The sequence below is a fragment of the Pan paniscus genome, chromosome 8 (genome assembly GCF_029289425.2).
Source record: "Pan paniscus chromosome 8, NHGRI_mPanPan1-v2.0_pri, whole genome shotgun sequence".
NCBI classification, from domain to species: Eukaryota; Metazoa; Chordata; class Mammalia; order Primates; family Hominidae; genus Pan; species Pan paniscus.
In genome coordinates this window covers 40324179-40446074 of record NC_073257.2, presented here as the reverse complement: position 1 = coordinate 40446074, position 121896 = coordinate 40324179, and the positions used below count along the sequence as shown (strand labels likewise).

Sequence of the window (121896 nt, the reverse complement as noted above, 5' to 3'; positions counted from 1 at the left end):
TGCCTGTAATCCCAGCTGCTCAAGAGGCTGAGGCAGGAGAATCGCTTGAACCTGGGAGGTGGAGGTTGCAGTGAGCTGAGACCGGGTCACTGCACTCCAGCCTGGGTGACTCTGCCTCAAAAAAAAAAAAAAGATTATAATTGTTCACTTTGCTCCCATATGTGATGTACTTCCCCTGCCCCTCAAGACACACCACAAGCCTTAACCAGTCATGGCGTGGGGCTCAAAGTTCAGAATCTTGTGCTCCTCACTGAGATGTGGCTCTTCTTGATTGAGATATTCATAAACTAAAAAGACAAGGAATCTATCAGCCTATATTCCCAACATACAATGGTGAAACAGGGTTGAGGAATAGCAGCAAATGCCCTTCTTTTAAAAGGGGAAGACTGAGAAGATATGTAGTGATTACTGGGCCATAGGAATTCTGAAATCCTGCTATGAGAGTATTGACCAGTTTCCCCACTGGGGCAGGGATTGTTCTTTGGAGCAATGCCCCAATCCACTGTTCTCCATGTCCTAGCTCTGTCTCTGGCACAGCCTTCCTTTTCCATTATTTTTCCTGGCCACATCTGAAAAGAGTATAATCATCCCTCGGTATCCATAGGGGATTGGTTCCAGGACCCCCTCTCTTTGGATGCCAAAATCTGTGGATGCTCAAGTCCCTGATAGAAATGCCCTAGGATTTGCATATAACCTGCACACATCCTCTTACCTACTTTAAGTCATCTCTAGGTTACGTATAATACCTAATACAATGTAAATGCTGTGTAATAGATGTTACTATGTATAATACCTAATACATAGTAGATGCTATGGAAACAATACTGTGTTTTTTAATTCATTTTTTTATTGTTGCATTATTTTTATTGTTTTCTTTTTCAAATAATTTTGATCCATAGTTGGTTGAATCCACCCATGCAGAACCCGTGGATACAGAGGGCCAACTGTATTGGAGGACGTGAGAGCAGCTCTCTCACCCACTTCCTACCTATAGAAAGTTGGGAGCCTAGAGCTCTTTTTTTCATTTCAAAGTCAGTCTCTTAATCTAGCAACACTTTTGCAAATACAGCTCTCTCAAAAACCTGTTGGGTTTTGATGCAGTTAATTCCAGACATTTCCATGTACCAAAAACCACACTTGTAATTCTTTGTGAGGCACATCTCTTTCTCTCTAAACTTAATTACAAGTACTTTGGGTGCATCAGGCATCAGTGATCCCACTTACTGGTCCACTTAAAAGTTGTTATGTCCAGGGAAAAGTACCTACTGTTAGTTTTGTTGTGACGAGTTTGCGCCTGGATTGTGTCATTTTTCTGAGGCTATTTTCGTAAGTCTTTCAAATGCAAGATATTTTTCAATTTTATATTTTACTGATTGAAAATGAGAAACAGTTTTATTCATCAACTCGACAGCTTCTGGAATTTCTAGGCTTGCTACATTCCCTATCAATTTTGCTTGAAAACTGGCCAATTCTTTTCTGAGCTTATCTCTTGTGGCACTTTTTCAAATGCTGAGAATTGCAGCCTGTTAACGTTATCAACATTCTGATTCAGAATCTCCTTGCCCAGTGCCACAAGTTCATTAGATAACACCTTTTGCCTTCTCGGTCATCAAAAATGATAGTTTTGCCCAAATATTTCACTGCCCCATGGTGTTACAGTAGGTAGTCAGGCAGACATATGTAGGGCAGGAGAGGACCCCCCACCAGGAATGTCAAGTGACCATCAGGTGATGGTCAGGCCATTGTTAACCATCTCTCTAAAATAATGATTGGCTGCAGATGGTGCCAGGAAAAGGCAGTCTCCCAATAGATAGAAACACCTGAAATATGATCAGCAGCTTCCTGTTAAGATCTCAGGAGTCGGGTGAGCGGGCTCAAGCATGCACACTAAGAGGCAAAATGGCAGAGTTTACCAGGTAAATGACCTTCTTCTAGGAACCCTTGGCTGGTAAGGAAAGAACGCCTCAAGTGAGCATGCATACAACTCCAGTAAACACACTGCATGCTCACCTCCCAAGTGTTGGCAGGCCACTGTGCATGTAGACATCCCACCCCAAAGGAAGAATCAGGAAAGAAGGGATGCAAGACCCCAGAAGTATGCCAATGTGTAAGATCCCAAGTCAAAGGTCCAACCATGTCCTTGAACTCTCAAGTCACCTACTTGGCCCTCTTCCAAGTATACTTTTCTTCCTTTTGTTCCTATTCTAAAGCTTTTTAATAAACTTTCACTTCTGCTCTAAAACCTGTCTTGGTCTCTCCCTCTGCCTTATGCCCCTCAGTCGCATTCTCCCTTTTGAGGAGGCAAGAATTGAGGTGGCTGAAGATCCGCACCGATTCACCACTGCTAACAATGGTACAGGTTGTCTTGTTTTCCAGCCTCCTGTAACATTCTGCTTTCTCTAAGGTGAGGTATTGCAAAGTCTAGACAAAGGGCTTGGTTGTAGAATCCTATAACGGAGACGGAGTAAAAAATGGAGGAGAATAATTTACCACACTGATATAAATAAAAGCAAAAAAATGAAACTCAAAGAAATAGTATTAACTTAATGTGACACTGTTGTCTTATATCAAATCATAGCTCAAAATATGAATATGATGCATGTTCTTTGGGATATGACTTTACTACCATGTGCCAGATAATAACTAAAATATCTTAGCACTATTCTGTATTTGAACTCCTGCAAAGCCATCATTGATTTCATACAAAATGAGGTTGTCTTGACCAAAATACCTCATACTATATGAAATGAATGTATATGCATGTCATTTATATATTAAGTCTGCCTTTGTACCTTTCTCATTAGCATACTTCAGTTAAAGTAGCACAATGGACTACTTTGTGTGACACTCTCATTATAAGTGTTGATTATACAGTAATCTTTCTGATGATTCAGAATATGTTCACGTTAACCAGGTTCATACTATTTCTGACATGAAACACAAGCATTTTTCAATCTTACCACTCATGTACTACTGAGAATATGGTCTGTAGATCCCTAAGCTGAGAACATTGATCTGTAAGGTTATTGGGGGTTTTAAATGACATGACATTGTTTAAAGAGCTTAGCACAATACTTGAGTAAGTGCTCAATAACTTTTAGTTTCCTTCCCTTCCCTTTTCACTTTATAGATTAGAGTTTCATAGTCCACTGTGAGCATTAATTTGTCCAGCTCTGCCTTCAGGTGGAACATCTGTATAAATCCAGCTTTGTGAGTATTTTTAAACTGAGAGATTTTCCATCTGTTTTGGAGTTATAGCAGCCCATATTAGCCTCACTTGAGCTCTTAATGATATATGTGTGATGGAAACAAGACGTTTTAATATGTCAGTATTCATAGCCTCCTTCATTCCTGTCTGTGCAGATTCTACCCCTCCCACCACATTCTTAGGAATTATTTCTTTGCCAGTCTAGTTCTTGGTATTTTTGTAATGCAAAATTAGGAGGCAGGGAGAGCAACTGGGCCAGAGATGCCTGAAGAAAAGGGAAAGGATTTTTGCTTTCTGGGTCGGCCCTGGGTTCTCTATTGTGCAGAATCCAGGTAATGAGCAAAGCAGAGATGAAACTATAAAAAGAAGCCTAATTCCAAATTGATATAAATAAGAAAGATTTTGAGGTGGAGGCAGGAGGAAGAAGACAGAAAAGCCATGCTAGATTGATGTTGGGAGAATTTGGAAAGTTTAGGGAGAGTCTGCAACAAATATGGAGCTTGTGGAAGAGAGATGATATTTCCGAAAGTATTTTTGTGGGTTATAACATAGATCCCCTTTAAAACTAAGAAATACACATAAAATATTAAAATTCCTTCTAAGTTACTGCTGTGGTTTGAGTGTTTGCACCCTCCCAAACTCATGTCAAAATTTATTTCCCATTGTAACAGTAAAGGGTTGAGACCTTTAAGAGGTGATTAGGCCATGAGGGCTCTGCCCTCATGAATGGATGGATTAATGGCATTTTCTTAGAAGTGGGCTTTTATAAAAGGATGAATTTGCCTCTTCTGGTTCTAATGCTCTTTAGTTCTTTCTGTGTGTGTCTGTCTCTCCCATATGATGCCTTCTGCCATGGTATGACACAGCAAAAAAGCCCTTGCCAGATGCCACTCCATCTTGGACTTCCCAACCTCTAAAACCATGAGCCAGTAAATTTCTGTTCACCATAAATTACCCAGTCTGTGCTATTCGACTTTAGCAGCACAAAATTGACTAAGTTACTTTTGGCTGCTGGAGTCTAGATTTCCTCAGATGAGACAATATACTAAGACCTATTCATATGAACGACCCCTCTACACACACACACACACACACTCACTCCACACACACATACTGTTTGTATTTGGATTATATACAGTCCTTCCTAACTAAACAGCATCAGGATTACATATTTACTACTATATAAAGTTTGACAAAATTACCAGGTTCATTTTCTGGAGTGTGTTCTGTGTATTTAGTTTAAGATTTTCATATAAACATTCTTTCCAAGAATGGAAAGTTAATAATATTTATATCATTTGTGTTTCACTGTTTGTCCGACTTCAAAATGCATTTGAAACTTTTAGGCAAGTTTATACACACACACAGAGTCACATAGTGTGGAAGATAGCTAATTGATCCTCAGTTCCTCCTCCCTCTAGCCCACATAGCTAGAGACTGCATTCTCAGCCTCCCTTGCAGGTCGTTGGCCACTGGACTAGGTTTGTGCCAGTGGAAAGTGAGCAGAAGTGACTGTGCAAGTTCTGCTGCAGGTGCTTAAGAGAAAATTGCTTGCTCTCTAGATTCATTTATTATCCCTTTCTGGTAGGCTAAATTATGGATGATAACCTGAGCCAGTTTCAACCATCTGGATGAGAACAATATCATAGGAGCAATAACATAGAAGGAACCCAGGTCCTGACTCAATCTTTTGCCCATCCAAGCTGGTTAATCACTTCTTTCCAGACTGTGTGAGAGAGAAGTACACTTCTATTATGTTTGAACCAGTGATGTATAGAAGTATCTGCTATTGCAGTTTAGCCTACACCATAATCAATACACCTAGAAAATGTTGCTTTCAATGCGACAAAACCAAAAATACTCAAGTGGGGCTTAACTAAACTAAAAATGCTTCTGCAAAGCCAAATAAATAATCCACAGAGTAAACAGAAAACCTGTAGAATGGGCGAAAATATTTGCAAATTATGCCTCTGCAAAAAAACACTAATATCCAGAATCTACAAGACACTCAAACCACTCAACAACAACAACAAATAACCCCATTAAAAAGGGGGCAAAAACCATCAACAGACATTTCTCAAAAGACGATATGCAAGCAGCCAACAAACAATTGAAAACTTGATCAACATCCACTAATCATCAGAGAAATGCAAATTAAAACCATGAGATACTATCTTATACCAGTCAGAATGGCTATTATTAAAAAGTCAAAAAACAACAGATGTTGGTGTAGATGCAGAGAAATTGCATTCACAATTTGCAATTAGGAGAAATGTAAACTAGTACAGCCTCTATATAAAATGGCATGGAGATTCCTCAGAGAACTAAAATTAGAACTACCACTCAACCCTGCAATCCCACTACTGTATATCTACCCAAAGGAAAAGAGACGATTATATTAAAAAGACTTCTGCACTCATATACTTATTACAGCACCATTTACAATAGCAAAGGCATGAAATCAACCTAAGTGCTCATCAATGGATGACTAGATAAAGAAAATGTATATATACACCATGGAATAGTATACAGCCATAAAAAGAGAATAAAATCATGTCTTTTGCTACAACATGGATGAAGCAGGAGGTCATTATCCTAAATGAAATAACTCAGAAACAGAAAATCAAATAATGCATGTTTTCACTTACAAGTGGAAGCTCAATGATGTGTACACATGGACATAAAAAATGGAAACCATAGACACTAATAATAGTGAGATCTGGGCTCAAACTTCACCATTACTCAATATACACAGGTAGCAAACCTGCATGTGTGCCTCCCGAATCTAAAATAATTTTTTTAAAAAAGAAAATGTTGCTTTCAATTTAAGGAGTTATTGACTAATGGACAATATAACATATACACTATTCTCTGTATTGTGCAAAAATAAAATCTTTTACAGTAAAAAAAATCATTGGAGGTCATGTATGGAAATTACTATTCACTGATAGGAAAATTAATCTCTTTCTGTACAGTTATGTTGTGATTAAAGTTCAGATGTTCAAAACTAGAGCAAACGAGAGTTGCTAGAGCAACTAGAGCAAACAAACTGGTAGATGCACTATGTTATAGCAGTCATTCACTTACTTAAAAAAACATTGAAAAAATTTCAACTTCTAGTCCAGCATATTCAGAGCTTGGATGTCATCTCTCTCGGGAAAATAAGCTCCACAAACTGAAAACCAGCAACTCTTCTTAGATCCATCATAGAACTGAGATCACAGGGCAAAAACACTGCCCTCAAAATTGGAGAGATAGACAGGTGGATACAGAGAATTCCATCACACAAGGGAGGAAATTCAAGCAGAAACCTCCCTGGGCACCAGAACCAGGGTAGGAAAGCCTAAGTATAATTGACAAATTGCTGGAGGCTCAGTCTGAACAAGTTTGAGAATTAAAAACTCCTGGGGACCTGGTCTTAGAAGGAATGGGGAGCACTTTCAGGAATTTTACCTCTAAGAGCACTCTAGGTTCTCACAGTTAACATCTCAGAAAAAACTCCTCCTGCTTCCAGCAGGGTGTGAGGAAAGTAGCCATTGTGAAATAACACACAGCAAAGACAACCCCAAAGAGAAACTACTTTGTGAGAGCCTAACGTACTGAGGTTTTTCTAAACCCCAAATGATGTAGAGGAAGGGAAATCTCCAACTCCAGCCCCATCTAACCTTCCTGTCTAACCACGGCGTGGTGGTGGTGGGGGACATGAGAAGCACTTGTGAAGGTCGCAGCCCAGGGGCACAGGCTCATTTCAAGACTGAGACCTCCCCCACAGGACTAGAGGAAGCCTCCCCTCTCGACTCCTTATCTTCACACCAGTTGGGCTCCTGTATCACACAGGGGAATACAACTGAAAGAAGTGAGAGTCTCAGATGATATTTCAAGTGTAAGTCTCTAAGGGAAACCTGGAAAATACTGAGTGCCTACTATATACCAGCCAATAGCTTATCTGCCAAAGATACAGTGGTGTTAAACCAAAGCTGTCCTTTCATTGAGCTTATGTGGTAGTAGAGAAAAAAAGACCATAAACAACATAATTTCAATTAGAGGTAAGCGGTATGCAGAGACTAAGAGAAGGGAAGGCCTGGCCAGGCACAGTGGTTCATGCCTGTAATCCCAGTGCTTTGGGAGGCTGAGGTGGGAGGATTGCTTGAGACCTAGAGTTCAAAACCAGCCTGGGCTGCATAGAGAGACTCCATTTCTATAAAAAAAATTAAAAATTTTGGGCATAGTGGTGCATGTCTGTAGTCCCAGCTATTGGGAGTGGGGGCTGAGGTGGTAGGATCACTTGAGCCCAGGTGTTGGAAGCTGCAGTGATCTATGATCACACCACTGAATTCCAGCTTGGGCAACAGAGCAAGGTCCTGTAGAAAGAAAGAAAAAGGAAAGAAGGAAAGAAGGACGGAAGGAAGGAGGGAAGGAACGAAGGAAGGAAGGAAAAAAGGAAGGAAGGAAAAGGGAGAGAGAAAGAAAGAGAGAGAGAGAAAGAGGGAGAAAGAAAGAAAGAGAAAAGAAAGAAGAAAGAAAAAGAAAGAAAGAAGAAAAGGAAGGCGGGCAGGAAGGAAGGAAGGAAAGGAAGGAAGGAAAGAAGGAAGGAAGAAAGAAAGAAAGAAAAAAAGAAGGAAAGAAAGAAGAAAGGAGGGAAGGAGGGAGGGAGGGAAGGAAGGAGAAAGGAAATGAAGGAGGGAAGGAAGGAGAAAGGGAGAAGTGAAGGAGGAAAGGAAGGAGAGAGGGAGGGAGGGAAGGAAAGGAAAGACAGAGAAAGAAAGGAAGGAGGGAGAGAAGAAGGGAGGGAGGGAAGGAGGGAAGAGAGTAAGAGAGAAAGAGAAAATGGAAGGAAAGAAGGAAGGAAGGAAGGAAGGAAGGAAGGAAGGCAGGCAGGCCTGGAAAGCAGTGGGGGAAGAGGACACAGCTATTTTAGGTAAGATGGTCAGGGACTATCTCCCTGAGAAGGTGGCCTCTGCACTGAGGCCTGAATGAATTAGAAGCTCAATTTGCAAAAACAGAATATACATTCAGTCCAGTCATCTTTTTGCTCCTGATCCTTGAGGCATGCATGAACAAGCACAGACCCCAGAGAAGTTGACAGAAACATTGTCCAACACTCAATGTATCAGGAAGATCAAGCCCTTGATATCAGATACCTACAATTATTACAGTGTTCATGTTGGATGAGCCAAAAAAGTCACCAAATCTTGGGAGACCTGTGTCAAAAGTCTGTGGCCAAAATTTCCCCCCAAAAAAGGCTGTTAATCTTTTCTCAAAGAAGTCCTTCTGAACTTCGTGACCTTTGTTGAGATTGCCTTTCATGGGCTGATGGGTTTATTACACTGTGTGATGATCATGTTTTTTATAAAATAAAATGTTCTGTGACTAGTTAATACATCTTCCTATTTATTTGAATAATATGACTTTATTTTATTTATCAAATAAATAAATAAATAATTTATCAAAATAAATTTTGATATGCTAATCACATATTCTATTCCTAGCTGATTAAGTGTAGTGTCTGTAGTCATTTTTATTTCAGAAGTTGGACTTTTAGTCAACACCCTTAGTCCCTAGATTAACATTTTTTCTTTGGAAAAGTCAGATTCAAATTCTATCAAATTATATCACTTTAGCAAACATTGCTCTTTCCAGAAAATTAGACTGGATTCTATATATAATAATTTAAAATTCTGAAAACAATGGTTTTCATGCTGTTTCTGAGCAGTGGAGGTTCTATCTGTGAAACATAATTTCAGTAGTGTTCTCCATGAAGTGTGATGGACGATCAGCACATTCCTTCACCATCCCAATGACAGAATTAATTTCTGTCCTTCCTGGATGTATTAGTCTGTTCTCACACTGCAAATAAAGACATATCTGAGACTGGATAATTTATAAAGAAAAAGGTTGAATTGACTCACAGTTCCACATGGCTGGGGAGACCTCACAATCATGGTGGAAGGCGAAAGGCACATCTTACGTGGCAGCAGGCAAGAGAGAGAATGAAAGACTTATCCACAACCATGAGAACAGTATGGAGGAAACCACCCCCATGATTCAATTATCTCCCACCAGGTCCCTCCCACAACACGTGGGAATTATGGGAGCTACAATTCAAGATGAGATGTGGGTGGGAACACAGAGCCAAACCATATCACTGGATTTACATGTAACTGGAATATTCATTTTTTATACAGTCTTCTATATTCCAAAACCAGAAGAGAGGGTGTTTTAGAAGGCTAACACAATGGTTTACAAACTGTTCCCTAGAAATAGTTGTCCGGAGTTGCCTTAGGAGGTGTGTAGAAAGTAGGGGAAAAAAATCAAAGCAGAGAGAGGCTGGAGTTTGTGATATGGGAGATGGTGACTGGGCAGGACCTCTAGGCTCATATTAGCAAGAGAAATAGGCTATGTGGGGATCACATATGATCTCAGTGGCTTCACACCACAAATGCTATTTCTTGCTCCACAAACACCAGTGCAGACCAAAAAGCCTTCTCTTTCATCTGGTAAACCCATCTGCCACCATTGTGTGACACCACTATATATTAAAGACTGCTGTTGCTGCAATAAGAAAGCAGAAATGGAGGGTCCATGGAGGATTTTAGGGCCAGCTTGGAGGTGGCAGTCTCCACTGGCCAGAATGCAGTCACATGGCCCCTGTCTAACTTCCAAGGATCCCAGGAAACCTCAGGAAGCACCTGGGATCCGCAGCAAGTACAAATGATTTCTGCCACAAGACCTGACCCCCACTCCAACAAGAGCAGTGATTTGTGTATTTCTTTACTTGTATGTAATATTTCCAAGGGGGATTTTATTTGAAGAGTTTCCTGGCTCAAAAGAAAAACATGTGTTAAGGCACCAATCTAATAATAAAAATGACTATTTCAAATCTAAGATGGCACAATTTAGGTATACTTTGGAGAATATAAAATTGGTGCTTTCATGGTTTGATCAAGTTGAGGGAGATTGATGGTAACAGAGTGATGTACTGACTTATCAGAATCAAGAAAAAAGAGGTTGGGCATGGTGGTTCATGCCTGTAGTCCTAGTGCTTTGGGAGGCTGAGGTGGGAGGATTGCTTGAACCCAGGAGTTCAAGACTAGCCTGGGCAACATAGCAAGACCCCATCTCCACCAAAATAAAAAATTGGCTGGACATGGTGGTATGTGCCTGTAATTCTGGCTACTCAGGAGGCTGAGAGGAGAAAACTGCCTGAGTCCAGGTGTTTGGGGCTACAGTGAGCCATGATCCCACCACTGTGGTACAGCCTGGACAACAAAGCAAGATCTTGTCTCTACAAGAAAATAAAATAAATCTTAAAAAAGAAAGAAGACATCATCACATATATAGAAGTCGAATTTATGTGAATATGAATGCCCATCATCCATTCCAATCTTTTTTAGCCTTCTTGTCTGACAGAGGCTGGAAAACTCTGGTCTGTGTTTCCAAAACTCCTTTGCAGCTTGGATTCTGAAAGTGACTGATCTGAGAAATCAAATGCATTCCATGTGCAATACAGCATTTGGAAGTAAGGTGGAGGCCTCACCTCTGTGGTTTTCTATTTCTTTCAGCAGTCCATCTCATGGAGACATTTCAGGTTTTTGTTCCAGAATTAGCAGACTTTCTAGTGTCCACATACAAGAGTCCCATGGGTGTCAGAGGTGAGGTGCAGGCCATCAGTGCTGTTGATGGGAATCACAGTCCTGGCACCAGCAGCAGTGGTGGTTTCTTGATCACAGCACTTCCTGAATGAGGCACAGTGGGGTGGTGCTCTGGAGCTCTGAAAGAGACAGAAGCTCTTTCAGTACTTCTGCTCTGCAATGTACTTAGGAAGTCATTTCTGAAAACCTGGAACTGAGGGGTTAACCTGATCAGGTCTGCCAGATGTAGCAACCCTCTTGCTTTTGGTCACTTTTATTTCCATGAATCTGAAGGCCGTGAGCTGAATGCTGCAATGTCACCTTCACTGGCCGCCTTGTCGACAACACTTATAAGTCACCATGGTAACGGTCACTTCAGTTGTTTTTCAGGAACTTGGGACAGCTCCTATCCAGTTCAAACTGGTTGAGACCACCCTTCAACTGGACCCGTGCAAATGCCCAAGAGATGACCTTTTGACATGAGAGGACCCAAAACTCTACCTATAGATCATGCTAATAATGCCATTTTCTGAACATATGTCCCGTGAAATGCCAGGCACCCTGACTATGCTTGTGCAGATCACTGATTACTTCAATTTTCCCTACTGCCAATCACCTTTTCCCACGCTTTAGACCACCCTGCTTCTCTAGCCCATAAATATCCCTAAGCCTCATCTTCAAGGAGGTGGATTTGAGACCTGCTCTCCCACCTCCTCGTTTGGCTGCCTTGTGAATAAACTCTCTTTTGCAAAACATGTGTCACAGTGATTGATTTAGTGTGTGTGGGCAGAAGGGACCTGGACCAGGTTGATACCAAATCTACTCAGAGTTTACTAATTTAGCACTTCCCTTCTTCCTGCTCTTATGCTCCTAATGATTTTCCATGTCATTTAATGTCCCGTAATCAATCTTTTCCTCATTGAACTAGCTAGAATGGATTCCGTTTGCACCAATTAAGCCCTAACTGCTACAAGACCCACATTTGGGACAATTATAAATCTTATCTTGATAAAAAGAAAAAGAAAATGATAGTAATATGTGGGAACATCTTGGTAACTTGCTTAAATGATCTCCCTCATCCTGTACCAGGCTAAATGCCACTGTTGTGCGGGCCCTGCTTCTTAGCATTTTGTAGAAGCTGCTGGATTTCATAAATTAGCTGAACTTGGCCAAAGATGAAAGATGAGAAGAAAATGGCCCCAAAAATGTGACAGAGGTGGCTGGGCATAGTGGCTCTCACCTGTAATCCCAGCACTTTGGGAGGCCGAGGTGGGTAGGTCACCTGAGGTCAGGCATTCAAGACCAGCTTGGCCAGCATGGCGAAACCCCGTCTCTACTAAAAATACAAAAATTAGCGGGATGTGGTGGTGTATGCCTGTAGTCCCGGCTACTCAGGAGGCTGAGGCAGGAGAATCGCTTAAACCCAGGAGGCAGAGGTTGCAGCGAGCCTAGATTGTGCCATTGCACTCCAGCCTCGGTGACAAAAGCAAAACTCTGCCTCAAAAAAAAAAAAAAAAAAAAAAAGAAAGAAAGAAAAAAGAAATGTGACAGAGACTTTCCCTCCCTTTTTTCCATTGCGGAGATCAGCAAACACTTTCTGTAAAAAGGCCAGACAGAAAATATTTTAGGCTTCATGGGCTGTGTGATCTCTTTAGGGACTACTTAGCTCTACAATTGTAGTATGACAGCAGCCATAGATATTCTATACACAGGTCTGGCTATGTCATCCTAATAAAACTTTATTTACAAAAATAGGCAGTGAGCCAGATTGGGCTTGCAGATCATAGTTTGCTGATCGCTCTTCTATAGTAATAGTGTCCTTTATTTGCAGATAGGAACATGGCCACCTGGAATAAAGACTGCATTTCCCAGCCTTTCTTGCAGCTAGGTGTGGTCAAGTGGTTAACTGTGATCTATAAGATGCAAAAAGTAGTGTAAGCAACTCCTAGGAAAGGCCATTAAAAAGTGGTGGGAACAAGGAAGCGTGCACTTCTATTTCCCGTTCGTTCTCCTTTTCTCCTGGTTGGAATGTGGTCATAATGGCTGAAACCCCGGCAGCCATTTTAGACTAGATAATGATCTCAAGACAGAAAGCCTTGCATTGGGGAAGCAACAAAATAGAAAGCGACTAGATCCTTGACATGTAGGAATGTCAGGTGGATTTCTTGAACGTGAGAAGAAAGTGAGCAACCATGTTGTTTAAACTATTTTGATTTGGAGTTTTTCTGTTATGGCCAAACAATCTTAACAGATCAGGCAAAAATTCAAAAAGCATAGTAAATGAATGAGGACTGCTAAGTACATAATTTTTGCTGGATTAATAAATGACTGTGAATTGAAATATGCACTACATGAAATAAGGCTATTGGGACTTGTCTCAAAGATCTAAATGTCAACTTGAAGTACAAAATGCAAAAAGGTGTTTGGTTTATATATTTGCGATACCAAATTTCAGCATATGAAGTATCTTTGTAGACAGTTATTTGGTATTTTCATGATATAAAATAGAGAAAACTAAACTTCATTAAAGAGGATTAAAATAAGTCTAAATCTAGTTGTAAAATGTGGATTAAAAATTTATAACCAGGGGCTTGGCACAGTGGCTCATTTCTGTAATTCCTGCCAAGGCCAGAGGATTGCTTGAGGCCAGGACTTGGACACCAGCCTGGGCAACATAGATAGACCCTGTCTCTACAGAGAAAAAATTTAAAATTTGCTGGGGATGATGGGTGCACCTGTACTCCTAGTCACCCAGAAAGCTGAGGCAGGAGGATCCCTTGAGCCCAGGAGTTCAAGGCTGCAGTGAGCTATGATGGCACCACTTGCATTCCAGCCTGGGAGAGAGTGAGACTCTGTCTCTAAAAATAAATGATTAAAAAATTGTAATTAAAACACTCAGCAATTGTATGCTAAACTACCAACATAGTGTTCAGATTTATATCCATGTTCTAGTCACTGTGCTACAGAAATAGCTTCCTAACTAGTCATACAAATATTTCTCTATACCAAATAAATCATCCCATAGAGGTAGTTTTTCTAATCCCTGTCCATGCCCTTACCCCTCTCTATAATGAGTGTATCTCATTGGGTTCTATTTGTTTTTCTAAGTTAAGAAGAGAAAGACGAAACTAAGCTATAGCTGAGGGTTTCTAAAGAAACAAATTATGTTGTGTGTATTTAAGGTATACAATATGATGTTATGGGATACATATACAGAGTAAAAAGGTTAATATAGTGAAACAAATTAACAAACATGTCTATCAACTCACATAGTTATTCACCTTTTTATTTGTTTTTGTGGCAGGAGCAGCTAAAATCTACTCATTTAGCATAAATCTTAAATACAGTAGAATTGTATTTCCTATAATCCTCATCTTGTACATTAGATCTCTAGACTTGTTTATGCTACATATCTGCTACTTTATATTCTCCAACCCACATGTCCCCATTTCTTCTCTTCTCCCTGACCCCTGCTAACCATTGTTGTATGCTCCATCTCCGTAAATTTGAAATTTTTTTAGATTCCACATATAAGTAAGATTATGCAATATTTTTCTTTCTGTACCTGGAGAATTTCACTTAACATAATATCCTCCAGGCCCATCCATGTTGTGGCAAATGGCAAGATCTGGTTCTTTTTTAGGGCTGAACAATACTCCATTCTGTATATAAACCACCGTACACTCTTGCTATTCAAAGTGTGGTCCTTGGGCCATCAGACCTACCTAGGAGCTTGTTAGGAATGCAGAATCTCTGGCCACACAGTATCAGAATCTGGTTTTAATAAGATCCCAAGGCGAATTGCACGCAAGTTAAAGTTTGAGGATATTTGAGAATACTGCTTTTCAATTCTTCTGTACTGACATCAAGTAACAAATACCCTTTAACTTCTCTCAGCTCTTTCAATCTCAAAAATACTAGTCACCTAAATAAAATGTTTCTGTACTTCTAAACTACCCACCAAGCACCAAAACAAAAAAAGGACTAAAATTAAAACATAGGTCTCATAGCATCACCTATTTTCCTGTTGGGGGAAAACAGAATATGTTTTCATTTCAAAGCACTTCTTTTTCCTAGGAAGCATCTAGGATTAGGCTCATCTCTGATCCTCAGCTGAAGACGAAGAAAGAGATTCTAGTGATAAATTCTAACAATCAGATGCCATATCTGTAGAATCTCTTAGGGATCCTACAGAGTCTGTTAAATTCTGATAAATAAAACTAATAGTTTTATTTATTGAGATATCAATTTTATTACAGGTCTGCAATAATAGGTTATTATTTAATACTATTTCCACTACATATATGTCAGTTTCATATCATTTCAAGAATATAAAAACTTGTATTACAAAGTAGAAATTGTATTTTTCCCCCCAGAGAAAATCTCTACTTGCAGTCCTGCTTGGTTAATACATCCAAATCTATGCTTCAGGTATTTGGAGGACAGCCGCAAATGTAACTACAAGTTTAAAATGTAAACTTTGAAGAAAAGTTTACAGCTTCTAGAATTAAAATACTGAAAAGAAAAGTAAAAACAATTTCTAACCTTTTGTCAAAGAATGATATTCCCTTTTTGGGGGTATTTTTAAATATATTGGGTAGAATTCCATGATGGCTTAATTATGGCCTTGACTAAATGTGGAAAGATAGATTCTATTGGCTTCTCAAGGTCTCTTTTCAATGAATAGTCTCTGTACAAATAGCATTTGCTATAAATAAAATTTCACAGTGAAAATCAACCCAAGCACATTGTACCTTATACCATTTTATTTTCTAAACTTTGGCTGAAATATTCAGAAGTATTGGCAACTATATTACTTCTTTGGAAGAAAAACTAGGTAGTGAGATTCTTGGGCCCTTTTATGCTGGGAGTTTTAAAGAATTTTAGTACATTCCTGCTAACTCTTAGAACTCACATCCTATGTATTTAAAAAGTTATTTTCCTGCCATTTTGACATATCAGCTCATATCTGAATTAAAGGCCTGTTTAAATGTCTAGGTCAAGAGCAGGAAGATTCATTAGAGATCTGTTGGTTGAATCCTGTATGGTTTCGTATCAGGCAATTTTAGGGACCAATTGTAGGGACCATCCGTCCCACGTTGCCAAACACTGGAGGGTTTACTGGGACACATGATTTTCAGTGCTAACATTGAGACAGTCATGCTACAATTTAGCAATATATTTTTCAGAGTGTGTGTGTATCTGCGTGTGTGTTAGTGAGTGGTTATGGGGTGTGTGTGCTTCTGTGTGTGTGTCTGTGTGGAGATGCATGGTGTGTGTGTTTGTGGATGTGTATGTGTGTATAAGCATGTGTGTTCAGATACATTTATTGATATTATTTTTTTCCATGTGTTTAACATCCTTTTAGAGGATAATGACCAAATATAATACTTTTTCCAATCTATGTGCTATGTGTGCAAGTAAGCCAGTAGTTAGGTATTTATCAACTCATCTTTAAGAAAAGTAAAACCTAAAATTCAGTATTTGCATTTTAAATAAAAAGAAAAATTCTCAAAATAGAGACATCTTGTCTTGACGATGGTATAGGTAACAGTTTTTGAAATGGTGTTTCCTTTCCAGCCTTAATAAACCCATATTTCAGGAGCGAATTCATCTTTAATTATGCAAGGCCGATAGACAGAGCCTTATATGCTGCCATTAGACGAGGACATTCTCTGGGCTGAGTGGCTTATCATGTGTGACAAAAGACATTCTCACTTTCTTGTCAATTCATTTTTTTTAAGTGTTCATAAAATTGTGAAGTTGACTGTATCTGCTTCTTTTAAATAACACTTCAGTGTAAAAACAACTGATGCTGAGTTGTTCAACTTATAACTTCTTAGATCCAAAATGTTGTCAGGATGAAGTGGCGGGTTTTACAAAGCCAATAAACTCTGTGATTTTTCTTAGATGGAAACAATGAAAATCCATAACTGAATAATGATATTCAAAAAGGAGAAAGCCCCCCTCCCCGACATACACATTTGAGGCAGTTATTAATTAAGCTCCTTATTCTAAAAACATATGTCTAATGGTAAAACTTTAACACTTATCCTGCTTTTCCAGTAAGACTATATTTCAGGACAACCAAAAAACACCACTTCATCTAGTGGGGTTTTATAAGAGAATACCATCTATGAAGAGAGATAAAAAACTGAATGCTATGATAATCATTGTCAATCCCTAATGAAATTATTGACCCAGGCAAGAATTATCAACTAGTGTTGGAAGCAACTGATCTTAAAAAGATGAATGGGCAATCAGACATTTGCAGAGTACCAAAGTAGTGCCGAAGCTTTCTTGCTAGTCACAGGTGAGAAATGTAAGTGTACAATAGAGGGACTAGGTTTTCATCACCGGAATCCAGTGGTCAAGTTTAACGTCACTTATGGTGCAACCATTAAATGTCGTGTCTCCTGCTGTGACACACAATAAAATGCAAACCACCACCTGTGACATATTCTACGAAAATGCTCAATGTGCATCCAGCAAACTTTCAAATCTAACTTCTGTTTATGGAAAGCAGAGGGCATGAGGGAAAGTCAAATAACAGCACCAGAAAGCACGCAGACAAACGAAGAAGGTGGAGGATTCTGTGGGGTCATTGGTCCAGCCCATCCAACAAGTCAGTATATAATGAAAAAACATTAGGGATGGTGATTGATTAGGAAAAAACTTGGAGGCAATACAACTGGATTCAAGATGTGGGCCTAGATTTGACTCTAGTTTGGACAGACTGGTTCTGAAGGGTGCTTTGAAGACAATGAAGATTTCAAATATGGGTAGATTATAACATAAAAATGTATTTAACTTTAAAGCTAAAGCTCATTAATATAGAAAATCAGGTTACAAAATAAGTTGCAAAGTATTATCTTGTTTATATTAAAATATAAATATATGTAAATTATCTAAACGAATCATTCAAATAGTTTTAACAGAAATAATCCCTGGGTGGTAGGAATATGGTGCTTTTGTTTTCTTAATTTTGCTTATCTTATTTTCTAGCTTTCTTATTGCACAGATATAGCTTTTGTAACAATAAGTTGTATTTATTGGTTAAGAAACTAAAAGAATTGTGTGCTGAGGGTGGGAGTGCCACAGTTCAATGACATTAGGGTTTTAGACCTTTCTGAGACCTAGCGCTGATCACTGCAATCATTTTTGATGACTTTAATTAGAGAATTTGGATTAGGAGACCAGAGTTGAGTTATAATCCGCCGGTCCAGAGCCAGGTCAGCACTTTAACTCTTCGTGTCCACAACTGAAGTTGTCAACATAGCCCAGATTTGCTGGACTCTTGGCTTTTATACGACCTCAAGCTCAGATTTTCATCTGGAAAGGATTAATAATGAGACTGTGTGCTTAGGGTGTTGCATCACATGAAAAGATACACATGAGAGCCCTAGAACAATGCCTAGCATCTGAGAGCTCCATCAACATCAGCTCTTGTTCCTGTGATTGTTCTCTCTCACAGTGAAGGATTCCATTGTCCCCTGTGTCACTTAGGGCTGCAGGCCATCCTGGAGGCTCCCTTGCTCCTCCCACAATGAGCCGGTGGCATCTGTGGCTGCTCCATTCTTATAGGAAGAAAACCAAAATAATGGACATAAGATACAGGACTTCCATCATCTAGCATTTGCCCATTTATTGTCAGTCTTCTCATTTCACTTTCCGTTACGCATCCTAAGCTTCAGCCTTAAGCCACAATAATTTGTTCACCTTCTTGAGGATGTGACTATCATCCTCAAGGATATCTACTTTATAGTTACATAAAAGCAAAACACATATAAAACACTCTCCATCTGCCCCCTTCAGGTAAAGATGACATTTAACAGTAATTGAGAAAATAACTGCCTTCCAAAAGACACTTAGGATTTAGAAATGTACCTGTCATTGTATGATTTTGTTTCTGAAAATAACTTGTATTATCTATTGAAAAACTGATTCTACTTAAAAACTTGGAAAAGGAATTTTCAAATCTACTTTAAAATCTCTTTAAAAGTTGCAGGGAATATGATAGTCATTTTTGTAAAATAAAAGTGCCACACTTTCTGACTAATTTATAAGAAGAACTGATTGATATCAAGGAAGGCTTAAAAGCATAATCTCAAGCAAGCCCCTTTGTATAATTTGTGGATGGGGCAGTAAATATAGTCAGAAATCCACCTCTTCTGTATGAATCTATGTCTTGTCCTGAGATATCTGGGATTTTAAGGATGGCAGCAGTATGAAAAATGAAAAAAAAAGGATGCTAATGAGCAACATGAAAGTTTAGAACTTACTGGTAAATGTAAGTACATAGTCAAATTCAGAATACTCTAATACTGTGATGGTGGTATGTAAATTATGTATATCTTTAGTATGCAGGTTAAAAGACAAAATTATTAAAAATAACAATAGCTATAACAATTTGTGAAGGGATACATAACATAAAAATATGTAAATTGTGACACCACAAATGTAAAATGGGGAGAGTAAAAGTGTAGAGCTTTTATGAAATCAAAGTTGTTTAAAACCAAAAACTGACAAATGGGATCTTATTAAACTAAGGAGCTTCTGCACAGCAAAAGAAACCATCAAGAGAGTAAACAGACAACCTACAGAATGGGAGAAAAGTTTGGCAAACTATGCATCTGACAAAGGTCTAATATCCAGCATCTATAAGGAACTTAAACCAATTTACAAGAAAAAAAAACCTTATTAAAAAGTGGGCAAAAAGCATGAACACTTTTCAAAAGAAGACATATATGCAGCCAAGAAGCATATGAAAAAAGCTCAACATCACTAATCATTAGAGAAATGCAAATCAAAACCACAATGAGATACCATCTCACACCAGTCAGAATGGCTATTACTAAAAAGTCAAAAAATAACAGATGCTTGTGAGGTCGTGGAGAAAAAGGAACACTTCTACACTGTTGGTGGGAGTGTAAATTAGTTCAACCATTGTGGAAAACAGTGTGACTATTTTTTAAGTGTGAAGCAATTCAAATTACATTGCTTTCACTAAAAATAGCCTTGTTGATAATATTAATAATTATTTATTGACATAATATTTTGGTGGGAACAAAAATATATTTGTGTCATTAATAGAAAAAATTATTTAAAAATATTGTTTATTTCATTGTTGCCTCTTTAAAAACCTTTCCATTTTTGCATGTTTTACAATTTACAAAATATATTAGCCCGATTGTACATCTATACCATCCATTACCAGTAAATGACTATATATGTATTAGAGAAGGCTGCCCTAAATATTTTTTAGTGATAAGAGTGTACAATCAAAAAAGTTTGAGGGCCATTGCTCCAGACCAATTTTCCTCAGTGTACAGTTTGAGAAATATCTGTATCAGCACCATTATAGAGCCTGAAGCCCAGAAAACCTGACTTTGAGCATCTATAGTTGGGCTGTGGAACATGCATTTCTAACAAGTACCCCATGCTTAAGGTGGCTCAACAGCTTGAAAAGCCTAGCATTGAGGGAAATAAAAAGCATTCCATGGAGACCACGAGTGCCTAGGAATAAGTCATTCTACTGACAGCCATAGGCTATATACAGTGTCCATAGTCAGCAGTCTCCTTATTAGTCTTACTGAATTTGCAAGACCAACCTTAAGTGTATAAACTTCTTAGCCTCAGCAAAGAAATTATTTCCTAAAGGAAGATTCTGCAATAATTGCCCCTGTAAAAAATGTATGTTACCCACATGGGGCTTTATAGGGACTGCTATGGGCTGAATGTGTCCTCTCAAATTCATATATTGAAACTTATTCTCCAATTCGATAAACTAAATTAGTCCTCTCAAATTCATATATTGAAACTTAATTGCCAGTGTGATAACATTAAGATAAGTGGAGCACTTAGGAGGTGATTAAGTCATGAGGGTGGAGCTTATTTCCTAATTAAGGCCTTGAGTGAGTAGGTTCATTCCCTTCCCATTCTTCTGCCATGTGAGATGCAGCAAGAAGGCCCTCACCAGACACCAGATGCTAGCACCCTGATCTTGGACTTTCCAGCCTCCAGAACTGTAAAAAAGAAATTTCTATTCTTTATAAATTATCCAGACTCAGGTATTTTGTTATAACAGCACAAAAGAACTAAGACAGTGGCCCTGCCATTGCTATTCCAAAGGCTGAATTATGTGTTAATCATTGTGGGATCATCAGAGGATAAACTCATGAAAGGCTTCAATTAGTGCAATTTCTTTTTCATTAATCAGACGGCCAAGTTTAATAATTTTTAAAAAAATGAGTAGATAAAGAAACACTTCGAATGACCACACCACTCTTAAACCCAGGCAAAGGGCTACTGCCCTGAATCCTTCTTTTAAAAGGCCTGCGTCACACACACACACACACACACACACACACACACACTGTCATTTGGGATTGCATGCTTAACAGGGCATAGTGCAACTCTAAACCTAAATGTCTGCTCTTGTGACAACATCATTCAGGCCCACGGAAATTCTTCTACACATTGTTTGCTTTATGTCCTCAAAGTAAAAGGTGATCACATCCAAATGTTGTAAAGGTTTGGGTTGCACAGCTGAGAACACTGGAGGTGAACACTGCAGGTGAACACTGCTTCTGAGAGCTGGGAGAAAAGACCAATTAATCAACCCAACAGACCCTTCTTTTCAGAGAGCATGAATGCAGTATATCTTTGCCTTATGCAGTATTGTTTCCCAGTAGTGCCTGGTATCATTTTTTTTGCCCATCCAGCAACTGGTTGTGGAGGTATTCAATATTTAGCAAAGCTTTGCAATAGTTGCAACTGGTAGCAAAAGAACGTTTTGCAATATTAAACAATTCATATCACACTTAAATCAGTAATTGTATAAATTTTGACAAATAACTCATGAAATCTGATATCAATACTTTGCATTGAAACCAGCCATGTATTGAACACTAGCAATGCAAATAATTTGTATAAAGATATTTTAAATTAATTTTCCAAAGATTAAATAAAATTTTAGGTTTATTTGAAATTTTATATCCATTGTTTTTCTCTTTTAATTTTATACATAATAATTTTAGAATAAAAGCATTTCATAAATGATACATGAAAATGAGTTTAATTTAAAAACCTGCCATATTTATTTTAATATACATTCTTTATAAAAACACATTCAGGTTTTAAACACTTAATAGAATTGCATTTACTCAGAACCCAAATTATTGCAATTATTGAAGTAATTGCAATTACTTCAGAACACAAATTATGAGAAAATATTGATTATAATAACAGTGATTTTTGCTGAAATAAAGACAAGAAAATTAAATTTAATATAATAAATATATTTTATATTTATTATATTTTATTACTTATCTAAACACTGCAAGCTTAACAGCAAGATATCCAGACATGTACAATAACAATTAAATCTAATTGTCTTTAACATTTTTCTAACTAAAGTCCTAACTTTCTATATAGTTTTTGATTTTCCAGAGAGATGGTATGTTCGTCAAGGTAGAAGGACGGGGCATATGTTACTTAAGTGTTTCAGCTTGATTTATAGGGTTTAAATATTTAGACATATGGTACGTGGGCGTCATTCATACTCTTGCCTTAGGCTCCGCAAATGTTAGGGGTAAGCCTGACGACTGTAACAATGAAAACAAGACAAAACAAAACAAAACAGAGACAAAATAACCAAAGAGGATCATGAAGTTGTAGGGCCACTGTCACCTTCTTCCTCAAAGCTACTGGTTTTCACCCCTCTTAGAATAAGCCACTTATAATCATGTCTACTCCCACAAGAAAACAACACTTCAGGGTCGCTGAGGCCATTCCAAAGCCTGTTGTTTTTCATTGTCCGGTGGAAAAGATGTTCTCCAGATTTCGAGAACCCTCAGAATACTCAGCAGTAATTGGCTTCTGGGTGTGAGCCCACACATGAAGAAGAACAGGAAGTGGAGCCTTTCTACCATGACGCCGAAGCTGTTAAAATCATCCTATTACAGGTGACGCTGACCCTCCACTGCTCCCCACCTAGAAAAAATGTCACATACAGAAGGAAAAGTGAACGTATTGGCGTTGAGTTTCTACCTGTGAAGTGAGGAGTCGGAAGGTGTGTAGCTGCATGTTTAGCTGTGCCTACAGTTATGGAGACAAGGGTTTAAGAGTTCTTTCTCTCTACCCTTCCCATATACCTTCAAAGAAGGGGCAGAGTTAAGTCATATAGCACAGGAGCACTAAGGTCTGCCTGACTTGGTTCAAATCCCAGCTCCACTAGTCACCAACTTTGTGACTTACGGTAATCCTATGCCTAGATGTCCTCTTCTACAAAATGGGTACTAAAGGGTGACTGTGAGAATTACATGAGTTAATTGCTTACAATCGTGTGTGGATTCATAGGAAGTGCTTTGTATGTATTATGTATTTTTAAAATATCCTTTATTATGTCACCATTTATGAGTCTGGAAGAGTAGTATCAGGACATATGTCTTGGGCTGCCTGCTACCGCAGGTCTAAGAGAAAGTTGTGACGTTTGGATATTGCAAGACTTCCCCTATCCTAGACTTCAGGCTGTTTAAATTATACAATTTAGGCCTGCCATGGTGGTTCGTGCTTGCAATCCCAGCAACTTGGGAAGCCGAGGCCAGGAGTTTGAGACCAGTCTGGACAACATAGCAAGATCCCACCTCTACAAAAAATAAAAATAAAAATTAGCTGAGTGTGGTAGTATGTATCTGTAATCCCAGCTACTCGGGAGGCTGAGATGAGTTCAGGAGTTCGAGGATACAGTGAGCTATGATTGTGTTACTGTACTACAGCCTGGGCAACAGAGCAAGATCCTATCTCTAACAATTTACATTAATAAATAAATAGTATATAATTAATTGGCCTAATGCCTTTTTCCTTTTCCCTTTCTACTAGCCCAAACTCCTTTCTCAGCAGGATTTATGGTAGCCTACTCCATCAAAGCACTTTTAACAAAGATCAGTGAAAAGCAGAACAAAAAGATGCTCACACCTGCTGCCTGGCCTGAGGTTCCCTGGCCCAGATACTTGGGCAAGAATTAATCTTTCTTGTGCAGAGAATGAGTGGAGCCCCAGGAATGACTTCAGTGCCACCCATAACAAGTTTATGCACAGAACACCTCTGTTCCAATCCCTCTCTCCCTTTAGCACTTTTCCAAAACAGGGGTTTTATAAAAGTGGGTCGCAGGGAGGTAGGTTAGATAAAGGCATGCACAGGGAAGAAAAGTCAAAAGCTAACCTCTGTGTGTCTACCATTACCGCATTTTTTTTTCTCAACGGAAGTCCTAAAAATCTTTCTTGAAACCCAGAAGTTTTTGGCATAACATTCAAAACAGCCTGATGTAAGAGGTGAAAATACTGTTTTTCAATCAGGCTCAAATTTCTGAAATAATGCTCTCTTTTTGCATGTTTTCGGGAAGGATGTTGGTAATACGGTTACAAAATTTTTAGCAGACACATAAAATTGTCATTCTGTCATCTTTAAGCTCCCTCATGCATTGCTACAGATGACTTATAGATTTACTGGATTCAAGCAATCTTTATATCCGATACCCTAAGGCTTTTTAGATGAGGTGTATTTATTTTCCAGTGCTTTCTTAACAGGTTTGTAAGCTAGGCAAGGATCGTGTCTTTTAAATCAGATACGATGCAGTTCTTGGCACAGAACTTTGCATGCAGGTGCTCCATAAATACTTATTGTTGATTATTAAAAAGAAAACAATAAAAAATAGCTCAAATTTTGTGAGTTTTTTTGGGGGGGGTCGTGGGGTGTCAGTCAGAAAACAGTAAGCCTTGAAAATTAATCAGCATTTTCCATGATTACATAAAACATAAGCATCAAAACCCAAGTACCAATACTGCGCCTAAAGGCAGATCATATCAATAACTGAGGCATATCGTATCAATCGCTAAGGCATATCACATCAATAACTAAGGCATATCATATCATATTGTATCATATCAATAACTAAGAAGAGGAAGAAAGAAAGGAAGGGAAGAAGGGAAGAAGTGGGTGAGGGGAAGGATGTAAGCAAGAAGGGAGGGAAAGAGGAAGAAAGAAATGAAGGAAGGGAGGGAGGAAGGGAGGAAGAAAAGATGGAAAGAAGGGAGAGAGAGAGGAAGAAAGGAAGGAAGGAAGGGAAAAGAGAGGGAGAAAGAAAGGAAGGAAAGAAGGAAGGGAGGGGGAGAGAGGAAGGAAGGAGGAAAAAGAGGGAGAGAAGGAGAAAGGGAGAGAGAGTAAAGAAAAGAAGGAAAGGAAAGGAGAAATGAAAGGAAATGAAAAAGGAAAGGAAATGAAGGAAAGGGAAGGGAAGGGAAGGCAAGGGAGGGGAGGGGGAAGGGGAAGGGAAGGGAAGGGAAGGGAATGGAAGGGAAAGGAATGGAATGGAAGGGAAGGGAAGAGAAGGGAAGGGAAGGGAAAGGAAGGGAAGGGAAAGGAAAGGAAAGGGGAAAGGAAAGGAAAAATTAAGATTTTTAAAAAGACCATAGCGCCAAATAAATGTGAAAATAATTAGGCTGATTCTCTAAACACATGCAACACAGTCTCAGGAGGCAAGGGGAGGAAGCACTTTTTCTTTCCATCTCCTTTCCAGATCGCCCTGGTGTGGCAGCCTCTAGGCATCTAGGAAGCACTTTTCTTAAGCCCACCTGTGGCCACTGGGATCATTTTTTTTGCAAGTGTCTATTACTTAGGGTAAAGACTAAGTTCCTTTAGCAAGGAAGCCCCCAAATACAGTGACTTAAATAAGGGGCATTTGTCCCCCCTGCAATGAGAGCTGAGTAGTCCAAGTCATAGGTCAGCAAACACAACCCCTCGCCGGCAAAATGCAGCTCATGGCCTTTTCCAATTTCTCAGGTAAGAATAGCTTTTACATCTTTAACTGGTTGGAAATAAAAAATAAAAGCAGCAACACTATTGTATGTGTATGTCTCTTCTCACGCTGCTAATAAAGACATATCTGAGACTGGGTAATTTATAAAGGAAAGAGGTTTAATGAACTCACAGTTCCACATGGATGGGGAGGCCTCACAATCATGGCAGAAGGAGAATGAGGAGCAAAAGGACGTCTTACATGGTGGCAGCCAAGAAAGCTTGTGCAGGGGAGCTCCTCTTTATAAAACCATCAGATCTCATGAGACTTATTCACTATCACCCCTATCAGAGGAACAGCACGGGAAAGACCTGCCCCCATGATTCAATTACCTCCCACCGGGTGCCTCCCATGACACGTGGGAATTGTGGGAGCTACAATTCGAGATGAGATTTGGGTGAGGACACAGCCAAGCCATATCAGTGAGAATGAGAATGACATAAATTCAATCTTTAGTGTCATTCAGTCAAGTCTTATTGGAACACATCAACACTCATTCCTTAACTCATTCATAGTCAAGTCTTGTCTACAGTTGCTTCTGCACCACAGTGATGGAGTTCAATCATCATCGGGGAGATCACAGGGCCCAGAAAGCCTTTGCTATCTGGCCCTTTACAGAAAAAGGTTTTTGGGCCCAGGTTAGGTTAGCCTGATAGCTCTCACTGGAGTGGTTCATTCAAAGCCACAGTTCCCTTTATCTTGCGATTCTGCTGTTTCTTAGGTTATTTGCTGCTCGGCTGACATGGGTCACTGCCTGTTACGGACTGACCTGTGTCCCCTCAAAATTCATTCATATGTGACACCCTAACCCCCAATGGCACTGAACTTGGAGGCAAGGCCTTTAATGAGGTGATTAAAGTTAAATGAGGTCAGCCAGGCACGTTGGCTCACTTTGGGAGGCCAAGGTGTGTGGATCACTTGAGGTCAGGAGTTTGAGACCAGCCTGGCCAACATGGCAAAACCCCATCTCTACTAAAAATACAAAAATTAGGTGGGCGAGGTGGCAGGCACCTGTAATCCCAGCTGTTCAGGAGGCTGAGGCAGGAGAATTGCTTGAACCTGGGAGGCAGAAGTTGCAGTGAGCCAAGATAGCTCCACTGCACTCCAGCCTGGGTGACAGAATTAGACTCTGTCTCAGAAAAAAAAAAAAAAAAAAGTTAAATGAAATTACAACAGTGGGATCCTAATTTGCTACAACTGGTGTCCTTTTTAAAAAGAGGGAGAGGTAGCAGACCTCTCTCTCTCTCTTTCTGTTTCTCCTCCTCTCTCCCCCACCCCAGCATGAGCACAGAGAAAAGGTCATGTGAGGACGCAGTAAGAAGGTGCTGTCTGCAAGTCGGGGAGAGAATTTACCAGAAACCAACCCTGCCAGCACCTTGATCTTGGACTTTGAGTCTCCAAAACTGTGAGAAAATACATTTCTGTCGTTTAAGCCACCCAGTCTGTGATATTCTGTGATGGCAGCTGGAGTGAACTAATACCCTGCCACATCCATGCTCCAACCGTTGGACACAGGAAGAGTTAAAGGGAGAGAAGGGCAGCAATTTCCTTCTAAGCTTGTTGAGCAGAAGTTGCACACATCACTCCTGCTCACATTCAGTCCTTTGGTGAATTTATTCAGTTATCCTACACATAGATTGAAAATGAAAACAGAGAAGATGGATTTGGGGAGGGTCAACCAAAAGCATGACACATTTTGGAGCACATATCATGATTAAATATTTAAAATCTACGGATTTCCTGAAGTCCATTAGGTTTCATACATAGAGCCCTACTGGCCTAGGGACAAAAGTCTTCACTATTTTTATTTAAAAGGACACTTTTTGACATAAAGGCAAATTGATTCTCAAGCTAGAAGAGTCTTCTGAAAGTAATTCTAGTACGTAAGTGTAAATGCGTATTTTAAGGATGAAATATTCTGCCAGTTCCCCTCAAGACCCCAATGTATAGTATATTTTCTTGTGTGTAACATAGGGGACTCTAATTTGAGGTCACTGAAGATACTTTGGTATCAAGAGAAAAGATGGGTTGTTAGGGGTCAGTGTCACATCAGGTCCTGTCTCAAGCAAGACCTGGAGTAGAACAAGACGTTAACCCACTTGGATCTCAGTTCTATTGATTGCTTATTATGTGTATTTTCTGCACTTGCACATACTTAATGGTTTTTAAAATTGCGGTGATAAAGTACTTGCATTTCTGGCCAGAATGAATTTGACTCATATATAATCATTATCAAAGGTTCCTATCTTGACTAGCTGCTTTGTGAAGAAAAAAAAATTAATTCCCATTCCATGAAAAGTTGAGCAAGGAGAGAAATACATTTTACTTTTTCAAACAATGGGTGCTTTTTCATCACTTTTACAAATAACCTTATATTGCTTGTGATAGGGTATCCCTTCTTTGTTACATGATGTGTTTGAAAAGCTATGTGCAGTCACACTGTACTGTGGAAAATACAGCTGCTGGAAACTGATCTCCTGCTTCTAAGCTGATAAATGACTTCATCCTAGAACACCATTGAATCAACCATCTCAATCTGAACCATAACTTATTAAGAAGCCAAGTGGAAAAATGTTTTAAAGTATTAGATGAAAATACAAAAAGAAAAAAAGCCTTCTTAAGCAAGACACAAAAACCAGAATTCAAAAAAGGAGACTGACATACTGATCTATTTACATTTAATCATTCTGTAAGACAAAGACAAAATAGATAAAAGTCAAGTCACAGACCAGGTAACATATTTCCAACATGTAAAAATATATATCGTGAAAAAATGATTTATAAATAAACATTATAAATCAATAAGGCATCTCATAAGGATATAAGCAAAGGCAATTCAATTAAGAAATGCAAATGGCTTATAAAGGAAAATGTTTTCAAACAATGAGGCATTATTTTACTCAACATTTAGGCAAACATTATGAAGACTGAACATATGCAATGCTATGTAGCATGTGAGGAAATTGGAGCATGCATGTGTCAGCGGTGGTGTAGGTTGGAGAAAAATTTGGAAGTATCTATCAAAATTTAAAAACCATGTTTCCTTCAACCTAGAAATTCTATGTCTGGGTAACTATTCCTAGAGAAACACGTTATGCATATACAGAAATAATCATATGCAAGGATGTTTGATGTTTATATAGTGAAAATTGGAAAGACAGACATATTCATAGGAGAATGGTTAAGTAGATTATGGAGTCTTATGTAACAGTTTAAAAGAAGGAGTTACATGTATGCCTACTAATACATAAGTTCTTTAGGACATCACTGAATAAAAAAGCAAGAATTAGTTTAATACTCAGTATGTATATGTACATTTATATACAGCCTCATTTATTTTAAAAATTCATAAAGCAAAACTATAATTTATTAATTTTATTCATGTATGTAAATGCATAGAAAAAACTTGAGCAGATGCATATCCAACCTGCAATTGCCAGCTTTGGGTGGTTCCTCTGCAGAATGTGATTGGGTGGAAGTGGCTGAGAGGGACTTTCGCTTGTATTCTTCTTTGTTTGAGAGTGGATTTATGCAAAAGACCTTCCCTGTAAGAAGGCGTTATTCATTCTGTATTATTTATGGAACTAAAATTAACTTATAAACAAAGCAGAAACACCTTGTGAGATCCTTCGTGGCCACTCATTCTACTGCTTAGCTCACAGTGTTTCTGCAGCCGTATGTCTCACCACTTGTTCTGTTGTTCCCCTTACACACTCCAGTATGTATCTCTGCCATCAAACTGGCCACGTGTGAGCTGAACCTGCTATTTGTTCACTAACTTACTATTTTATACCATTTGAGCAGGAAGTTGTAGTCATTCTCTGGCTTTGTAGTTTGCTTTATTGCTCATAAGTAATAACTGGAAAAAGGAGTTTTAAAACACTCATTATTTTCAAACATTTTGACTAATATTTATTCTGAAATGTCAGGGTAATTTGGTAAAATATCAAAATGCTAAAACTGAAGACTTATTTTTTTCTTTACCAGAAAGTAATAATTACATATATTTATAACTGCAGAGTCCAATACAATGAATTAATATTTCTTCCAAATGTTCTTACTTAACATCTTTCTAGCTTTAGCAAAGCAGTATCTTACTTTCACATTAAAAAAAAGAAATCCTTCATAATAGTGTAAGGCAGTTTGTGGAAAACTTATTACCGTCATTTTACACTTTACTAAATTCAGGCTAAACCATCATCAAATTAACCAGAATTAAGATTAGGGCTCAAGTCTTCTGACTTCTGGTCTAAGTTGTTGGGTGTTTTGGGTTTTTTTTCCCCCTGCATAAGGCCATCTTCCACAAACTACATATGCTTTCTTAAATCTTCTAAAACTTTCTGAAACTGGAGGCTTTACTTCTGAGGATTATATATAGCATTTCATATACTGACATTGGATATAGCACAAGAGGCTGAGTAACATTTATTTTAGAAATAGGTGTAATTTAATAATGAATGTATTTGAACTGTGGATTAAAATGAAGACAACACTTCCCTTTTGCATAGAGGATAAAACTTGCAAAAATAAAATAAATGCCCATTGGTATATTACAGAGGGATATTTCACACCATTTCACTTCTAGAATGGATCCTTCACTCTTCTTTCATTTTTAAATGGATTTTAATTATTAAATCATAGTCTAAGGGAATTACCATATGTTAATTTTTTAGTGAGTTGAGGCTTACTCAAATGTATTTTATTCCTATATCAAATGAAAAGTATTTTTGCATTAAGATTTTTGCTGTATATTTCATTTCAGACTTTAAGAAAACAAATATTACATGTAAGTATATCTTAAAAGCGCTCTAAATGCATTTTTAAATTGAGTAAATATAGTTAAGTACTAAAACAACAAAATTCATTTGTCCTATACTAACATGTACTATAGCATATAGCTCAAAAAGTTAGTAGAATACTGGGAAATTGCAAGTAACTGTATGATGCCTATTGCTTTACCTGGGACAGCTGACCAAAAAATGTTTCAGGGGTATGTTAGAGCTAATTTCATTACAATTCCCGGTGACTAACACCACTGATAGAGACCATAAAAGAGAAGGTGGCTCTTTTGTCCTATGAATTATCAATTAGATCTGCTTCTGTGGTGAAATTTGTTAGCTGAAAATTGATGGCTGAAACCTTAGGATTTACCCCTGTCTTTAAGCTCCTACAGCGAGGTCTGTAGACCAGAAGCCTGTACTGAACTTACACCACAAGGGCAGCGCCAAAGACAAGATGCAAGCGCTGCAACAGCAAGTTATATAACAAAAGAGAACCGAGGACATCAGAACGTGCTCCAATGATACTTTGTATCTTCCTGGTGCGCAAAAATGTAAACCGGCCTTCCTTTATGGTTTACATTGTACCACTGCACAACGGTTTGCTATCGCGTAATTTGGGAGGTGACACATATGAAATTTGAGGGTGTGATTAGTCTTTAAAATAATAGCTTTGGTATATATTTTAACCACTTCTAGCGCCCCCCCCCAACACACACACATACACACACACACACACGAAGAAGATGCTAAGGTGGGCCACTGCCCCGGCTCTGGCCAGCCGCATTTAGAGGGGAAAAGGACAAATGGCGCTATTTCTTTAAGCTTGGTGGGGGAAAATCTAAGTTTGTTCTTTAAAAAGGGCGAAAGTTCGCTAGGACCACAGGGCCTTCGGCGAGAGCGCAGGCAGCTTCGTGTTGGCACCTTGGGGATCTTCTGGGCTGCCAGAAGCTCTGAGCTTGCAGTTGCACCTAAACCGCCGCTTTCGCTACTTATATTTGCGGTAATGTTAGGAAGCAAAGTATCATCAATCAGAGAATCTGGTAGCCATTCTCTCTCTTTGCCCTGTGTCCCAGCTTGTGATTCTTCTAAGTTCCATCTCCTTTGCTGCGTGCAGATCCTTGGCTTTGGGCGCGCTTCCTCTTCTGCACTTGGGCCACCGCGGGTTGGCCACCTGGGCTCAACTCATCCCATCCTTGCTTTCCCCCATCCCTATACCCAGCGGCGAGGGCAGCCTCACCAGCCCTTGCCCCGGAGGTGAACGTGTGCCTGGCTTTGACTGAGACAACTAGGACCCCAGAAGCCCAGTGACATCAGAAAAGAGGCTCCTGGGCACTAGCACTTCCCGCAATACGCTCCAGGGCTGTAGGTGCAAAACCGAGCTCTAACTTCCCTCCAGCTAATCGAGAGGAAAATACAGGGCGCGTCACAGTGGCCTCTCCCGCCTAGCCACGCGCGGTGAAATTTCCGGCAATCGGGCCAGCTAAGACACGGGATTTGCACCGCAGCCTCTCAGCTTCTGGAGCCGGAGCCGAGCGCTCCCGGCAGCTTCTCCAATTTCTCTCCTAAAGTGCGAAGGGAAAAGCCCCGTCTGCTCCACGACTGCAAGGCCGGCGGATCTGGGAGCCGCGCCCGGCTCCGGAGGACTCGGCGGGCCCGGGGCTCCCCGGCAGCGGCTCCTCTGCTAGGGGTTAACAGCAGCCCCCGCGGCCGGGCGGGCGCGGACGCTTCCTCTCCACCCGCCCGGGAACGTGGATACCGCGCCCGCAGGATGTTCGCCGGCTGGGCCCGGCAGTCAGGAAACATGAGAAGGCCTCGCTATTCCTGTTCCCGGGCGGCGCGCGCCGGGCTGGGTAAATAAAGCCGAGACGACGGCGGTGGCGGTGGTGAGCGCGCTGGAGCCCGCGTGGAGAACATGCGGCGGGGATGGGAGTGCGCCTAGTCTCGAGGCGGGAGAGCCAGCCGCCCTGCAGCCGGCCGTCGGCCCCGCAGCCACAGGTACAGCCCCCGCGTCGCCGAGTCCCAGCCGGCTGCGGCGGAACGCCAGGCTCGCTCTGGCCCCTGCGCCCTGGGCGCCGGTGCTCTCCCGCCCTTCCCCCAACTTCCCTCCAAGGTCTGGTGGAGAGGCGCTCGGGTAGCGGCCAAGGCTGGCCCAAGGGTCTGCGCGGAGCCTGGGAGCCCACCTGGCCGCGCCTCCTTTGCTTTAAAATTATTCGCCGGCGTTGGGGGAGGGGGACACTTCTGCAGGGAGTGACCTCCCCGGCCACAGTCTGGAGTGAATCGGGGTAAGTGATTTGAGAAGAGGCGCGGGTGGCCGCGCGCGGGAGTCCTGGGAGGGTCAGCAAGTGTGGTTCACACGCCCCCGGACCCCTTGCGACAGGACAGCGCTCGGACCTTTGCCATCGCTTGCCTCTGAGCCTGCTGCCTGCAGACCTAGAGCGCGCCGGGTGTCTGTGTCTGCGATCTCTGCGTGGGCTTGGGGCTGCCGGGGAAGTGTCCGAGGTGGCTAACCTCGTGATGACTTCGCTAGGAAAAACACGTCGTCGCATCTAGGAGGACGCGCTGGGGTGGCTCGGAGAAGGCCGGGCCGGGGAAGGGTGTCTTGTACAAATAAAGCAGCATGAACACACATCCCTAAGGGCATGATTTTAAAAGAAAACACCAACGCGAGTCTTGACTGTAGAACAGGGGCTGCAAGCACGAAAATTCTCTTTGACACTTATCGCCGAGGCTATGTGCACACCCCAGGCACGTACCTGTCTGCGCGGGAGGACGCAGTCCTAGGGGACACGCGACATCCAGCAGAAGTCTGACTTCACTTCCCTACGAACACAGACCGTAGCCGTCGTTTGATCGCGGTGGTCACGCGTGGTCCTAAATGTCACGCGTGGCCTCTGCTGCGGTGGCCGAAGGGCGGGGCGGGGGCGTTGGCGAGTGTGGGCGCTTGGCGAGGCAGAGGGTGTGTGTGTGTGTGTGTGTGTGTGTGTGTGTGTGTGTGTATGCGCGCGCGCGCGTGTTAGTGGAGTAGCAGCCCATGCCGCGGCTGGACGGGCAAAGGGGGCGCTGGCAGCGAAGCTGAGGCCGCTCGGAGGAAACGGGAGCTGTCCCGAGGCGCGAGGCGAGGAGATGGGGCGGGCGAAGTCCGCCGCGCGCCTTGGGGCTGTAACTCTGCGGCTCCGCGGCCGCGCGGACTTGCTCCTGACGCCCGTGCGCGGCAGGCAGAGGCTCAGGGCCTCCGCGACCCCAGAGGTGAGCTGCTGGCTCTCCCCGACAGTGGCAGCAGTGGCCCGGGAGGTGCGCCGACCAAGCTGCCTCCTGCCTTGGGCTTCTGACACCTTTACAGCCTCTGAAAGGGTCCCCGGAGACCCCAGAGAGAGGCGGGTGTCGAGGGGCTCCGAGCTCGCGGCTGACACCCGCGCTGCGGAAGAGAATGGCACTGATTGAGGGCTCTGGGGACCTGGGTCCTGGCGCCTTGGACCTTAGGACCATGCACTTCCCGGGGCGCGTTGGGGGATGATAGGAAGATTCTGGGAGAGAAGGGGGAGAAGTGGTGCTTTCGTCCTGACGCCACTTAACTTTTCCCTGTCCTTGAACCCAACCTCACCCCGGGGGACCTTGGCGGACAGAAGATGCGGGGGTTTCAACCAAACCATCCACGATCTAGAAAACACGAAAATCCCCCAAATCCCGGTGTGGCCTGGGACTCATGAGCTAGGGGGTCTTGCGGATGCGGTTGGCACATTACCCCAAATCTTCCCTTCCATCCAACCCCTCCTGACGCCCCGAGTTGGGGCTCCCAGAGGCTTTAGTCTTCTGCTGTGATTGAAGAACCACGCGCGGCCTCACGCCGGTCGCGCTCCGCAGTCCGGAGTATGCCTCTCCCAGATTCAAAGTGAAACCCAGAGGCTCGTTTGGAAATTCGTTTCCTTTGCCTCTGCGGGTGAATGATTCCCGGTTGTAGTTCTGGGGAGTGAAGGGATTGGGGGGATCGATCGCCCAGGCAAGGAAGAGGGCAGGTACCTGTCCGGGGAACCTGCAGGGGCGGGGGCGTGTAGCCAACTGGGGAGAGCCGCAGGGTCCCTGCCAGTTGCGGCGGCGCCGCTCCTCCCCTCGGCTCCGCAGCCCGGCGACCCGGCCAAGTTCAAGGCCCTGAACCTGCAGGGGTCTGAGCACTCTCAGCCAGTAAGTAACGAGATGCACCTTCCTCTCCTAGAAGCCGAGCCCCGCTGCGGAGCTCCCGGCGGCCCAGCCCCGAGGCTCTGCGGCCGCGCCGCGCGTCCCTACCAACCGACACCATGAACACCATCGTCTTCAACAAGCTCAGCGGTGCGGTGCTGTTTGAGGACGGAGGCGCCTCGGAGCGGGAGCGGGGTGGCCGGCCCTACAGCGGTGTCCTGGACAGTCCTCACGCCCGCCCCGAGGTGGGCATTCCCGACGGCCCGCCCCTCAAGGACAACCTCGGCCTGAGACACCGGAGGACCGGGTATGCGCACTCCCCTGGGGGCCCTGCCCGCCTGCGGCCCGGAGGGGTGGGGGCGGTGAGCTGTGACGGGGTCCCGTGGCAACGCGGGCGGGTGGACGGGAAAGGGCCCGGAGTTCCCTGGGAGTGCAGGTCTGCCCCTCCAGGGCTCGCGCGTTCTCATGTTAAGGGGCTCCTATCTTAAAACGTGAGGGATCAATTCGTCGGGGCAGCTCCAAAGAGCTTGGTGGAGACTAAGGGCGCCAGGTGCTGCCCCTCGGCCCTCCGCTGCCTGGACCTCGGAGTTGGGGGTTATTTGCCCCTCTCCGGACTGTGGGTGCCGGTGCGCGGCTGAGGGCGAGGAAAAAGGACTGAGCTCGGTGCAGAGAAACAGGCGAAGCCGAGCAGTCGGGGAGTCCAGGCTCAGGCTCCGCGGACTTCTCTTCGGTCACCCGAGCCCCTCGCCAGAGCCCCGCGGCTCGCCTGGCCCAAGGAGTCGGGAAGGTCGCCTCCCGCCAGGGAGTCCCGGGCGTGAGCGCGGCTCGGCTGGGCCCGCGGCGAACCCGGAGGGGGAGGCCCCGGGCCTGCGGGGCCGGGTTTGAGTTTAGCGGGGTGAGGGGTATGCTGGGGGGGCGGTAGCTTGCGGGTGGGCCAGCTGCTCAGACTGCCGGTGAGTGGAGGGCAGGCTCTGCCTGGCCCGATCCGGTGGCTCCCCGGGCGCCCCGCCGGGGAGGGGCGGCCGTCCTAGCCGCCTCCACCTGAACGATTGCATCAGCTGCTTGTTCTGCGGCGTCGCTGCTTAGTAAAACAGAGATTCGGTTTCGTCAAAATGTTACTACCAGTCGCTTCGGGTGGAAGTGCATTTCAAAGTATTTAAAGAGGCAGAAACCCAGGAGGCTCCGGCGCAGGCGCGCAAGCCTCGGGGAGCGGCTGGGCTCGCTGGCGGCCGCGCGCGACACCTCCCGGACCCGTGAGGGAGCGCAGCGCCCCAGGCCACGCTCCAGGCTCCTGGCTGCCTCTGCCTCCTCCCCCTTTGAATGTGCTTTTCCTGAGGTCTTTTTAACCTTACATGATGGGACAGAGCTTGCCGTACTTTTAACCCTCCCTTAGTCGGGAAACGGCCCGACGGTGTTTTTGGGTTCTGCAGCTTTCCTCCACAAACCACCAACTCCTTTGGAAAGTTTCCCCCTTTTCCTAAAAGATCAAAGGAAATAGCTTAAAGAGAGCCGGGGCGGCAATGCTCCTTTGCTTTATTCCCTATGTCCAGTCGGCGACCTTTCCCCTGACCACAAGCGACGGAAAGCCTCTGGGAGCAGACAAGAGATCCCCGAGGGAAGTTTCGAGAGCCAGCCGCATACCCTGCCAGGCCTGCCAGGCCAGGGCCACTCGAGGGTGCGGCGCCAGCGGGCGAGGGAAGGGTAGCAGTTAGCCCCGCTGCCCAGATACGCGACTGGAATAGCAGTATTCTTCAAATCACTTGACCTTCGTCTTCTAAACCTCTAACCTTGGGGTATTGGGTTCAAGGTATCCCCCTATTCAAGATAAACCTATCGAAATGATCTCCCCATCCAGAAACTGTGTGGCTCCCACTTCCTGCCTCTCCCAAACACTCTGGGCGCGCGCAGAGCAGGGGCGCAAGGCAGGAATGCGCAGCTTGGATGCGGGGCCCGGGCTTGGCCGGGGCGTGGAGGGGCCGGGCGGGCAAACGCGTCGCTCACCAGGGCCGCCTCCTCTCCCCATGTCCCAGCGCCCGGCAGAATGGCGGGAAGGTGAGGCACAAGCGGCAGGCCCTGCAAGACATGGCGCGACCCCTCAAGCAGTGGCTTTACAAGCACCGTGACAACCCGTACCCCACCAAGACCGAGAAGATACTCTTGGCCCTCGGCTCGCAGATGACGCTAGTGCAGGTAATCAGGACCCATTAACACCCTGATCCGTTTTCCCGCAAGGGGCTGAAGAGCGGGAACGCTTAGAGTTCGTGTGGCTCTCCACGTGGCGCTTCTACCTGGAGAGGGATGGAGCCGAGCTGTGGGAGTTTCTGAATTACCTCTCACCCTCATCCCTCAGTTCAGTGCAGATGCTCCGTGCAGGAAAGAATGCAGGATGCGCTGTCAGGTAGGGAAGTGAAAAGTAAACTGCAGACTTACGAGAAGGTTCAACATTAGTGAGCATCAGAATCGCCTGGAGAGCTTAAAACACGAATCGCTAGGCCCCACCTCCGAGTTTCGGATTCAGCAGGTCTGGGGTGAGACCATCATTTGCATCTCTTACAAGGCCCCAGGTGTTACTGAAGCAGAGGCTAGGGAGGAACCCCACTTTGAGAACCACGCAGTGTGACGCTCCATATTAAGGCCCAGTATTAAAGCTCAGGTACAGAGTAACTTTCAAAATTACCATTACTGACAGCTAGGAGTAGGGGATAGAAAGATAAGAAATGGTGTTTGGATCAACAACCCCCCCCCACACACACACTTATTTATTATTATTTTTTAATAGGAAGCATCCTAAACATTAGCTGCAATCCACAGCATTTTGCTCCTGATGCTTTTCTGCTGGGCTTAAGGAGAGGAGGCAGATTTCAGATGGTTGGGTTACTTTGCCAAGTGTAGAGAAATGGTGCAAAGTTTGTGTGTTCTTTGGTGAACAACGTTACTTTACATTTGACTAGCTTTTCAAAACTGAATCTTACTGTTCACAAAACCACGATGTTGTAGGCAGTTACTATCAGAATTTTACACTTCACATAATCAAGACTTGGGGCAGTTGTGTCAGTAAGAGACAGAGGCCTGGAAATAAATAATTCCAGATCAAATGCTCTTCCCGTCATGTCACAATTTTTTAAAATAAATACGGTGGCTTGAACTTTTTTACATGCAAATAGGCAAATTTATTCAGAAAGAAGAGGAGGAGGAGCTACATCAGGTGAAAAGTTTTGCACATTGCGGTAGCATTACCTGATTGTGAAAATTTGGCCATTCCACTAAATTTACAGTAAGCAGGAACTCCAAAAAGAAAAAAGGAACTAGTAGATAAAATAAAGATTGCTTTCCAGAGTATTTAAAATTTCCCTTTAGGAATTACTGGAAAGTTTGACAAGGCATGAAAGTTGACTTATTGTCAGGCTATCAATACTAGAATACGTAATTTCTGCTTATTTTCAGAATATAATTATATACAAAAACATCTGTTTTCTTTCATATTATCAGGCAATGGTATTAATAGTGATTTGCTGCAGCAGTGGAGGGGAAAATTAATTTAGTGTTCTTGGCTTAATATCTGTTTAACATAAAACTATGAATCTTTTAGCAATTTACCAAAGTAGTTTTGAAATAAATTATTCCAGTCAGAAAAACCTGACTTATGAAAATAAATAACCTATGTTGAAATTTCAGTTTAAATAAGTATGCTACTTATTTTTAAAATACACTAATTTATAGAGTTATCTGAATATTTCACAGTGATGTCAGCAATGAAACACTAGGTTATTTTGGCCGATTATAGAGCTTCATATTTAATAGAGGCTATTCTTTCATATAGAAAACAAAAGAACATTGATGACATATTTTAGGACATTTTTAAATTATGAAGTAGCATTTGTCATTAGGAGAGCCATTTAAACTTTCTTATGTAGTGGTTTTTGTTGAGCTGCAATACAAGTAGTTATAATTTTAAATTATTTGCCACCTGTAATGATAGTTCAAATACAAATAAAAATGCTTTTTACATTTAGATCTTGGTAAGGCTATTACATTTTTAAAATATGCTTTACATGAAATTTTCATTCAAAACACTTTTTTTCTCTTACACTAGTGCTCAGAAAATAAAAATGCACAGAAATATGTAATTTTAAGTGGGGTAAGATAATTTTTATAATAATAAATGACAACTGTATAATGATTTCAAATTTTATTATTAATGAAGCTGGTTTCTGAAACTTTAAAGTGATAAATGGAAAAAATAAAAATGTATAGAATTACCAACGGATCTTATGGCTGATCCTATGGCTGATCATTGTTCAAATGCTATAGAAATACACTCTGTACTCTCAAAATATAAACAGCTTTATTGTGGAATAGTATAAAATGGTATGTGATTGGGGTTTGTATTATTGCAGGATATAGAACTTATCAAGGAATAATGAGTAGATGTTAATGCTTCCTCCTCTAATAATGAAAGTCTCATATTCCTGTGATATGTCCACATACGATTTGTTAAAACTGCTATGTTCCTAGATTCTGTCTCCTCTGTTGACATAACTCTGTTTTTGCTTGGTATTGAGTGTGCCTGCTGACATATATATGCCATTATCAGCTACAAGGCTTATAATAACGTTAAATATTCAACAAAATCTCAGATCAGTCCTTATTCATTATTCCAAGTGTTATATTACATGGTGTGGAAATGAAGTGCTCAATATTTCAGTTGAATAGCTCAGAAGTTCGTTAATTCAGTGTGTTCAAACATGGACAGATGCCAGTTTATCCCTTTGGGTGTACTATAACAATTGCTCTGTCAACATGATGAATGTAAACACCTTTGTTAAAGTAGGATGAATATTATTTAGTTTTCCCTCCCAGCTTCTAGATGTTTGGCCTTCTAATCTTTCACTATAAAATATGGGAGATAGATAGATAGATACTGATATAAATCATAATTATATAAATTAGTCATATCTAACTATCTCCCATATTTTATAGTGAAAGCTTAGAGGCCCAAACATCTATACATATATACACATATAGCATTCAGTTTGACATTAAAATTCTGTTCCAGAACCTATCCTTGGTTAAGGAGACCTGTTTCATGTAAAATACAATTTGAAGAGAATATGAACGACAACCCGAAGGAATCCATAGTAGATTAAAAGTGGAAAATTTGAACCGATATTTTTACCTTCAGTGAAACAGATGGAATTTGCATTAATTCATCCAGAAAGAAATGCAAAACAAGTATATGCAAATTTGTTAACTAACTATTTGCTGTTTGCAGGACCTACTGCAAATACACATTAAAGACCTTGGAGTGTATCTAGCTGTTAAGTTGTACTGAAAAAACAAAAAAACAAAAAACCCCAGCAGAATATATATATTACCAGATTGGGTGGTGGTCAATTTATGAAATCAGTTTTGAAACAGTCTATAGTAGACATCAGCAAACCTTTCTGGAAAATCACCTAATGTGTAACTATTATAATATGGTTAAAAAAAAGACTACGAGTATATAAAACTTAAAAGAGATATGACTCCTATACACGAAAAGTTAGTTAATCCCCTATGACATTTAAATCATTTAAATGTTCCTCCATTTTTGTCTGTTAGAAGGGTAGTGTATTACTTTTTTTAAAAATTAGAAGGCCATTGCATTTTCATTATAAGAAGAGTTTCATAAGAATTGGATTTTACACTGTACTATGTGTGGTTGCTGTGTGAAGATTCAAGGTTAGTTAAGATTTAAGGTTAGTCTGAATTATATCCCATTGAGTAAAGAAAGTTACAAAAATGTTTTGGAGTTGGATTCTAGTAAATATGAATGATCTAGGGGAAGTTGCAGGCTGTACTCTGTGTGTGAAAGGAGCAAAGAAGGACGAAAACACTCTTGCCGGAGACAGTACTGGTCAACAGAGGGAGGTTAGTACCTAGTATAAAGGAAATTAACATTGCTGTAGGGGAACTTGGGGTGTATTCACCCATCTTAATTTTTAGAGCTAGCAAGGATATTAGGAACCATCAAATCCATTTTAGAGATGAAGGATTCAAAGTTCAGAAAAGTTGAATAATTTATCCAAATTCACACAGCATGTTTTTGGCAAATTCAGAACAGGAAGCCAGGCCCTCTTCCACTGTATGGTGATTATGGGATAACAGGACATTTATGAGGATTTGAAGAAGTGAAGTGACTAAATCAAAATGGTGCATCAATTCTTGAATTTGATGATACTTGCTAAGATCCATTTAAGAGAACAGAATGGAAGACAGGGAAGTTAGAAGAGAAATGTTTTCAAATTCCCAGCTAGTAGTATGGCTGGATAAAGTAGTTGGATGAAGATTTTGGCAGTGAGTTGAAGAATCCAAGGGAGTTTGAGAAATTTCTTGAAGAAAGGGATCAGGCTCCTTGTGCTTCCACAGCTAATGTTCACCAGTGTATCCCAGTTAATTATGTGTAGTTCTTTTCCGCTAGTCCTTCCGGGAGTGCAGAAGACAAAGCTTATTCATTCCTAGGACTTAAAACCATGGCTAAAGTACAATAGTCACTCAATAATTTTGTTGTCTGTCTGTAGAGAATGGGAAGGACTGAGAATTTGAAGTCAGACTGAATCTTAGTAATAGTAACATAGCTTAGCAGGAAGAAGCATTGGTGAAGACTGACTTCTGAAATGCCACAGTGAGATAATATGTCATTGCATATAAATTTGAAAGGATAACTATCATTGCTTCAGGTACAAAGAAGACAATATTGACTATATTGAATATTAAATACATATGGGAAACCCACCATGTGTTTACCCATGAGGACAGGGAGAAAAAGTATAATTTGAGATTTTTTTTTAAGTAGAATAATAAGGACTTGAGTAATGCACAAAAAATGTGTATTTATAGTATAAATCTAGAAAAAAAAAGTAGAAATTTCCAGTGCAAACATTGCCACACAAACCATTATAGTAATCTGGCCTTTCTTCAAAGCCTAGCTTAAATTCCTCAGTTTGGTCATGTTCTGGACCAAACTGGCAGAAAGATTTAATTCTCTTCCCATGTTTCATTCTTTTAAAGGCAAGTATTGCCCTTTTGAGTTTCTAAAAATCTATGCACTGATGATAACCTGGTATTTTAGAAGAAATTTCAAGTATCAAATCCAGTAACATCTTAAAAAAAAAAAAGAATGGAAGTAGCTTTTCTTTGTCTTGAAATATTTCTTTCTTTGCCTTCACCTATTTGTCTAAGAAACATTTGACTTTTGGCTTAAAGTGAGGAGTTCTTTGGTTTATTTTCCCCCTCTTCACCCATGGTTCTACCTCTGTTTTGCTAACGCCTCTTTTGGAAGCGAACAGATCCCACTTTTTTCATCTCTAATGGTTTCCAAAGCTTGGCCCTTGACCCTGCTTTCACTCTCTCTACTCTTGCAACTTTGGCTATTACCTCTGTGCCTTTTCCTCTTGAATTTGCTCATCCCCTCCCTTCAATCTCAGATACCACTTTTATTTTCTTACCAGACATGTCACCAGTATTAGCACCTCAAACTAGACATTGCCCAAGCCAAACACATCATTTTATCCTCAGAAAGTTTCATCTCCTTCCCCAAATGCACTACCCTTCTCTTGGTTCCACAGGCTTGATGACTCAAGGTCATCTTTAACTCTTCCCTCTTCTTCAACCCCTACAATTTCTGTGGAATTTCACTTCTATTTGTTCCTGTGTCCTCTTTATTGGGAATGCACTTCCCTTCCCTCTTGACCTGACCTATTCTGGACTTTCTTCAAAGGCTCACTTAACTTCCTCAGAAAGGCTGGTGTCATATATGAAAGTAACCCCTCTTTCCTTTGGACTCGTATCATTTTAATGTCTTGTATGCCATTCATCACATTCTTTCTTATACTAGTTATTTGTATACCCTCCTACTTCTCTTACTGGACTTTTACTAAAATTTTTTGATGTCAGGGCCTTTTCATTTTTCCTTATTCCACAAATACACTAAATGCTCAGTGTCTGTAGTAAGCAACATGTTTGTCAAATGAATGAATGGATGCGAATGTCCGGTATTCTTATGTCCTGAGAATATTTAATGATCAGAGGTGCTGAGAGAGGCTTAGCTCCTTTATGAGAAAATAATCGCACCATGGATAATGTTTTTAAGTTTTGTTAATTGAAAAATAATACCGTTTTAGGTGTCAAATTGGTTTGCTAATGCAAGACGTCGGCTTAAGAATACCGTTCGACAGCCAGATTTAAGCTGGGCTTTGAGAATAAAGTTATACAACAAGTATGTTCAAGGCAATGCTGAACGGCTTAGCGTAAGCAGTGATGACTCATGTTCTGAAGGTTTGTTAATATTTTTATTTTGCTTTCTTTGTTTTGCTTCTACTAGCAAGTTCACCATAATTGCTATTTTTAAGGTTGCTCTCACAAAATATGATGGTGCCTTAACGGTTCTTTTTTATTGCATGAAGTAACTTCATCTTTATAATACTATAAATGACCAAAGGAATGATGGCCATTTCCTCTTGTTTATAGATATACCATGTGTCAGAATAACATATTCAGTGAAATTCATTAAAATTAAAATACCATAAGCGAGAGATGACATAAATATTTGCTTTCATTGCCTAAAAATTGATCTTGACTATCAAAGATAATTTTATATACTTTAAATATATTTCCTTTATATATTTTTAAGGATTAAATAGAAGAGTTGGGTGGCTGGGGGAAAGTATGCATACCATCCTACTTAGTGATACTGTTCCACTTTAGATGGAGAAAATCCTCCAAGAACCCACATGAACGAAGGGGGCTATAATACCCCAGTTCACCATCCTGTGATTAAAAGTGAGAATTCGGTCATCAAAGCGGGAGTGAGGCCAGAGTCACGGGCCAGTGAGGACTACGTGGCACCCCCCAAATACAAGAGCAGCTTGTTGAACCGTTACCTTAATGACTCTTTGAGACATGTCATGGCCACGAACACTACCATGATGGGAAAAACAAGGCAAAGAAACCACTCGGGATCTTTTAGCTCCAATGAATTTGAGGAAGAATTAGTGTCTCCATCGTCATCAGAAACCGAAGGCAACTTTGTCTATCGCACAGGTAAGCCCGTGCTTTCTGTAGTAATTCCTGCGATACCTGTTTAAAGCACAATTAAAACTGCATCAGAGGGATTTATTTTAACAGGTATAAAGGCATCAGATTATTCACATATTGCCCATAATTCAGTTTTAAAGCTTTCGTTTTGTTTAGAATTGCCAATGGATACATTTGTTAGTAGATTATGGTCTTACTGAGAAATTTTCAGTTTTCATATTAAAGACAGGAAGTTTTATTCTTTTTATATTTTTTAATTTTAATTTTTTAATATTTTCATTTTGTTTTTATGCAAAAATTAACTCAAGATGGAGGAATTTTCATTCTTTATAATAATTTTAATCTTCATAATAACAATGTTTAGGGGGGTGTATACTGGCTTTTATGAATAATTTATAATAGAGGATAGTGCCAGATTGTGGCCAGTCCTGCAAATACTTTGTATTTTATCTTTTCTGTTAAATGCTTTGATTGCTAAATAGTGATGGTAAATGAAAACAAATTAATAGGGTGTCAAGCTTTTGTGAAAGAAAGGTATAGGTCTGGCTTCCATTGCTCTGGAAATTTTACTCTCATTCCTGAAAAGCATAAGCAGGGATGAAAAATAGCTTTTAAAATTTTACTTTCCTTCCAGAAATAAAGGATCGATTCCTACCTGTCCAAAACTTTCAGATGGAGTAGTAGGTTTGGTAAAAATTTCTATCTTGACTTCAGTTCCCAGAGAGGTTTGCTCTTAAGAAGTGTATGAGGTGACTTTGGAACAAGGAATATGCATGACCAACATCTGGTGTAGACAGAGTCTGGGTCCTGAAAATGTCAGCAAATGAGATTTAGAATATTAGAGCTGGAAATAATCTCAGAAAAAATCTAGACCAGGCACATTACATCACAGATAAGAAAACCCAGACCAAGAACACATAGTAGGTACTCTCCTCCAGATCTCTGAATCTGCACAAGAGATAGGAAGAACATCACTACTATAATCACTATTATTATCCCTACTACTACCAATCATGTATAGAGTAATTATGGTATACTAGGCCCTATGATATAAACTATACACATTTTACTACATCTTTTCTTCATAATATCAAGAAGCTTGGTCCATGAACAGTAGGGCTTTATTAAGAAATCTAAAGTTGCTCTGTTAATGTACCCTTTAGATCATTTCACCAGCAATCTGATTTTCAAACGTCTACAAATATATATGAGACAAATGATCTACAAAGATTCAGAGAAAATAGCAATACATTTCTAAAGACTTAAATCAACCTCATTTTCTCTTTGCATCACCAACTCCAACAATAAAAACAAACTCCAAACAATCAAAATTACAGAAATTGTCTTGTAAATAATAATTGGGTCTAGGAAGAAGAAAAAATAAAAGAAAATTTGGCCAATAATGAAAATGAAGCGGGCAAGGTGGCTCACAACTGTAATCCCAACACTTTGGGAGGCAGAGGCAAGAGGATTCCGTGAACCCAGGAGTTTGAGACAAGCCTGGGCAATATGGTGAGACCCCCATTGCTACAAATTTTTTTTTTTAATTACCCATGCATGGTGGTGCATACCTGCAGTCCCATCTACTTGGGAGGCTGAGGTGGGAGGACTGCTTGAGCCCAGGAGATCAAGGCTGCAGTGAGCCGTGATCATGCCACTGCACACCAGCCTGAGGAACAGAGGGAGACCCTGTTGCAAAAGAAAATGAAGACACTACATATTAACATCTGACTATTGTGACCAGAGAAGAGCTTGAAAGTAATTCAGAGTTTTATGAATGTTTATTTTTAGAGACAGGGAAAGAAATCACATTGTTCAAACAGATAATTGAAAAATAAAATAAAATAAAAAAAGGTCAAATGGGAAGCTGAAAAATAAATAAGAGTTGACTCTTTTAAAACAATAATAAATTAAACAAGCAAAAATCGACACAAATTAAAATTGGAAATTACAAAGGAAGGAAACAACAATCAATAAACAGTTATTAAACAAAAAAGGTTTTAAAAAATTATGATGAAGTACTATGCACAGTTGTTTGGCAATATACTATGTGTAAATGTGTATTTAATAAATTGGCATTCTCCACACAAATTAAAAGTTCATAAACAGGAAAAGTTTTAAATGGCCAATAACTCGGGAAAAATTAAGATTTTTAGTCAATCCAATTCCCAAAACACATGACTTAATACATCCATTTCTTTTCAAACTTTGAAGAAGTAATTAATGCTCGTGTTTTATACATTTTTCTGGAACATATAAAAAATATCAATTTTTAAAAAAATGTAAACATTATCCTACTCCCAAATCAGATTAAGACTGCATAAAAGTCAAGATCTTTCTTTATAATACTGATACTATGAAAATACTTGAGAAATATTTATAATGTAATATTGAAAAACAATTCAAAATTGTGGAAACACTATAATACAGTTATGACAGTACAAATGTGCATAGACAAATACAAAAAAATGACAAATACATTAATTTTAATGAGACAGAGTAATTGGTAATTGGTAATCTTTTATTTTAAAATATTTTTCTTATAAAATTTTTAACATTGCCTGGTAAAAACATTGATTAGATGCCTACGCAATTTTCCCAGTGTGGTGAGTCTTCTGAAAATGCGTGCTCTTTTCAAAAGTGACAAAATATAAAGCCAGAGTGAATAGCATGCCTGTAGAGTTGATTCTTTTCAAAGTTAAATATCTCGGTGGCTTATTTTTATTAAAGCATTCCAAAGGCACTTGGTCCATAGTATGGACTATTCATTTGCCAAATTCTATTTTTAAATAAAAGCCTATTTTTTTTTTTTTTAGTTATGCAAGCAATGAGAAAGCAACCTAGACATGTAAACTTCTGGTTTTACATGTGTGTGCATCAACTTAAAAAGGGCAGACTAAATGATTTGTTTTTATGGTTGGAGAATTAAGAAAGGCTGGTGGCCTAAGACTGATCTGCTAGGTTTCAGGTCAAAACAATCAATGGCTGTCTTTGGTGGGAATTGAGTGACAGCGATGCTGCAATTGTAGCTGGGTTACCAGGCATGTATAAATAGTAAAACAGGGGATTTCAAGAAATACTTTCTGAGCAACTGCTATGGTTTTCTCTGGCATATAACCTTCTTCTGAATTCTTTCTATTCCATCTGGTTATATCTTTCTTTCCTCACCTAAATAGAAATTTTCTAAGTCTGTATTAACACCCCCTCCCCCAGTGCTACAGTAGTACAAAGATTTTGAACTTTCAAATTTTTTAAAAGAACACTTCACAATTTATTTGTTTTTGTTACAATTTATTGCTGAGGAACTTTTCTTTTTTCTTTTTCTTTTTTTTTTTTTTTTTTTGAGATGGAGTCTTGCTCTGTCGCTCAGGCTGGAGTGCAGTGGCACGATCTTGGTTCACTGCAACCTCCGCCTCCCAAGTTCAAGCAATTCTCCTGCCTCAGCCCCCTGAATAGTTGGGATTACAGGTGCATGCCACCACATTGGGCTAATTTTTTGTATTTTTAGTAGAGACGGGGTTTCACCGTGTTAGCCAGGATAGTCTCAATCTCCTGACCTCGTGATCTGCCAGGCTCAGCCTCCCAAAGTGCTGGGATTACAGGCGTGAGCCACCATGCCCGACTGCCAAGGAACTTTATCCATTTATTCATCCATTTTTGTTAGAGTAGCTGTCTTGTGATGAGTTTTATTAAATATATGGAATCAAATAGCCAATTGAGGCCGGGCATGGTGACTCACACCTGTAATCCCTGCACTTTGGGAGGCCGAGGCAGGCAGATCACCTGAAATTAGGAGTTCGAGACCAGCCTGGCCAATATGGTGAAACACCGTCTCCACTAATAATACAAAAATTAGCTGAGCATGGTGGGAGGCGCCTCTAATCCCAGCTACTCGGGAGGCTGAGGTACGAGAATCGCTTGAATCCAGGAGGCAGAGGTTGCAGTGAGCTGAGATTGTACCACTGCACTCCAGCCTGGGTGACAGAGTGAAATTGTGTCTCAAAAAAAAAAAAAAAGCCAGTTGAAAGTTGGTGTGAGAAAGGATAGTGTATCACTGAATTTTACTTCACTTATTTTTATTAAATTCTAGGGGGCAGAATCTTGTAGATTATAAAGTAGTAATCCTAATTGAAGATATTACTAGAAACATCAAAGCAAATGCAAACATATTTTTATTGATTTTACATAGACATTATTTCTCTGTAATCCACAGTCTTTGGCTTCATGCCAGGGTCATAGCAGGCTCTCACTACAAATGGGTTGAAACATTTTTGACAGCAGTAATTTTGCCATTGCAATTGATCAGAGTTATTAAGGTCATTGCATCTAAATGTAATTAATACTCAAAGGAAATTTAGTCACTCAGTGTCATCTGTTGAATTAAGTCATCTAAATTAAAATTATAATTTGTTTTTATCATGTGAGCTTAGCGAATGGTAATTTTCAGATGTTTGACTGAGTGAATTTCCTTACAAACTGATGTCCAAGCCTCTAGCCCCCAGGTGGTCTGCTCTCTCTGCTCTCTGTGGTGCCAGGATAAGGACCCCTGGTGTAATATCCACCTCCATTCCTATTGAACCAGGGCTCAGATTCTCCAGATGGAACCGTTTTTGCCGCCTTACAGAGTGGGTTCTCACTGGAACCTTTTCTAACTTGAATTAGACTTTGACTTTACCCTCAGAACCAAGCCTATGGAATTTCTTTCTCTACTGAAGGAGGAAAGAGGATTCTAAGAAAGAGTAAATCAGGCAAGTCTTGAAATAAAACCTGTGGAGTTCCCCTCTTGTTTTGCTCGACTTGAGGACAAGCCCTTGTTGCATTTTTCCCTTTCACAGATCACAGATGATCAGTTTATAAAGGCCTAGTGCTGGCCAAGAGCGGTGGCTCACGCCTGTAATCCCAGCACTTTGGGAAGCCGAGGCCAGTGGATCATCAGAGGTCAGGAGTTCGAGACCAGTCTAGTCAATACGGTGAAACCCCATCTCTACTAAAAATAAAAAAAAATTAACTAGGCATGGTGGAGCGCGCCTGTGATCCCAGCTACTACAGGGAGAGAGGCAGGGGGATCACTTGAACCTGGGAGGTGGTGGAGGTTGCACTGAGCCTAGATCACGAGATCATGCCACTGCACTCCAGTCTGGGCAATAGAATGAGACTCTGTCGCAAAAAAAAAAAAAAAAAAAAAAAAAGGCCTAGTGCATTAGAATGTTTGCTCTATGAGCCCCATGGCTCTGTCAGCATATACTTTATAAATTTATCCTGCTCCCAAGAGTTTGAATGTTTAAACTTCATTTTGTTACACTCTCTAAAATCCCTCTTAATTAGACACATCTGGTATAAAGCAAAGCATCTAGGCAGATAGGAGTGTTTTCTATGTTAGTATGAATTAATCGGGCTAACTTCCCATCTGCTTGATGGAGGTGAATATCCCTGGGAAGAAATGAAGATTTTGATTGAGAGAAAAAAGAAGTCGTTTATTGGTGCATGGGACACTCTGGGAGGTAGTATCCATTTGGATGTCCTGCTGCGGTTGGAGACATGGAACAAAACGAAAGAACAAGCCATTTTGGTTACTGGGGAAAGAGGAACAAGGACGTAGAAAGTTTGGGAGGATAACAAGTCCAACTGCCATCTCCAAACCTTTTTTCTTGGCTCATAATGACCCTCAGGGGAGAAAATGTTCTTTTTTCTTTTTCTCTCTCTTCCTGCACACTGTGTACCTTAAAATTTAAGCTGGTATCAGTAGTAAAATCTAGATATGCTCATGAGTTCAATAAACCATTGGATCTGCCTGGGCTTTAAGCTTAATTTATGACATAGTTTCTTTGAAGAAAGGTACTCTGTTCTAAACAACCAATGTAACAAGGACCCTTCTGGGACACAGTCCATTGGTATATGAGGTGCTGCTCCTATGTGCATTCATTCCACATGCAAAAATGACAATTAAGAGCCACTCCATGAAAGCTCTGGCTTAGACTCACTGGAGCCCTGTGTTTGGTGCTGGTCACTCTATCCATGAAACCGTATTTAAACGAACCAGAAGAAAGGTTTAAAAAGATGCCTTGGCAGATCTTTTTGAGCAGTGAATATTCCCCCTGACAATATCTGTTTCCTTCATTTCAGCTTTTGTTTTGGGGGGTAGCTTAAAAAAGTCTTACGGCGGCATCAAGAGCCATCTGTGTTAAGGGCCCTGTGTGAGTGCCTCGGTGCACACGCACGGTTTCTCTTTTGGGCTTTTGTTGACCAGTAAGTCTACCTCGGATACTTATTTTCTTATTTTATTTCCCTTTCTGTGCTGTCACTTTCTTGGTTTTAGTGAAAGAATTAAGCTTTGCCTTTTTTGGATTATTCCAGACATTCTTTTCCTGGCATGCAAATGACTGTTGATGTACTCCAGCAGAGAATAATAAAAGCCTCTATCACCAGTCCAGCGAGTGACATTTAAAGGATATTTGAAAGGTTGTCCAATTCCTTGTTTTGTACCTTACCTAACAAAGGCCATTTGGGAATGAGGTATTTCACATAAGTCCAATTTCCAGATAGCAGAAATTTAAGGACCAATTTAAAAAATAGAGAATTTTCTTCTCTTCTAAACTTACACTATTCAGCACAGCTTTGGAGAGGTACTTTAATAATCTTTCTATTCTCTAAATGTCCTCTTCCTTGTATTTCTTATATACTGTTCCACCCTTTCAAATCAGTACCCTCAGGGTTAATCACAATCGGAAACTTGCCCCTCACTCCTTTGAATAAAGAGCCTTGTCTTCCTGACAGCCTTTTTAAAAGGGAACTTTTCTAATTACTTATTTCTAAGCAGAATCTTTTAAAATGAGATTTATACAAATGCTGACCCTTTGAATATGCATGGGATTGCTATAGAATTATAAAAACTTAAGCACTATTCGGAATACCATAGATTCTTAGTAAACATTTATGAGTGATGATTGTAGCAAAACACATTGACATGGATTCTTTCTGAAGTTCAAATTAATTTGCTGTTTGAAAATTACATTTCTTTCTGGCTTCACTTTCAAAAATTCAAATGCAATTGTACCAGGGTTTCACCCATTGTGAAGAACTGAGAGATTAATGGCAGACAAGAAAAGAAAAAAGAAATGTTGGCAACATGAGCTGTGTGCTGGCTCCTTCAGGGGTGGCTTTCCATTCACTTTTCTCTGTTATTTGGTATCACGTGAGAGCCCGAAAAATCCTACGTGTAGATAGATGCTGAGACTCGCGCTATCATACTATATAGCTTATCAACAAATCGAAAGTATGAGGCAGTTTAGCCTAGAAACTGTACAGATATTTTAGGGTTGTGTTTGCTTCTGACATTTTTGTCCTTTTACGTTGTGGTACCTAAAAAATGTAGCAACACTGATTTCATATTTGGCTGAATGTGGGCAAATTGTTTTCCGAAATGCAGTCGCATCCTATCTCTTTCATTTGGTACTGGCTCTCACTGCCTTGTATATATTAAAAGCTCCTGGAGGCCCTGAAATGGTGCTGTATTAATTTTTATAATTCCCCTAGTGCTTATTACCGTGTCTTTCACGTATTTACTCTATAAATGTTTCTTCAGTGAATGAATTCGTGTTTTGATGATTTAGTGTGTCTGCTCCTTAAATCATGAAAAACATTTAAATTTACTTAAGTATATGTTGATCTGTGTCTGTGAACAGAACAAGAGGAAGGGTCCTGAATAAGTTTGAATTGGTTTAAAAAAAGTTTTAAAAAGAGGAAAAATGTAAAGTAAAAAAAAAAAAATTAAACAATGAAGCTGAAAACAATGAAATGTTTAAGAGAGTCAAAAGAAAAACATAGAGTAAAATGAAACTAAATCGATTTTCAAGTAAAAGAGTGACTTCCAGAGAGATGCAAGGATGAAAAATGGAAAAATTTAGAGAGTTTAAAAAAAATCCACCAAAGAATAAAAAGCACAGCCGACAGACAAATAAAAACAAATGGAGCTTTTACAAATTTGACTTCACTAAGTAATGGGATTTATTGTTTACCTAGTAGCATACATAGCCTTGGAGGTGAGACTTAAGAAATAAAGCACAGATCTAAACCCATTCATTTAAACCCTGCGGCATGCCACCTTTACTGTCAGGGTTGACAAGAACCCTAAGTCAAAGTTGTGACTTTTTAAGAATGACTATTTTTAGCTGCATATGAGAATAGGAGAAAGTCCATACAGAAATTTTATACTTTCTCTCTCCTCCATGTGCAAGAGCAAAGATCCCATACATTTTTGATATTTTCCTGTTAAGAACAAGTTTACCAACGTTAAGTTTTGATCTTACAAAGGCATTCTCTGTATTTTGGCATTATGGTTCTACTGATATTTATCAGCAAATTGATCATAATTGACTTTCTGATACTCAATGCATTTCAGACTTGCTTCAGTGGTCAGTCACATCCCGGGGCAGCTTCACAGAAGTGCTTGTTCATGTCACTATATTTAAGACTGTGTCAGTATTTCCATTAAGAGACTTTCTCATTCCCTAGGGCTTCTAAATAAGTCGTAAAAAATCAAGCCAAACTCAAAGCTGGCATAAAGGGGTCCTTTTCTTTCTTCTCCTATGTATAAGGAATATAAGCACGTAACTCCCATTAATTCTATATTTAGTTAGGTTTGTAAATGCTTTATACACTGACGAGACCAAATATGATCCAATGATGCTTCTGTGGCCTAAGATTAAAAAGAATTTCAAGAAGTTTTTACTGTCTATGAAAATAACAAGACATTCTAATTAATGAATATAGAAGTGGTTTCTTTTCTCCCTTCTTTTTTTTTTTGTTAGTTGCAGTTAGTTTTTTCCTTTCTGCCTCCCTACTTTGTTTCTAAAATTAAGAAGGTATTTTTCTGTGTTAAAATTTCTCTTGTTGATGTAACAGAATTTTTACACAGGGTAAATATGTGCTTTCTTCCAGTCCAGAGTTTTGGTACTTTTAATTTTGGAAGCCTGGTTTCTTGTTTTCCATTATAAATGATATCATTTATAATTGTGAGTTTTGAGGAAGTGAAAAAATATAATAATAAATGTGTTCACTTTGCCCAATTTCCTTCACAAAATTTGAATATTTTTCTCAGTTTTCAGTTTAAATGAAGGGTGGTGTGTTTAAATAACAGCTGCGTAATGAACTTTTTCTCTCTTTCCTCTTTGACAGCTTCCGTTACCCAATTTCTCTGTTTCATTGTACTAAAGAAGTAAATAGACAGGGATTTTTGTAAATCCAGCAATCAGCTTTTAAAGGATCTTCCAGATCAATCCCTTATTTTTCAGGTTAGGAAATTGCTTTAACCTCTATACAAGTCCCTGAAAATGTTCACTTTTGGCTATGAGTTTCTCTGTTGCTTGGAGATGTGATCCTGATCCTTTGTACAGCAAGTCTAACGGTTTTTGGCAGCTTCAGGTACTTAAATGACTTTTACTTAAAAAATACTTAAATCATTAGTGTTGAACTTTTGAGAACTTGGAGTATGTGTGTGTGCATTTCTAAAAGTTTCTCTCTTTAAATAGCTAGAGTGGAAAGGTTTTTACACAAGTTGATATTATAAATTGTGGGTTGTAATAGCCATACAGTACCTACGGATCATCTTTGGTTATTATGGGAAATAGAAATGGTTTGCAGAAGATCCCACACCATTAATACTGGTGGCCAAAGGTTTCTGCGGGGTGTGTGTGTGTGTGTGTGTGTGTGTGTGTGTGTGTGTGTAGGTAGTAGTAGTAGTAGCAGTAATAGAAATCGAACATAGTTGGAAAAACAAGGTCGCTTTTGAAGACGATCGGTGGCATCTCTCCTCTGCCTTGTACATAACACTGGAGACATTGAAGTTATTACCAGGAAGTGGCCAGAAACAATTTGAGGGATGACAACCCAGTTTGAAAGTGGTTTTGAGGAGATAGATTAGTCTCAGTTTGAAGCAGCAACACCACTCTAATTTTAACAGTTTGGAGTCTTCCCCAAAGTGAGTCAGTAACTGTTTTTCCAAGCCCAGTAGGAGGTGCTACAGGGTGAAATTCACTTTTAGCATTTGCTCAGGTCACACAACCAAACAAAGCAAAGTTGAAGTTTAGACTTCACAGGCTCATGGTTTTGGGCAGCACCTTAGCAGTGGCCATGATTCTCTTAAGCACTTTTTTCATGTCTTCCGGAATTGCTGGACTGCAGATAGGGGTAAAAACTGCCACTTGCCCACTGACTTCAGTACTTTTGAGTATCTTTGACACAGTGATGAAGATGTACATCTTTTACACACTGTGTTCACTTTTTGGTCCTATTACACACACATACACACAATTTTATTTTTTGTGTGTGTGTTGTTTTTGTTTTAAATGAAAATTTTGATCAGTTTTCATTTAAATAAAGAGAACATTTTTTACAATGTGATTTAGAGAGGAATATTTTAGTAACACAAAATTAAAATGGAAAAACAGAACTCAAATGAAAATGAAACCTTTTAAAATGCTGAAAGGTGGTCAGAGACAACCATTCACAAAGTGATATTTCCAAGAAACAGCTTGCTCCTTAAGTTTTCACATAGTTGCCTGTGTATTAAGAACTGATAGTCCTTTCAGCTGAGCCAGTCTCAGGTGATGGTGAACAAATCTCCCAGTATGGCAGAGACATTTCAAGTAAGAATGCCCTGTTCTGCCAAGACAGTCATGATACTAAAATGTACCCTTTTGCTAAGGGCCAAAATTCAGAGTCTCTCCTCCCAGTTTCTACACTGATGTAGACAACAGATGCACAAAAAGGCAAAGTGGTATGTCACATGGCTTCAGAGCAAGAGGATGGCTATCTGGCAAGGGAGAGAATTCCTTAAATGTTACTGGGGCTTACATTTCTAAACATAAAATTCCTAGCCAGAAGCTATTTGGTGCCAAGTGTCTTTGCTGTGATGCCTGAGCCTAGCAGGAAGCTGGATGGTTGCAATATTGTGGCTGGCTGTTGGAATCCACACAGCCTTTGCTAATTTGCAACCAAGATTGAGTGATATGATTGTTTTCCATTTTTTTCTTATTGTTGTTCTGGTTGCATCTGATCTTGCTATATTTGCTTCTCCTAGAATTCTCTTCTGAGCTGCTAAATCTATCCAGATGGGTCAAGGAGTTTCTTCATAACCTTGTCACTAGTGCAACTGGTCTTGTTTTAGTTTTGACGGTGTCTCCTGGGTTCATTTATTTTAGACCTTTTTAGAAATATGGCACTAATTCATATTTATGCAGCAACCCATGGGGACTCTAGCTTATCTAACTGTGCACTTTTTTTCTTTCAACTGTGTACTTTTTTCTTTCAGAAAATTTTGTATGTATATTTTTTTCTTAAAATGTGCTTGGAAAAGTATAAGCATAAATCATCTGGAATAGTAATTCTCAACTATCTTGAAAGGTGTGCAAGGACTATTTCATGGTTACTATGATTGAAGCAGTAAAATTTAGTTTATAGTTACAATAACTTTCCTCTCATTAGGAAAATATAAAAAAAAGCTCAACTTTATGATTTCACGACATATTACCAACCCTTAAATTCCATTCTAATCCCCACCCCCTAACACACACAGACTCAGTGAAATGCTCATAGGAAGCTCAGAGAAGAACCGTAGAGGCTTATGACCCGTCTGTGCTATGTTTGACCTCACGTTGTCTCTCAGATGCTTTCATTAAAATGACAGCATAAAGGTCTGGGTAGAGGCTGGGTTGAAGGAATACACATCAAATGTATATTTTGATTATAGTAAAGTTCCCACTCCTTCAACTGTGATTTGGAAAATGACTTTGTAGGGCCCCAGTTTTCTCTCTAACCAACCTCCTTACCTACACGAAATTATCCACTTGTAGATGAGACCACAGGAAGCTATAATGTGGACAGAGCAGAGAGCAATGCCTTAGAAATCAGCAGCTCTGTGTTTTGGCCAGATCTGTTAGCAACTGGGTATGTGTTTTAAGGCAAGTCCCTTTATTAATCATGGCTTTCGTTCCTTTAGCTGTAAAACAAAGATGTATGACAAGATAATCCATAAGTACCTTACACCTCTGACAGCATGCAATTCTGTGCAATGCACAGGGAGACAAGGAAGCCCACAGTTTATAGAAAGTCATAGCTAAATGCATATCGCAATGTCTCTATTAGAACAGAACTTGGGCTCTGAGCCACAAGACAGGGACATTGCAAAGGAGCATTGGGGAGCATGGCACCAGTAAACCTCCCTGGTGACAGGTAAAGGACTCTGCCCAGTGGGGTGTTGGGCTCTGAGCATGGGGTAGGAGGCCAAGAGGGTAGATGTCACGTGTTTACATCTGGCAATGCTTGCCTTATGTCGTGTGTCATTTTTAGGAGATCTCTCCCAAGATTATAGAAGTATGCTATATTTTAACTTTTCTGATAATTTTTATCAGAAGTATATTTTCTGACGTTTTTATTATTTTAAGTACATATTATATACTTATAATCTACCTACAATTTATTTTTGTAAATTATATGAGATCATGATCAGACTACTTTTTTCTCCACCAAAGGAACAGCCAATTGTCCCAACACATTTTACTGAATACTTCTACCTTTCCTTATTGATTTGAAATGCTACCCCCATTATATACTGACTTCCTTTATATGTATGCCTATTTCTGGACTCTATTGTATTCTATCAAACTTAAACATATATTAATAGCATGACATTTGATTTCCTTTTTATTTTAAGTTCTGGGATACATGTGCAGGATTTGAAGATTTGTTACATAGGTAAACGTGTGCCGTGGTGGTTTGCTGCACCTGTCAACCCCTCACCTAGGTATTAAGTCCAACGTGCTTTAGCTATTTTTCCTGATGCTTTCCCTCCCCTTGATCTCCCCATGACAGTCCCTAGTGTGTGTTGTTACCCTCCCTATGTCCACATGTTCTCATTATTCAGCTCCCACTTATAAGAGAGAACATGCTGTGTTTGGTTTTCTGTTCCTGCATTAGTTTGCCAAGGCTAATGGCTTCCAGCTCCATGCGTGTCCCTGCAAAGGACATTATCGCATTTCTTTTTATGGGTGCATAGTATTCCATGGTGTATATGTACCACATTTCCTTTATCCAGTCTATCATTGATGGGCATTTGGGTTGGTTCCATGTGTTTCCTACTGTGAACAGAATAGCGTACCATTTTCATGAGTGTAGTTTTATTGTCCATTTTGATGTATGACAGGGTATGTCTACTTCCATTTTTTTTTCAAAATATTCTCATCTAGGTCCTTGAATTTATTGTTCTAGTAGAACTTTAAGTTTGATAATTCTATTTTAAAAACTCTTGTTAGAAGTTAATTTGGGATTTCATTGACTTTAAATGTTAGGTTGGAGAATATTTTTGTCCATGATATTTATATCAGATCTTCCCACTGAGGACATGGCAGATTTCTCCATTTATTCTGGTCATCTTTTTAGTTTTTATAGTTTTCCTTACGTAGGGTTGGGATATTTCTCATTAGGTTAATTTCTGGATTTTTATTTGTTGTTCTTATTGTTTCTATTGCAGATGAGTTCTTTTCAATAATAGCTATAATGGATATATGGGAAAGCTGTTGCGTTTTGTATATTTTTCTTATATCTAGTTCCATTGTTCAAGTACACAAGTATCTCATCTTCAGATAGTAAGTTTTGTGAATTTACTCTCCTTCTCTTTCCCTTCCTTCCTCTCTCCATTTATTGCATCATGTTGGCCAGGTCCTACAAAACATCATTGACTCACAGCAGTAATAACACACATTAATGAGAATTTGTCTCATATTTTACCATAGAGTATAATGTTTGCAGAAGGTTTCTGGTGTAATCACTTTATTGAGTTAAGGCATTCTCTTTCCATTCCTAGATTATTTAATAAGATATCTCCCCAACCACACACTTAACTGAATAGGTCATTGCATTTACAACAAACTGCTGTATCTATAGTTTTTAAGATTGTCATCTAGTTGTCCTCTTTTAATCTATTTAAGTTATTTACAGTAGTACATTTCCTAATGCTTAATCATCCTTGAATTCTTGGGAAAGTTTTTATTCCATATCAATATAATATTCTTTTAATATATTTCTGGATTCACTTTATTAACATTATTTAATAATTTTGCATCAAAATTCTTAACTGAGATTTGTCTTTAGCTTTCTTTTTTTTTTTTTCCTAATGGTCTCCTTGCACAGTTTTAGTATTAGAGTTATGTTAGGCTTATTGAATGAGCTGGAATGTATTTTATCTTTTTCTATGCTAGGAAATTTTAAATAAAGTTAGCATTAGCTCTTCCTGATGCCTTGAAAGTTTAAAAGAATTCACTTGTGAAAGGATCTTAGCCTGAGATTCCTTGGTTCTCTACTTTTCCTCTTATGTTTCTCATCTTTCTCCTCCATTTTCTGAACAGTTTTAGCTTTATCTTCTAGATTACTATTAATAATTTGGTCTTTAACTTTTCCCCCATTCATACTTTAATCAATTTTTTTCTCTCTCTCTTTTTTTTTTTTTTTTTTTTTTGAGACTCTGTTGCCCAGGCTGGAGTGCAGTGGCACAATCATAGCTCACATCAGCCTCAAACTCCTGGGCTCAAACAATCCTCCTACCTTGGGCCTCGAGAGTAGCTGGGATTACAGGCATGTGCCACCATGCCCAGCTAATTTTTAAATTTTTTTGTTGAGATGGGAGTCTTACTATGTTGCCCAGGCTGCTCTCAAACTCATGGCCTCAAGCAGTCCTGCTACCTTGGTCTTCCAAAGTTCTGAGATTGACAGATGGGAGCCAACATGCCTGGCCCTATAAATCAATTTTCCTACTGCAGTTTTTCTTTTAAGTTTGGTGTCTTATTTTTATTCTCCAAGAACATCTTTTTTTTCTTATCACTCCTTTGTCATAGCAGCTATGATCCCTGTAGAGATCAGAAGTTACTAGAATCTCTACTCTGTACCTCTTAATGGCCTTAAAGCCTTTTCTAGGAACCCCCCTTAGACAGGTCCCCTAACATATTTAAAGAGCATTTGTAGCAGCTTTATCCTGGGGTTAGATGACCCAGAAAGCTCTCTGTGGACTCAGAGAGGAAGAAGAGGTATGCCCTAGCTCTTCTGACAGCTGTCTCGTAACTGATAATTTTCTTGATTCCCCTGGTAGGCTACTTATTCTTTGTGAACTGTGCACTTGGAACATCTGTGCCCTGTTGGGAGAAGCAGCTCACACTCTCCACGGTCTTGCCCTCCACCTGTTTTGAGTTGTGGTTCCCAGTTTGGATTTCCCCACCAACTTGATGCCATATGTATTTTCCTTTCCATGAATTTCTCAACTTTTCTGACTTGGCAATGGTACCTTTTATTGTTTTTGAGACCCATTAAGCATGTATTTGTTTTCAAATTTACATTTTGCAATTTAATGAGATTTCGAGAGAGAAATTAATAAAGCTTATTCAGTACCCCCTCTTAAAGGGTAATTCTATAACATAGACTTTTAGCAAATGATTTTATGGTAAAAGATGTTTTCCTTACTTCTGAGAGTTTTTATGGAGAATTTGCACACATTCAAAGTTAAGCATAGATTCTGAATATCAACGAATAATAAATACAGAGTAACTGTGCACACAATGGAGCAGTGGGAATTGTTGCAACATTCCTGGTAGGTTTCATGTACAAAAACATGATGCATTGTGATAGGTAAGACTTCCTGAACTACGGTGCTTGAATAAAGAGATAAATATAATTTAGTTAAATAAAAAAAGCCATAATTATAATAATATGATATATTATTACTTGGCAGTTGTGCACCTAATCTGTACTGTACTTTTGAAATGTGACTGGAGTCCAAGTGGATACTATTTTACTATGTCGTTAAGCTTGTAGCACACTAGACCTGACTTTTCTTTTTGTCTTTCCAGTGGAAAACTTAGGTTCTTTGAGTGAGGACTCCTGGGATTTTTTAAAGTAAAAACAAGGAGCTAAGAATTCCACTCCTCCTTGCCAATATTTCCTTCAAGCAAAATTATTGATTAATGGAGCATTAAATATCATATGCTTCATATTGCTTTTTTACCCTTTTGTACTTGGGTTATTTTAATAATTTTCGCTAGTGCTACAAATGTAATTGACTAAAATTATACATCAAAATAAAACAAAACCATGGGAGGGAAAAGATTATCATATTTTGAAAACATATCAATAAAGTACATATTTAAATTTGCATATTTGGCTTATTGTGAAAATGTCAAAATAGTTTTGCTTTCCTCTAATACCTTCATTATTATTTCTTCTTTTTCTTCTTCTTCTTCTTAGTAATAATACAGTGTATTGTCTTTGCTTAGCGCTTTAGATTCTTCGTTGGTTTGTTTGACTGTGAATGAGCTGACTGAGTATTTCACCATACTTCTATGTCCCTGAGCAGTGGTGAACTGACCACAGAATATTTTTCTGTGAGTTTTCTTTCTTCCTTCAGGAATAAGTTTGATTGTTCATCTGTCAGCAGGAGGAAACTATGATGCTTACACAGTAACGAATTTAAAATAAGCCACTGTTCCCAAGATCTTTCCAAGAGCAGCAAGCTTTCAGTGGAGTAACTAATATTTCTAGAGTCCTTTGCTTGCAGGGCACTTATCGTCATTGTGTTAGGCAGTCCCTGTTATGCTGCATGGGTCTTTCCCTGAATTATAGAGCTAGTTCTCTGGTTCATCCTTTAAGGTGCTAAAATCACTCTGATGAGGTCGAATTTTACATGTTATCACTAGTTGATCTCGCCACTGGGCAAAAATCATAAACAGCAAATATCCAGACCTAATTTCTAGCTAACAATTGCAGCATACTCCTCCACCAGGCTTTCCCTGGGAATAGGGGAATTTGAAGGGTTTTCTTTTCCAATGTTTCTGTATATCCTGTTGGAGATGCTGATGGGCAATGTCATCTCCACACACATATTCTACGAACATATTAAGTGAAACCTCTGCAACTAAGAAGGGCAAGAGAAATGCCAGACGTCCAGCCTGAGATCATGGTACCTACATGGCCAGGAACAGACAGCTTGCATGCAGCAGTCAGGAATGTAGTATGTGGTTTCTGAATTCATTAACAATGTCAGGTTGAAAACTGATGACTACAGTTATAAATCAGAGAACAGTTTTTAATGCATATGTATTAGTTTTCTCTTGCTGCATAACAAATCATCACAAATTTTGTAGCTTTAAACAGCACCCATTTATGAGCCCAAAGTTCTGGAAGTCGGAAGTCTGGCATGGCATAGCTGGGTTCTCTGCTCAGGGTCTCACCAGGATGACATCAAGGTGTCATTCTGGGCTCTAAGAGAGAACCCACGTACAAGCTTATCCAGGCCAATGGCACAGCTCATTTCCTTGTGGCTATAGGACTGAGATCCACATTTCCTTGCCTCTCAATTTCTAGAGGCTGCCTAACTCCCTTCCTTGTGGCCTCCTGGCACTTTCAAACCAACACCCACATGTTGAGTCTTTCTCAGGCTTGAACCTCTCTGACTTCTCCCCCTGCCTTCCCCCAGGAAAAAGCTCTGCATTTAAGGGTTCATGTAATTACATCAAGCCCATCCAGATAATCTTCCTATTTAAGGTCAACTGATTGATCATCTTAATTACATCTGTATAGTTCCTTTTAACATGGAACGTAACATATTCACAGATGTAATACCAGGTTGAAAAGTCATGAGGGCAAAATTCTTCCTACCCCAGCATAGATCATGTGGCAGCGGGATTTGGGTAAGGTTTGGCCCGTACAACCACAAATGTTTAGACAATGAACATTATGATGAGTGTGAGCTTATAATTATAAAGTACAAAAAATGTACCGCTTTAAATGCTTTTGGTATGGCTAATCTATAAATGGAGTAATCAAATCCTGTCTAAATAAGTTAGTTGAAATTTACATAATTATTTACATATGAGCACAGAAAACACGTGTTCTCTTTATACATTCAGTCAATCTTGCTTTCCTTAAGGTTACTTGTATTTTATCTCATAACATAAAGTAGGCATTTTCACATGCAGGCCAGCATCAGGCAATTGACAATGTGCTTTTTTTTGAGACAGAGTCTGACTTTGTCACCCAGGCTGAAGTGCAGTGGCACAATCATGACTGACTGCAGCCTCAGCCTCCCGGGCTTAGGTGATCCTCCCACCTCAGCCTCCCTAGTAGCCTGACAATGTGCTTCTAAGGTAGCTGGCCAGATTATTCCCCATGGCATGATGAATGTTTATCACACATAATAATGGCTGCTATTTATCAAGCATTTCCTATGTGCCTGGCATTGTGCTATGTGCTACACTTGCATGTATTATTTTAGTTAGTCCTTACAATAACTCTGTGATGTACATATTACTATCCTTATTTTAAGGATGAGGGAACAGACTTAAATAGCAGAATGTGCCCATATAAGCTGAGATGTTGCAGAACCACGATTCGAATTCGTATCTGTTTGACTCTAAAACCTTCTTCAGCACTATCTTTTACTTTTTCCCAATCCTGGGAAAAGATGGCAGTTTATTTTTGAGAGATCCTTAGACCTGCTTTTATAAGTCTTCCTCTACCTTTTTTTCCCAGTATGCCCAGAGCAACCTATGTCTTTATGCTATGCCCAGCCCCCAGCCCATTCCATAGGTCCTCTGTCTGCCCTTCGATCTTCTGGAGTAAGTGGTTTTCCATCTGTCAATCGAGAACGGCAGGCTCTCATCTCAGGCAGCTGACGTCAGTGAAGTATGAAAGGAGCACCATCAAAATAGCTTATACCAGGGCATAATAATGACAAAAATAGCTAGGGATCCCTGTGCCAGGCACTGCACTAAGTGCCCTACATGTATTTTCTTACTCAAGCCTCATAATACCCCATGAAGTAGGTACCTTATTATCCTCATTTCCCACAGGGTATTTTGAAGGCAGAATTTCTAAATCTCTGAGGGGATTAACAGTGTGAGAGAGTTTGCAGGGAGAGTCCTTGGCTTCTCCAGGCCATCCTAATCCTTTCCTCATTCTAGAAGATTAGGATCAGCCACGTAGCACCCTCATCTTCAGTAACAACCTTCAGTCTAAAATTTATTTCATCCCTCGTTCGTCTTACTTCAGATCCTTTCTCCCGGAGTGCCACTGTGAGCATTTGAGGCTGGAGAGAATGCCATTAGGACCAAGCCTTCTCTGTAGCACAGGCCGGTGGCATTTTGGTCTTAGAATCCCAGGAGAGAACACTGAACATCTCTGTAGAGAGGAGAGGGACTCCAGCAACATAACACAGTGTCCAGGGCAAAGCAAGCGTCTGCCTGCAGCAATTCTCCTGAGAGCCATGGAGACCAAAACTATGATAAAGGAAAGTACAGCAATTGCATGGAACAAGGGTTACAGGCTCCTTATTAGTGGGGAGAGCTGCTCCTCTGAAAGGGACAGCAAGTCTGTTAAGAAAACAAGACTGCAGTCAAGTTCCTTCCTATGGCCTAAAGATCTGAGTGGCCTCAGAATGCCAAAGGCAGGAAAGGAAGAGAGACCCTGCCTGGGGTCTAGGGTCCAGGCCCTCAGTCACTGCCCCTGCCTGTAGATTCGACTTACACCCTTTACTTCACATCACTCTGTAAATCCACAGAAAATAAAGTTGCACCTTGATTTTCAGAATAGATACATTCCAAAAACAAAAGGTTTACATCTAATCAAGGTTTAAGGACAGAGCAGACACTTGGTGTTTTAAACTAATCTTGCCATAAATCGTTTTGTTATATGTACAGCATAAGTCAACTTCTGTTTCATAAGTTTAGGTTCTAAGATCCTGAGTTTTTCTTACATTTCATGTTAACCAGAAATATCAGCTTCCTTTGGTTGAGTCTGTCATTGTGTCGGCAGTAACGGCTATTAAAATATTGCATCCTGGTTGTAAAATATAACTGAAATCACTGGAAAATATAATACTAAGTGGGCAAACTGTGACTACCATAGTTTCAAAACCACAAAAATGTTGTCTTAATGAGGGAGTACATACTCTGTTTTTGATCATCTTGTATTAATGAAGATTGTTACTTTAAGAGAATAATTAATTTAAAAAAATGTCAAGCGCTTTCTCCAACAATGGGACTCAATGACATTCCTATAAAACAACTTTCACTTTTAATCTATCATTAAAGCCAAAGGTTTTTTTAAATTTTAAAAGCTTGTCCTTGAACTAAAATAACATAGAACATTTTAAAACATGGCTCCAAGCTGCTCTACATACATTTTATTTAAACCACAGAGACTGCAGTTAGATTTCTCAGTGCCAGACAGACTACAAATTATAACTGTAGGAGAAGCGACTGTGAATTTCTGGATGTTGTAGTACCAGCGAGCCTGGTTGTTTTTTTGGAGCTGTTCCTCCCTTTGAGCTCTACTCATGAATGACTTAATCCCTGTGTCAGATCAAATGTCATGCCTGTTGCCATGCAGAGAAAAAGCAAGCAAAGCCTCTTTTTTTTTTTTTTTTTTTTTGGTCTTTGCACAAATTTGCTGTACTCGCCTACAGAGGAGCAGGTGAGAAGTAAGAAAAGTCACAAAATAGAAGTTGTAAAGTGAGGCTAGAACACAGTGAAACTCCAAATGTTGAGTGTATGATGAAAATATCATCTAAAGCAGAACGCCATTGTTTATCATGGCAAGAAGAGGGGAATAATATCCATGGTATCCACGGTTGAATTGTAAAAATATTTTTACTAAGGTCATTTTTGTACTTACTATTCTGGTATTAGATTAGCAAATCTAATGCCAGATTAGATCTAATAATATCTTATATTGTGTTGCACTGTGTACTGTAGAAAGTACCTGAACATCTGTTATTTTATTTGATCCTCATTATAACTCTATGAGGTAAAAATAAGGATAATTATTCCTGCTTTCATGCAGGGTGGGAGGGAGTGATCATCTCTTGCACAGCTACTTAATGGCAGAGCCAGAAAGAAAATTTAAGTCTCTAAGCTCCTGGTTCAGGCTCTTTCCACTTGATTTTACTGTGTTTTCCATCCTGGTTAAGTCAACTCAAAATAAAAAAATCATTTACAGAATAGAACTCTCTAAAGCAGTCACTCTTAACTTCCTTTTGTACATGGACTGCTTTAAAAATTGGGTAAAAGGCCTTGCATCCTTCTTCAGAAAAATGCACATCCACCCCCTTAAACCCACACAAACACATAGACACTGTTGGGTAGCCCAGATGGCAACAAGGGTATCTCTGATCCTTTCGATCTAAATAGCAATCCCTTAAATACTTGATTGCACACTATGGAAGGTCAGACACTTCTGAAGATTTCTAGAGATGCCCAAGGGCTCCATCTTCTAAGCATATGGTATATTTGGTGCTTGGGTCGTGTTGCCATTCCACATATGTGCTCCCTGTTCCTCATCGCGTGGATTCAGATGTGAAATATACTCCCTTCCTCAAACGCCAGAAGATCCCCACTCTCGGAAAGCCTGTGCACGTGGTACAGTTGAAGGAAGATTCAGAGGGAGTGAAGGAGGACCTTCCATCACAGCAATTCATATGACTTTATTATTGTTGTTTTTTTTTTAGAGACAGGGCCTTGCTCTGTCACCCAGGCTGCAGTGCAATGGCATGATCATGGCTCACTGCCACCTTGAGCTCTTGGGCTCAAGCCGTCCCCCCACCTCAGGTTCTCTAGTAGCTAGGACCACAGGCACTCACCACTGCACCTTGCTAACATTTTATTTGTAGAGACGGGGTCTTGTTGTGTTTTGTCTCAAACTCCTGGCCTCAAGAAATCCTCCCACCTCTGCATCCCAAAGTGTTGGGATGACAGGCCTGAGCCACTGTGCCTGGGCACAGCAGTTTATATGATTTCCTACAGAGCACTACTTGTCTTCATTCTTTAGTGCCCTTTGGCCACCCCGACATGGGACTCTTCCTTGCCTGCTTCACCTCCCAGGGTCTCCAGCCTCACAGCACCTCACTGGTTCTACTCTTCCCCCTCTCACCTTTTCCTTTTACCTCCTAATCCCCAGTTGCCTCAAAATCCCATGTTCTTTACCTGTAGTGTAACCCAGGTCTCTCCAGCTTCAACTCCCAAACTCTGTTCCATGCTCAGACCACTTACTGAGATGCTAAGCGAACTTAAGGGGCTTTCTAGGTCCCCTTCACCTTCCTTATAAGGCATTTGGGACATTAAATGGTAGTGTATTTTCTTCATGCACACCTGTTCATAATTGTAGGAGTTTCAAGGATTCCCTAAAACATCATCCCCCTGGCTTTAGAATCCCATTCGAAGACAGCAATGGGAGTGTCTGGGCTTCTTGGATCTGTGAGTTTAGAGCTTTTTTCTGGTTCCTTTTTGGAGCAGAGTTGATGATTAGGGACAGAGCGCTCTTTTGACCGCTCCAGAGCTGTATCCAAGCCAGGACAGCTGGTGTGGGGCACCACGGGATCCCATGCTTATGGCCCTGCCCGTCTCCTTCACCTGGCCAATCTAGAAGCAGGGGTTGGTATGGAAACTTCTAGGAAAAAAGAAAACAGGTCAGTTGATCCAACAAAAATCTACCTTGGTTCATGCTTATCAGTCTACCTGCTTCTTGTCCTTTATGGGAAATGATACCTGTTTTATAAGAAAAAGTGAAGGATGAACACAGTTTTTCATGCCTGTAATCCCAGCACCCAAGAGCAGGAGGATTGCTTGAGGCTAGGAGTTCAAGACCAGTCTGGGCAACATACCGAGACCCCATCTCTATTAAAAAAAAAAGAGTTTTAAAAATTAGCTGAGCACGGCGGTGGGCGCCTGTAGTTTCGGTTACTGGGGAGGGATTGAGGCAGCAGGGTCACTTGAGCCCAGGAGTTCGAAGCTGCAGTGAGCTATGACTGTGCCACTGCGCTGCAGCCTGGACAATAAAGCAAGACCCAGAAAAAAAAAGAAAAAAAGAAAGAAAGAAAAGAAAGAAAGAAAAAGGAAGGAAGGAAGGAAGGAAGGAAGGAAGGAAGGAAGAAAGAAAGAAAGAAGGAAAAGAAGAAAGAAAAGAAAAAAGTGACAATTATGAAATAAGAATAGATAATGACATAAAATAGCATTTTAAGAGTAGATAGTGCTTTTAGGAAAGAAGTGTTTTAAAATATTAATATATTTTTAATTTGATTCAAATATGAAGCTATGTTATTCTGAGAGATGCATTCTTTTCCCAGTGATGAAGCTTCTCTTCTTGTTGGTGGTCTGTGACTTTAAAGCACTGTTGCCTGGGATTTATCTCTGTTTCCAGGGTATTCTAGCACATCTAGTTTTATTTATACCTATGATGGATAGTACAAAAAAATTATTATCATCTTACTTGAAAAGTAATGATATGATTGGGCTAAGATTGAACACGTTTCTAAAGGAAACTCTTGCCAGTCCAATAATATGACTTATAAATATAATTGGTAAGCACAAATGTTTACAAACAAAAACTGGCTGAGCACAGTGGCTTACGGCTGTAATCCCAGCACTTTGGGAGGCCGAGGCAGGCAGATCACTTGAGGTCAGGAGTTTGAGACCAGCCTGGCCAACATGGTGAAACCCCATCTCTACTAAAAATACAAAAATTAGCCCATATGTAGTGACTCATGCCTCTAATCCCAGCTACTTGGAGGCTGAGGCACAAGAATCACTTGAACCTAGGAGGTGGAAGTTGCAGTGAGCCAAGATCATACCACTGCACTCCAGATTGGGTGACAGAGCAAGACTTTATCTCAATCAATCAATAAATAAATAAAAATAAAAAATAAAAAACTAGGAGAAATATGGAGTTAGAGACAGACCAGAAATGGAATTAGACCCATTGCCAATTCTGCAGTTGTGTGGAAAATGTAGAAATTCTCAAACTGGGAATTGGCCCTGCCCATGCTGCCCCCAGAGGAGGAGTCCCTTCTGTGGGCCTTAGGCTTTAGCTTACTCTCTGATTGATCTATTGGAGGACATTGGGGAGTGTATCCCTCTCATGCTAATGCAGAAACTAAAGATGAGCTGGTGAGAGGGGGAATCCAGTCCTTGTGACCAGTCAGTAGTGAATCCAGAATAAGAAGTTCCTTTAAACCAGGGATCAAGAATAGGAAGCAAATTACATGGCCACAAATCAAGCCCTAGCTCATCTTCAGCTTTTTCATTGCAGGACAATTCTAGGAATCTCTGCTTCCACAGGAATGCTATAGGAAACTATGGCATCTCTGAACTTCTGAGGCATCCTCAGAATTCACTATGTCACTATGAAATTTAAGGAACAGCCCACAGAGTGGTTCACTTGTTCATTCTGCCTAGAGAGCCCTTAGAATTGTGCTGTCTGATATGGTAGCCAATAGCCACATGAGGCAACCCAGCATGTGAAATATGACTAGTCCAAATTGAGATATGTTTAAATATATGAGAAAAGAAAGCATGGAAAATATCTCATTGATAATTTCTATACTAATTACATGTTAAAATGATACTATTTTGTAAATATTGGGTTAAATAAAATATTTTATTAAAAATACTTTCACTTTTTCTTTCTACTGTAAGCGCATCTACTAGAACATGTTAAATTACTTAAGTGGTTTGCATGTAGCTCACATTATAATTCTATTGACAGCACTGCCTTAGAGTCATGGGGCTTCCCAAATGGTGGTGGTGGTGGGAGGAAATTTATGGAAAGGGCTTTTATTATAATTCATATTAAAGAAGAGGCATCGAGAGGGAAGTCAGAGTTTAATTTGGCTTAAAACTGGCTGGTATCCTTTTAATCCCACTCCAGAGGGGCACAGGATCTTCATCTTCAGGAAGCCCTGCTGTCTTCATGGCCACTCACACATGTAGAACAGAGCCACATCCTCAGATCAGCTCACCCTTGTTTTGCTATTGTTACCAGTCCTACCAGAAATCAGTGTGAAGAACTGGTTTGTTCGCCTCATTAAATGTTGACTACCCTACAGTACAGTCATCCCTCTGTATCTTGGGAGGCTTGATTCCAGGAACTTACCCTACTTCTCCCACCAATACCAAAATCCACAGATGCTCAAGTCTCATATGTAAAATGGCATAGTATTTGCATGTGACCTGCACGCATCCCCCTGTATCCTTTAAATCATCTCTAGATCACTTATAGTACCTAATACAATGTAAATGCTACGGAAATAGTTGCTATTTTTAATTTGTGTTTTTTTGTATTATAAACTGTATTTTTTATCTGTATTTTTTGTTGTATTGTTGTTTATTTATTTATTTACTTTTTTCTTTTGAGACAGAGTCTCGTTTTGTCACCCAGGCTGGAGTGCAGTGGCACAATTTCAGCTCACTGCAACATCCACCTCCCAGATTCAAGTGATTCTCCTGCCTCAGCCTCCCAAGTAGCTGAGATTACAGGCACCCACCACCATGCCCAGCTAATTTTTTTATCTTTAGTACAGATGGGGTTTCACCATGCTGGCCAGGCTTGTCTCGAACTCCTGACCTCAGGTGATTCATCTGCCTCAGCCTCCCAAAGTGCTAGGATTACAGGCGTGAGCCACTTGCACCCAACCGGTATTGTTGTTTTTTTATTGTTTATTTTTTTCCAAATATTTTTCGATTCACTGTTGGTTAAATCTGCAGATGCAGACATGGAGTTCCAACTGTATAGATTTGTCTCATTCATCCCTGGTACTCGACATATTATCTGGCATATAGTCGATTTTTTTTTTTTTTTTTGAGAAGAAGTCTCGTTCTGTCACCCAGGCTGGAGTGCAGTGGCATCATCCTGGCTCACTGCAACCTCTGCCTCCCGGTTCAAGTGATTCTCTTGCCTCAGCCTCCCAAGTAGCTGGGACTAGAGGCGCACGCCACCACGCCCAGCTAATTTTTTTATTTTAAAGGAGATGGGGTTTCACCATGTTGGTCAGAATGGTCTCGATCTCCTGACCTCGTGATCTGCCCACCTCGGCCTCCCAAAGTGCTGAGATTACAGCCATGAGCAACCGCGCCCGGCCTATAGTCAATTTTTTGATGCATTAAAGAAATAGAAAATGTATAGATGAATAAATGAACAAATAAATTAATGGTGCACAATAGACCATTATTAATTTCTGTGGGCTTAGGTATACGGGAGAAGGCCTTGTGATGGTCAGTGAGCTAAACCTGGGAAAAAAAAGTGTGAAGTGAGAAGTAAAGTACTTTTTACAAGGGGTGAGATACTTGCCAGGATGCACCAGTGGTCGCTCTGAGTTCTCTACGGCCAGCATCTCTTGTGATTGCTTGGTGTGAATGCCATACTGGCTGTTAAATATTTCAATATTCTATGGTTCGAAGGATTTCTTAGTTTTTTTTTAAATTAAATCAACTAAGAGAAGTAACAGTTTCCTTCTTTAAGAACAAAATGTAGAAGAACGTTATTTAGAAAATGTATAAAGGTTACCATCTCCCATTCTCCCACTGTTTTAAGGATACAAAGTTGGCTTTGGTTTAACCTGTTCACTTCTGATAGAATAATGCAGAGACCTGTTTACTTTCATCTACACTTGTGTGACATAAGTCACTGTACTTTCAAACAGAAGCATTTTTGTTTAGAGGATATAAGCTTCCATTTAGAAAAATATGCTTTTTAAAAAATAAAATTCCCTTAAAAACACAAATGGATTAGCTAGAGGAACATTTCAGTTTGGGTGGAAGGAAAGTTCTATTTTATTTTCATTTTTCTTTGAAATTCAAAACTTATTAAGTTAGCTTTGCAGAATTAACCCATACTTAGTGCCAATAGATGCTAAGTATTGCCTCCAGTAACTGTCAGAGAGGATGCAGCAGTGTGGACGCAGGGCGGCAAGCCTGGAAGAGGCTGAATTTTTATGTTACTTTTATTAATACCTCTCCTTTCCACAGCAGTGCTGGGTTCCCGCATCCTCATGTTGCCTCTTAATTACCCAGGACCACGACCTTGGGCATTACAGACCTGATTTCTTTAAGAGATACCCACACCCACTATTTTTTCCTGGGTTACCTTACCCAAGGCCAACTTCCCAAGTTAGGCAGAGTAGCATGGTGCCTAGGACCCATGAAAATGTTTCAATTTCATTTTTTTAATCAAAAGAAAAATGAATGCAATAATAATGAATACATCATAAGCCTGGATTATATGCACCTATAGACCAATGCATTTGTAAAATATCATTTTTAATTTTTTTTATGTAGGAAAGAGTGCACCAAAGTACAAGTACCTAGAGCTGATGAAAGTCATGATGCAGTCCTGATCCCACTTTTTTAATCCCCTGGGGCACATCTTTTTGCTTTCCAAAGGGACTGCTATTTTGTCATCTGACAGTTTAGCATCCTAATAACACGCTGTACGCTAAAGTATTAAATTAATCTCTCCCCATCAGTTCATCAATCTGTTAACAAATAATCATTGAGAATCCTTTCTGCTGTGAGTTGGGGCTGACGCAGTGACCATGACGAACAGTGCTTTGTGGTAGATGAGCATAGAACAAGGAAGTGTGCAAAATGCCACACAGAAATACAGGGTGCATACAGCACGGGACAGAGAGATCTCATCTAAATACATCTTTAAAATATTTAACTGTTATTGTATTCTTACAGAGATTCTTTATGGATTTAAGAGCAAGTATAAATATAGATTCTTCTTTTCCCCTCTTTTATATCAAAGGTAGGCCATTCAACTCAACAACAAAAAAAGAAACACCTCAATTAAAATGAGCAAAGGGCTTGAATAGACATTTTTCCAAAGAAGATATACAAATAGTTAATAAGCACATGAAAAGATGCTCAGCATTACCAATCATTAGAGAAATGCAAATGAAAACTACAATGATATACCACCTCACACCCACTAGGATGGCTATTATTAAACACACACACACACACACACACACACACAGAAATTAACGAGGGTTGGCAAGGATGGGGAAAAATCAGGACCCTTGAGCACTGCTGGGATTGTAAATGGTACAGCTATGGAAAACAGTATGGTGTTTCTTCAAAAAATTAAAAATAGAGTTGTCATATGATCCAGCAATGCACCTTCTGGGTACATACCAGCAAGAGTTAAAGGCAGGGACTGAAACAAATATTTATATACCCATGTTTGTAGCAGCATTATTTATAACAATCAAAATGTGGAAGAAGCCCAGTTGTCCATCGACAGAAGAATGGACAAATAAAATGTGATATATATATATATGAATATTATTCAGCCTTAAAGAGGAAGGAAATTCTGACACATGCTACAATATAGATATACTTTCAAGACATTGTGCTAAGTGAAATAAGTCAGTCACAGAATGACAAATATGGTATGGTTCCACTTGTATGAGGTACCTAGAATAGTCAAATTCATAGAGACAGAAAAAAAATGGTGGTCACTCAGGGCTGGGGGAGGGAGGAATGAGGAGTGATAGTTTAATGAATATCAAGTTTCAGTCTCAAAGGTGAAAACATTTCTGGAGATGGATAGTGATAATGGTTGCACAACCATGTGAATGTACTTAATGCCACAGAACTGCACAGTTAAAAATGGTTAAAATGATACATTTTATGTTATGTATATTTTGCCACCATTTTTTAAAGAAAGTCTTCATCAAAACGATTTCAGATCATACAGGCTGCTAATAGGCTAGAATTATTTGTCTTTGATTTGGACTATGATGACTAGTGTATTTATCTCATAGCCAGAAAAAACAATAGTGATAGCCACAGTTGGTACTCTGTCCAGATACTAACAATAAAAAATTACTTTGTTTTACATTTTTTAAAAAGGTAGCATATGGCTGGACATGGTGGCTTACACTTGTATTCTCAGAACTCTGGGAGGCCGAAGTGATAGGATTGCTTGGGGCCATGAGTTCAAGACCAGCCTGGGCACCATAGTGAGACTTTGTCTCCACAAAAAATTTAAAAATCAGCCAGGCATGGTGGTGCACACCTGTAGTCCCAGCTACTCAGGAGGCTGAGGCAGTAGGATCGCTTGAGCCCAGAAGTTTGAGTCTGCACTGAGGTATGACCATGCCACTGCACTCCAGCTTGGGTGACAGAGTAAGACTCACTCTGTACAAGACAAACAAACAAAAAAAAACAGATATATATCCCTTTACTTTGAGATTTTAAATTTAATAATGTATGCTAGAGATGTTTCCATAATAGCACATGGAGAGTATTCACATTCTTTTTTTTACAGCTGTGTAGCATTCAATCCCAATTCCAAGTAGCTCTCTGTAGGCTCGGAATCTGTTTGCACTCAACTAAGGATGAGAATCCTTGTTTTCTTACAGCCTGTAGATGCAGTGTCATTAAACTCATTAATTATTTTATCCATCTGATTGGTGAAGAATGAGTCTGAGCACCTCTGTATGTTTAAGGGCCCTTCATAATTCCATTTTCCTGTGTGCACATATTCATATTTCTTTTGATACGGACTCTGATGGATAATGTTTTATTAATTTGAACAGCTCTTTATGGAGGGAGATGAGCCTGTAATATTCATTAACAAATATTTTGCCCAAATTAGTTATATATCATTGTATATATTTATTTTAATAAATATTTTTTCCTTATGTAGCCATTTTGAAATGTAATTACACTGATTATTTTTTATAGCTTCTAGAATTTAAGTGATAGCGAGAACTTCCTCATTTTAAAACTTTAAAGGGAGTATTGCAAGTTTTCTTCAAGGATTTCTATGGTCTCAATTTTCACTTCACATCTTTCATCAATTTGGAATATCTTAGTTTGAGGTATAGTAAAATATGGTGTGACAAAAATGTCCAACTTAATTTTTTTCCACAGTTACCCAGTTATTCTAACACCATTTATTGTCCAGTCTTTCTTGTCCTCCCTAATTGGAAATACCATATTTTAAATTGAGTTGGCCTTGTCTTTCTATTCTCTTCTATTAATTTTTCTTTGGTCTTGTCTTTCTATTCTCTTCTATTAATTTTTCTTTTTACTCATGTTTCTGTCCTATCCTGTTTTAATTATGGAGGTTTTAGAATATGTTTAATGTCTGGTTGTGCTTATTCTTCCTCATTGTTCTTTTTTCACAGTTTTTCTAGCCAGTGTTAGCTTATTTTTGCATATTAACTTTAGGGACAACTTGTCTATTTAAAAAATGCTTTTGTTACTTTTAATGAAATTGTGTTACATTTACAAAGTAATTATAGAAAAATCAATATTTCTAGGATGTACAATCCTCTTATCCAAACACTTGGTATGTCTATTCATGTCCTCTTATGTCACTTTTAACAGTGTTTTAAGATGTTCTAAATTGGCCTTGAACACTTCTTATAAAATTATCCCTATGCATTTTATCTGTTTGTTTTATTGCTATAAGCAGGTCCTTTCTTCCATCGCATTTTCTAACTGCTTTTTATATAAGAAAGCCATACATTTCTATATATTAATATTGTATTCTGCTACCATCATAAATTTGCTTATCATTTTGGTAGTCTTTTAGTTTATTTTTCTGTGTTTTCTTGTATTTTGCTACCATCATAAATTTTCTGATCATTTTGGTAGTCTTTTTTTGGATACAGAGTCTCGCTCTGTTGCCCAGGCTGGAGTGCAATGGTACAATCTGGGCTCACTGAAACCTCCATCTCCTGGGTTCAAGCGATTCTCCTGCCTCAGCCTCCTGAGTAGTTGGGATTATAGGTGCACGCCACCATGCCTGGATAATTTTTGTATTTTTTAGTAGAGATGGGGTTTCACCATGTTGGCCAGGCTGGTCATGAACTCCTGACCTCAAGTGATCCGCCCGCTACGGCCTCCCAAAGTGTTGGGATTACAGGTATGAGCCACCAAGCCCTGCCAACTTGGAAGTCTTTTAGTTGATATTTCTGTGTTTTCTAGCAGTACAATCATATTTGCAAAGAGTGATGATTTTACCACCTCTTTTATTTTTTTTTTCCATAGATGTCTTTCTCTATCTTATTGCATTGAATTTTACTTCCATTGACCTTAGTGGTGTTATGTAAGTTGCTGGCCTTCAGGTTTCAATCAACGCCTGCTCATATTATGGTTTTAGACTTTGAGGACCTGGGTTCCAATTTTTCTCTCTGCCAATCACTGAAAAACATTAGGTGAAACATTTAATTTCTCTGATTTACATTCATCTCTATAAAATGAAGGCAATACAAATATCTACCTCCCAGGGCTGTTTCAAGGTTCCAATATGATAACGATGAAGAAAGCACTTGGTAAACTGTGCTATATAAGAGTTCCTTGTTATTCCTTTTTCCTCCTACAGAGAATGCTCTTCTATGGCACTCTTTTAGGAATTATAAAACTGGACTTCCCTTTGTGGTCCTGCGCCTTTTTGTAATTCCATTTTCTACATATACTCCAAGGCTGGAAAGAAAAAGTGTTTTTTGAACGATGAGCAAATTCCTTTGCTGACATTTAACCAAAATGTATTCCAAACCTGAAGCTTTTCGGAAGCCTAAGAAAATGTTGGTCACCTTCTTGTAAAAAAGTGAAATAAAAAATGTTTATGTACCTCAGAACTTCCTGACTGAGCTGGAAGTGAGTGCACTGGCATGTTGTTATTTTGTGGTGTTTCAGTTCTGGGAAAAATGAAACCAGAAAATATAGGAGATTTTTCAAGATTTTTTGTTGTGAAAATCTTTCCTTTCCCCCGCCCACCCCTCCACTTTGGTTAACATTGAGAAGGCCATAGAAGTTTGATTCAGCTGTAAGTCTTCTGCAAACTAATTCTGATCTGCGATCCTGCATTAAATTTCCTTCTCTTTCCTTCTCTTGCATTAAATTTGGTAGAGAATGAACTACATGTTTAGAGATAGGACAGTGGTTCTTCTTTCACCCTTAGACACAACACTGCCTCCTGATAGCCTTGACTGAATATATAATAACTTCGGTATGTAGGATGTTTGTATTCCTTTTGAAAAATGAGCTTCCATAACTAGTTTCTGTGCAGAGTTTTGTGTCCTGCTCCAATCTGATAAAATTTGCAAATTTGCTTTTCCTTTGTAAGAAACCACCAGCAAGTGGCTTCACTCCTTCAAGGGTTTTTAGTTACATATCAACTGCCCCCACCCTGCACCTCCCATGCAGGCATCTAGCTTGAAAAGTAATATGTGTGGTCATTGGTATGTCCCTGTGTCTCCTAATACCACTAACCTTCGTATTTAGACAGCTCTCTCTCTTAGGACCTCGTATCCAGCTGGGAAAGTTGTTTTTCCAGCAGCAGCCTTTTCCCTTGGCTTCCTGGCCTATCAGTGGCTTTGGGAGATGCTTTTGGCTTTGTCCGTGCCTGGCTTCAGAGGAGAGTTTTGTACTCCCTCATTTTCCTGGATTCAGTTCTACAGCTAACTTTGAATAGAAGGAATTTGCCCTTTGTGGAAGGAGTGGAGATCAGTTTTGCATTGAAAGCTAATGAGGTCTTAATGTATTCTCTCCTGGAGATTGGTAGGAGGAGGACATTCTAGTCTCCAGACAGGCTGTGGATTAGCTTACTGACCTTAAAGGAAAGCATATTTGAAAACATATTCCTTCTTTGTGTGTGTGTGTGTTTGTGTGTGTATATATATATATACATGTACATTTGAAAACATATTCCTTCTTTGTGTATGTGTGTATGTGTGTGTATATATATACACATGTACATTTGAAAACATTTCTTCTTTTTTGTGTGTATATATATATACACATACACAAAATAACTGTAAACTTCTTTTTATATTATGTATATTTATATTATAATTTATATATAATATATAATATAATATAAATATGTTATATACAATATAACTATAAATTAATATATTTACACAATATAAATAACATTAATATATTAGTATATAATATATAAATATATTATTAATTATTTTAATATTAATTATTTTTAATATTAAAAACAATAATTTTATATTATATATACATTTATACATTATTTTATATTGATATATCTAAATAAACATACAAAGATATTAAATATAATATATCTTTTATATATTATATATTATATATTTATATATCTTTTATATATAATTTTAATCTTTTATATACTTATGTATTTTATATATATTATCTATAGTAAAACCTGTTATATTTTATAATCTTATACATATATAAAATCATCTTTTGTGACTCTCAAAGCTCAAACATAATGAGATAAAATCACGGGAGAATGCGCTGCGTGCCGTGATGTGCACCGCTTCAGTTCTTTAGAGGGAAAGTCCTTTGAAAACCCTTGTTTATTAAAACGTTAAGTAGCAATTGTTCCAACAGTAGCAGTGTCATCACTTATGTTAGCTAACTTCACAGAGTGCTTATCAAAGCAGATTTAGTAAATTAGAATAAAAGTCAAAATAGAAACAATTAAGTGAATCCATTAAAAACTTAACCCCCTTTGTAGACATAGCCTGAACTGCTAGAGGCATCCAGCCTAGGAAATTATTTGTGGCTACTTTAACAGACCACTACTCCAAATGAAGGGCTTCATCCCTAAGTTTATTCAATAATAAAATAGGTATATACACCTACTATGTACCCACAAAAGTTAAAATTTTTTTTAAAAATTACAGAACAGGAGTCAGGGAAGACAATGTGTTAATTTTGGTAGGGGAAAACATTTTATTATTGTATAAATTAAAATGAACAACCTAGAAAATGAGAGTATGTGTTTAGTGGATGATTTTTCTCGCTAAGTAAACTTCAGAGGACACAAACCACCTTCCTCTTGTTCACTACTGTATTACTAGCTGTTAACGAAATGCAATGAAAATCTGTTGATTGATCAGTTTATTGATTGATCACTAGGGAATATAATAAGTACTTCCACCTTCGAAACCTCTTAGTTTAAAGAGGAAAGTATGTCTATCTTTTGTTATGTAGATATAACAGCAAGCAAAGAAAGCATGAAGGGCCAGAATCGATTCTTGGGTAATGAGGAACAGGCTCTATTCAGCGGAAATGGTTTACATTATTCCAAAAGCACAATTTTGCATTTAGTGTAAGATACAGTGGTAAAACATTGAGCTTTTGCTTTTTACCGATAGTGTAAACATTACTCCAAGATGTAGTCTCTGGAAATAATTTAGGTAACTCTTATTTTTATATGCATGTTCCGTTCTGGAGACTTGTTGCAAAAATTGATGGAAAGTTATTTTCTTTAAGTGACAGTTTGTTTACAGAAATTCCTTGAAATCTTGATGGTTATTGAAAAGACTGAAATAAATGTTGCCTGAAACTGCCTGTTTTAGGGCTACTCCACACCTTCCAAAGTAATACCATACTTTGTTAGTAAATCATCTAAAATCCATAAAGGTCATGGAGACTGCTCCCTTTGTAAAATGAAATATTTATGTTTCAATCCCAAAAACATTGTGAATCATTTTGTTGTTTTAAGTTGAGGGTACATAGTAAATTATTCCAGAATTATGGAGGCCAAATGTCATTCCCTCCAAAAGTTTGTGTAATATCTATTTATCTGCGGGCAGATGACTGCTCTGTATAATCAGAGGCAGACTTTGTCAAGTTAAGTCTAAGTAAACACAGCTGAACATAAGCAAGTTGGACTACAAGGTTTTTCTGAGCTTTGCCAATAGCATATGACCTTGGAGAATGCTGAATTCTTACTACAATCTGCTTTCAATGGAAAGAAGAATTTTTTTTGTTTCAAATTAACAAGTGATGATTAGAAGCTTGTTATGTTCTAGTTTTTAGCTGCAAGACAAATGACCATCACGCATGCACCCCAAAGACCATCTTTCTGAGGGAGTTATTCCCATGTTAGGGAGTTGAATTGAAACTGGGAAGGCGTGTGTGGAAGCCAATTAAATGGAGTCTCTTTCTATAAGAAAGCCTTTTTTGTTGTTGTTTATTTGTATTTTGTGGGTTTTTAAAAACAATTTTTTGTCTTTGTGCCATTTCAACAGATTACAACTGTGGTTCCATATGCCAATAGCAAGTGAATGTTATCGACGTATTCGTTCTTCATGAAGCATCTGTCCTCAATAGGAAAGGAGCTTTGTGTTGTCATTAACTTTTGGTTTTCAATAGAAATTCTTATTAACTTCTTTGCACTTCCCACAAGTCCCTTTTTTCTTCTCCTTTTCTTTTTAACATACATGTTTCTTTTCAGTCACTGAATAACTCCTTCTTTTAGTCTAGTATGGTGTCCAATATTAAATTTTTAAGGGCACTTTGTGGCTAAAATAAAACTCCTATTAAATATTTCATGTCAAAAGGTGGGACTTTAAGTGAGAACTTTGGTAAAAGATGGATTAGTAGAGATTTGCCTTGAGACTTCTAGCTTTTCAATATTCTCTGACTGGCTGCTCGCCAGACAGATCCTCTGTTCTTTCTGTTTCTTCGCTTAAGGAAACTATTACTTTCTGCTTCACCCTTTGGGTGTACATTTCTTTCTGAGAGTAAATAGAGTATGGATTAAGGATGTGTGACTAATAAATATTTTGAAATAATTCATCTTTCAAGACTTTGGTATTTTACACTTTTTTAAAATCACATGTTGAATAATATTAGCTGAGCACATGGAAAAATATTTAGATATATGTGGTAAGATATTATACTGTGGTTAGATTTATATAAAACTCTTATTGATTGATTGATTTACATACCTCTTTTTTTTCTATATGCGACTGACTTTCCACATTAAAAGGAATGCATTGAGGAGAAAATATCAAAACACCCTGTCTTTCCAAATATGTTGCTAAATAATTTCGCATCACGGTCTTCTTTTTGCAAAAAGCTGCATCAGACATCTCTGAGTACATCTACAGCTACACAGGAAGGTCCTGAAAACACCACATACTCTCAACACATCCAAATCAAACACTTTATGTCCTGCGTCCTTCAAAGTGAAGCTTGGCCTTCCTCCTTGCCCCCCTTCCTCAGACAATGCCGTTGCCGACCACCCAGTCACCCAAGGCAGAAATCTGAGAAACATTTCAGACTCCCAGCTCCCACTCCCCCAACTCCATGTGGTCATTCCACAAGTCTCTCCTGTAAATATCTCTCGAATTTTGCCTTTCCATCCCCCCTGCTACTCCCTTAATCCCCAGGACTCCTCGCATCTCCCTTGGGCTCCTGCCATGATCCCGCCTGGCTCCTTCAATGATCCCGCCTGGCTCCTTCAATCTGGTCTTCCACCAGGGCAAGAGGAATCTTTCCAACATCCAAATCTGATCCTATTATTTAAATATTAGTGAGTGACTCCCCATGCCTGTCAGGATAGAGTTCACTTTCCTTATCTTGGCACACAGAACCACAAACCCCTCAATGCCTTGTCTCTGCTGATCTCTCTCAGTTCATTTTCCAGTTGCCCTTTCATATTCTCCATTTATTTCAGCTCAAACAAAAACTCAAACACTTTCCCAGAGGAGTCAAGACATTGCACTTTCATGCAGCTCATCCCTCTCCTTGGGCTGCTTCTCTCCATCTGTTCATCTCAGTAACTCCTGTTCACCTTGACCTCAGGCTGAGGCATTCCAATCTTTCCCATGTCTTGGCACTCAGATAATGATAACCTTGGTTGGGCACACTGGCAAGACCAGGACAGGCTGCCTGCTGCTGGAAGCAATTGCGTGGGGTCTCTTCCCTGCTTCCCCACTGGTATCATCTTCTTTAGAGCAATTTTCATGACCACTGCCTCCTTATCCCTGCCATTGCTCCAACCCCCCTCTGTTCCCACCATACTTACTACAATGAGCTATACCATTCGTTCACCACAAAGTGAGCTTCTTTGTAATGAGATCCATTTGCAATTTGTATTTTGAGGGCCTGTCACAGTGCCCGGTGTACAGCACACATTCAGTAAATGTTTGCTGAATAAACCAATGAACCTGTGAATAAGTAAACAAAGACAACATGGAGAAGAGCAAATTCTGTTACACCTGAAATGAGAAGATCTGACTTCCAGTGCTAGCCCTATTGTTGACTAACAATTTGGCCTTGGACCTGTCAGTGGGCTTCTCTGAGGCTCAATTTCCACATTATAAATTGGGGATTGTTTTGAAAATAATGGAAGTGTGCACAAAAAAGAAATGAGATAAATTGCAGGTTTATGACTTGCAAAATGCTCACTAAATACTGTTATTATCATCAAGGGTTGTATTAAGGTGTCCTGGCCCTTTATTATATCAAAAAGGGGGAGAAAGAGGCAACATTCTACATGCAAAGTATAGTTTTCCATACAACACTCACAAAAAGATAATTTTGTTTTCATTTGAATAATTTCAGATACATTGTAATGTGATTACACGTTCCCTATCTAAGTGCCAGGCATCCAAGGATGGCAACAATAATTCCAAGGAAAATTGAATATTCTTCCCATTCAGCAAGGCAGGGGGAAGAAGTTTTGGGATTGTCAGCCTATTTGTAAAATAGCAGGATTATTTGAAAACATATATACATTCTTGCACCAGTAAATCTGAGAATTTGAGAATACCAAGTAAACTGGTTAAGAATGAAGCAGTGATACAATTTAAGTCTTTTAGGTAACACGTGGTTACTTTGTGAAAAGTTGTGAAAAGGATGGGTATAACAGTTAGATCCTCACAGAAAATTCTTACCAACAGATTAGAGAAGTAGCTTTTAAAATTGGGAATTTCCAAAGGTGTCACCTACATTCAAATGCCATACTCTTCTTGAGTAAGAACCTTTACATTTAAAACTTGTCTCCAAGCCATTAAGAGTAAAACACTGTCACATACCTATATGATTGAGTGGGTGATATACGTAGGATGCTAGTTCATGCACCAGCTCTAAAAGAGAACAGCAGAAGACTAGCTGCTGACATAATTTTGGAATTAGCCTTGGTATGCACGTTCTCACTCTCGGTGAAGATTCCATCCTAATGTTTTGCATATTATGGCTACTAACCAATTTAAGTGACCTTCTCCAAGGAGTCTCTAAAACTGGAAACTTTGTAATATGCAGCTTGTGCTCTTTTGAGAATTTTCCACACTCAAGCATCAATCATAGACATAACATAACTGCCCTTGACCCAGCTTAGGCAATTCAAATACAAAAACTATTCTGGATTGTTGCATTACTTGTTTTCTGGTCCCTTTCAAGGTAAATCTTAAAAGTGTGCTGTCTCTACAAAAACAATGTTTGCAGTTGTGGAGTAATTATTGCTGCAGCTCATTGAACGTTATTTGGTACCCGTGTCTGACAGTGACTATTTCTAATTTTCACGAGAGTACCAATTGTTTGCTACTCTTATATCTATTTTACAGATGAGCAGAAAAAATAAGACTCAGAGAGATTAAGTAACTTGCCCCAAACGTTTTTGAATAAAATCCCAGCAGAACTGGGATTCAAACCCCAGTATCGGAAGTCCCAAATCTATTATCTTTCCAGTGTAACTTACCGTCTGAGGAATAGAGTGTGGTTAAGTTTGTACTGATTAGCAGTAAACAAGGGTGTTTAATTCAAGATAAGCAACAACAACAAAAAAGGCATGAATCCTACGAGAAAGCCGCTTTAGGAATTCAAATAGCTAATAGGTTATTATTTTTCTCTGTGCCTTTATAACTACTAAAGTTAGCATGGAATTTCCATTTGAATACTTCTTCAATTAATCATAAACTCCCAGTTCTAAAGTAACCTTTTGATACATGCTTCCAGCCCTTGTCCCACACAGCTCTCATTACCCTTTTCTTCTTCAGTATAAAAATAATCATCTTTTTCCAACTCTGGCCCACTTTCTGTTTTTTCTATTCTCTTTATTATCATTATGATTAGTCATGTGAATAATTAATTAAATGCATTTTTACCTTTAGTAGGGCCCTTCCTCATCCCTCATCTCTCCTGTCTTTATTCTTCTCCATGAGCTCCTAAAAGTCAACATAAATACGGATTCCTTGCTCCTTTCACATTGGAAGTATTTTTCATTTTATGTGCATCTTCCTGTCCAAATAAGAGTCTATATATTAAGTTGCCTAACAAACCATCTATCTTGTAGGATGATTTTTTATAAACCTCCTAAATTAAGCTGAAAATTGGCTGGATAATAGAACTGGTTACTGAGTGCGTGGAAAATATGAGATTTTTTTTTTTTCTGTTAAGCCTTATTGAGCATCTCTCCTTTCCTGTCTCCTATTCTTGTCTTATACTGTGGGCGGTGTAATTAACATTGCCCAGAGGCCTGCGACAGTGGCTCACTTCTTCTTGTGTGTTGTGTCATGCCTTGTTTTCAGCTTCCACTGTGGGTGGCCTGGGAAGGAGCGTTTCTCCTTCTATGTTCAGTAGATGTCTTCTGCTCCCTTGGGTTCGGACTCATGTGCAAACCACATGTAATGCAGACAGTGGCACGCTACTGCTGGCCATTAACTGGGAGGGGTCTAACTGGGTAGACATTGAAAATAATAGAGGATGTCAGGAGCAATGGTGCTGGGACACATTTTGAGGCTCAGAGGTCCTCACAGTTCCTGGTTTCCTGTGAGAAACCATTCTGCCCTTGAATGCAAGGCTGGGCTATAACAACTACTCTTGCTTCCACCTTCTGAGTGGTGGAAAAGTAACTAGAACTACCACACACCTGCAGGAGCTTGGGACTCTTGCAAGGAATGGAGGGTTTTCCTGGCTGCTGTTAAAAAAAAAAAAAAAAAGGCAATTTGTTTGTGCTTTTATGATGAAAATATGTAGTCTGTTTACTCTTGTGTACGAGTGCCAGGCTTTTTTGTATGATACTTTGATTCAAGGCAGTAACTACTATCTGTTTCTCATTGCTCATTCACCATCTAGTTCTGGATGCCTGGAGAGAATTTAGAATTGGGAGATTAATTTTTTTTTTTTTTTTGAGACAGAGTCTCGCTCTGTCGCCCAGGCTGGAGTGCAGTGGCATGATCTCGGCTCACTGCAAGCTCTGCCTTCTGGGTTCATGCCATTCTCCTGCTTCAGCCTCCCGAGTAGCTGGGACTACAGGCGCCCGCCACACACTCGGCTAATTTATATATATATATATTTTTTTTTAGTAGAGACGGGGTTTCACCGTGTTAGCCAGGATGGTCTCGATCTCCTGACCTCGTGATCCGCCTGCCTCAGCCTCCCAAAGTGCTGGGATTACAGGCGTGAGCCACCGCGCCCGGCCTGGGGATTTAATTTTTAAAGCACTTTGGAGTATGTGTAGTATATTCCAAAACCAAACCCAAAAAGTATAGATAAATGGATCTGGTTTGTTCTGGAAATGTCATGTTTGCTTCCTTTTCTCTTTTGCACAGCTTTCTGCCTTTCCCTCTATTTCTGTTGTTTATTTTAAAACTGGTAAGAGTATGTTAGTGGTTGTTAAAATATTACATTTCTCTCTATAATTGTATTAGTCCATTTTCATGCTGCTGATAAAGACATACCCAAGACTGGGTGATTTATCAAGAAAAAGAGGTTTAATGGACTCCCAGTTCCACGTGGCTGGAGAGGCCTCACAATCATGGCAAAAGGCAAAAGGCACATTTTCATGGCAGCAGGCAAAAGAAGATGAGAGCCAAGCAAAAGGGGAAACCCCTTGTGAAATCATCAGATTTCATGAGACTTATTCACTACCATGAGAACAGTATGGAAAAGACCTGCCCCCATGATTCAATTACCTCCCACCAGGTCCCTCTCACTGCACATGGGAATTGTGGGAGCTACAATTCAAGATGAGATTTGGGTGGGGACACAGCCAAACCATAACAGTCATCAAAAGATATAACAAAGAGTAGAAAAGATAAGAAAAAGCAGAAAATTGCTTTTAATCCCCCAGAAGTATTACATTCATTGGCCATTTCTCTAAATCAGTAACTTTTAGTGACTAAAACAAATATGTTTTCTTTTTTATTTATAGGTGTCTTATTTACTTATAACCATATGTGACATCTGTAACACAGTATGTATGGTCGTTTGGCATTTAAATACATTTAAATCATATGAACATGCCATTCTTTTGTACTTAAATTTCCATGAAATGGCCTTGCAAAAACTTTTCTGTGTATTATACTTGTTCTTGCCTTTTCCTGGTAATTATTCAGTTCTTGTTTGGGGGTATTTTTAAACCTAAGATCATCATGGTGTTTGTTCTCTCTCTCTTTCCCTTTCTTTCTTTATAGTTTCTTTGATTCATGCTTAAGTACTGTAGTTTGAATGTCTGGTGATGCCTACAGAAATACCTCTCCTGCATATTACACTTCTTAACTCTGTAGTATAGATCCTTATTGTTTTAGACCTGCTATGTTTAATTTTTGGCCATTGGGAGGAGTGGTCTCAGCACAGAATGACCCCACAGGCTCTGGGGGAGGCACAAGCCCAGCTCATCTCTCAGCACACACACAGCCAAGAGTTGTTCTCAGATCTCAAGCTCTGTCCCTAGACATATAGGTGGCTTTCAGATGACCACCGTTAGCAGTTTAGTCCTCTTCAGCCCTATGGTTCCAGAAGCTGATGCTATGACATTCTGTGGCTGTTCAAAAGCAAAGCCATCAGAAGGCCTAGATAGGATCCTCTCTATCCTCCATCACAATTCAATCCAGGATCCTAACCTCTGTGCTCTGCCTCAGTCGTTTTGGTTGAGCAGTTGCCAAGCTGTTCGCCTGGTGGATCTCTACCCTAGTCCCTGTTCCTCTTTAGAGACCATGTAGCTCCAGCTACCTCGCAGGGCTGACCTAGAAATAACAGACTAAAAATAACCAAATACTCTGTTCATAAAACCTCATCACTATGTCAGTGTATAATAAAACAATGCTCTGTTCTTTTTGAGGCAGGCCTGAATAAAATATTCCAAGAGCAGCAGAAACTAAGTTCACTTTAGTTTATAAAAGCTTATTATCCTACCCTAGAAAGAAATTCTATGTTAGGTTGAATAATTAGTTTTTGATGATCCCATGTGGAATACTATTTGTCACCTTCTATTCCCAAAGGAAAGATTAAGAAAAAAGTCAAAGACTTATAAAAATAAAAGGCCCTACCAGCACAGCAATTTTGCACTGGGCCAACATGTTTATTTTCAAAACAGAAAACACAGATCTCATAACAGTATGTCATTACCATGGCTATTCCAGTTAGAAGAAGGAGGGTGATTTGCATATTCTGAAGTATCTTGTAATATATTACAATGAAAATCTTGAATTCCTTTGTTCTCAAGTTTGTATTAGTAATAATTCTCCCAGATTTATATGTCATAGAGTAGTAAAAATTGTAAGAACTGGGCAAAAGAAATGCAAGTAAACTGAGATGTTTTACCACCTCACCTGACAAAAAGAATTTTTAGAGGTATTATATGCATATTTAAGCAAAGATAGACAATAAATAGTATTTTTGAAGCTGGAGTTACCAATTTCTGGGCGATATTTTCTTATAAAAGTGTTATATCTGCTCTTCATATTTAATTAGAATCAAGAACTTGGTTTATTAAAACAGGATTACCGTTCAACACAGCAATCCCATTAGTGGGTATATAGCCAAAGGAAAATAAATCATTCGACCAAAAAGACACATGCATTTGTATATTCATCACAGCACTATTCACAATACCAAACACATTAAATCAACCCAGATGTCCATCAAGAGTGGATTGGATAAAGAAAGTGAGGTACATATACACCATGGAACACTACACAGTCATAAAAAAGAATTAAGTTATAACCTTTGCAGCCACATGGATGCAGCTGGAGGCCATCATCCTAAGCAAATTAACACAGGAAGAAAAAATCAAATACCACATGTTCTCATTTATAAATTAGAACTAAGCATTGAGTACACATAGACACAAAGAAGGAAACCATAAGCACTGGAGACTCCAAAAGGGTGGAGAGAGGGAGAGCAAAAGCTAAAAAGCTGCCTTTCGGGTACTGTGCTCACTACTGAGTGACAGGATCCTTCGTACCCCAAACCTCAGCATCACACAATATACCTGTGTAACAAACCTGCATATGTACCTCCTGAATTTAAAATAGTAGTTGAAATTATTACAAAAAAAAATCTTGGTTCATTCGATACAGGCTTAAGATGGCTAGTTGGCCCTTACTGGAATATTAGAAATCCAATAATATATATATTTTTACTATGACAAGGTAATAGTGCCTTGTGCTGCTATACCGTAGTGAACACCAGGAATTCCAGCATGGTTCTTTACTAAAACAGTCCATTTTGAATGGCCCACACCATAGTTCTCATAGGGTAGCCCCTTCACCCTCAACATCGGAACACCTGAGGAGCTTGTTCAAGTGCCATAGCTATTACCTACCTGAACACAATCTCAGAGATGGGATCCAGGAACCTTCCCCTTTGAAGACTTCCCCAGAGAATTTCATTCTCTTCTCTAGAGCATCCTAAGAAAATAAGTAAGAGGCCTATATTTTTTCATTCTCACATGGCTATAAAGATACTACCTGAGACTGGGTCATTTATAAACAAAGGAGGTTTGATTGACTCACAGTTCTGTGTAGCTGGGGAGGCCTCGGGAAATGTACAATCATGGCGGAAGGAGAAGCAGGCACCTTCTTCACAAGGCAGCAGGAGAGAGAAGAGTGAGCAAGAGCAGGGAAAATTGCCTTATAAAACCATCAGCTCTCATGAGAGTTCCCTCACTATCATGAGAACAGCATGGGGGAAACCACCCCATGATCTGATCACCTCTCACTGGGTCCCTCCCTCGACATGTGGGGATTACAATTCAAGATGAGATTTGAGGACACAGGCAAACCATATCAAGGCCTAAGGTATGACAGGAGAGACCCAGTAGGGGGCTTAGTACCTTTATGGAGCTTGGAGTGGCCCCTTGGCTAACAAAGGATGATTTGCACCCTGACTTCTTCAAGTCAGGGAGCAGAGTGCCACAGCCCTTCTTATATGCTGGGCCCTGTTTCAAGAGCTTTCCATTTAATACCTCATTTTATCCCCACAGCAACCGTACGAAGTAGGTGTTACAATGATCCCCATTTTATAGGTGAAGAAACCTAGATATAGTGTGTGTAAATAACTTGCCCAAGGTCACGTACTTAGTGACTCCACTATGTTCCCACAAATCCAGTGCCTCAGACAAATACTGTATAAGCAGGTGGTTTTGGATCTATGAAATGTTTTTTATTTTCCTCCCAAAAGATGAACTTGTTAGGTTTTTGTTGTTTTGTTTTGTTTTGTTTTGTTTTTTGAGATGGAGTCTCACTCTGTCGCCCAGGCTGGAGTGCAGTGGTGCCATCTTGGCTCACTGCAACCTCCGCCTCCCGGGTTCAAATGAATCTCTGGCCTCAGCCTCCTGAGTAGCTGGGATTACAGGTGCATGCCACCATGCCCAGCTAATTTTTCTATTTTTAGTAGAGACGGGGTTTCACCATGTCGGTGAGTCTGATCTTCAACTCCTGACCTTGTGATCTGCTGGCCTCGGCCTCCCAAAGTGCTGGGATTACAAGCGTGAGCCACCACACCCGGCTGACTTGTTAGGTTTAAGCAATTTATCCCTTACTTTTTTCTAGCAATATCTTGTATTCTAAGTTTAGGTGGTAATCATGGAAAAAGGATCTGTATGCCATTGGAATTTAATAAGTGTGTATTTAATAGATTAATAGGAAAGGAACATAATCAGATGCTTCCGGTTAGCAAGAGCTGTCCCCACTCACCCACGTGTGGCTTCCTTCAGCCAGAACCGGTTCTCCTTGGCAGGGAATCTTTCTCTAGGAGCAGAGTGGTTCTCATTTAAAAGTAGGGGTGACCGGTCTCTTCCTTTTTTTGGAGGCTACCTTTCTTCTTGGTTTGGGATGTACATCCCTGGGCAAAATTTAGAGTAGATCTCTTGGCAAGATTTAAAGTGGAGATGAGTTATTTAGTGTTCTTTTGGTCAAAAGGGGTCATGGGAGGACTGCTAGACTAGGGGTGCTCTGTGACCTCTAGCTCCAGCCACCTTCCCACGGGCAAGGAGTTTTACCCCGCCTTTATGCATGGTTCTTTTTTAATTTATACCCTTCGATACCATCAGCAGAAATCTTCCCAATTTTCATTTCAAAGTATACCTTCACCCCAGTTTAGGCTTTAAATACTGTTCCTAAATTAAAAGCAGAAAATTGCAGAACCTTTAAACATAGAAATGTGTGAACCCAGAACACCGACATGCCAAGTAGAGTCTTAAGGTTTAAGTTTATTAAGAACATTGCAGCATATTTAAAATGTAGAAGAAAGACTTGGTAGTAGTATTCATCTTATGTCTAAAATGTGGGGGTTTTTTCTAGTAGTAAATACAGCAGATGAACAGTGAGTAGAGAAACTGCCGTTTGCCGCTCTTGTGAAGAGCCAAGAAGTTTGTGAGCGTCACCTCTCTCATTGTGTCATTTCTGGTGTTAATCAGTCAGACAGGTTTAACATGGAGATTTCCTAGTCTGAAGTGTCATTTCTGGAGACGGTAATTTGAGGAATTTGAAAAGCATGGTAATAATGTGAGCCAATTCAAAGATACACTGCACTTCATGTATCAAAGGAAAAATACTTTTTGATGGTTTTTCAGAGATACTGAGGAGTTTGAAAATAGATGGAGGAGACAGACTTTCCAGCCAACTTCTAGATCATGAATGCACATTTTTTTCCATTTAAAAAGTCTTTTTTTGCTGAAGTCACATTAGTCCTTTGTAGCCTAACACCATTCAGCTGTATATTTATTAAACAAGTCAACCCTTCTAAAACTGCAGTGTGGTAACTATAAAGTGAATCTTGGGAGAAATAACCCTTGGGCTATATAGAACTGAAAGGATGAATATCAATATTAAGATGTGGGGACAAAATTAAGGTTTAGCTAAGAAGCACTATAAATGCATTTAGGTTTCAGAACTAGTAGCCCAACCTGCATGTAAAAAGGAGTGCTTTTATAAACAATGCTCTTTGCAACATACAAGCACACACAGAAGTTATTCATGCATAGTTAGGAAGTCATTTTCTGAGACTTTGGCTGGAAATCTAGGTTTCATGGATGAAACACTTTGGGTAACATCTCCAATATTCCCCTTGAGAAAATGAAGTAACAAAATCCATTAGACACTTAAAGCTAATAGATATTCTTTAATGTGGCTCCAGGTCTCTTTGTCTTGGCATGTTGTGGTGTTTTGGCACAAAGGACCATCAGAAAAGCCATTTTTGTCTTTGAAGATGATAGATTCTGCACACTTAATCCATTAATCTGAGCTGATGGGCTTTTGCCCAGAGTTAAAATATTTTCTCCTTACATAATGGTTTTCATATTAAATCATCGAATAACACTAATTTTTCTGGTGACTGCATTTAATTCCATTTTCTAGATGTAGAAAATTAAAGTGAGAGAGGAGGTTAACTTTTTCTTTCTTTCTTTTTTTTTTTTAACAAGGACTTCCATAGTGCTTGGTATATGTGCTCAAGCTTTCTTCTAAGTGTTTTATAAAATATGAACTCGTGTGGTCCACATAACTACCCTATGACTCCGGTACTATTATCTTCGTTTAATAGGTGATAAAGATGAAACGCAGAGAAGTCAAGCAGCTGGCCAGCTTGGCACGCTGATGCTAAGTGAGAGAGCAGAGGTGCAGCTCATGCTGTCTAGGTCTAGAGTCTGGGCTCTGACCATTACACTACACGGCCTCTAAGTCTCCCTCCAGACCACCCTCGTGGTGAATACCAAGAGCCAAGAATAGAAACGAGAATACTTAACATTTCCAGACCCTCTTTCTCATCCCCCGCTGACACTGGCCTCCCCATAGACTGCATTCAAATCTTCAAAGTGAAACTTCAGGCTGAACGTTTTAAACTTGGGGAAGATGGAGCCTTTGAGATCACAGAGGAGCAATCTTGGAAAGTGGGACTATGCTGAATGACTTAGCATCAAGAATATTTAATGTGCTTAGTGAAAACGATCACTGGGTGGTGGTCTGTTTATTCTGAAAAGCTACTATTAAGTTGCAAGTCCCGCTTCCTGCACCTCCACTGGCCCAGACTGACGAGGCCAGAAGAGCTGTGCATTTTACCAGAAAAAAAGAAACATCAGGAAATGACTAAAGAGCCACCAGCCAGGGCTGTAGCTCCCTAACATAAGGAGCCAAGCAGCACTTTCCCACGTCGACCCGAGGCATTGGTACTCTTGTAGAAAGAAAGATGTCCTATTGTTGTTATTAATGGAATTGTAACCTAGCCTGAGAGCTTCGAGATATGAAAACATCCCCATCTTAACCAGGGAGCTCTTCACTGTTGGTTCAAAATAGAGAAGTGTGGGCTGGGCGCAATGGCTCATGCCTGTAATCCCAGCATTTTCGGAGGGCGAGGCGGGTGGATCACGAGGTCATGTGTTCGAGACCAGCCTGACCAACATAGTGAAACCCGTCTCTACTAAAAATACAAAAATTAGCCGGGCGTAGTGGTGCGCGCCTGTAATCCCAGCTACTCAGGAGGCTGAGGCAGGAGAATCACTTGAACCCAGGAGGCGGAGGTTGCAGTGAACCGAGATCGTGCCACACTGCACTCCAGCCTGAACAACAGAGCGAGACTCCGTTTCGAAAAAAAAAAAAGAGAGAGGTGTGGCTTTTAATTTTTATTCTCTAGCAGGAGCTAGTTGGAGGGACTATGCATTGACAGAAAGGCAGTTGAAGGTGAGGACCCTGTGGATCCAGGACATCTGGGTATCATTAGCCATCATGAGGGGCCAGCCCACATGAGGGGTGGCAGAAAGGAAAAGAATTTCTGGCCAGAATATGGAAGTCATGGCTGGAAGCAACACTGGCTTTATTTTTGGAAAAGAGTTGGCCGGGCACGGTGGCTCATGCTGGTAATCCCAACACTTTGGGAGGCCAAGGCGGGCGGATCACCTGAGGTTGAGAGTTTGAGACCAGCCTGGCCAACATGATGAAACCCCATCTCTACTAAAAATACAAAAATTAGCTGGGCATGGTGGTGGGCACCTGTAATCCCAGATACTCAGGAAGTTGAGGCAGGAGAATCGCTTGAACCCAGGAGGTGGAGGTTGCAGTGAGCCAAGATCACACCACTGCACTCCAGCCTGGGTGACAGAACAAGACTGTCTCAGAAGAAAGAAAAGACTTTTCTCTTCTCTTCCCCCTCTTTCCTTCCTTCCTTCCTTCCTTCCTTCCTTTCCCTTCCCTTCCCTTTCTTTCTTTCCTTCTTTCTTTCTTTCTTTCCTTCTTCAAATTCTGAAATAATTTCAGACGCCTCTCATTGTTTATACCCCCAGGATAAATAATTTGGCTAGTCTTTTGTAAGAAGAAAAAAAATACTAGGTCCATTCATGAGGATGGGGTGGGTTTCATTTTATTCATTTATTATTTATTATTCATTTCTCACCATTTAGAAAGCTTCCAAAGCTCTCCTATCTCCAGATCCACAAAATCCAGGCTTCTAATAACTTTCATCTTCAGTAGCCTTGATCTTCACCAGGCTTTAGTTGCAGTCTCTTCCTGTCATGCCAAAGTTTTAAAGTAAAACTCACTTTGGTCAGTGGGACTGGTAGAAGAGTTTGGTCATCAACAAATAACTGTTATGGGTTGTTGGGTGGTTTTTCTTTTCTTCCTTTTTTTTGGCAAATATCACTTAGAATGACTTATCTTTACTCATTCAAAAGCTCTAACTGTCCCAAAGAGAGGATAACCACAAAAATTTCCTCTGAAAGTGACGCAGCAGCAGCTGCCTAGGAACTGTTTAGCAGTTATTCACTCAGGGCTATAGAGGAGCGGTTACAGGGATATCACACTTCGATTAGAATTCACTCTACTGGGCCGGGTGTGGTGGCTGACGCCTGTAATCCCAGCACTTTGAGAGGCCGAGGCGGGTGGATCACAAGGTCAGGAGATTGAGACCATCCTGGCTAACACGGTGAAACCCTGTCTCTACTAAAAATGCAAAAAAAATTAGCCGGGCGCAGTGGCGGGCGCCTGTAGTCCCAGCTACTCGGGAGGCTGAGGCAGGAGAATGGCGAGCACCCGGGAGGCGGAGCTTACAGTGAGCCGAGATCGTGCCACTGCACTCCAGCCTGGGCGACAGAGCGGGACTCCGTCTCCAAAAAAAAAAAAAAAAAAAAAATCACTCTGCTGAAAGTATAAAGAAGATCTCAAGACAACTTACTTGAATTCCCTATTCTACAATCTGGAAAGATTCCTTGGTATTACATATTAAATCATAAGGAGAAAAAAATCTGGTTTTGGTCTCTTTGTGGTCTAATATCCTAGCAAAAAGTACAGAGAAAAGTTTCATCCATTTTTAATAGGTTCTGTTGCCATAGGCTTTCTATATATACAATGCATTAAGCCTTGCCATGGTCTTCGCAGGTGGCTTTATTGACAGAGGTTACTTGGATAATGCCATGCAGGGGTTAAAAACATGACCTTCAGGGCCAGGGCCAGGGGACCTGGCACTGAGTCTCACAGCTTGCAAAGGTGCAAGTTCCTGGACCCCTCTAAGCTACAGTGTCATTTGTGAATAAGGGTGGTGGTGCTGTCACACAGGGTCATTGCAGGCATTTAACCAAATAACATTTGTATCGTTTCTGGCATAGTGTCTGGCATAGAATAAGCATTCAATAAATATTAACAGCAGCATTAGATTCTCATAGGAGCATGAACCCTATCGTGAACTGTGCATACAAGGGATCTAGGTTGCGCACTTCTTATGAGAATCTAACTAATGTCTGATGATTTGAGGTGGAATCGTTTCATCTCAAACCCCCCGCTCCCCGGTCTGTGGAAAAATCATCTTCCACGAAACCAGTCCCTGGTTATTTTAAAGATAACTATTTCTTGCAACATTTGCACTGCTTAATATTCAAGTTTAAGTTGGATGGAGCTGGATTTTGAATTCTTTCAGGCTGTTTCTATTTCACAGGCAAAATCCACTGCCACACTGGGAAAGGCCAAGGGGTAAATTATTGTCTTATTTATTAACAAAAGGTAAGGTGAACACAGAAGTTCAGTGGAAAATGCAGGTTATAACACATGTCCAGAATGATGCCATTTTAAAAAATGTGTATAATACTCGTTTGGAAGGCCATACATCCAAATGTTAATATTAGTTATCCCTGATTGCCCCTTATTTTCTATTTTACACTTTTTCTTAGATTTTCTGCAGGGAAGCTGTATTACTTTCTTATTAAAGAAAAACAACAAATGCTATATTTATATATATGTGTGTGTGTGTGTTTGTGTATATATATATTTTTTTCTTTTTTGAGACAGGGTCTCACTCTGTCACCTAGGCCCAAGTGCAGTGGCATGATCTCAGCTCAATGCAGCCTTGACCTCCTAGGTTCGAGTGATCCTCCCACCTCGGCCTTCCGAGTAGCTGGGACTACAGGCACACACCACCATGCCTGGCTAATTTTCAAAATTTTTAATAGACACGGAGTCTCAATATGTTGCCCAGGCTGGTCTCAAACTCATGGGCTCAAGCAATCCTCCCGCCTCGGTCTCCCAAAGTGCTGGGATTACAGGCATAAGTTGCTGTATCCAGCCAACAAATGCTATTTATAAAAAGAAAGAACTGCATAGTCACTGTAGAACCAATTTGTAGATGGGTATGGAAGCCCAGCTTCAGTCTCCAGGTATGGAGAAGTAGAGATGGGGACTGCAGCAATGTGAGCAGGGAGCCCTGGGGATTGCTTGTGAGCCCTGGGGGTCATTTGGTAAGGCACTGCAACTTCACAGCAATTGGTATTTCAGAATCTTCAGGGAGGTTTTATACCTGCCCTACTCACCAGAGTCTTGTTCTTATCCTCAGTTGTTCCAAGTATGTGAATAACTCCAGAAACTGATCTGGTATCCCCAGAGGCTCTCTGGACTTCTGAGGTCAGTAACACACTAGACGCAGGCTCTGCACACCTGCTATCAAAGTAATGGCCCCCAAACTTAACAGGTGTGCAGAAGCACAGTTTTCAAGCATCTGGAGCTCTGACTTGCTTTGGATCATTATCACAGGCCCCGGATTTTTAATTGCTCTGCAAGGGCACTAGGCCAGGCCTCATGAGCAAGGTGAATATAGCCATGTGTTGCTTAACAACAGGGAAGTGCTCTAAGAAATGCAAGTGTATCATCAGGCAGTTTCATCATGTGCGAATCTCGTAGTGCGTACTAACACAAACCTAGATGGCATAGCCTTCTGCATACCGAGGCTGCATGCTGCAGCCTATTGCTCCTAGGCTACAAACCTGTACAGTAGATTGCTGTACTGACTACTGTAGGCAATTGGAACCAATGGTAAGCATTAAAAATATGTATCTAAACATACCTTCACATAGAAAAGACACAGTAAAATATGGTATAAAACAGGGCCCCCCCCATCCCCGGGCCACGGACTGGTAGCGGTCCAGGCTGCATAGCAGGAGATAAGCAGCTTCATCTGTATTTACAGCTGCTCCCCCATCGCTCACATTACCATCTGAGCTCCACCTCCTGTCAGATCAGCGGTGGCATTAGATTCTCCCAGGAGCGCAAACCCTATTGTGAACTGCGCATGTAGTTGTGCGCTTCTTTTTCTTTTCTTTTCTTTTCTTTTTTTCGAGACCGAGTCTAGCTCTGTTGCCCAGGCTGGAGTGCAGTGGCACGATGAGATCTCGGCTCACTGCCATCTCTGCCTCCCGGGTTCAAGCGATTCTCTTGCCTCAGCCTCCCAAGTAGCTGGGATTACAGGTGCCTGCCACCATGCCTGGCTAATTTTTGTATTTTTAGTAGAGACGGGGTTTCACTGTATTGTCCAGGCTGGTCTCGAACTCCTGACCTTGTGATCCACCCGCCTCGGCCTCCCAAAGTGCTGTGATTACAAGCACAAGCCACTGCGCCTGGTCAGTTGTGCGCTTCTTATGAGAATCTAACTAATGCCTGATGATCCGAGGTGGAACCGTTTTATCCTGAAACACGCGCCCATCCCTGGTCTGTGGGAAAATGGTCTTCCACAAAACCAGGCCCTGGTGCCAAAAAGGTTGAGGACCGCTAGTAAAAAATAAAAAATGATGCACTTGTATAAGGCACTTACCATGAACAGAGCTTGCAAGGCTGGAAGTTGCTTTGGGTGAGTGAGTGAGTAAGTGAGTGGTGAGTGAATGTGAAGGCCTAGGACATTACTCTACATTACTGTAGACTTTATAAACACTGGACACTTAGGCCACCCTAAATTTATTTTAAAATTTTTTTCTTCTACAATAAATTAATCTTAGCTTACTGTTACTTTTTTACTTTATACGCTTTTTAAAAAAAGTTTTGACTCTTGTAATAACACTTAGCTTAAAACACAAACACATTGGACAGCTGTATGAAAATATTTTCTTTATATCCTATTCTATAAACTTTTTCTTGTTATTAAAATTTTTCATTTTTTATTTTTACTTTCTAAACATTTTTGTTAAAAACTAAGCCACAAACACACACATTAGCCTAGGCCTGCACAGGGTAAGGCTCATCAATATCACTGTCTTCCACCTCCATGTCTTGTCCCACTGGAAGGTCTTCAGGGGCAATAACACGCATGGAGCTGTCATCTCTGATAATAGCAATGCCTTCTTCTGGAATTCCTCCTGAAGGGCCTGCCTGAGGCTGTTTTACAGTTAACTTTTTTTTTTTTTTTTTTTTGAGACGTAGTCTTGCTCTGTCACCCAGGCTGGAGTGCAATGGCACAATCTCGGCTCACTGCAACCTCTGCCTCTCAGGTTCAAGCAATTCCCCTGCCTCAACCTCCCAGGTAGCTGGGATTACAGGCACCCGCCACCAGGCCCAGCTAATTTTTTTGTATTTTTAGTAGAGACAGGGTTTCACCATGTTGGCCAGATTGGTTTCGAAATCCTGGCCTCAAGTGATTCCCCACCTTGGCCTTCCAAAGTGCTAGGATTACAGGCGTGAGCCACCATGCCCAGCTACAGTTAACTTTTTAAATCTAAGGTGAAGGAGCACATTCTCAAATAACAATAAAAAATATAGTAAACACATAAACCCAGTAACATAGTCATTTATTATTATCAAGTATTATGTACTGTATATAATTTATGTGCTATACTTTATACATTTAGCAGCTCAGTAGGTGTGTTTGTTTGTTTGTTTGTTTGTTTTGTGATGGAGTCCTGCTCTGTCACCAGGCTGGAGTGCAATGGCGAGATCTTGGCTCACTGCAACCTCCGCCTGCAGGGTTCCAGCGATTCTCCCACCTCAGCCTCCTGAGTAGCTGGGATTACAGGCATGCACCACCACGCCTGGCTAATTTTTTGTATGTTTTAGTAGAGACAGGATTTCACCATTTTGGCCAGGCTGGTCTCGAACTCCTGAACTCAAGTGATTCACCCGCCTCAGCCTCCCAAAGTGCTGAGATTACAGGCGTGAGCCACCACCCCCAGCCTCAGTAGGTTTCTTTACACCAGCATCACCACAAACACATGAGCAATGTGTGGCACAACCACATTACGATGTCACTAGGTGATAGGAATTTTTCAGCTCCGTTATAATCTTATGGGCCACTGTCGTATGTATGGTTTGTCACTGACCGAATTATTGTTAGGTGGCGCACTACTGTACCTTCTTTTATTGTTTTAAAATATGAGTGGCTTCCTCTTCCCACTCAAATAATCCTAGTGGTCTGTCTTTGTTTTCCCCCTTGGCCGAGCTATTTCAGTAATGATTTCTCACTGACTCATTTACTTCCCTTTCCATGATCTCAAAAGTTTTTTTTCTTCTACTCCCTCCATTTTAATTTAGGGAAACGTATATAATTTTTGGATTATTTAATTTAAAAACCTGAATTCTAAGTCTCACCTCATTTTACTTACGTTTCAGTGGCATCTGTGAAACAAAAACATTTTTCCCTTTACAGCTTATTTATTAAATTTTTTAAAAACCTCAGAGAAAAAGATTTGGCCACGTTTTGGTCTCTTTTTATGGCTACAAATATAACATCAGGAATATATATCAGAATTAATGTGCTTCTGAGTTGCATTTTTCACAGTTGGCCACAGAGCTTTTTGCTTAGCTATCTCGAGTTGCATTGGAACTGAGTTTTCTGTATAATTTTTTCTCTACTTAACTGTAGAAGGAAACACATGTCCAAACTGAGGATAGCCCCACTTTAAGTTTCAACATGGTTTGGGTTTTGCAGCATCCAAGATTTTCCTAACTACACACCTCTTTTTTTTTTTTTCTTTTCTTTTCTTTTTTGGTCTTAAAACACGCTCTTTTGGCTGGTTCAGTAAGCCGTTCCTGCCAACCAGTTGCTTTTATGGTAATTGACAGCGTAGCTGATTTTTGGAACCTTGGAATCTAAAAAGGCATTTTAGCTCAGACTTTGGAGAGGCTGAGCCAAGCTACTTGCAGAGTAAGAGATACAGCCGAGCCAAATGTGGGGCAGTCCGACCCTGAGTCTGTGCATGCTAATGAACTGCTCTCAAGAGTCTACATACCAGGAGCTAGCTCCAACTTGCATTTTCCCTCTTTCACAACATGCACAATCCTTCCCTCTCCTGTCTGATTGTTTCTGGAGCTACTAGGTGCCACTTCTCGAGTGGAGCTGGTGAGACCACCTGTCAGCAGTGGACAGACGGTCAGGACCCCTATGACCACCAGTGGTGGGTACACAGACCCACTGCTCCTCAAATACTGACCATGAGCTGCAAAGACACAACACACAGCACACTTGAGCCAGAGAAGAGCTGATAAGTTTTTACTTCAAAGGGAAAGAGCATAAGAAAAAAAAATTACAACACTTAATACAACCAGTTAGTATAATGAGAAGATTGTAAATTTTCTGAATTCCCATCAAATGATATCAGTTCTCTAAAAGCTGCGACATTTCTCCAGATTTCATCTTAGCACAACAAATAGAAAAAAAAGAAACAACTCCCCAGACTCCCAGATCTTTAGAGTCCTTGCTTTCCTAAAAAAGCACAAATGTTTCAGAGTCAAAGGGCTCTGTTTGCTGTCTTCCTTTTGCCGGTTTGGCTCTTCTGGGAACCAGAACACGTTACTCCACAGGAGGTGGCTCTTGGACTCAAAATACCCAAGTGACACCGGGCAGCCCACCAGTAACAGCCTCAGGAAAAGCGTGCCCTTCTAACGTCAATTCATTTTTTGAACTAAAATCACTTTGAACACAGAGACTGCCCACCCCCGGCCCTTCCCAAGTGGTGGTAAGCAGCTTTTCCTTGTTGATTTCAGTCTTTGAGATTGAGCTTTGTTGTATGCAGTTTTCACACTATTCTCCATTACTTTGTTTTTAATAGAAATTCTTTTTTTCATTGTATTATTCTTTATGTTCTAGGGTACATGTGCACAACGTGCAGGTTTGTTACATAGGTATACATGTGCCATGTTGGTTTGCTACACTCATCAACTTGTCATTTACATTAGGTATTTCTCCTAATGCTTTCCCTCCCCCAGCCCCCCACCTCCCGACAGGCCCTGGTGTGTGATGTAAGATGATTTTTTTCTGTTATTGGAGAGGAACCCAATCTATACCTACTGACATTGAATGTGCCCATCTGCCTGAAGAATAAAATACAGAATTCAGTCTGTTGAATCCTGTGTAGTACATTGCTGAGATTTGTAAAACCCAATTAAGAATACCTGAATGGGGATTTGAGTCTACGTTTTTGCACTTCAAAGGTATTTTCATAGGCACCAAAGTGTCAAACGCATACACCCAAAGAGTAAGCAGAATTTTATAATTTCACAGTTGGCTGCAGTAAACGTGTTTCTCAGTGGAACAAGTTCAAGGAGTCAGCCACAGGGAGTGCTAGCTACAGCCAGGAGCTCATGGGGCTGCAAGACATACAGGTTGACTCCTCATCTTAAATAGAAGCTCTCCGTGGACCTGAGCCGTGAATTACATCTCCTCCTTCCACGTGCAGGCTCCATGCATTGATGGCATTGATGCATTGACGGGTTCTGCAACCCATAACATATTTGACAGCCACAGGCTTTCTTCTTGTCTTTGCAGTAACCACTCTGAGATTGACAGTTCAGGTAGGGAACAGGGTTCTGGTATCCTTCGCCTATGTGAGATGGCTTCATCTGGGAGCCAGAGTGTCAGTTACATAGTCTTCTCTAAATTATGTTTTGTTATTTCCCTAACGTTATTTAAGCCTCATGGAAATTATTCTGCTTTTGCCAAGTCTTTCCATTGAATAAATATCTCCATAACCTATTGCTTCACTTTGGCAACAGAATTGTTGCAATTTGTGGGCAAAATGGAGCAAAGGCCTAACTCATTTTTTTTTTCCTCTGTAAAATGTCCAATTTGCTGGCTTTCCTTCTCCCAAACGAAAGCCTTGACTTGTTCTCTGTTCTGGTAGCACCTTGTCTCTGTCCTTACTGAGTGAAGATTTACAGATAGGAGAATAGAACTCAATAAAAAATGACTTCGCAGATACCATGGAGACATGCTATCCATACACAAAGTCAGTAGTAGTAAATAAATTAGGACACAAAGTGCTCAGAATTGTGCCTGGCACGTAGTAAGTGATCTGTAAATCAGTATATCAGAGTTCTGTAAATTACAAATGATCATTCTTTTCCTGCATTTACATGAGTTACTTTATATTGCAAAATTATGGAAAGTAGCAGAGGTATAGCTAAGCATCCAGGCTGCCCCCGTAAGAGCCAGAAGCTGGCAGAGCTGCAGAAGGTAACGATCTAACTGTTCACAGATCCAATTATTTCCCCCAAAGGATCCCTAAAACCTTATAAAATGCTGCCTGAGTAGTCAGTGAAAGGAGACCAAAGGAACTAACACTTGTTGTTCCATTCTGGGCCAGACACACATGATCTCATGTGTTCTTCACAACAACCTTGCCATTTGTTCACTAAATGCTTTTGTTTTGTTTGTTCGCCTTGTTTATTTAAGTTCCTTAGGTGAAGGGTTGTGAAAAGAGCTCAGAGTGACCCATGATTGTCTCGTGGTCTACACCTTAAGGTTTAACTCAGGATATGTCAGCAGGCTTTCCCCATTCTTTTCCTTCAGAGAGGGCATCAAAGCTTGGCTGCCTCATGGGCATATAATGTATTTTCTCTTGACTATCTCTTCCTGGGAAATTTTGCCCTGGTTAGACTATATGACAATCATGTTGACGTTATTCTTCTCAAACCTCTTCTAGTTCTGTGACTGTCTTAGAACTCAGAATTGGAAATTAGGTTGCATTTCCTAACTAGACTTGAGCAGTGCAGAGAAAAAGAAATTGTGAGAAATATTGGGTTGGCAGGGGCGGGGGGGTAAAAGGAAGGGAGAGGACTAAGGGCAGGAAAAGACAGTTTTGCAAAGGCCGTAGAACTAGCAGAGGGCCTTGCGTTTTCCAGGTTTCCTGTGTGCAGCACAGTGCCAAGTGCAGTAGCTCCCCAGTAATATTGATTATTGTTGTGGATGATGATGACGATGATGATGAAGAGGGGCTTACCCACTATCTGGTTTTGGTGTCTCAACCCCACTCCTTTGCTCGGATGCCATGCCAGTAGCCTCTCTACTACCACCCTACATCTTTCCCTTCAGTAGGTAAATTTTTGTGTTACTCATACTAGATTCTTTTAGCCTAAGGAGCTTGAGAACCCATTTTCGTGGGTTCTTTATATTTATGTGGTGTTGGGAGACATTCGTGTTCTGAGTGAAGCAGCAAATCTAAACCAAAGATGTGAGTGCAGAAGCAAAAGCTAGCATCCTAACTTTCATTTCCTGCAGCAGCAGGAGGAGGCGTTGTTTTGGAAATTGAGGACCAATGCCTGCTTCTTCTAATAAATATGCCAGGAAATCCTGTATTGCTATCACCATTGGGTCTGTTACTCATTTGCTAACTAGCAGAGGGAACTATTTGCCCATCCTTTGTCTGAAATAAATGTTTGATAACTGGCCAGGCACGGTGGCTCACGCCTGTAATCCCAGCACTTTAGGAGGCTGAGGCAGGCTGATCACGAGGTCAGGAGTTCGAGATCAGCCTGATCAACATGGTGAAACCCTGTCTCTACTAAAAATACAAAAATTAGCCGGGCTTGGTGGTGGGTGCCTGTAATCCCAGCTACTTAGGAGCCTGAGGCAGAAGAATTGCTTGAACCTGGGAGGTGGAGGTTGCAGTGAGCTGAGATCACACCACTGCACTCCAGCCTGGGCAACAGAGCAAGCCTCCATCTCAAAAAAAAAAAAGAAAAAGAAAAAAGAAAATTTGATAACCATGAAATTATAGAATCATTGAGCCAGAAGCACCCCCAAGATTTTCTAGAACCCCCACTTTTTTTATTTTAATTTTCTTAGAGACAGGGTCTTGCTCTGTTGCCCAGGCTGGAGTGCAGTGGCACAATCACTGCTTACTGCACCTTCACCACCCTGGGCTCAAGCAATCCTCCCACCTCAGCCTCCTGAGTAACTGGGAATACAGGTGAACACCCACCATACCCAGCTATTTTTATTTTTATTTTTAGTAGAGATGAGGTCTCACTATGTAGCGCAGGCTGGGCTCGAATTCCTAGGCTCAAGCAATCCCCCTGCCTTGGCCTCCCAAAGTGCTGGGATTACAGATATGAGCCACTGTGCCCAGCCAAAGCTCCCTGATTTTATAGTTAGAGAACTGAATCCCTAACATTGTGGGAGGTCATAATCTGCCCCCAGGTTACACTGCAAGTGGGTAGTAGGGCAAGGGCAGAACCTGGCCCCAGGTACAGTCAGCACTCTTTTCCTTATGCTGTTTGTCTCCTGATCCAAAAGGCCCAATTTCTCAGAGTAAATAACTTCAGATTTTTGTGTATCTATGAGAGCTACCTTTTATTCTTTACTACCCACTGTCATCTTATTTCTGCCCCTTTGCAATTTTTTTTGCATCTTAATATAAACTGCTTTATCTTTATTAAAAGCGAACTAATTTCAACCATATTTCCTGAAGAAATTTTACTTCTGGTCATTAGTGATGAAACTCCTGAGATGAGAAAAGAAAGGAAAAACATAAAAATAATTGAATTTTTCCTTTTCTTTACAGACACTCTGGAAAACGGATCCAATAAGGGTGAAAGGTGAGCAAAATGTTCCCATTGGCCGTTCCTGCTTTTCAGCGATGGCATTTTCAATGCAAACTGCAGTGAGTTTGATCGTTTACTTTCTGTTTTGCTTAACTCCAGCGCAGCTAACAGAAAAGGACCAAGCAAGGATGACACGTATTGGAAGGAGATCAACGCAGCTATGGCCTTAACAAATCTTGCACAGGGAAAGGACAAACTGCAGGGAACTACCAGCTGCATCATCCAGAAGTCGTCCCATATAGCAGAAGTAAAGACTGTCAAAGTGCCGCTGGTGCAGCAGTTTTAAGAGCTTGTTGCTTTTCAGATCCAATGGATGTTCTTTCTGGTGTTTTCATCAACCCTCATCCTAAGAGCCGAAGCAGGGATGAAAATGACTCTCTCCCAAACCTCTTCTTATTTTTAATTATCCCAAATATATCATTTAGTTGCTTCTATAAAAGACATATAAATTATAAAAAACTCATTTTAATCAAAAATATTAACTTATTTTATGTTACTCAAACTATGCATAAAACGTCTGCATTACCATTACAGTAAGTGCCTTGCTTCCCGAAAACAAGCTCCAACGTGGGCATAGTTGAACAGCTATGCCTCAAAATGCCAACGCCATATGCTTATTAGCCTGTGTGCATCATTCCAGACGGGCCTAATCATTCCAGGACTGAAACCAGAATCGCTGAAAGCCCTTGAAATACATTCAGTAATTCATATGTTAAAACTTGGATATCTGTTCGGCCCAAATGAAATCTTCCTTTTAAAAAACGTCTACAGTATTGAAAATTGTTCAATGTGCTTTTCAGAGTGACGGTGAGAATTTTATGCATGTATCTTGCCTGCATATTTGATATGTTACAAACTTCCAAAATTCAAGATGCAGCGATCCACAGAACGTTGTACATTTAAGAAGTGATTCCTTCAAGCTAATTTAAAATTTCATTGAACACATGGTGACCAGGAAAACTTTTTTTCAAGCACTGTTGGAAAGCACCACAAAGCCCTTTAGAATTAATCTGGATTTGTTTCTCAAGTTCTGCTGAAGTTTAAAAAAATACTTTATTATACAAATAACTCAAAATTTTCCTGTGTAAAACTAAACCTGTAGTTTTAAAACATAATCTTGTTTGCATTAGAGCTCACTGTCTTTTTGTGATGGAAACTGTGTTCGTATGGAATGACTAAAAATCTTTTATTTGGTTCGTTTCAAATTACAATTGCTGATGGACAATTTGTATTGCAGCGAGAACAACAGAATGAAAGAAATGTATCTCTGTGCGGCTATACATATACATACATAAAATTGATTTTTAAATTTAAAACATATGGAAAACAAAACATTGAACAGTTTGAATTTTGCCAAGTTGGACATTAAAGTAAAAATGAAGTGAAATCATGCATTGAAAGAAAACATTTTGTTTCTAAATTAGTCCACCATTGAGTGAGAATAATCAATATCAAGAAAGAAGACTATCTTTCTCAACTAAACAATAATATTCCAATCAGCTTGGGAAGACCTGAAACTTGAATAAACAGTGGAAATGCCAAATATAACAGAGGGTATGTGCTACAGAGAAGTAAAAAGGGTTCGACTCTTTTATGATGGGATTTTTTTTTTCTGGGTATGTAATCTATTTTTTTTTTAAACTGGAAAGCATTTTTGCCAGTGTGAATGAGGGTCAATAGTGCAGCCAAGTGGTGACATTTTTCTTTATTTTGCAAAATGCTTTTAAAACCAAAGGCTGCTCTAGTTGACGGACAGTATCAGTCTTGATCTAAATTGTAGGACACTTTTTCATGTAACATAACATTTGGGGATTGGGTTTATTTAGTGTAATGAAGATAATTTGATATAAAAATATTTTGTGTATATATATATTTTTACTTTGTTTTCTAAATTGCTGTTTGCAGTAACAGTAAGCGCAAAGCAAAATATATAAGTTATGACTGTATGATCAGATGAAGTATGAGTTCTTTTGGTTTGCATCCTTAAATAGTTAGAGATCTCTGATAAAAACTTTGGAATCTTTGCAAAACAATACAAAAATGCCAAAATGTGAGCATGTCAATGAAAACTAAAGACAAATACTTCACTCTTTTTCATACTATTATAAGTTATTCTGGTATTAAATATGTTAATAAAAGTGTTTTTGTTTTGACATATTTCAGTTAAATGAATGAATGCTGGTTGTATTTTATTTGAATGAGTCATGATTCATGTTTGCCATCTTTTTAAAAAAATCAGCAAATTTCTTCTATGTTATAAATTATAGATGACAAGGCAATATAGGACAACAATTCACATGATTTTTTTTAATACCAAAGGTTGGAAGATTTTATAATTAACATGTCAAGAAGACTTTATAGTAAGCACATCCTTGGTAATATCTCCAATTGCAATGACTTTTTAATTTATTTTTTCCTTTGCTGCTTTAACATTTTCTGGATATTAAAATCCCCCCAGTCCTTTAAAAGAATCTTGAACAATGCTGAGCCGGCAGCTGAAAATCTAACTCATAACTTATGTTGTAGAGAAATAGAATTACCTCTATTCTTTGTTTTGCCGTATGTAATCATTTTAATAAAATTAATAACTGCCAGGAGTTCTTGACAGATTTAAAATAAAAGTTAATTTCTAGACCTCGATGATCGTATGGATTTTGTTTTCCTTTGAGAGCTGACCAGGTAGATGAAGCAGTAGAACAGACGGGCCCATTATATTCAGCAATTCTCCTTAGACTGTTAAGGGATATGGTATGGGAGTGCTGCATTTGTATTAGGTTTGAATTTCATCACCTTAGGCCACCAATCCAGCTTTCAAAGACTGAGGAAAAGGGAGTGTGATGCCGACTATTAAAATACCTAACTTTGAAATGAACATTTTCACGTAATACCTTCTTTCCCTCACTAATACAATTAGCATTATTTGTGGTGTGCTCTGCACTGGAGAGAAAACCTTGGCTTTGAGGCTAGACAGAACTACCTTTGAATCTCAGCTCTGTCCCTTACTACTTAGTCATTCTTATCTAGTTTCTTCATCTGCAAAGTGGGAGTAAGGAGCTATACCTTGTAGGGTTTGCACTAAGATTGAGATAAAATGCAATACATAAAGTGCCTACCTCAGTGTCTGTCAGATAATAGGTGCTTGGTAACTGCAACATATTATTACATAGTTACAATTCCTCTATCCAGGCTTTATGCACAAGAAAGTAGAAATATTTAAAATAAATGGAACATAAGACATGGGTAGTTTAATGGACAGCTGTAGAGAGGGAGAGATGCCTGACAAGAAAAGCTGCTGTGCAATGGTGAAAATTGGTATCAGAGTTAGAAAGGCCTTCAAGGAAGATCATTTTAGCATCATCACTTAAAACTTCCAGGCAAAAAGCATAAAGCGTTGCAAAGCCAAGGCAGAACAGACATTCCAACAGAAAATACGATATGTGCTGTCACTTCCTTCTTTGGGATAAACAAGAATTGCTTTCCCTCTGTTTGTCCTGCTTGATACTGTTCAAGATGGCTAAGAAAAACTCAAGCTGCTGCCTGTGTTCTCCGTCTGCTCCAAGTAGCAATGTTTAACAAACAGTGGCAACAGCCATAGCCTGCTTTTAAACTTATCCAGCTCAATGGTGTCACAGCATGCAAATAAACACAGAGAAGAAGAGCAAGCCACCCATGCTGTCCTGCCAGGGATGGCATAGGAAAGTCATGCCTTGGAAGGCGGTGTGTTGTGGTGGTAAGAACCTGGGCTGGCATGCTCTGGCTTTGCTACTTCACTTCTTAGTACCTTTGGGGAATAAGCGTAAGCCTTCTTTCTATACCCATTGTTTGCACCTATAAAATTAGACCTGTGAAATTTACCTACTCCAACGATCTGTTGTGGGGAGTCAATGAGGCAGTCGATATAAAAGCACTTTGCAAACTGCATGGCACTGTACAAATGTTAGCGATTATGACCGTATTCCACGCAGCCCTAAAAGGCCTCATGTCTCACACTTTTTGGCACTATAAACTGTAGTTTCCATGAAGCATATAGGACCCCTAGATTCTGTCAAATATGTGTTAGGGTCACCATCATTGGGTCCTTGTGAGCACTAAGAACTTCTTGGTCCTGTTTTTTTTGTTTTTTTTTTTTCTTCTTGAGATGGAGTCTTACTCTGTCGCCCAGGCTGGAGTGCAGTGGTGCGACCTCGGCTCACTGCAGCCTCTGCCCCCCTAGGTTCAAGTGATTCTCCTGCCTCAGCCTCCCGAGTAGTACAGGCATGTGCCACCACACCTGCTTAATTTTTTAGTTTTAATAGAGACAGGGTTTCACCATGTTGGCCAGGCTGGTTTCGAACTCCCGACCTCAGGTGATCCACCCGCCTCAGCCTCTCAAAGTGCTGAGATTACAGGCGTAAGCCACTGTGCCCAGTCAGTCCTGCTCTTCTTTGTAACCATTATGATTGGAATTAGAAGATAGATTGCCACACTGCAGGAATAGAATCCTGACTTCACCACTCCGAGCTTTGAGACCCATCTTAGAGATGGACTAAAACTTTGGTTTGGGAGAAGTGTGAATTGGCCACAATAAACTTTTTCTCTCAAGGAGAGGAAAAACAGATTTCTGAGTTTGGAAACAAAAAAAAAGCTGAGGTGTTTTTACATTTTGCACAAATGACTCCATGCGAATTCACCCCAGGTAAGATGGTCTCACTAGGTCTTCTACAACAAATTTTAGTCCAAAGCCAGTTTCTGGAAATTTGACCTACAATGAGTCTAATCTGACAGATATTTTTGACTTTTAAACAAAATTAAAATTTTTAATTACAAGTGTTTTAAAAAATTATAGATGTAATTTACGCTAATTGTAGAAAATTGTAAACAGTATAGAAGGGTACAAGATAAAAAGCACCTACATGGGGATCTATTATTTTTGGATCTATTATCATTTATTTAGCAGATAGCCCACTGATGAACTTTTGGGTTATTTCCAGTTTTTAATTATTATAAACTAGTGCTACTCAAAGTGCTATTTCACATTGGGATAAGGAGCTTGCAACAAAATGGACTCCTTTCTTCATTCAAGAAAATCTTCTTATAAGAAAAAAAAGTCAGCTGAATGTACAGTGCTCTTAGCAATGTAGTTGATTTACATTAAGCAGCACTGATAAACAATGACTCAGGTCGGGCACAGTGACTCACACCTGTAATCCCAGCACTTTGGGAGGCCGAGGCGGGTGGATCATTTAAGGTCAGGCGTTCAAGACCAGCCTGGCCAACATAGTGAAACCCCATCTCTACGAAAAATACAACCAAAAAAAAAAAAAAATACCCAGGTGTGGTGGTGCATGCCTGTAGTCTCAGCTACTCGGGAGGCTGAGACAGGAGAATCGCCTGAACCTGGAGGTGGAGGTTGCAGTGAGCTGAGATCACACCACTGCACTCCAGTCTGGGCGATAGAGTGAGACTCTGTCTCAAAAAACAAAACAAAACAAAACAAAACAAAACAAACAAAAAACAATGATTCAATGAACATTCTTATGCCTATATGTCTTCAGACACTTATACATCTACGGAATAGACAGCTAGAAGTGGAATTAATGGGTCAAATGATAAGCACATTAAGTTTTTTGATGCATGTTACCAAATTAGTATTTTAAAATTCTACCAATTTACACTTCCAACAATAAGCCTGTTTTCCCTCAACCTTGTCAAAACATTGAGTAGTAGTAAACTTTTCAATAGTTGACAATGTGGTTGATAAAAGTTATGTCTCAACGTGGTTTTCACTTGTGCTTGTGTCAGATGAGTGGCACTGCGTATAAGCTTATTAGTATTTCTTTTCAGTAAACTGCTTGTTCATGTTTTTCTTTTTCTTTCTTTTTTCCCTTTACTTGTCCATTTGCAAGTGATTTGTATGAGTTCTTCATATATTAAAGAAAATTTAGTACCTTGTCTGTAATATATGCTATGTTTTCCCACTTTGTTAGGGTTTTCTAACTTCACTTATCATATTTTGAAATGCAGAAGGCTAAGCTTCATCTGTGTGTATATTTAGGGTACATAGCATGTTACTGCATCTATCTGGTCATCATAGAAGCAGTGTCATGTGGTAGTTCAGAGCATACACTCTGGAACCAGACTGCTTAGGTTCAAGTCACTTCTCTTGTGCTTACTAGCTCTATTAACTTGCACAATACACTTAACCCATCTATGTCTCAGTTTCCTCTTCTGTAAAAGATGGTTGATAATAATATCTACTTCTTAGTGCTGTGAGGATTAAATTAGTTATTATATATAAAGTACTTACAATGCTACCTGGCATATAGTTAGTGCCAAGATTGTAAAAAGATTCATCCATGTTTTCTACTATCAGTTTTATGCTTTATTTTTGTATATTTAAATCTTGTATCCATTGGTGATTTATTTTGGCTAAGAAGTAAGCTAGGTATCTGGTTCTCTCCCTGAGCCTCCCAGCAGAAGATAATCTAGCTAGCTGTCTCAAAACTGGTTACTAGATAATCCACTGATCTTAGTATTTGCTTCTGATCTCTCTTCAGGCCCTTACTATAGTAGTGAATATAAATTCTTCAATATCATTCTTCCTCAGAATTTTCCTGGCTCTTTTTACATCTTAACTTTTAAGGATATACATGATACATTACGTTATCAAATCCCTACTGCCCCCAAAATAACTTTGGCATTTGTGGAGTTCATAAATATATAGATCAGTTTATACTTTGCAATATTGAGTTCTATTATTCAGTTTTCTTTTTTCATTTGATCTCAGCAGAGTTTTAGTTTTGTTTCCTATTTCTCATTAATTTCATTCATTGGTGTTTATTTTTGTCTTGCATCTGTCAGTGTAATTTTTCCATTTTTGTGTAATCTTAATTATCATTTGTTTGCAGACAAACTATTGGTTTTTTAATATTACTTTTGTTAGCCAGACACTTAATTAGGATTCTTTTTTAAAAATTAATATTCCAAATATTTCACTTGGACTTTGAGGTATACCATCATGTTATTTCTAAATAATGAAAATTTACTGATCCTTTTCTAATATTTATACTGTATTCCTTTCCTTTCCTTGTGGTATTGACTGATATTTCCAGAACAATTTTTAATGACAGAGATGGTAAGCTCTCTTGTGTTTTTCCCTACTTTAATGGAATCACTTCTAGTGTTTAAATATTTAAGCTGTAATGGATATTGATTTGAGAATTATTCTTTCTCATATTTTAAGACAATATTGTTTCATTCTGGATTGACTAAAATATTTTATTATAAATGGATGTTGAATATTTTCCCAAACATTTTTTAATTAAATTATAATGTAAAAAATTTGCAAGCCATAAATGTACAGCTCAACAAATTTTAACCTAGAGAATATAATTGTGAAAGCAAAACCAAGATCAAGATTAGGACCATTATAAGTATTCCCCAAGCTCCTACCCCAGATGTAACTATTTTTCTGACTTCTACCTAGTTGTGAAATTTAAGTAAATTGAATCATAGAGTTACATTCATATTTCTATCTCTTTTTTTATTATTATTTTACTTTAAGTTTTAGGATACATGTGCACAACGTGCAGGTTTGTTACATATGTATACGTGTGCCATGTTGGTGTGCTGCACCCATTAACTCGTCATTTAGCACTAGGTATATCTCCTAATGCTATCCCTCCCCGCTCCCCCAACCCCACAACAGTCCCCGCTGTGTGATGTTCCCCTTCCTGTGTCCATGTGTTCTCATTGTTAAATTCCCACCTATGAGTGAGAACATGTGGTGTTTGGTTTTTTGTCCTTGCAATAGTTTGCTGAGAGTGATGGTTTCCAGCTTCATCCATGTCCCTACAAAGGACATGAACTCATCATTTTTTATGGCTGCATAGTATTCCATGGTGTATATGTGCCACATTTTCTTAATCCAGTCTATCATTGTTGGACATTTGGGTTGGTTCCAAGTCTTTGCTATTGTGAATAGTGCCGCAATAAACATGTGTGCATGTGTCTTTATAGCAGCATGATTTATAATCCTTTGGGTATATACCCAGTAATAGGATGGCTGGGTCAAATGGTATTTCTAGTTCTAGATCCCTGAGGAATCGCCACACCAACTTCCACAATGGTTGAACTAGTTTACAGTCCCACCAACAGTGTAAAAGTGTTCCTATTTCTCCACATCCTCTCCAGCACCTGTTGTTTCCTGACTTTTTAATGATCACCATTCTAACTGGTGTGAGATGGTATCTCATTGTGGTTTTGATTTGCATTTCTCTGATGGCCAGTGATGATGAGCATTTTTTCATGTGTTTTTTGGCTGCATAAATGTCTTCTTTTGAGAAGTGTCTGTTCATATCCTTTGCCCACTTTTGGATGGGGTTGTTTGTTTTTTTCTTGTAAATTTGTTTGAGTTCATTGTAGATTCTGGATATTAGCCCTTTGTCAGATGAGTAGGTCTTTTTGATCAATATTATATTTGTGAAATTCCACCATCTTGTTGCATGAATTTATTCTTGTAGCATCCGTTCACTCTTCTTTATTGCTATATATAATTGCATCATTATGTGAATATAAAACAGATTATTTATACATCCTCCTGTTGATGGACATGTGGGTTTTCCATTTTGGGGGCTATGATGAATAACACTTCTGTAAACATTCTCATATGTTTCTTTTGGTAAATTTATGTATGCATTTCTGGTAGACAGGAGCTAGACTTTTTGAGTTATGTTCAGTTGTAGTGGATATTATCAAACACTTTTCCATGCCGGTAACACCAGTTTACATCTCCAAAGCAGGGTATGAGAGATCTAGTTGCTCCATAGACTTGCTAATTTTGGTATTTTCAGATGTTAATGTTTTAGCTTTTATAGTAGATTTGTAGAGGCATCTTATGATTTAACATTAAGAACAAACTGATATTGTTTAATATCAATATGTAATTGATATTTAATTGGTGATTTTAATATGTCGTATTTGGATATTGTGGCAGTACCTGTTCAAGTTTTTTTCTTTGAGACAGGGTCTTACTGTGTCGCCCATGCTGGAGTGCAGTGGCACAGTCACAGCTCACTGCCTCAACCTCCCTAGCTCAGGTGATCCTCCCCAATCACCCTCTTAAATAGCTGTGACTACATTTTTTTAATTTTTTGTAGAGACGGGTTTTTGCCATGTTACCCAGGCTGGTCTTGAACTTGTGGTCTCAAGCAATCCACCTGCCTTGGCCTCTCAAAGTGACTGGATTATAGCTGTGAGCGACTGTGCCCGGCCTCAAGTTTTTTTTAATTGAGACATTATAATTTTACATATTTATGGGGTACGACTTGATGTTTCAATGTATATATGTTGTAGAATGACCTGATCAGGGTAGTGTATCCATCACTTCATGCATTTATCATTTCTTTGTGGGGAGAACATTCAAAAGCCTCTCTTCTAGCTATTTTGTAACATACAATACCTTATTGTTAAGCAGGTTACCCTCCTGTGCAATCAAATACCAGAACTTATTCCTCCTAATTGTCACTTTGTACCCAGTGACCAACCTCTGCCCAGCCTCTTCTTTCCCCCTTCCCTCTCCAGTCTCTGGTAACTACTGTTCCACTCTCTGCTTCTAAGATATCAACATTTTTTTAAATGGACTTCATATATCAGTGAAATCATGTCTTTCTGTGCCTGCCTTATTTCACTTAATATGGCGTCTTCCAGGTTCATCTATGTTGCAGCAAATGACAGGATTTCATTCTTTTTTATGGCTGAATTGTATATATATATTACATTTTCTTTCTCCATCCACTCATTGTTGGACACAGTTTGATTCCATATCTTGGCTATTATAACTAGTGTTCAATAAACATGGAAGTGCAGCTATCTTTTTGATATACTGATTTTATTTCCCTTGGATATATACTCGGCAGTGGGATTGCTGGTTCACACGGTAGTTCTGTTTTTAATTTTCTGAGGAAGCTTCATCCTGTTTTCCATAATGGCTGTACTAGTTTATAATTTCACCAACAATGCGTAAGTGTCCCTTGTCTCTACATCCTCACCAACACTTGTTTTCTTTTGTGTTTTTGATAATAGCCATTCTAACTAGAGTTAAGTGGCATCTCATTGTGGTCTTGATTTGCATTTCCTTGATAATTAGTGATGTTGGGCATTTTTCTATATATCTGTCGGCCCTGTTTAGGTTCTCTTTTGAGACGTGTCTTTTAAAGTATTTTTCCCCTTTGAAATCAGATTATTTTATTTTATTTCATTTTTTTTTGGCTGTTGAGTTGCTTGAGTTACTTATATATTCTGGATAACTATCTTTTCCCCAATGTGTGTTCTTTGATAAGTACTGACTATTTGGATATTATAGCAGTGACTGTTCAAGATTTTTGTTTGTTCTTTACTTACTAATTTTTAAGTGTTCTTTAATATATTCTGGATATGAATCCTTTGTCAGATGTGTGTGTGTGTGTGAGAGAGAGAGACAGAGAGAGAGAGATAGCAAATGTCTTCCAGAAAAATATCTTGCTACAACTGATTCTCCTTAAATGCATTTGTTTGACTAATTATTTATTGTCAGGTTGTAATAGAACCTCCAAAGGTTCCATTTCAGTAGAAACTGCGTATCTGGGATATTGTGTTTCATTTCTCTCTTCGGCTGCTCAATCACCATTTTTCATTGCATGCACAAGACTTTCTTCGATTTGAAACCCAAATCCACCTTAAGCAGTGGAAATCCTATGAGTTAAGGGATGGGGCAGACACTTTCAGCCCTTGTGATCAGGAAATAGACTAGCTGACAAGCCGTACTCCCTTGTTAAGGCACCAAGACATATCCCTTCTGCACTCCATGCTGCATAACTGCAAATGAAAGAAGAACTTGGCCAATTACTCAGCAATCCCACAGCACTTTGAGGGTCAAGACTTCACACGGTCTAGTGCCGCCTTCTTCTCAGAGGCCTCTGTATTTTCACAAGCCATTCTTTTTTTAAGAACTTACAACTTGATGCCCATTTGGGGATTCTCCTCTATAGCAATCCAGGTTCTAGTCTTGACAGAGGGAAACTAACAAATGATCTCTGTCCCTCCCTCCCTCTTCTCCTCTTCTCTCTCCTACATCTTTCCTTGCAGAGCCAAGTCCTTAGTTCAACTCTGCAGGCTCTGCCTAACAACTTCAAGAGCAGCTTCCCTGAGGTAGTTGAATTGGAGTTGGGTTTGAGAAGCAAGGCAGTCGAGGCACACAAAGGTGGCCATTTTTCCAATTTCAATTTCTTAAGCTACAAACCTTGAATCCTCAATATGAAAGGTGAAGTAACTAGAACTTTGATACTTCCTCTCATTCTCACATGTCATTTTTAACACTTTCTTGTTAATTTTACATTGTCAGTATTTATGCTACTTAAATTATTCTCTGAAACTATAACTCTTACAGTTACTGAAATAGGTTTGATGCTTACTGGGAATACTTCCCTATGCTACTTCCCCTTCTTGAGGTCTCTATTTTGATTTTTCTTTTGATTAGATGGATGTTATCATTAATTTTGTTTTTAAAGTTTATCATGCGGATGTTGTATTTCCTCAGCTTGAAGCTGTCTTCTTTTCCCTTATATACTCCTGATAACTTAACTAGGTATAGAAGTCCGAGCTATTACTTTTGCTTTCAGAACTCTTGTCATTGCTCCACAACTAATTGAATATTGCTGTGGCAAATTCTGACATCAGCCTGATACATTGTCTGCTGGATTGTTTTGGCTTTGGTTTTGTTTTTGTCTTTGCTTTGCCTGAGGGCACACAGAATTCCTTATTTATACCTAAAGTTCACTCACTTAACCAGGATATGTCATGGATTTACAGACTGAAATCTGGAAAAAAAACATTATATCTAAATTTCAGGAAAAAATTGTTAGATCTAAATTATTTCCTAAGTTCCTTTTCTCTGTTATTTTTCTCAAAATAGCCAATTTCTTGTATTCATTTATTCAACTGTTACTTATCGCATACGTGCATTTGCCAGGCACTTTGCTAAAAGTGTTGGGTATTCAGTAATGTGAATAAAAAAGTGCAGTACAATTCTTGATCAATCTCCTGCCTCGGTCTCTCATACTTATTTTTAGCAGTATCAAGTTTTCATGGTATTATTTTCATGTCTCTCGATTTTGCTTTGGCTTTGTTTATTATTCCATTTCTTCCTTGTCCTCAGGAAGCTCACTGTTGTTATTCTCCCCTCCATGCTTGTTTTCTCTTTCATCCCCTCTTTGAGCTTGCTTTTCAAAATCTATTTCCTCTTTAACTTTTTGGAGTATATAGAGTAATATTTGTCAGAAATTTTCTTCTTTCCTTGGAGAATTGCTCTTCATGCAGGTTCTTCATTTGCTTTTACCTTGTTATGTTTGCTTTTCTCCTCTTTGAGAATAACATTCAAGTCTCACTTTTCATCCTTTATACTTACTAATACTCTTCGCTTAAAAATAGTTGTGGGGGTGAGGAGGGCACAGTGTCCATGGCAGATCTTAGAATAACACCATGCTCATATTTCTTAGTAAATCTTCTCTGTCTCTACATGAGGATAGACCTTCTCTCTCCAGGGTGGGCAGATCTCCCAGGCAGGAATTAAAGTGGCTTACAGTGAAGTTTGGTAGTTCTCACAGATTATTTCTTTATTCAGGTGACTCAGTTCAGCAATTGCAAATCCGATTATTGTTTTTTCTGTTGTTTCAAACCTGCCTCGCTTCTAGTCAATTTTGGGGATAGAAAAAAATAAGCCTTTCAGCCCCACTTTTCCTTCCAATTCTATGTTATGAAACTAAACTCCCATTAGGATTTATCCCTTTTCCTATGGTCTACCCATGACTCAAGTCCTTGTCTTTCTAAGTCACGGATTATTAGTTGAATATTTTAGGATTTTGTTTAACTTACTTTTAGAGCAATCTATACTCTTCTTGAGATGTAGAAAGGCATGTGTCAACTCTTACATTCTCTCTCAAGTTAGTCAAAGTTTCACCACATAGTGCAGATACTCTTCATATGCTGTAGTTGGGTCTAAACTAAGTTTCATCAAAGATGGAACTTTGCCCTCTGTTTTTCTTCTTCTTGTGCTTGTGGAAGGCTCTAGCAAAGGGCATAAGGTAAGTATAACTTTACGCTATCATCTTCTACCAGAAGTCTTGGGGCAAATTATATTCTTACTATTTTTCTTTATTGTGGTCTTAAAAATGCCTGTTCTGATTTTTTTTTACTTTCTTTGCTAGATTTGTACAATTCTTAACACTTCTTTTTTTTTTTTTTGCCTGACACTATCATGTTACCTACAAATGATTTCTTTCTTCAAATAGCCTCAGTCTTGACTTTCCTAGTATGTCACAATACCCCCCTGAGGTCAATAATGAATGGAGTAGCTATGAAGAAGTGATAACCTCTATTTCCGGTTCACTTTCTCACAGGCGTTCAGCTTAAATGTGTGCTATAAAATCTCTTCAACCAACAAGCCCAACCATTTATCACTATAGTCTTAACTATCTCTGCTTTTTGGATATCTTAATTCCCCAAAGGACTGTCAATTTAACCATAACTACCTAACAACTGCCAAGCCTCACTTTATGAGCTGCTGTTGAGAGTTTAGCTATTTAAGGCTGATTTTTAAAAAAATTTTATTGGCACTTCATGGCATTTGCTTGATTTACACTGCTGTAAATAACCACAATTAGGAAAATTTCTTTTCCTTTAAGGTGTGGTAGGCAAGGATGAAAATGGATCCTGAGTCATCTTTCTCCATATAGTTAACTCCCTGCCAGCGCATTCTTCCAAGTTTGCCCAAGCTCAAAAGGTCAAATGTGGTCAATTGTTGAGTGGGCAGAGACCTCCTTGGAAACCAAGAATGGATCTGTTAAGGCAGCAGCTTTTTTCTACCCCAGCCTGAGCTGCTGAGGGGTCTGCTCCTTCACCAGCCATTTGGTCTCAAAACAAATGCTTCAATTACATTCATAGCTTCATGCATCTTATCAGGTTTTCTGAGTTTTTGCAAAGATATCCAAAGTAGGGGAAATCCACTGGTTTAAAAAAAGATGTCGGCTGGGTGCGATGGCTCATGCCTATAAACCCAGCACTTTGGGAGGCAGAGGCGGGCGAATCACTTGAGGTCAGGAGTTCAAGACCACCCTAGGCAACATGGAGAAACCCCATCTCTACTAAAAATACAAAAATTAGCTGGGCATGGTGACACTTGCCTGTAGTCCCAGCTTCTTGGGAGGCTGAGGCAGGAGGATTTCTTGAATCCGGGAGGTGGAGGTTGCAGTGAGCCGAGATCATGCCACTGCACTCCAGCCTGGGTGACAGAGCAAGACTCTGTCTCAAAAAAATAGAATAAAATAAAAGTAAAGTCAAGTCAAATATTACTCAGATATAAAAAGGAATGGAATTCTGATACATGTTACCGCATGGATGAACCTTGAAGATATTGTGCTAAGTGACATAAGCCAAACAAAATGACAGACATCTTATAATTCCACTTAGACGAAGTAGCTAGAATAGGCAAATTCACAAAGACAGGAAGTAGATTCGAGTATACCAGGGGCTGGGGGAGGAGGAATGGGGAGTGATTGCTTCATGGTTGCTGAGTTTCTGTTTGGGATAATAAAAAGTTTTAGAAATAGATAGTGCTGATGGTTGCACAACATTATGAATGCAATTAATGCCAGTAAATTGCACACTTAAAATTAGTTAAAATGGCTTATTTTGGAAAAGTAATGTATTACTTTGAAAAAAATTGTCAAGAAGTAACTTTAGGACTTTTGATTCCTCCAGACTTACCTTCTGGGATACAGTGAGTAAATGCACATCCTGGGGCCCTGCCGTGGGATCCCATTCATTCAGAATGCTGAGGACCTTGACTCTCCCTCAGGGGATCACAGTCCAGCTCATTATCTTCTTCACTCTCTGAAGTTGCTCCATTCCTCTCTCCTCCTTTTCTCCCTCCCTGAACAGTCTCACCCCAAGTTCCTCTGACTTGTTCCTCCATTGTTCTCAGATCCTCCTCCCCTGCCTCGCTGCTTCTTTTTTTTCTTTAGAGACAGATTCTCACTCTGTCGCCCCAGCTGGAGGGCGGTGGTGCCGTCACAGCTCGCTGCAGCCTCGACCTCTCAGGCTCAACCGATCCTCTCATGTCAGCTTCCCAAGTAGCTAGGACTACATGCTTGCACCACCATGCTTGGCTAATTTTTCAATATTTTTTTGTAGAGATAAAGTCTTGTCGTGTTGCCCAGGCTGGTCTCGAACTCCTGGGATCAAGTGATCCTCCTGTCTCAGCTTCCCAAAGTGCCAGGATTATAGGCGTGAGCCACTGTGCCGGGCCCTTGTCTCACTTCTGAGTCTGAATGGTGCCAAGCAGAGTGTGACAATTCCAACTAACACCTGCTGAGATTTAACAAAGCACACTCACCACTTCTGTGCTGCCACAAAGTCCTTCTGGGCAGAGCCCACAGCTCCTCCCACTCTGCAGTCCTTCCTGAGAAACAAAACAGCACTTGGACTACGTGGTCGGCCACAGCCTGGGCCCCACTGCCTGTGCAGGAAACAGGCCAAATCTCTGGAACCAGCATGCCAAACCACCAACTGGGCTGGTGACCACTTTGACCCCTGGCCCAGCCCTAAAGCCCTCAAACCAGGTAGAACAGTTTGCTTTAGCTTCACCACCAGAAGTAGGAGGCAGGTATAGGACCCTGGTGAAGGCAGGGACGGGCAGGAGTAGCTCATGGCACCAATCCACAAAAGTGGAGAAAACTTTAGTAGTGTTTAAAGGAAAGATCAGGTCTGGCATGCCCACGCCTGTAATCCCAACAGTTTGGGAGGCCGAGGCGGGCGGATCACTTGAGATCAGGAGTTCAAGACCAGGCTGGCCAACGTGGTGAAACCCCATCTCTACCAAAAATACAAAAATTTGCTGGCAGTTGTGGCAGGTGCCTGCAGTCCCAGCTACTCAGGAGGCTGAGGCAGGAGAATCGCTTGAACCTGGGAGGCGGAGGTTGCAGTGAGCCAAGATCATGCCATTGCACTCCAGTCTGGGTGACAGAATGAGACTCTGTCTCAAAAAATAAAAAATAAATAAAGGAAAGTTTAGTCCTTTCCCTAAATGCTGCAGAGGTGGGGCAAAGCAAACGCCCGGGTGAAAGCAAACACCGGGGCAGGGGCAACAGCCAGAGTAGAAAAGACATTAGGCTGTGTTGTGGAGTTAAAGCAAAGTCACTCATCTGTATACTAAATGGCAGTCCAGGATAGAGGTGGGCAGAGTCCAAGACAACATCAAAAACTTTGGGGGAATTCCACATTAATTCTGGAATTTGGTCATTAAGCAAATTGATTTTTAGTGAATTTGCTTTTAGGAAATTGATTTTCAGCAACAGCGTCTGTTACACTAGTATAGCAAGAGAAAACTCGCATGCCAATATAGTTACTAAATATGAGTGATATTACCTAGTCATGACGAATCATTCCAGGCTCCAGTGCTGAGCTCCAGGAACTCTGGAGAAGTGGAATGTAATTGCATGCATCTGCTCAAATTCGCTAAGAATTATCAGAGGAGGCCGGGTGTGGTGGCTCACACCTGTAATCCCAACACTACGGGAGGCCAAAGTGGCTGGATCACCTGATGTCAGGAGTTTGAGACCAGCCTAGCCAGCATGATAAAACCCCATCTCTACTAAAAATACAAAAAATTAACAGAGCATGGTGGTGAATGCCTATAATCCCAGCTACTTGGGAGGCTGAGGCAGGAGAATCACCTGAACCTGGGAGGCAGAGGTTGCAGTGAGCTGAAATCGCACCGCTGCACTCCAGCCTGGGTGACAGAGCGAAACTCCTTCTCAAACAAACACAAAAAAAGAATTATCAGAGGAACTTTCGCAAGAGCAGGTGAAGGTGGAGAGAAACAAAGTAGCCGAGCTTAGGAGGCAGAGTGGGCTGAGCAGCGAGGGCCAGGCAGGAGCATAGAGGGGTACTGCTTATTAGCCTAAGAAAAACATCATTAGGAAGGAAATTTGCTACCGAAAACCCGGCCATCGTATATCATGCAATCCAAAGCCAAATACATTGGGAGGTTTTTGTTTATCCACTGTCTGGAATTTTCCATACTTTTGCCATTGACCAATGGAGAAACAACCTCAGCTTTAAGCTGGCTCATTAAGGCCTTTCAGAAAAGAGCCAGTGGATTTAGCATCTCATCCCAGAGGGAAGGCTCCTGATCACATTAAAACCAGAAAGGAGCTGGCTGGCTGTTTCCTGCACTGCGCTGTTAGATGAAAGTGTCCAGCACTAAAGTCTCTGGAATTACATTTCACTTTCTTTTCTGCCATTGTTATTCCCAGAAATAAGCTACACAGGCACATTTCATCTCCACCCCAGCCCCCACGCCTGTTTTACTTTCTTATTACCTTTTAAATCTTTTTTCCCCACCCTGTATCTTCCCTTTCTCTCTCTCCCTTTTCCTCTTTATGTAGCTTCTTGATCGTTCGTCTCCAAGTTGAAGTCACAGCTCTTGTACTAAAAACAAACAAAAAGCTCAAAAAAGCAAAACCAGGAGCCCAGGTGTAAAAACCTTCTTATGGCAACTCCTCTCTACTGTATTTGGGTAACCTGCAGAATGAAAACAGCATTGTGTCATGTTTCAATATGGTTTCACTGTTGAAGCTACAAGGGTCAGATTGCATCTCCCAACGGTAGGCAGTCTCTCTGGAAAGACCGTGATTGATTCCTGGACCAGCTTCTTTAGGAGAGAAGTTCAAAGCTCAAAAAGGAGATTGGAACCCAGAGTGGGGACCCAGGTAGGCATGAAGGAGGTCTCTGCTTTTCTTGGTCAGATATCACAGAGTCTAATGCCTGGGGGATCACCCTTGAACAGCGGATGTGAAATACGGCATTTTCAAACCGACACCTAGAAAACGAAGTTGCAAAACAAGGCTGGATTTGCTACCTGAGTCCCACCTGGAGCTGTGACCTTTGTACTGCAAGCTCTACCTTGCAAGGCAGACCACCTATATTTTCAATATTTTCAGAATGTATTCCCCTCTGGTTATGTCCATCCATGATTAAATAATTTTCTTCACCGAGTCGACAAAATTTCTTTGCCGGGGTTTAGGTCTGAATGTCTTAGGATGAATGTGTCCTTGAGGCCACCAGTATGACCCCACAGAGGACAGACTGTGGTAAGAACAGACTTGGAGTTTCTCTCAAAAAGAAGAATCCCCCTCCCCTCATTTTTAACTTTTTATTTCCATAGGTTATTGAGGAACAGGTGGTGTTTGGTGACATGATTAAGTTCTTCCGTGATGATTTGTGCAGTGACCTGGACGAGATTGGAGACTATTATTCTAAGTGAAGTGACTCGAGAATGAAAAAGGAGAATCTCCTTCTAATGCTAACTTTAGTGTCTTGGTCTTATTTCGTGATGGAAGTTGGTATTTCCTTGGCCTTTTCCTGCTCAATTCACTTAATGGTCTCCATCTTCCTTTCCAAAACATTTGCAGTCAGTTATTAATTTTCGCTCAAGAGAATTAACTCAGTTAAAAGAAATCATGTACTGTTGTAGCCAGTAAACCCACCCGTCTCTCTCTCTTCTCTCTCTCTCTCTCTCTCTCTCTCTCACACACACACACACACACACACACACACTCACAAATCTGCAAGCCGGGTATGCTGCCACCAGGTGGGTAGTACTTTAACTTTGCTGTTAAAAACCAGAAGTTCTAAAACCCTGGTCCCGATCACCTTTGTCAAAATGAACTGAGATAATTGTTTAAAACATAAATTCTCATTTCCTGTCCCAGACCTACTCAATAAAATCTCTGAGGATAAGACTGAGGAAATGTTTGTTTGTTTGTTTGTTTGTTGAACAGTTTCTCAGGTGAATCTGAGTCACAACTGGTTTTCAGAATTTCTGATACAAACTATGACACATATTTATACTTTTTTGCTTAAAATTCAACTGATTTTTCCTTAAACAAAGTTCCCTCGGCTTCATAATAAAATCTTCCACATTTCATTTATCAAAATATAGAACTGTTTTCTAAGTTTACAAAGATGACCTCTAAGATGATCTTCCCTCAGACTATTGTTTTCCCTTTTCTCTTCCTTCTGGAAAATCTTCTTAAGCTGTCTTCCATATTACTAACGTAGTTTTCTTTCTTTTCCTTTCTTTCTTTTTTTTTTTTTTTTTTTTTTGAGATGAAGTCTCACTGTGTCTCCCAGGCTGGAGTGCAGTGGTGCAATCTCAGCTCACTGCAACCTCTCTCTCCCAGGTTCAAGTGATTCTCCTACCTCAG

The 121896-nt window shown here is 39.9% G+C and overlaps 2 protein-coding genes across 6 annotated transcripts; one reads left to right on the top strand and one right to left on the bottom strand.

Annotated features, from left to right (window-relative positions):
* Positions 1-10537: 10537 nt before the first annotated feature.
* Positions 10538-34771, bottom strand: LOC134731068 (uncharacterized). The gene is made up of 5 exons (XM_063607200.1): positions 34763-34771; positions 34220-34629; positions 34079-34134; positions 33231-33892; positions 10538-10979 (listed from the first exon to the last, which is right to left on the bottom strand). Exons 1-4 carry the CDS (start codon positions 34769-34771, stop codon positions 33255-33257), a joined length of 1113 nt encoding a protein of 370 aa, XP_063463270.1. The 3' UTR covers positions 10538-10979; positions 33231-33254.
* Positions 26048-105256, top strand: MKX (mohawk homeobox). 5 transcript variants are annotated; one of them, XM_034930192.3, is made up of 7 exons: positions 26048-32472; positions 34688-34957; positions 36681-36840; positions 42813-42966; positions 43396-43731; positions 102577-102610; positions 102721-105256. In XM_034930192.3, exons 2-7 carry the CDS (start codon positions 34770-34772, stop codon positions 102722-102724), a joined length of 876 nt encoding a protein of 291 aa, XP_034786083.1. In that variant the 5' UTR covers positions 26048-32472; positions 34688-34769; the 3' UTR covers positions 102725-105256. The 5 variants fall into 5 exon arrangements, with proteins under 5 accessions (XP_034786083.1, XP_003821481.1, XP_034786081.1 ...); XM_003821433.5 differs by having other exon boundaries at positions 102716-105256; XM_034930190.3 differs by lacking the exon at positions 26048-32472 and adding an exon at positions 32575-32759 and having other exon boundaries at positions 102716-105256.
* Positions 105257-121896: the final 16640 nt, after the last annotated feature.

Excerpts from the sequence above, each read along its gene's own strand:
- MKX (XM_003821433.5), top strand. The coding sequence starts at position 34,770 with ATGAACACCATCGTCTTCAACAAGCTCAGCGGTGCGGTGCTGTTTGAG. Across the intron at positions 36,841-42,812 it reads CGCAGATGACGCTAGTGCAG|GTGTCAAATTGGTTTGCTAA; the intron begins GTAATCAGGACC and ends ATACCGTTTTAG. Across the intron at positions 102,611-102,715 it reads GGATCCAATAAGGGTGAAAG|CGCAGCTAACAGAAAAGGAC; the intron begins GTGAGCAAAATG and ends GCTTAACTCCAG.
- LOC134731068 (XM_063607200.1), bottom strand. Across the intron at positions 34,135-34,219 it reads GATGGAAGGGAAGATTTGGG|ATCGTGGATGGTTTGGTTGA; the intron begins GTAATGTGCCAA and ends CGTGTTTTCTAG. Across the intron at positions 33,893-34,078 it reads GTCCGCCAAGGTCCCCCGGG|CGCGGGTGTCAGCCGCGAGC; the intron begins GTGAGGTTGGGT and ends TCTCTTCCGCAG.